This window comes from Elgaria multicarinata, chromosome 12, assembly GCF_023053635.1.
Source record: "Elgaria multicarinata webbii isolate HBS135686 ecotype San Diego chromosome 12, rElgMul1.1.pri, whole genome shotgun sequence".
NCBI classification, from domain to species: Eukaryota; Metazoa; Chordata; class Lepidosauria; order Squamata; family Anguidae; genus Elgaria; species Elgaria multicarinata.
Window position 1 is genome coordinate 32,678,521 of NC_086182.1, and position 142,366 is coordinate 32,820,886.

Below are 142,366 nucleotides of genomic sequence, written 5' to 3' on the forward strand. Positions count from 1 at the left end.
CAGACTTCTACTTTTACTTTCTACTGTTAGTTTTTCCCTACCCAGTGCCTGCTTACCCTACCCTGTACCTGTTTGCATTCTCTTCCCCTCCTTATTGTTTTACTATGATTTTATTAGATTGTAAGCCTATGCGGCAGGGTCTTGCTATTTACTGTTTTACTCTGTACAGCACCATGTACATTGATGGTGCTATATAAATAAATAATAATAATAATAATAAATTGCTCTCTCACACCCACACCACCCACCCACACACCAACAACCTGCTGGGCTTTAGGCAGGTAGCAAATAAAACCTTTTTTAAAAAATAGGTAATTAAAAAAAAGTACAAGCAACCTGAATTACATTATAATTCCACTCAATGGCGTTGTTTACTTTCATGATTTTTTTTTTTTAAATCTCCTCTTGCAGATCTTTTCTTAAAAAATAGCTGAAGATATACTATAAATTTCTTCTAAATTTTAGCAGTGAAAAGTTGCAAAGGATTTTTGTAAAGAAGAAAAAGATGTCCACTCTAGCTAGCCCTGGAACCTATTTTGGGGACTAGGGTTCAGCCTCAGAACATGTTAATTGTTCATATTATTTCACTGATCACACTCTTTAATTGCATTTCTATATATATATATATAAATAAATACACTGGGGTGGCATACAATAAGCATGCACCAGTCAAACGGAGAAAGAAAAGCACAGCCTCTAAGCATGTACAATTTGCAGTTCCTTTACTACACATTGGGTTTGCGAAGCCAAAGGTATTTGCTCCTGTGGGAGCTCAGTACCTCTTGTTTTTAGGAACCTACGTGCCATTACTGGCCCGTCTCCTCCGCCAGGAGCGAAGGTATAATTTTCCTCTCTATGATCTGCTCTTCAGATAGGGGGAAGAAAACACTTGCGGTGAAGAAGATGCCTTCCCCCGCTTAAATATTAAACTCGCGTGATCTCTTTAAAAAGGTGGGGTCCCCACGTAAAGCTGCCAGTTCACCCTGGACCTTGGACTTCGTGCGCTCCAGGAGCCAAGAAGCAGAAGGAAGAGGTAAGTGGCTCAGGACATGGCCAGCCTCAGAGCCGTACGCTTGGATTTCTTGGGCATTAATGATAATAATTGTTCATGAAACCACCGATGACAGTTGGGTGCTGAGCATAATTTACGGAGCTCTGACAGTGTGATCTTGCTACAATTCTTAGCTTGCCTTGAAACTGTAAAGCACCCTTCCCCAACCTGGTGCCCTCCAGATGTTGTGGACTACAACACCCATCACCCTTGACCATTGGCCATGCTGGCTGGGGCTGATGAGAACTGAAGTCCCCAGAACCTGGAGAGAGAACACCTGGTTGGGGAACGAAACTGCAGAGCCTCCAGAAACCGGTAGCCACCTTTCATTCTAGCAAGGCCCCTTTGTTTTTCACAGCTGTCGGACAGGCAGAAGTTCCACAGGGAGATGCATCACTGCAGTCCCAAGTCAAGGAGAGCTGAGCCTATTGATTTTTCTCTGTGGTACAGCTGTTAAAGGCACAGGACCTCTGCCAGGGTAGGTGGGTGGGGTAGAGGAGAAGGAAATCAAACCCAGTGTGCAAGTTCCTGCTTTAGATCAATCTGCTTTTCCTTTGCTTAAAAGAAGGAGGGAAGAAGTGAGTCTTGTCTGTGCTAAACAATTTTTTAAAAACAAACTTGCTATATCAGTAATTATGAGATATTAAAAGTTAAGCACAACTAAAGATATATATCTCTATCTATCTATCTATCTATCTGCATAGTGAGTGTGGCGTAGTGGCTAAAGTGTTGGACTGGGAGTTGGGAGATCCGAGTTCTAGTCCCCACTCAGCCATGGAAACTCACTGGGTGACTTTGGGCCAGTCACAGACTCTCAGACCAACCTACCTCACAGGGTTGTTGTTGTGAGGATAACATGGAAAGGAGGATGATTATGCACACTGCCTTGGCTTCCTTGGAGGAAAAAAGGCAGGATATAAATGCAATAATACATACATAGCTCCTTTAGAGTTTTGACTGAAACCTGGAGCAGTTTCAAAGCCCTCCTGACGTCAGAGTCACCAGCCTCCATTGGTTATTTATTTATTTATTTATTACATTTATATACCGCCCCACAGCTGAAGCTCTCTGGGCGGTTTACAACAGTTTAAAACAGTAAACATTAAAAAAAAGTATACAAAATTTAAAAAACCATCAGAAACATATAGACAACAATATAAAAAACAACATTGTCCATTTAAAAACAACAGTTCTGGGGTCCGTTAAAAACAAAACTTAGCATTGTTAAATGCTATTAGATGCCTGGGAGAAGAGAAAAGTCTTGACCTGGCGCCTGAAAGATAACAGTGTTAGAGCCTTATCGGGGAGAACATTCCACAGTCGGGGGGCCACCACCGAAAAGGTTAGACTCAGGTTGAGCCTCTGTCCCTGAACTCTTCAAGAACAATTGCTGGGTCCCATTTGAAAATATGAAACTGAGTCAGATCATCAGCCCTTCTAGCCCAGTATTGCTTACCCTGGCTGGAAGCACCTCTCTGGTGTCTTTCCTAGCCCTGGGATCTGAGGTACTTTTCAGCTAGAGGTGCTGGGTTATTGAACCTAGGACCCTGTGCTCTACCACTGAGCTACAACCTCTTCCCAAAACTATAGACTGGGTTCACATAACATGACAACCCATACTCAAGGTGAAGTACGGGCTGAGTGTGGGTTGTTGTGTTGTGTGAACCCAGCTGCGCTGACAAACCATGGTTTGTTAACCATGAGCAAGCCATGAAGAGATCCCATGGCTTGCTGTTGAGTTGGGAACTGTGGGTTGTTTGTGGTTTCTTAGGGCACCTCCTTCTCTGGCCAGGCTCCCAGGTCCAAGACAGAGGAGGTAATGAGTACTGGATTAACCCAGGCCGTGAGAAGATGGCCAAGGTAGAGGCAGCCATTTTAGCTACGGTTCATTGGGTTCTAAACCAATAACACGGGGAAAGGTCACTGGGTGGAATGGGGGGGAGGGGGCATTAAGGCATGGGAGGGAAGCCCCCCCCCCTGGAATTTTTCCTCACCTTCTGGTAGTCAGAGACAGATTGTCAGTTCCCCAACTTGGTGCCCTCCAGATGTGTTGGGTTGTATTCCACATAATTCCCACCCATCATGTATTACACATTTCATAATAAATTGGTTACTCTTCAAGGGTGCATCTTATGCCTGTTTAGACAGGGGGAAAAAATCCTACAACTTCCAGCATGCCCCAGGTAGCTAGGCTGTCTGAACAGGCTTGTGCCCTAAAATGCCACAAAGTCTTTCCCTCTCTTATACGATATTGATGAGGGATTCTTGTTGACAGTGGACCAAATTAGATGAGATACTAAATGCAGAGGCGGAAACCACGTCCGTGGTTTTTAAGAATGAATGAATTAATGGGGGATGATTTTCATCAGGACTTCAGCAGGAAGGTTTTTTGCAACCTTTTCCTTCCCAGGGTGGTTCCGATAACAATCACCGCCCGCCCACTTATTGTTCATTTTTCATTTTGGATAAAAAGATTACTTCCAGCAACACGTTCAACATCCTATTGGATTTTGCCACGTAGTGTGAGAATTGTGAACTGGTGGAGTTAGCCCGGTATGGTCTGACTGCCACAACGCTCAAGGAAAAGATCTTGAACAGGAGACACTGGTGACTCAACTTAGCCCCTTGGACATACAAAACATGTGTTCATCTCCTGAGCCTCCTCCCACAGTGGCTTACAAGCATGTGCAGAGTGTATCAGCCTAGCCAAGTTTCCATAACTCTGGGATAGCGGGGGAGAAAGCTTCAAAGCAAATTTAACACACACACACCATCTGAGTTTGCAGATTAACTGTGCACAACTCCTTACTCCAAGGTAACTGTGAATAAGATTGCAGTCTTAATCCTGATAGCTGGATAGATATTTCTGAGTCTCAGTTAGAGATAAAATGGAGGTACTTCCATCGATGGGGACGGGACGTGAGTGCTTTTGAAATCAGAGTAGGTTTCTGGGTTTTGGGAGGTGTGAATTGTGTGTAATGTTCTTTGCTGACCCCCCATTTCTTTCCTTGCAGGGCTCCAGGACATCACAGAGTTAACCATGTAAGTTCCAAGTCAGGTTACTAGCCTCCAGTTGCTTCCACTGGCCATCAGGCAGTGCATACGCATGCATGTGCGTATGCAGAGCACACGTGTGCAGGCCGCTTTACAGACTCAGATTGGCATGTTGGGCTGATACTGAAACACGTGACCAAAAGCTTCTATATGGTGGTGTAGTGGTAAATTTGGAAAACGCGGGCACTCATCCTGTCAGTCCCTGTAGCCACCTCCCCTCTAGGGGAGTCCAAAAATTCAAGCAGCTGTTTCGGTCCTTGCCAAAAAACCAGTTCTAGTAATGTTCCTCTCCGCCTGCAGCAGGTCTTAATTGTAAAGCGGATAGGTCTGAATTGCCCATTTATAAGGAAAACACCCCAAAATTCTTTGCATTGCCACAGGGGACAATATGTTGTTACTGTGAGGATTGCACCTAAACTTCCCAGGGTGGTTCTTCAGAGGTGGGGTGGGTGCGTGGGAGTCAGCACCCCCGCTAATCTAAAAGTCCTGGTGCTGCAACCCTGCAAATCCTGGTTCCAGGACACCATGACTCCTATGCTGAGGTTTGGGTCACACAGACATGACGTTAAAATTTTAATCTGCTGATGAAAAGGCCATGATGAATCAGCCGGCAGGCTGAATTTGTTTGCCTTTGGAATGAAGTACATTTAGGAGTCCGAAACCCCTTGACTGCCTCCTAGCAATCGCTGACTGATGCGTGCCTCTTCTCGTATTGCAGGAAATTTGAATTTAACCCGAAAGACGGGATCGATAACCCAGCCCTATCTCTGGCGGAGGATTCTGGTAATGGGAGGGAGAGAGAGAGGGAGGGAGGGCTGGGGCTGCGTGGGTGGGAGGGAGAGGAAGGACCAGCTGTTTCCCTGGTGGTGTTTGCAAAGAGGGAGGGTGACTCTTCCTTCTTCATCAGGGTTCGGAACAGTGCTGGCTGCATTCTTTGTCCTGCACAGGGGTGATTCTGGCTCACCTGGCCTCTCTTCCTGGGCCAAATCCTGGGCAGGTTTACACAGAGTACCCAGCGAGCATCATGAGACAACTGCTAAAGTGACACCAGAAATAAGGAAATGAATTTGTCTTCCAGCTGAAAGAAGATGACTACAGAGGAGGCTGCCCATGGGGGTTCTGTATGAGTAACTGTTCTGGGGGAACATAATTCTCCTGGGTCTCTGCATCAGATGGGATTGGGCCATCCAATCAATACCAATGCTGACTCAGCAGGGTAACCTGCTATCAGAGGAGCCTGCCCGTTGCTTCTCTGCATGACTGACAGCTCTGCCCTTGCTTCCTTTCCCTCAACCTGCCTGCCTGTCATCATTCAGTCATTCCCAATGCAAAGGCCCCATAGAGCATGCTTTAGAAGAGGTGTCCCATTCTGTCCCTCTATGAATCAGTCACATGCTTCCTTTCAATGAAGAGTCACACCAGAACAGTGACTCAAGCAGAAATATAAAGAAGCAGGTCTCCTGTTCTCCTCCTGGCCAGCCTAACAACTTTTTGGAGTAGATTAGGCTGAAACAATGGTTATCCCATAATGAGACAGGATTTGAGCCCAGGTCTTCCCAGTCATAGTCCAGTCCTCTAACTATTATGCCACCCCATCCCTCTAAAAGTAAACGTTTTTAGGAGTAAGGATGGAAGGTGGCTACTCCTTATCCAGGGATTTCCCAGTGAGGATGGGAGAGCAGGCTTGGTTCCCCTTCCTCTATGAACACGGGACACAATCCACTGGACATGCTGTGCAAACCTGGTTGAAATGAGGGCTTGTGAAGGGGAAAGCCCCGACAGATTGACCCTAAGACAGTGGCCCTCTTCTTTCCATTTCCTGCTTGGCCACTCTTGATAACGACACCCAAAGCCCATCGCCTGAAGCAAATGTGGGTCTTGGTGGTTTGGTGCAGGGGGGGGAGGGGCAGGATGGATCAAGCCAATTGCTGGCTGCAAGTTTTGGAGGGCCCTTGGGCAAGACCCCTCCATGGGACCCCTCCTACAGTGATTCTACTTTCTCAGCACCATGGCCAGCAGCTGCTATTGCTCCTCATCCTAAGAACACCAGAAGAGCCCTGCTGGATCAGACCAAGGGTCCATCTAGTCCAGCACTCTGTTCACACAGCAGCCAACCAGCCATCGGCCAGGGACCAACAAGGTGCAACAGGACATGGTACAAGAGCACCCTCCCACCCATGTTCCCCAGCAACTGGTGCACACAGGCTTACTGCCTCGAATACTGGAGGTAGCCCATAGGCATCAAGTAGCCATTGATAGCCTTTTCCTCCAGGAATTTATCCAACCCCCGTTTTAAAGCCATCCAAATTGGTAGCCATCACTACACCTTGTGGTAGCCAATTCCATAATTTAACTCTGTGCTGTGTGAAGAAATACTTCCTTTTATTTGTCCTGAATCTCCCACCAATCAGCTTCATGGGATGCCCCCTGGCTCTAGTATTTTGAGAGAGGGAGAAAAATGCCTCCCTATCCACGTTTGCCACGCCATGCATAATTTTGTACACCTCTATCAGGTCTCCCCTTAGCCCCATTTTTCCCAAGCTAAACAATCCCAGCAAATGCCCAACCTAGTCTTGGCACCAGCCCTAGATCAAGAGAGGAAAGGGCAGACAGCTTTAGAGGGGGTGCCCCAGCCTGCTGAGCCGAAAAGGCAGGAAAGGCTTAGCAGGAGACCCGGCGTCTTCTACCCCTGGCGACCGGACCTCCAACCTTGTCCTCCGCAGAGCTGGAGGGCGCTTCGCAGCTGCGCTTCTGCACATTGAAGAAAGAAAACGGAGAGAGTTTTGGGTTCTGGCTGCGCGAAGAGGTGGGCAAGAGCGGGCACATCGTGAGGCACGTGACGCCAGGAGGGATGGCCCACCGCAGGGGCCTACGGGGTGGCGACCGGATCCTCGAGGTGAACGGCGTGGATGTTGAAGGCATGGAGCATTTTCGGGTAAGAGTAAGGCTTGATTGGGTGGGGGAGGGGGGCAGCGGCTCAGCCTGGTTGTTTGCTGCCCATTTTCTCTCCACTCCACCCCCCCCCCCAATACCTTCTAGGCTAAACAATGTTTGGATTACGGGGAGTGCAGCCCGGTCTCTCTCTTGCAGGTGGTTTGGAAGATCAAGCACAGCGGGAAGCAGCTCTCGCTCACCATCCTGGACGGAAACGCCTACGACGTGGCCAAAGCCCTCGACCGGGATCTGGCCCAGCTCCTGCCCCGTCACAACAGGCCACGGCTCTGCTGCGTCACCAAGGACCAACGTGGCTTCGGCTTCAGTGTTTCGGCTCCAGAAGGTAGCAGAGGAGGCCATTGCCCGGCCCCCATAGGACATCAATAAGTATAAAATTTGCACATGCTATTTTATATTTATTTACTTATTACATTTATACGCCACTTTTTTTCCTGCTTAAGGAACCCAAGGCGGGGTGCATAATCCTCGTCCCCTCCATTTTATCCCCACAACAACAACCCTGTGAGGTACGTTGGGTTGAGAGGCTGTGATTGGCCCAAAGTCACCCAGTGAGCTTCCATGGCCCAGTGGGGACTAGATCCCGGTTCCCCCAACTCCCAGTTCAACACTTTAACCACTACGATGGCTGTCATTAAGTGTGAACCACCCCTTAACATCCATCACGAGATCCTTGAAAAATTACTATGTCTAGAATCCTTGGAGTTGGAGCTGCCTGAGTGGAGAGAGTTGTGCATGAGTGGAGAGTTGGAGTTGTGCATCCTTGGAGTTGTGCATGAGTGGAGAGAGAAGACACATTGCTTGCAATGCTCCTACCACTTCCACTTTTACTCAGGGAAGTGGCAGGAGGGACAGGGCCTTTTCGGTGGTGGCCCCCAGACTATGGAACAATCTCCCTGACGAGGCTCGCCTGGCGCCAACGCTGCTATCTTTCCTGCGCCAGGTTAAGACTTTCCTCTTTGCCCAGGCATATGGCGGCACATCTCAATCACCCACATGTTTATTTTTAACGATTTTTAATGCTTTATGTGGGTCATCCCATGAAGCTGATGGGTGGGAGATTCAGCACAGATAAAATGACTTCTTCACACAGCGCAGAGTTAAATTATGGAATTGGATACCACAAGGTGTAGTGATGGCTACCAATTTGGATGGCTTTAAAACGGGGGTTGGATAAATTCCTGGAGGAAAAGGCTATCAATGGCTACTAGTCCCAATGGCTATGTGCTATCTACAGTATCCGGGGCAGTAAACCTAGGTGCACCAGATGCTGGGGAACATGGGTGGGAGGGTGCTGTTGCACCATATCCTGCTTTGTTGGTCCCTGGTCGAAAGCTGGTTGGCCACTGTATGAACAGAGTGCTGGACTAGACGGACCCTTGGTCTGATCCATCAGGGCTCTTCTGACATTCATATGAGCAATGGAGCTCCTTGCCTTTTGGACTCTCCTCTAGGATGTGACTATATGTTCTGTCATGATGAGCATCTGCAGTTCAACATTTGCCACTGCAGTCCAGTAGGGTCCAAATTCTTGTGCCCCAAGGTGGCTGCTCCCATTGACCTGTTCTTCTTTCCAGGTGTGAAGGGAACATTCCGGCTGTATGTGGCAACGGACGGGCCGGCTCATAAGGCGGGAGTGCCGGATGGTTCCTGGCTTCTGGAGCTCAATGGCGTCAGTGTGGAGAGCTGGACCCCTGCCCGGCTTAACAAAAAGGTACCAGACCTGCAACACGCTTCAAGAAATGCCAGCTGGTTCATCATGAGGCTTTTAGCCGAGTGACTGAATCATCCCCCAATTAAATGTGCATGAGAATAGAAACTTTTTGATAGAAACACCCCACCACCACCCATGTTTCAGGCAATAGGCAAATTTTACTGCAAAATTCCTTCAACCTGCTGCCCTCTAGACATTTGGACTACAACTCCCATTTTGTCCCAGCCAGGACTTCTGGGAATTGTAGTTCAAAACATTTGGAGGGCATCAGGTTGCGAAAGACTGCTGGAGAGTATTGTTGGAGCTGTGTGTGCGTTAGAGTTCTACCTCCCTTAATAAAAGACATGAGAACCTTCTAACATAGCATGTTTAGCCTGGAGAAGAGAAGATTGAGGGGAGACATGAGAGCACTCTTCAAAGACTTAAAAGGTTGTCACACAGAGGAGGGCCAGGATCTTCTTGATCCTCCCAGAGTGCAGGACACGGAATAACGGGCTCAGGTTACAGGAATCCAGATTCTGGCAGGACATCAGGAAAAACTGTTAGAGCATACGACAATGGAACCAGTTACCTAGAGAGGTTGTGGGCTCTCCCACAGTAGAGGCCTTCAAGAGGCAGCTGGACAACCATCTCCCAGGGATGCTTTAGGGTGGATTCCTGCATTGAGCAAGGGGTTGGACTTGATGGCCTTGTAGGCCCCTTCCAACTCTGCTATTCTATGATTCTATGATAGGTGAACAGTATGTTGTAGTGGTTAGAGTGTTGGACTGGGAGTCAAGAGATGTGAGTTCTAGTCCCCACTCAGCCACGAAGCTCCCTGGGTGAATTTGGGTCAGTAAGGATAAAATGGAGAGGAGGGTGGGGGATCTACACTACTGCTTTTAAAGCGCTTTTGAAAACATTTTGAAAACTGTATATGCAGTGTGTCCTGGGCCCAAACGGTTGTCAAAACTGTTATAAAGCATTTTAAAGCGCTTTAAAGCAGTAGTGTAGATCCGCCCGAGGAGGATCATATAAGCCGCCTTGGGTTCTTTGCAAGAAAAACCCCAACAACAAACCATGGCTTGTTCAAGGAAGATAAGCCATGCTGCCTGATTAACAAGCCACCTCTGTTTCCCTGCTGTTTCGGGCTCTGGCCAGCCCAACCCCGAAGGTGTGTTGTTGCATGTGGCTCCTCCTCTCCTGCTGCAGTTGCTCTGCACAGTGTCAATCAAATAGGATGTTTGGTGACCTGGTGCCGGCAATAAGACCAAGGCCCCTGTGTCGTTGTTTTCTTCTGCTCCCTGTTTGTGGGCCTGACGCCGATTCCAGCTCAAACGCAGCAGCAACCCAGTCGGACTGTTGGTAATTGATGCAGAGTCGGAGGAGTTTTACCAACAACGCGGCATTAAAGTCACAGCAGCCATGGCTGACGCCTCTTGGGTCCCTTTCGAAGTGCGCAAACTCCAGATGGTGAGAGGGCCGGACGGCTACGGATTCTTGTTGAAAGAAGAGAAACGCAGCTCCGGAAAGTGCGGTAAGCCCCCCTCCCCAATGGGAGACACTTCTAAAAGACCCAGATGACGCACCACGTGTAGCTCTTTTATAGCTTTCCTTTAAAATGCGAAGCAGGTGACTTCAAGGAAAAGTGGCGGACTGATGAGTGGAGAAGCTGCTTTAGGGTGGATTCCTGCATTGAGCAGGGGGTTGGACTCGATGGCCTTGTAGGCCCCTTCCAACTCTGCTATTCTATGATTCAATGATTCTATCAACCCTCTCCCCTTCCATGCAAAACTCCCCCATTTCCCAGCTACTTTTCTCCCTAAAGAGGAAAAGATATGAGGACCAAGCAGCTGGGAGGGATGATTTCGAACAGAACTTCTTTTAGCCTGAAGTCCCAATTTCCATTTTGGAGCAGCTTTTGAGGCTGCGTTCCAGCAGCAGGGCAGGCAAAAGTGAGCAGGGCTGAAATAGGTGTCCTATTTTAACTTAAATGTTTTTACTCTTGCTAATTTAATGAGGAGGCATTTCAACCTTTTCAAATGGAGGGGGAAATATGCAAAAAGTTGGAGGTAAAGCAGCTGGGATTATTTTTTATCTATTTATTTATTATTATATTTATACTGCCCAACAGCCTAAACTCTCTGGGCAGTTTACAACTAAAATGTGGGGAAAGAGGTTGGGCAGCCCTGATTTATAATCTACAAATGGTGGGAGCAGGAAAGCAGGGTGGGATTTCACGTATTGGATAGGTGGGCCCGAAGTCTCGCCAACTGACAGCAGCCAGTGGGGGCCAGAGGCTCCGACGTCTCTGGGGAGGTGAATCCATTCCGGGTTTCAGTCAGAACCAGTCAGAGTGCCTTGGACAGCTCCTTCAGAGTTCTAACTGAAGCCTGGAGTGGATTCACGTCCCCACGGACATCGGAGCCGCCAGCCTCCACTGAAGCCACATCAAGATCAAGGCAGGGCCTGGGAGAGTGACAGAATTCACACCCAGAGCAAAGCTGAAACTTAGGGCCTGGGAGTTACCAGCAATCATCCACCCCTGGAAACTGCAGGGATGTCAGTGTGGAACTTCTTGACCCAGGACAAATAAAAGGAAGGACTTCTTCACACAACGCATAGTTAAGTTATGGAACTCACTACCATAGGATGTGGTGATGGTCACCAATCTGGATGGCTTTAAAAGGGGGTTGGATAAGTTCCTGGAGGCAAAGGCTATCCATGGCTACTAGCCCTGATGGTTGTGTGCTATCTCCAGTATTTGAGGCACTAAGCCTGTGTGCACCAGTTGCTGGGGAACATGGGTGGGAGGGTGCTGTTGCACCATGTCCTGCTTGTTCATCCCTGGCCGATGGCTGGTTGGTCATTGTGTGAACAGAGTGCTGGACTAGATGGACCCTTGGTCTGATCCAGCCGGCCACTTCTTAATAATAGGTCAGAAGGGTGGATCAAGTAATGTTCTCTGGCCCTTATAAACACTTCCAGGTCAGAAGCGCATGTTGGTTTGCACATGCTGGAGACTCTACTGTGGCCATTTTAGCCTTTCTGGGTTGATGCCTCGCCTAGCCCCCGGTTCTATCTACGTAAGGGGCAAGACCACTTGTGGCACTCCAGATGTTTTGGCCTACAACTCCCATCAGCCCCTGCCTGCATAGCCAATGGTGGAGGATCACGGGAGCTGTAGGCCAAAACTTCTGGAGAGCTACGAGTTACCCACCCTTGATCTAGATTGGGCCTAGTGCCAGGCTGCAATTGCCAGGCAATTACTTGATGGTTCACATGACAGTTGGTCTCCTCTACTAAGCCCTGAAAAGGGAGTAGTCGGCAGATCTACTCCAGAACTGTTTGAACAGGGCCAGCGTATGGCTTTGTCCTTCTCTACCACTTCCCAAATATTTTCTTTCCCTGCACAAAAATGCAGGGAAATGACCTTTTTGTCTAGTAAGTAGGATGGAGAACCCTGCATGTTCTCCTCCTACAGCTTGTGGGTGACTTAACGGCACCCACGCGCACGAAGGATGGCCAGCCTGTACGGGGTGGCCTCTGGAATCTTCTCGTACAAACGCACCCTCTGTCGTCTAACCCATCTGTGACTTTGCAGGGCAGTTTTTGACAGAGGTGGATGCTGGGTTGCCTGCTGAGAAGGCAGGGATGAGACTCGGCGACCGCCTCCTAGCCGTGAACGGAGAGAGCGCTGAAGATCTCGACCACCAGGAGGTGGTGTTGAAGATCCGAGCCAATAGCATTCGGGTGACTCTGTTGGTCATTGATGCAGAAGGAAGCAAGTTCTACGATTTGGTAATAGGCAGCAGCTTGAGAATTGAGGAGCACTAAGGGGCATGGGCAGGTTGATCCTATATAAAAAGGCTACCCCTCCCCGACTTCTGCCGTAAAGACCACAAAGTTGTAGAATGGGGCAGAGATGCCACCGCACCTGGGAACTGGGCAGGCACCCCTTCAGGTGGGATTGCCATGTGCTTCTTTGGGCATGTATGCCCCCAGACAAACTGGTTTGACAGTACTCAGATCAGGGGGCAGGAAAGAGGGATTCTCAGCACTTCCATTAAACTACAATCCCTGGGATCCTTTGGGGGTAATTAAGCCATTATAAAACTGATTAAAATGTGTAGTGTAGATATGGCTATTCTGTCTTGGGTACCTTATGGATGAGAGGTTTAAGTGGTTCCTTTCCACGATTCTATAAAAAGGGGTAAAAAGAATAGCCTAGATATGGGATTGGGAGGATGCTGTTACATTTGCTGATGATGCCCCAGACTCGTTGGTTTGAGTCTCTCTTGCTTTTCCCAGGTTGGGTTATCACCTCTCCTATTCTACGACGACCCAGAGCCTCCGTCAAGCTTGCACGTCCACCGTGCTTCTTCTCCCAGCATGCTTCAGGAAAGCAGCAACACCATCTTGACACCCTGCCTCTGTCACCTCGGTACACACTCTGGGAATGGACGGCCACCTTACCAACTTGATGACAGTTTGCAGGCCTTTGTGGAAGAGGTATGAATTATACGTACCACTTCCGTAGCTGCAGGGACCTGGTCCAATTGCCTACAGCTCTCTCTGCATTGCTTTCAGCATCCAGTTCAACCTCTTTTGCCCTTTACATTTGAGGTTCTTCATGGCCCAGTCTTTGCAAACAGTGGGTCACATGGGGATATTATTTTTGGACTGTACTACTTCAAGCGAGGGTTCATATGACTGAATGCTTTCTCATTAAAAAAGAAAAAGTAAATACCAACAAATGACGTGATCCCCTCACCTATCTCAAGTGTTACAGTCATATACACAAGATGGCTCTGGAGTTCCAGGCTGGCGATACTAGATGCATAACACTTATCACTTCTTCTAATAGCAGACTCAAGTGGCGACAAAAATAGAGCCAAAGGAAGGGCCCACCGAGAAACAAGATGGAGGGCAATTAAAGATTTGCAAAATACAAAGCGGAATTTAAGGGGGGAAACCCACTAAAGCAGCCTCGTGAGAGCTGAGCATGCACAGTAGCCACGGGATGTTGCATTCCCATTGGGGCAGGCGGCAGTGCAACTCCCTGCTTTGAGCTCCTTACAGCTCATTGTATCCTAGAGGAGGGTTCAAAGGGCTCTCAGGAACCCTGATCAGGAGCACGCCAGCTAGGAGGTAAGGAGGACATAGTACAACTTTTTGTTGCAGGTCCTACTTGTAAAAATGGCACGGCTTGCCATGAATTCTTCGTGGCAAACAATGCCGTTCCGACAAGTAGGCCCTGAATGTTCCGTTCAGGAATAACAACGATTTCAACCAACCAGTTATCTTTATCTCAAGACCAGAGATATTTCCAATCGTTTGTTTCAACACTGGGTTATTTGCGCATGTGGGGATTGTAGCAAGTTTCTGTGAACTCAAGGTGCAGTGTTGACTTGGGGGCATCCAGCATTGCAATACATCTTCATATTTTTTGTTCCTGCATTTCTGATTTAAAGCTACTAGCACACCAGATTAAGATTGTTCATATCTGAATTTCTTTCTCCAGGGTCTGTCACAAGAGGGCTGAGCTCTCGTGCGGACAGAGAAGTTCCAAAGTCAATGAGCCAGAGGTAGCATCGCCCAGATGGTTATTGAGGGAGCTCAAAGGGCGACTTGCACACATTTACTTAGGAGTAAAACATACTGTGTTCAATGGGTTTTACTCCCTATTAGTTGCGTTTAGGATTGAAGCCTGTGGTCCACAGGAGCAACGCAGGAGGAAAGTTGCAAAGAGGGGATGAAGAAAGTTGCTACGGGATGGCTCTGCGTGTTCCTCCAAAAGACAGCAGCGAAACACTGGCAGAGATGAGTAATGCTCTCAGCCAAGATCCACTGGGTTTATAAAAAGCGCATGCCATGCTCTTGCCCAGATCCTGCTCGTTTCAATAAAGCTTGCAGAAGAGACTTTTGCCTTTAGTGCTGCATGGCTCGCTCAGATTTTTGTCTTACTGAAAAGAAGACAACATTTTTGTGAACCGCCCAGAGAGCTCCGGCTATTGGGCGGTATAGAAATGTAATAAATAAATAAATAAATGAAAATAAGCTGCTGGCAATGGGGCAGGCTCCACCTTGTCCCATGGAAGACCAGCCTCTGCGCCGTCTCTCACAAACGCACAGAGTCATTAGGGGAACATGGGTGGGAGGGTGCTGTTGCACCATGTCCTGCTTTGTTGGCCCCGGTCAACAGCTGGTTGGCCACTGTGTGAACAGAGTGCTGGACTAGATGGACCCTCGGTCTGATCCAGCAGGGCTCTTCTGATGTTCTTAAGGCCACCTTGCAACAACCTTGCAAAGGACGCTGGCCAGCCTGAAAACAGTATAAGTTCTTCCATTTTCCAAACACCTCTGTGTTGGCTCACCTGGAGGAACGTATTACTGACCACATGCAAGTGGTTATTTTTACACCTATCCTAAACATTGCCTTCAAATCATGGTCATGACTTGATCTGTATTCCCTTTGTTTCACACAGGGACAAGACGGTCTGAGCCAGGCATTCTAGAGGCTGCCTCGTCGTCGTCGTCACCAAGAGTGTAACACAATTCCAGCTCTGCATTTATGATGGAAGTGAGCTCCTTTGCACAGATACCAATGCTGCAATTTGATCCCTGCCCACGCAGCCTGATTCTTCCTGTGTCACACAGCTGCTTCATGGATCAATCCATCTCCACACTCTCTAAATGCTTTCTGCAGATCCTTGGAACCAGGCTATAGACTCACGGCAGGTTGCGATCGGAGGTGGAATCCATTGAGGCTTCGCTGAAACCCGTGAGAATCAACAGGAGATTATCCTCATGGCTGCTTTGGGGCGTGACTCCAAAAACAAAGAGGCAGGAAGTCTTGCAACTCAAGAATGACCTTCTGTCCTCACATTAGGTTTGCAATTAGTGGGAAGAGGAACTAAGCTGCGTTAAAGAGAAATTAACCACAGTTTTGAAACGCTGCCATTGCTAAAATGAGAAAGGGACGAGGACTCTCTGTTCCGAAACCTCTTCCCCATTGATTTGAGATGCAGTAAAAAGGAGATTTGGTTAATGAAAGCACTCTGCGCACATTCAGTGACACACACTTTATTACGCCACAAGTTCTAGGGCTAATCTCTGGCTGCGTATAAGCACAACACTAAACTGCATTGAGGATGAGCAGGACGTAGTGGTACACTTTCCTGAACTCTCCTTCAGATCTCCAGCGGATTGAGTCCAAACTCCTTCAGCCGGTCCTTATACTCCTGATGGACGGAAGTAGCTTCCTTTTCCCAGCTGAACTTGGCAGTTTGAAGTTTGGAGAGCACACGGTCTAGACTGCCCTGAGGAAAGGAGAAGCAACCAACAGGCAGTGAGAGGTGTTTGCATGTGAGTTCAGGGGCTGATGGCCAAATCGAAGGAGCTGCCAGTTCTGTGGCTACATTCCCAAAAAAGCTATGAGAACTAAGCAGCTACCGCAACACAGCTGTCAGAATGTCGCTTAAGAACCTGCTGCCTTAGAATGCTTGTTTCTAGGGCCATTTATTTGACTAGATTGCTTAAAAATCGGAGAAGTAAGCTTTGGAGTTGCACAGAACATTTCTTCAGGCACAGGAGTTCGAAGAGAAACTTTTAAAATAATAATGGTAAATTTCAAGAGATGGTACTCAGCCTTTCTCAACCTGGGGCGCTCCAGATGTGTTGGACTGCATCTCCCAGAATGCCCCAGCCAGCTGGGAGTTGTAGTCCAACACATCTGGAACGCCCCAGGTTGAGGAAGGCTGAGTTAGGTGAAGCAGGGCAGCAAAGAGGGCTGACATTCTCCACGTTAGAGAGCCAGCCCTGAGCCACAAAAGTATGTACAGCACCTAGCACATCCCACAGTTAAACAATTGTGGGAATAATAGGATCTCTTTCTCTAAGCTTCTGATAATGATTCATAAACTCTCCCCTCCACCGAGTTGGATGGCTCATGATCTAGGCATTATTGCCCAACTCACATGGAGGATTTTTTCATACTCTGTCTCCATCTCATCAACCTTGCGCTGCATCTCAGCAATGGCCTTGTCCTTCTCCTCCAGCGTTTTCACTTTGTCTGCCTGGCTCTGCTGCACATCTTTCTGGCAGGCAGCTGTTGAGCAGAAGTGGAGAGAAGGGAGTAAGAGGAAGCGAAGACGTGCGGGACAGAAAACTGAGGAAGAAAGGAGGTCGCAGGCCCGGCGCATCTCAGAAGGCAGGCAGGCTGGGGAAGCAGACCATTCTCCTACAGGGCTTGTGAACACCCATTGCCTTTGAATGTGGCAAAGTTCTAGTGTGGGCTGGACCTTGGTTCCTCTACAGGAGGGTCGTATTTTCATCAGAAGTGAGATGGGCCAGAATATATCGTCTTAATACAAATTTGAGTGCTGCAGCTTTAACATGTTTAACTGGAATACACAAGCCAATTTACCACTTCTAGTCTGGAGGGTTAGGATTCATCCTCCTTCCACACTCTCCAGAAGAGGCTCTCTGTTGCCATTTCATTTCCTGGAGACTATGGGCCCTGGAATTGTACGCAGAGATTGCACACGTTCTGCAACCAGCCGGAAAACAATTCAACAACCAATTGGAAAACTCCCCCTGCCCCGTTATTAACCATTCTATTTTGTCGATTCATTAAAAAAAACAAAAAACTGATTGGAATAAATTTATGCAAATAGCTGGTTTGAGATTCCAACTGCCCCTCCGTCCCCACATAAAAGCACTTTCTTAAAGGGAAGATCAGTGACGGCTAAAAATGGTTATTAAACATCCGTGTTATCATGGGAAAGGCTGAGCATGTGCATCCAATACCAAGTTGTTCCTGCAAGTTCTGCCTCTCTGCTTCTAACCGCTGTATCCGGGTATCGGTCTGGCGCTGAAGTTGCTGGTACCGGCGGATCATCTCTGGAATGCAAGGCAGAATGAGGAGATGGAAAGGAGGAACTGAGACTGTCACCTGCCGCTACTGCCCTAGAGTAAGAGGCCTATCATCTCTATATGATGCTTGACAGTGTAATGTAAGCCAAAATGGCAGGTCTCTGCCCCAAGGAGCTTGCAATAAAAGTTATGCCAGTGCGGGAGAACAATGAAATTGTGGGAAAGAAGGGTCACCATGGAGTTCTGTGTGCAGAATGATTGACAGACCATACTCTCAGCTGTGGAGGGAAACTTTGCCCGGGCCCATCTTTACAAAACGTCTTGACTCTGGCCCTCATTGACAAAGAGGCTTGTGACATTTTAAAGACAAATTGGTTTATTGCATCATGAACTTTCACAGGCAAAAGCCTATGACATCAGCTGAAAGAAGTGGATCGGGAAAGCAGTGTACATGTATACCTGAAGCGCGGTGGTGGATAAACCAAGACCCCATGTGAAGAGTTAAAGAGGGCAGCAATGCAAAAGATGCATGCCAATAGCTGCCCTCAATGAATGATAATCTCTGTGCTAATAAGAAACAACCCCTCAGCTCCAGTCCCTGTGAATGCAGCATTAGGGATTTTACTAGTTACAAATAGGTACCTCAGGCTTCCTTAAAAAGGTAATGCTGAAGATTTGTGATCCTGTACACACTTCAATGGGAATAAGACCCATTGAAAACATGTAAGATGTCAGAGCACGTCAGTTTTCTCTATACCAATAAGATGAGCGAGAAGGGAGGCGCCCTGTGTTAATGGGTTTGATCCAAATATCTCCCCACAAGAGGAATTAGATAACTAACCCTTTAATGGTGCCTCAGATGTGCTGCTTAGTAGCTTCACTTAATAGCAGGAGTGGGCCCTGCCCTCCATGTGGTCACTGGGCACAGCACCAACTCTAGATACAAACACACCTTCATAAATATCCTTTTTGTCTCCTCGAGCTTCCTCCAGTTCTTTCTCCAGAGCTGCCAGTCTCTGTTTGAGCCCCTCACTGTCAGCCATCGCCTGCCTGGCCATATCCCTCCGGAGAACTGCAGGCCAGAAAGACACACTCAGCAGACATTCCTGTATATCCAGCTGGGACTTTAGCGATTTCCTCACTGTCTCTCCAGTCCCTTGGTACAAATTATTATTTCTACATCAGACAGCGTGTGATGCAAAATAGCCAAATGCGGAAGCATGCAAACTTTCAGGTTACACGGAGCTGTCCGTAAGATGAAATGGAAAAAGTAAGTAACCCTCACTTCTTGAGGGGGTTATAGCACTTTTCAAGTACCTAAGGCAGCCTTCCTCAACCTGGGGCGCTCCAGATGTGTTGGACTACAACTCCCAGAATGCCCCAGCCAGCTGGCTGGGGCATTCTGGGAGATGCAGTCCAACACATCTGGAGCGCCCCAGGTTGAGGAAGGCTGACCTAAGGGGTTGTCACACAGAAAAGGGCTCCAACCTGTTTCCTGTCATACAAGACTGTAGGACGCGAAGCAACAGGCTTAAGTTATAGGAAGGGGAATTTCGGTTGAACGTCAAGAAAAAACTCATAACGGTCAGAGCAGATAGACCGTGGAGGGAGGTGGCAGCTCACCATCATTGGAGGTATTCAAGGAGAGACTGGACAACCATCAGCCAGGGATGCTTGGAAATGGGTTCCTGAGCAGAGGGTTGGACATAGGAAGCTGCCTTAGACTGAGATCACCTTTGGTCCATCTAGCCCAGTATTGTCAACACTGACTGGCAGCCATGGCTCTCCAGTTCCAGGCAGGGTTCTTTCCTAGCCCTACCTGGAGATGCTGGGCATTGAACCTGGGACCTTCTGCATGGAAAGCAGGTGCCCTGCCACTAAGCCACGCCCCCTCCCAACTAAGTACCAGCAGTAAATACTAAGTTTCCTCACCAAGGTGCTGCTTGAGAGTGCCAACCTCCAGCGTCGTCTTTCTGTATTTTTCCTCATCTGCAGAGAGATGCGGGAGGAGTGGGGGGATGTTAAGGGCATAAGAGAGATTAAAGTTCTTGCCTGGACACCAATTGCTACTAACACTGGTTCACCTTTTGAACATACCTGTGATCAGGGCTGGCGCTAGACTATATTGCGCCCTAGGCAGGCGCGTTCTGAAGCTGCCCCCCCGCTCGCTCATCCACCGCCCCCACACTCGCCTGCCCACCCGCTCACTCACTCACTGCTCCCCCCCGCCCGCTCGCCCGCCACCCCTGCCTGCTCGCCGCTCCGGCTCCCCCCTCGCTCACATGCTCCAGCTCCCCCCATCGCTCCCCCGCCGCCCCCGCTCGCTCGCTCACCGCTACGGCTCCCCCCTTGCTTGCCCACTCACCGCCCGCTCCTGGCTTTGAAGCCAGGATGCTGGGGTTGGGGGGTGGGGCAGAGGCTTTGAAGCGGCGCGCCTGGAAGTGGCTTCCTGGCGCACCATACTGAAGCCTCCGCCTCCAACCCCAGCATCCTGGCTTCGAAGGAACGCTGTTCGGCGCCCTCGTTTGCTTGGCGCTCTAGGCGGCCGCCTGAGTTGCCTCTATGGCAGCACCGGGCCTGCCTGTGATGTGGGTTATCCAGCAAATTTTGAACTGAATTTTTTTTTCCCAAAGCAAATTAAGTTAATTTGCATGAGACCATTTTCAGTTAGCATTGGAAATTGTTCTGATGCCCTAGAGCATCAAAACATATGGAGGGCCAGATGTTGCCTACATCTGCCTTAGATATATCTAATTTAGCATATTTTGCATGCATTTAGTAAACAACGAAGCTTAAAGAGAGCACCCTGTGTTATTTTTTTTATCCCAATATGCCACAAGTATTTTATCTGAAATGTTTGAGGGGGGGAAATTAAAGCACACTTAACATGATTTAAGTGCTATATTACGTCAACTATTTTATTGGCATACTTAGGGCACAATCCCATTGGTGGCATCTTTGGGGAACAGGAGCCCCTGAGCTTGGAGGTATCCAGTCATCCAATGCAGGGTGGGAGGAAAGGTGGAGGCAATTTTTTGCCTTTAAGTCATCCCACCCTGCAAATTTTGCTAGATGATGATGATGATGATGATAATTTATTGCATTTTTATACCGCCCAATAGCCGAAGCTCCCTGGGCGGTTTACAAAAACTAAAACAATTCAAAGTGTAAAACAAACAGTATAAAAACATGATATAAAATACACATTAAAACGAATTAAAAAAAAGATAGATGGGCTATTTAGCCTGGGAGCTTCTGAGGAGAAGGGAAGGACACTCAAAAGAGGCTGAGGATAACTTGCATCCTGGCCTGTCTGGTCTCTTCCCCTCTCCTTCTCCAACCTTGAAGTAAAGCTGGTGTGGTTCTTTCCATGACATCTGCAAGGGGATGGGAGGGCTGCTGCTGCTGGATCTCTAACTCCCCCTTCCGAGATGGCAACGCCGTCTCCGATCTCGGAAGAGGGAATCCGAACAAGCCTATGGTCTCTGTGACGCTCACCCAGGGACCTTAGGATTGCTCTTTTGCTTAAATTTAAGAAAAATAAATAAAGGTACTGAAAACTGTTGACACACCAATTAATTTTAGCAACCCAAAGAAATGTGCTTGCTATGCTAACAACCGCTCATCTATTTCAACAGAGTTCAACTCTGTTCCATTGTGGTTGTTGGGACACTTTCAGTTTTACTATCAGTGTAAGTTGCATTTCACTCTGAGGCATGTATGTATTTCAATGACATGTACGTATGTTAGGGATAATCATTGTGGGGGTGGGGAACGAATTACAACTTTGAAAGTCAGGTTTGCCTAATACTGTACCTGCAATGGGCATACATTCATTTTTTTTTTACTAATGACCTTATTAAATGGAAAATTATCTGCAGAAAAATAAAGCACTGGAAAATTCTCCGCCTCACATCACTGGACCTTTTTCAGTTGGTAGGCCAAATTCCAATGTAGGAAAGGTCCCAAAAGCTGCATTCCAGGAGGGGGCCAAAATTGTGATGACTACTTAGAAGTAAGTCCCATGGCTACTCAGAAAAGCACACACACAAACCATACAGACATAACTCTCACCATTCAAGCTATGTATGTCTCTCTCTCTCTCTAAATTAAATACCCAGGAAAGTACAGCACATCCTATGCATGTCCTGCTGCCACTCAGTAGTACTACTCAGAAGTAAATCCCACTGCACTTTCAGATAGCACCCAAAAACCTAAGCCAAAAGTAAGTTAACCCCCACACCCATAAAGGAGAAAATATGAAATGCAATACTGTCCAGTAGCTTCTACTGGATAGTATTGCATTTCAGTGATTCTTCCATTGATCCATTGAACTTTTCAGTGATTCTTTCATTGACCCAATGAACTTTGAAAGTTTTAGTCCACCCTGAGTAGAAGCATCAGCTAAAGATTTTTACCACTGACTGAGTAGGACATTCTGAAACTGCACTGGGGTCCAGAGAATAACCAAGAATCCCTATGCAGGTCCAGGAATAAATGAGAGCCACAGAAAAGATCAAAGCACTCCGGAAAGGTGGATCACTCCCTGGAAGCTCACGCCAGCTCAGGACAAGTTGGAATGTGTCGGAAAACAGAGCGTTTCAACTATTGGGCGGTACGGAAATGTAATAAATGAACAAATAATAGAACCACAGATTGTGTTCAGGTAAAGGAGAAACAAAGGGGGGAAAACAAGCAAAAGAATAGAACAAGCAGACCAAAAATAAGGAAGGCAAGTTGCCATGACTGGGTCAGACAGCCATGTGGGCCAGACTGGTGAGGCAGCTTAGACCTGTGGGCTGGATGTTCCTCATTCTTGATGTATGCAATTCAGGGGCGGAATGGGTTTCCAGGAGGTATTAACACCCCTGAACGAGTGAGTGCACACAAGTAAGATCTAGGAAAGAGATGCAGGCAACATATAAATAGGAATTTGCAAATGTTGGAAGCTGCATAAAGCCTTACCGGGCACAGACTTCTGCTTCTTTTTCCCCGCTCTCTTCTCTTTTCCTTTCTTCGTGGGGGGCATCCTTGTATGTTCCCTGTAACCTATAAATGGGAACAGAATAAAAGCACTGTAGTATTTGGACGTTTTAGCTCTTTCTGACCTTCAACAAGAATTGGCCTATTGCCTGCATCTTAAACTGGTACTGCTGAAGAGAGACCCAGAGGGCAGTTTTATACAAAACTCACAAATCGCCCTTGTGCTGTTTATATGAATGCATAAAGCCTGTTGACGTGGAAGAGCAATCTAGAGAAAAAAGTACCTTTAAGACTTCGCAGATTGCTGTAAGCTACACAGTAGGAAAAATTAAACTATCTTTCTGTGAGCGTCAGTCCAAGCAGCCAATGAGCAAGGAGGGGGAAGAGACGTCTAGATTTCGGCAAGCCTATCCCAACTGGTGTGAGCTGGGGCTCCTCACGTTGCCCGGCAACAGTCCCTGCTTGCTGCCAAGGTGACCAAAGGAAGCTTGGCAGAAAGCAGTTCCAGAAAAGGAGGTTTGCAAAGCTGCATCCAACTGTCCTGTAAGAAAAGACAGGATTTTCACACCCATGGAAAACTTGGGGTGGGGAGAGAGAATCAAATGGACACAGAATTCTCCAGTTCGCAGAGGTGCTCACAGTAACTCTATCTTCTCCATGAAATGTTTGGCTTAACGTGACCCCAACCACAACTGTAACAAAGCCATGTACAGCACCATGTACACTGATGGTGCTATATAAATAAATAATAATAATAATAACACGTTTTCTTTATGTTTATCACTGACATCTCTTTCTCTTGTCCCTTCTACTGCTAAAGCTTAGATTGGAAGCTCTCTGGGGCAGCGATCTCTTTTGGGCTTTGTTCGTTGTTGTTTGTGTTCCTCTGGGAAGTGCCATATCCTTTTGACGGCACTACACAACAGTTCATTACTGAATATTACAAGTTGCAACACAGAACGCTCCTCATAGGGGTCCCAGCTCTCCAGTTTTCCTTCCCATTTCAACATTCTGTGGCCTCAAAGCAGGTTCTGCTTTTGCGACCATCCCTGCCTTATTTTATTTCTGCAAAACATGGAGAACCCTAGGACCACTGAGTGCTGAGAGACAAGATGAAGGAGGATTATGCTTCCCTCATATGTATGCCCCCTTTTTGAGGCCAAATTCAGGCTCCTCATCCCCTGCTCTGGACTAGGGTGACCAACTGTCAGGATTTCCCCGGATTTGTCCTGGTTTTTGTTCTTTCCATGGTGTCAGGGGGGATTTTCTATAATTTTCAATAATGTCCTGGAATGACACACCTTCCCCTTTAAGGCTGCCATTAGCATGGCAGGAGGGAGTGACATGCGTTCTTGAGGCACAGCATTCCCCCACCCCGAGCTCCAATTGAGGTCTTAAAGGGGAAAGTGGGTCATTCGTGGACTTTATAGAAAAGGCCCCAATTGGAGTGGATGGTGGTGGTGCAGAATGAAATCCTTTCCCCTCCTCCACTCCAATCGGGTTCTTTAAGGTGGCGGGGGAATAACGTACTTTCTGCAGGACTCAGAAAGCTGCTTCCCCCCCACACACTAGGTGTCCTCTTTTTTGGTTTCCCAAATATGGTCACCCTACTCTGGACACACATGGGGTAGACCCATGAACAAAGTTAAAAGGCTGCCACTGTTATGATCAACTTGACCATGTGATGGTGCTGAAGTGCAGCTGCCAGTCAGAGCAGACAATGCCAAGCTAGATGGTCCAGTGGTCTAGTTCAGTCGAAGGCAGCTCCTTATGTACAAGCAAGAGGGCCGATGTTCTACACTCCACAGCTGCCTTCTCCACAACTCCTGAACATCAGAGCATGCCACGACCATGCACACGGCAGCTGAGATCGCAGCCAGCGAGTGAGAAATAGTTGATATGGGTCAACATTATGCAAAACACAGCGCAATGGTGTGGCTACAAGAGCAGAGGGAAGTGCACTCTGCTCTCTTTTGATCTTGCTAGCCTTTTAAAAAAGTGTGTGTGTGTGTAACCACAGAGGCTCATTGTGAAAGAGCATTCCTTGCCAAAGGTGCAAGATCAGGACAGGAGATATGGCACCAGTACTAGAGTTCTATAGCTGCAGTTCATGAACAGAAGACTTAGCAGTTCACAACACTGCAACTCCTAATTGCCTTGTTTCAACGCTGGCCTCTGACCAATTGACTTACACTGGTTACACTGGACTTCCAACAGGAAAAACACACCCTGTGATTTAAGGCTGGCAGATTTCCCCTTTGCCACGGAGCCGGTCCTTCCTCACACTCTTCATGTGGGGCAGTCCCTAAAAATATCTTCTGCTGGATCAATTCCTCTTAGTTCCCAGAAAGGTTACCTATTCTGTTATTTCAAAACAGGAAGGCCTCCTCCTACTGTTTGCATTTTGGTTTCCTTTGTGTCAGATCTGTTTATCACTTCCACATTTTCCTCATGCCCTTCTGCATTTATGGAAAACATATCAAACACATTAGGCTTATTACTTATTATTCTTAACACTCACATACAGATTTGTCTGCTAAAAAGTAATCAAGAACATTGAAAACAGTAAAAACATTAAAACTACACATTTCAAAAGGCTAAATTGAAACCATGCATCTTCATACCCTTCCTAAAGCCTGAGAAAGTGGTGACCATCCTAGTACTTGGGGGAGCATGTTCCATAGTTTGGGGGCAACACAGGAGGTAGCCTTTTCACGTGTGCCCAACACATTTCTGCAGGTAATGGTGCCCTGTAGATCTTAATACCTGGGCTGGTTCATAACAAAATAAGTGGTCTCTTAAATGGCCAGGTTCTAAGCCTTTTAGGGCTTTAAGGTGCAATCCTATGCATGTTTAGAGAGAAAATGCCTACAAGTCCCAGCATGCCGTAGCCAACCGTGCTGGCTAGGGCATGCTGGGACTTGTAGGCCTTTTCTCTCTCAAAACATACATAAGATTGCAACTTTAAAAGTTAAAACCAATACCTTAAACTGGGCCCCAAAAGCAATTGGCAAACAGTGCAGGTCTTTCAAGACAGGTATAATATGGTCCTGATACATGTGCAAATTGACACAAGCTCGCAAAGCGTACTATTCGTTATGCAACGTGATGCAAGTGAATTAACCTAAGAAATGAGAAGACGGGGGATCTACTAACGAACTAGCCATTTCATCTTTTCTTTGCATTTGTGTCTACTACACGACCACACACCCCTCCCTTCCAATGCTTGGCATTCACAACAACAATAATAACAACAACAACAACTTCATTCAACTCACCAGCTTAATTAAGCGCCTTCCCTCTATCTCAGAATTTCTCTATAGCAGCCTTCCTCAACCTGGGGCGCTCCAGATGTGTTGGACTGCATCTCCCAGAATGCCCCAGGCTGGGGCATTCTGGGAGATGCAGTCCAACACATCTGGAGCGCCCCACGTTGAGGAAGGCTGCTCTATAGGCTTTGCCCCATTTAGAACTTTCTATTACAGAAGCCTGGCAAATCTTCCCAAACCCATCATGGCCACTCTAGTTGCCATTCCACAGAACTGCGCATGTCAGGGACCGCTCCACCTCTGAGCATGCGCAGTAGCCCACAAAACAAACAACGTACTTTTTTTTTAAAGAGCCGAGCCCCAATAAGGCGTGGCCATGCTAATAAGACGCCGGTTGGGCGCGGCCATGCTAATACGCCGCTGGGTGGGCGGGGCTATGCTAATACGCCACCGGTTGGGCGTGGCCTTTTCTTTCTGGGCGCGGAGGAACCGGTTTTCTTTCCTCACGCCTCCAACCGTTGACAGTCCAAAGGACGGGAGCGCGCCCCGCAATGGAGAGACAGACCGCAAGGCGAGCGCGAGCGCGCGCCGGAAATGAGCAGCCCAACCAGAGCCGGCCGTACCGGCGCCTTTTAAAGCCCCTCGTCTGGTAGCGCGCGCACGCGCGCCTCACCCCGCCTCCTCCTTCCCACGCGAGAGCTCAGCGGTAGCTACCCCGCCCCCTTCCTCCGGTGCCGACCAATCAGAACGCGCATCACCTCAGGGACGGCTCTTGAAGTGCTTGGCAAATCAGAACCCGCCTTCCCTCAGGGAGCGCGGAGCGAGCGGGCGGGGGGGGGGAAGGGAGAGGAAAGGGTGCTGTTGAGGCAAAGCAGCCAATCAGAATGCACCTTCCCTCAGCGGGAGGAGGGCGGAGAACTGCGAAGCGGACGCCTTTTTTTCGTCTTCTCTCTCTCTCTCTCTCTCTCTCTCGCTCGCGCGCGCCACCCACCCGACCAATCAGAGCGCTCCGCCGGAGGAGGCTCGCGCTCCTGTCACGGGCGGCCCTCGCGCCCGGCGGTTCGCGCACGCGCGCCGCTGGCTCCTGCCGTCTTCCTGCCCGCCTCTCTCTCCTCCTCCCTCCGCTTCCCTTTTCTTCGTCAGTCGGGCGCGTCCCCGGCGCTCGTGGAGCCGCCTTCCTCCTCCTCCTCCTTCTCCGTCGTCGGTAGCAAAGCCGGGGAAGCAGCAGCGGCAGCAGCAGCGGCGGCGGCCCGGCGGAAGGGACACGCCTTAGCCGCCCCCCCCCCGTCTTCCTCCCTGGCTACCCCTCCCTCAGACGACCCCCGGCGTGGGCGCCCACCCCCCGCGCCCATGTCGGCCCCGCTGAAGAAGGGCCCCGGTGGGCTGATCGGGCTCATGAAGGACGCCTTCCAGCCCCACCACCACCACCTCGGCCCCCACCAGCCCGGCACCGTGGACAAGAAGATGGTCGAGAAATGCTGGAAGCTTATGGACAAGGTGAGAGGGGGAGGGGAGGGGAGGGGAGGGGGAGGGGCGTGGCCCGCGGGGGAGGGGCCATTGGGGTGGGCGACTCACCCCCCCTAGCCCCCCTGGAAATGAGGAGGGGGGCTAGGAAGCGGGGGCGGCGAGGCTGCCTGGAAGGCGATGGGGAGAGCCCGGCCGAGAGGGGTCGTGGGGAGTGGGGAGGGGTCGCGGAGGGGCTCCTCCTCTTCTTCCTCCCCCTCCTCATTTCCACAGGTCACGGGTTGACTTCCAGTGCAGCCCTCGCCACAGCCCCGCGGTGTTGCAGTGGAACTGGCCACCCGGCGAAGCCTTTCCCAGCCTGCTGTCCTCCAGATGTGTTGCACTACAACTCCCAGCATGCCCCCAGCCAGTAGCCCAACACATCTGGAGGGCACCAGGCTGGGAAAGGCTTCGCCGAGTGGCAAGCTGCAGTCCACTCACTCGCAGCCCCCCCAGCCTGCTGCCCTCCAGATGTGTTGCACTACAACTCCCAGCATGCCCCCAGCCAGTAGTCCAACACATCTGGAGAACACCAGGCTGCGGGGTGTGTGTGCTGTGAGTGAGTGGACTACAGCTTTTAACGGTGCCCCTAGAAATCCCAAGAACCTCTTTGAATCCATGCTGACAATCGCCAGAGTGCTTCTTCTCCCCCTTCCTCTTTCCTTTCTCGTTTCCCCAAAATATTGGGGAACGGATCCAAGACCAACAACAAAGCAAACGCAGTATGGTTAAATGAAGTTTAGGAACAATGATCATGTTAGTTCTGGTTATCGTCATCGCTTTTGTAAACGTCCCTGATACTTACTAGGCACTGTACAGAACTAACGAGTCCCTGATACTTTTAAATTATGAACTTAGGGGTCAGGTATTATGGTTTTTTAAAAAATTGTACAGCACCTTGTGCATATGACCGTATTTCTTCGATTGTAAGACGCACACTAATTTCAGTACCACCAACAGAAAAAAAAGCTTTGATTCGAAGACATAATAAACGCACCCGCGATTCTAAGACGCACCTTGTTTTTAGAGATGTTTATATGGGGGGAAAAGTGCGTCTCAGAATTGAAGAAATACGGTAGGTAATTTACAAATAGAGGGTGTGATGATGAAGGTGGTTCTAAATATCACTCCAGAATAAAGAATTTGTACATTGTATCCCGCGACTGTCGATTTGACGATCGAAGGAAGGGAAAGAGGGATGAGGCTGAGTGTGCTTGGACATGTTGGTGGGCCTCTGACAACAAGGCGCTCAGGGGCAGAAGTGCCTGGGGCAGGGTGGCAGGAAGGAGTAGGCTAGAGCAGTGGGATGGATGGGGCCATAGGGATGAGGGGTACTGGTAGGTAAGCGGGGGCTTTTAGTATTGGCGTTAGAAGCAGAGCTTACTCATCGCCACATCACAAAAGGTTTGAGGTGACAATTGTGCATATAGTGCCATCTGTGCACATGGCCCTTTAGACTCCCTGAAGTTTGGAGAGTGATGTCAGCAGCAAATGGGTCCCTTCTCTGAGGAGTTTACAATCTTAAATTAGATGGGGTTGGGGGGGGAGGTGAGAAATAAGAGGGAGGTGAGAGAGAAACAAAAGTTAAATGGGAGAAGTGCGAACAAAAGCAGTTAGAGCATCCTTGTGCATTTACTGAGGAGGGGAGAGAAAAAGAAGTGAAGCGGAGTGGGTTGGGGAGGGTATGGCCTTACATGTGGGGAGGGGCTTGTGATGTACATGGGGTTGTAGGGGCCACAGAGACTGAGTTGAGGCACCTCTAGAACAGGGGTGGAGGATCTCAGGCTGGGTGGGGTGGGGGTCAAATCTGGCTCTCTATAGTCCCAATCTAATCCTCTGAAACTCCCCAGGTAGCCACACTCCTTTCCCCCTGACGTTTGGTGGGTTTTGTGCAGTTTTCCCCTATTCTAAAAGGCCAAATGCCTCTCCTAAGCCCTAGTTACTGGCGCTAAGAGTTTTAAACTACAATATACTGGCATTTCTTCGTATTTTTGGCCTGTTCTATCCCCTAAATTCAATTCTACTCTTAGGCTGAAAAAGGTATCCTACCCCTGATCTAGAGATTAGAGTGTTGAGGAGCTGTTGAAGAGGTGGTTTAAGATTGTAAGTTAAAATAGGGGGAAGAGGTTGAGAGAGGGCTGTGGTTGATGGCATAGAGGGTTGTTAGACTTAGAGTGGGGAAGCTTTGTGAGGGAAAGGGGTCTTAATGATGGATTAATTGGGGATGAGGAAGAAGATGATGATTGGCATCACAGATGGATGATCAAACTGTGGTTTACTGGACTGTAACCATGGTTGCTGACCATATTGGCTACTGAAGGAGATAAAATAGTGGGAGATCTTAGGAGAAGACTGCTCATAGTTGGAATCACAGAAAGTGTAAAGGATGGGAGCAGCAGAGGCCTGCCTCTATGAATTCTTAGGCAATGTGTTTTGGAAAGGTAGACCTACTGCTTTACTTGTGGGTCTGCTTCCAGCCATTGTGAAGGTAAATTTAGAGTGCTGTGAAGCACAAATTCTATAATAGGCTGGAAGATGTTTGCAGTGATATCATGGCTCAGAGCAGTAAGGAAGCACAAATGACAGATTTGCAGTCTTGAAAGCTTTCATAATCCTACTTGCAGGCATGCATTTGTGTTAAACTAAGGGGAACTGAACTTTAAGGGATGCTCTGGCTCTTATGGGGTTTCTTGAGCCTTCCAGTATAATAAATTGATTCATTTGGGAGTTTTATCCTCTCAGGTAATCACTACTGCCAGTCTTGGGATTCTGGGATAGATGAATTGATAGTTTGACAAGTGTGTCATTAAGTACTGGTAAATGGAAAATATAGATTAAAACTAATGCTATGTATTTAATCATGCTTTTAAATAGGTGAATGTGATATCTTGGCTTGAGAGATTTAGATAGCTGATAAAATTGAAGCTGCTTTAATTTTAATAGGTCATTGAAATAGAGCAGTAGTTCACAAGTTAGCATCTTGAGTACTCAAATTGTTAGAGGTAAGTGGCACAGAACCACTAGCTCCTACTGAGAGGATAACACGAGTAGGGATAAGGGCGAACATGATGTATAAAATTGTGCATGATGGGGAGAAAATGGAAAGAGATTTTTCCCCCCTTTCTCATACTAGAATCCCGAGGTCATCCAGTGAAACTGATCAGCGGGAGATTCAGGACAACCAAAAGGAAGTACATAGTGGAATTCACCGCCACAAGGTGTGGTGGTCGTTACCATGAGCTTAGATGGCTTCAGAATGGGATTAGACAGACTCTGGCCTCTGCCATCAGCCATGGGGCTAAGGCCCAGTAGGAGGCTGCACCCCCTGCCTCTCAGGTTGAACATCATGGCATGATAAAAGGCCGTGTTCGGACGACACAGTAGTCAACCATGTGTTAATAGTCCACTCCACGAATGACTGTTAGCATGTTGAGCTACCCCCAATGAGTATTGTTCCTCCTCCCCACACATATGGTGGGGCTCATCCCCACTTCCCATATCTCTGCAGTGTCCTGAAGAGCAGCCTCCCCATCCATGCGGTCAGAGAAGCAGCAGCTGCAGGGAGCTTGCTTCCTTGGAAAGATCACTGAGTTCCAACTTCCTAAATTTGCATCTTTTCGTTTGTACCATGTCTATTAGATGTGACCCTGCAGGCAGGGACTGTCTTAATCTGTACAGCCCTTAAGCATTTCATGGTGCTTTATAAGTGTTAATAATACTAATGAGAGAAATTCATGAAGGACAAGGCTATCAATGACTGTTAGTCATGATGGCTATTTGCTACCTGCACCCCAGGATGCCTCAGAATACCAGTTACTTGAGAACAATAGCAGGAGAGGGATATTGCCCTCATGGCCTGCCTTTGGGTTTCCTGAAGGCATCTTGCTGCCTACCGTGGGAAACAGGATGCTGGTCTGGATAAGGCTTTGGTCTCATCCAGTACGGCTCTCCTTATGTGCTTGTAATATGGTATCAGATATGCCTGAACCAAATAAAATATTTCTTTCACTGCCAATTTGAGTGAAGAAGTTAGTGGAAAGATCAAGCTTGTGTGGGACTGAGCTATAAATGAATTTATAACTAGATATTTTTCAATGCTGTGTATTGGAAAGAAAGGTATGTGTTTGAAATGTATTTGTAAGTGTGTTGTTATTTACATCTTTCTCCAGGAAAATTATCTGCATTGCCATGTATATACTATCATACTGCTTGCAACTTATGCTTTCCACAGCTGAAGCTGGTATTTTATATCAAAATGTTTCACATTTTAAAATCTGTTTAATATGTTTTAAGAATTTTTAAAGCTATAAGGCATTACATTTCTAAACTAGATCTGCTACTTGTGGTCATTTGTTTCGCTTTCCACATCCAGTTTCCTGGGAGTAAGTGAGATTGATTTCAGTGGGACTTACTTTTGAGTAGGCATATATGAGATTGCAGCATTAGTGGTTTTCTTTGGGTCTAGCAAAGGAAGTAGGCAGTACATATAATTCTAAAGGTGGAAGAGATCAAGAAAGCAACTAGAAAACACTTAAGCAGATGTGTCAGTAGTGATCAACATCACTGTTTTGTTCTTTTACTATGTACAGCACCATGTACATTGATGGTGCTATATAAATAATAATAATATTGCATTTTAGGATTGTTGGAGGACATCAGCTACAGTCTTGAAATGAATTTACATTCCTATGATTGTGCTGAGATGACTATAAACAGGAACCAATTGCAATAGCTTTCAAGTAACTTAATGGTTTCTAATCCTGTGTCATACACTATTTTTCTGATATGCAGCCCGATCTATGCATTCTTCTAGTAAGTAAGCTTTATGGAGTTCAATGCAATTGTGCCTTGGATCGCAGCTGTATTCATTTGGGCTTTGCAGGCTTTTTTGAAGACTCAGCTGTTTGTGGGAAGGGAAGAATTGCATTTCCTATTGTTGCAGGATCTCCCCACTACACCCACCCACACCCACACACCCCAACCACCAAAGATCAAGCACTACATCCAGTATAAAGAGACGAAGTTGATCTGCAAAGGCTACAGTTGAGTTTTAAGGAAGTCTTCCTGTTTACAGAGAACAGGCAACACTATCTGCTGTTGATTGATTTGCCTGAGTGTTGAAATCTCATATTCAGATGGGAGTTAACTGACCTGGAATGCCAGCAGATTTTGAGCAGTAAATGCCTGATGCCTGGAATTCTTCCTTCCAGTGAAATGGGAAGAAATAGAACCAACTGGTATTGTAATGTGTTGTTGAACTCTTTAAATGGTGCACTTTAATGTAATCTGACTGACTTCATTCCTCATGAGCACTGTGATCTAGTGAAGAAAAGGAATAGTTTTTAAATGTAGTTGCACAGCACAGATGTGGAGAAATGTTTGATGTGGACCCCCACATCTACTTTCATGAATATATAAATAACAATTTGTGATGGGAATTTTCATGTACACCATGTCCGCTTACCTAGACTACAGAAGACGAATTTGTTCAACAGCATGAGTGATTGCCACCACAGCTGCTTTGCATCACTTAATAAAAATAGGAAGTGTGACTGGCAGATTGACAATTCCCTTTTGCTAGCTGAGTTTTTCCATCAAGCTGAAATGACCAAGAGTTGTTCTTAACCCCAAATATGTCATACTATGGCAAATTTCATGATTTTATCCACAAGTACAAGTTGGCATTTAAACATTTAATGTCCTACAGAAACACATTTTTGTGGGGTCTAGGATCCCCTTTTGATGTTTTCTTCCTAGGAGCTGGGGAACAGAAAGATGAAGGCATTGTTTTTGCCATAAATAAACTTTAATCTGGTTTTGATCCAGTTCAGCTGTTGTGGCTTCAAGGAAACCTGGGAAATGTAGTTCTGTGAGGACAAGAATGATTCCTAAGATTTGTTCTGAAAAGCCATGAAAGACTGGGGGCTGACCTGGATCATGGACCCACACCCTATTGAGCATCAAGATGGTAGGATGTTGTTAGGAGTTCCTCTGCTTATGTGTGCTAGCAGTGGATTTGTGTGGCAACTCATAACTCTGAACACTCTCGTCATTTTGTCTGTGTTACTGTTTCCTACCTTTTGTGTTTGCTTAGAGTGCTGAGGACATTGAAGCTATGCTCTGTTGTCTCATTCTTGTTTTCCTTAAAGGGCCTTTGAGCTTGAAGGATGTTGGAGACCTATGCAGCCCCATTTCCGCTTTCTTTTGATCTGCTTAGCTCGAAAGCTGCAGTAAATTTTCATGATGTTAGCTTAGTTTTCTGCCTCTGTTTTGCTGTAGTTACAACTAAGTCCTACTTGGGTGGTGGTGGTACGGGGGTTCTTGGCTGTAATTAATGTTCAAGCTGTTTTATAATTGATAGGCCTGTTTCACAGGCTGAGTGGAACTGACAATCTTGTTAAATTGTGTTTTTAGCAAATGCCCTGAGGCTGCAATGTGAACCACTTGTACTGCCCTAGGAACAAAATATCCTTGAAATTTTCAAGTAAGCGTGTGTAGGATGGGGGTATAAGTCCTATAACACTATTTTATATGGTTTGGTATTCTTTGCAATAATTCAGGGTTTTACCTTCGGATTTTGAAAATGTGAATGGATATGCCAGTGGATTTCTATATTTTTAAATAAGGTATCTTCATGATCCAATCTTAGATAAAGTTAGGGATCCAAGTAAATTATGCTGTTATAATTGAAGTGGGCTGTTGTAGGATTTAATTTCAGTCTAAACATGCATAGGATTGAGCCCTTAAATTGTTTGTTACATCCGGGGTCCAATTTAAAGATTAACAGCCGCTGTGTGTAGATTGCCAAGACATCTCACTTGTATTGGTGTAGCTTACCTTGTTCACACAACACGATAACCACTGGTTGTTATCACCCTTGTTTCAGAGTGGCTTGTCATGTTGTCTGAACCTGGCATGATACCTAAGGGTGGCTTGTTAACCACGCACAAGTCACCCCGAGAACCCATTTTAGATTGTTGAAATTCCACACCCCACCGCCGTGTGGGTTTTTTTTAAAAAAGGAGGGGAAATCACAGTTTGGGGAATTTTGGCATGAAAACAGACACAAATTTTGGCATGAATTTTCCATGATCCTGAATTAGGAGTGTGCATGCTTACCCAGAGGTAAATCAATCACCATACACACATAGCTGTGCTTGTCTCCAGCTTCAAGGAACAACCAACGAGGCTTTTTTAAGGGTCAAAGAAAGAAAATAAAGACCCCCCCACCTCATCCTAAAAAATAAGGCAAACCCACCCCCCCACCTCTGCTCCTGCACTCTGAAGTGTTGACATGGATCAAGCTTTGCATGGAGGTTCTATCATACCTCTGAAGCTCTTTGTTGATAAGTGCACTTTGACTGCTTGCAGCGTGGCTTTTTTTTTTTTTTCCAAAAAAAAAGTCATTATCTTAATTCTCCCTGTAGCCACCCTATATATTTTCTAAGATAATGTAAGAAGAATTGTTTTCCTTGGCGTTATCATGCTAGTAGTTTTCTCCTGTTATGTGTATCAATTAAATCAGACTTTTTGTAGTACAACATGTAATCTGACAATACCTTTTTCAGCACCTTGGCTGGAGGTGACATATTTTAGCTTAATAATGCAGTTGGTAATTAGGAGTTGAAATATAAATTACAGTAGGGTAAAGCAGAAGTCCAACACATGTTATTTGAGGAACTAAGTGTAGAACGTCTGAGGTGTTTTGTAACTGGTTGAGATGGAAGACTTGGACACGGCGAAATAGTGGAGGAATGAGCTCTGAGCTTGAACAACATGGGTGTGCAGCAGTCTTTTACGCTAGCCTAAAATACCTTTGCAGAATACAGTAAGGTATATTAGTTCAGTGGAGACTGAGAGATGCTAACATGGAGGTGGCAAAGTGGAATGCTTATTCTGGCAAAGCCTTTTTATTGAAGAGGAAACTCTGAAACTGGGTTCACATGATCACAGAGGGAAAATAAGCCACCATGACTTATTTCCCTTCCATGTGTGTGCCGGTCACAAGCCACCTAATTAGCATAATTACCTTGCCGAGTGCAGGCTGTCATGAACATGGTCTCATAGCCATGGGTTTCAGGGTGGTTGTACATTACCTCAGCCACTCACCTTTCCCAGGCTCGGATGCACAACAACCTGTTCTTGGCAATGGTGATTATGCTAAGTAGGCAGCTCACGACTGACATGTGCAGGGAGGGAAAAGAAACAGCCTTGGCTTATTTTCCCTCCGTCATTATGCGAACCCACCCTGAGAGTCCCTGTTCCTGGTCATATGGAGTGTTTAGAAATATAAAAGGTGTTGGGGAACTAGCTAGTAACTAGAAAACGATAAACTCTTATAGCCCCTCAGATACTATCCAGTTCATTGTGTTATATTACCATTCATAATAACCTACATCTGATGAATGGAATTGGCCTGAAAATGCCAGAGGTAAGTTGGGTATGAGAGCTGAGGTATGCTAGATTGATAAGCCTATTCAAGAAGGTTCTCAGTTTCAGTCCACTTAGTGAACTTGATGGCATGAGCCTACAAAAGCTCGTTTCCAGAAAAACCTGGTAGTTGCAAAAGTTCTTGTATTTTTGCTGCAGCAGGCTGAAATAATTGCTTAATTTACAGGTAGACTACCAGTGTTGAATTTTGGTATGTGAACAAGCTCCTTTACTTGATTTGCTAATTGTGCCTTATTAAGTATTAAATGTACAACTTAATGATGCTCTATGATAAAAATAAAAATGAATCTGAGAAGAAAATGAGTAGATAGCACTTTTCCATCTTGATTATTTTCTGCTTTGTATGTCTGTCACAAAATTAGTTTTGCCATTTCCCCTTTTCTGTTCAGTTTCCTTAAATGTGGGTTGGCTTTGCCTCTCTTTTTTTAATTTAAAAGACTAGATACCAGCATGTTTTGTGTCTGTTCCACAGCGTTTTCATCTTAAACACAGGGATACCAACGTTATCTCACTAAGTTTAGTTTTGTTAAATTACCTTCCTGTAACTTCATCCAGAATGCTTAAAGCCTTGCCTTGGACATTTTGGGATGGGGAGGTAGGACTTTTTAAAAATAAAACAAATAATTATGATAAAAACATTTACATAGTCATTTAATACTTACGTACATTATAATTACTGCATTACATATATTTATACTTCATGTAAACTGTGTGGTGCCTTTTGAAGTCATTTGTTCTTTAGCAGTAGTCTTCTAAAGAGCCAAAGAGGGAGAATGTTTGCAGTGTGTGATAATTTGCTGCTACGCTGCTGATTTCCCTAAGCTGTGAACATTATTTTTGGCAGCAGTGGTAGTCTGCAAGTGCACATGAAAGGAGCTAAATAAAAGGCAAATATTTTTGTTTCCTTACTGGAGGATCAAGTTAGCTGTGGTGGGCTGATTTGGACGTAACGCTAAACCATAGTTTAGTATTACAAGAACAAGCTGCAGTGAGCCTCTGGCTCATGTGCTTCTCCCTCTGGCACAACTGTGAGGAGGATGGAAGCTTTCACTTCCGTTTTAGATTGACCATAGCTTCCCATATTATCTGAACCAGATAAATCTTCTGAAACATAGCTATGGTTAGTGGAAACAAGCCAGCTTTAACCATAGTTGAGATTAACCAGAGTTTTTGGGTTTGGTGACACACTAAACTGGTTAATCTAAATAGAAGCAGAAGCTTCTGATCTCATAGCCACACTGGAGAAGGAGTAAGGATAGGGGAGCACATAAGCTCAAAGTCCACTGAGGCTTGTTCTTATCACACTAAACCATGGTTTAGCATTATGTATGAAATCAGCCATTGAGCCTGTTCAGATGACAGTCTAAGCCACAATGATAAGCATTCTGAGTTAAACATTATGGCTAACATCCTAATTATGGTGGCTACATAACCACAGTTGAAACACACTCACTAACCATTTCCTGCAAAAGGATTAGCGGCCTAGCTATGGCTTAGCATGTTGTTTGAACTGGCCCATGGACATTAGTTTGTGGGGAATAATATGCATTTACTGTTCTTTGGTTGGGTTAAAAGAAATAGTTGGATTTGGGACTTTACCTTGTGGAAGTGGTAATTTGACTAATTAAACATAATGCCTCCCCCCCCCTTTTCTGGGGTAATAAAAGTGAGTGGTTTCCTACTTTTTTAGTCTATTAACTCTTTCCAGGGGGGCACTCTGATTTCTGAAGGCCATGGGAATATGACCTTGGAATTTTTAAGAGAAATGTGTAATAGCTTCTAGGACTCCTCATTACTTAGTCAGATATATGGCTAAGATATCCGCCTGTGTCATTTCCTACTACATTTGACCTAGGAAATGTGTTTTCTCTGCTTTGGGTTTCCTGAATAATGCCAGCTTCAGTCAGCCATGTTTGTTTTGAGCTGTGAAATTTACAGTGTTGTTCTGCAAAAATAAACAATGTGGTGCTCTTTGTTAGAAACCTAGAACTTGTTTTCGTGTTTTTGAAGTCTAATACGTATATATCAAGAAGGCATGGTTTATGTCCTCATGTTGACGTATAATCTATAGTCACTTTGGAATGCTTTATGCATATGTGTATTCTCTATACTTGTTGCTGTTGAATAGGACTCCACATGTTGGCCAGTGCTCCCATTGGGTCTGGTAACTTTGAACAATAGACCTCCATGCTACACCAGAAACTGATTTGGAGATTCCTCTGGATTTCAAGATCACCTTGTCATGCAACGTTGTGTGTGTGCTGAGGTTCTTTTCAAGAGGTCCAAAATTCCAGAGATTGTATGGAACTTGTGAAGTTATTTGGGTCCTGGCCATAATGTTCATATTTTTAATAAGAAAAATAAAATATTACTATTAATTACACCTTAGTGGTGTGAGAGTAGATTATATGATGTAGGTTCTCCTGTTTGAGAAACAAATGATAAGGAGATCACACACACTAAAATTTTGCAAAGCCTATCGTTAGAGTCTGGTTAGAATCCATTTATATTTAATGGTAGCAAGTCTTGTTCGCTATACTGAGTGTTGTTCTTGTGGAAAAACCAACAATCCCCAGAGAAAAAATGGTGTACTGTTCACAGCTGATAGCATTGGGCAGATCGCTTTAATTACTATATTTGCACCTTCCAGGCAAAATTTTCTGGGTAGTTATTCCAATGTATAATAGATCCTTTGGTCATGGAGAGTTGTGGGAGTTGCGGAGTACTTGTTTGCATGTTAAGGTCTCTCTACAGCATTCAAATTGTAGTATCTGAACAAAAATGCAATGTTTTAGATGTGGATCAACTTCATGTCTATAGTACACACAGTTTGCCAGTTTTCTAGAGCTGCAGTTGGTACGAATAATTGATCAGCTATTTCCTACAGGCCCATTGCCTGAGTCCCAAGTGCTATCTGAAATTGCAGGAAAATCTCACAAGCTTTGCAATATGTGACATAGATTGAGCTCTCACTAGATTGAGCAAGTTCACAGTGAGCCGGAATATCATATAGCTCCTTCCCTTCTTAAATTTGTCACTATTTCAGAAAGACACACTGTTTCAGAAATATATTTTCATTATACTCTCTAACCAGTATTGTATAGCCAAAGATCAATATGCAGTTAACAAAGTCATTGGCCCAGTTCACACTTATTTAAGCCATGATGGGCTGTGGTGTGTGTTGGGTGGGTTTTGAATATTCACACCCCAATTGTGGCTTGTATCATCCAAACCCAGGGACCATGGGTTATGTGAGGGTTACTTCATGGTCTGTTGTTGAGTTGTGCGTGGCATTACCCACAGTCCCCAGGTTCAGACGATACAACAAACCTCTAAACAAACCAGAGTTCCTGGGTTCAGAGATCATGAAACAACTCAGGAATGTATGTTCTTGGGTTATTAATTGAAATTGGAAGTTGCTTATCTATGACAAATCCTGGGTTAAATAACGTAGGGATTGCTGCTGTGACATCTGAACCAGCTCAAGACTACACGGCTAGTCCTTGACTGAGAGGGTTCACTAAACACTAAAGTGTATAACGCCGGTAGGATGCTGCGCTGATTGTTTATAGGAAGCCAGAGACGGGGAGCCTACAATGTCTTGCCACCATCCTTCTGAAAGCATGGCTACTTTTTATGGCCATTGCTTTAAAAAAATCATTAAAAACTGCTTGTGGAACTTACTTGAGTAGTTTCAGTAATGTTTTTTATTGCAATTGAAATAATGTTTTTGGATTAGGAGAAGTTAGCATTCAGCAGGTAGGCCACTTAAGAAATACTACTTGTTTTAAGTTTCAAGTTTAATATGTTTGTGTAGTCTGAGTTGAACTTTCTGTAGCTTTAGAATGTGTGAGTCCTTGCATGTTCCAACTCTCATGGTGGATACTGAGTTTCTGGATATTCCGTTAGCCATGTTGACATCTTGATCATTAATTTGTTCCTTGCATTTCAGACGACGCTGTGACTAGTTAAGATAGAAACTTATATTTAGTTATGTTTAATCTTTTACTTTTTGTAGGTTGTGCGTTTGTGTCAGAACCCCAAGTTGGCACTAAAAAACAGCCCACCGTATATTCTAGACCTGCTTCCTGACACTTACCAGCATCTACGGACCATCCTGTCACGCTATGAGGGGAAGATGGAGACTCTGGGAGAGAATGAATACTTCAGAGTGTTCATGGAAAACCTGATGAAAAAGACAAAACAGACTATCAGCCTCTTCAAAGAAGGAAAAGAGAGAATGTATGAGGAGAATTCCCAGCCTAGGTAACACAGTTCTGTATTAGTATTTGCTTGTATGGGAAGTGGGGAAGTTCCTTGTTCCAGTGGTTCTTGTATACTCCTGGTTTCTTCCTGTACATATGTTTCTTTGGCAAACTTACCATAATTGCAATATTTTGTAAACCGCCCAGAGAGCTTCAGCTGTGGGGCAGTATATAAATGTAATAAATAAATAAATTCATGACTGTAAGGCTGTTATAAAGAGAATCAAAAAGGTTTTGTGGAGGCTGAGGGGAGTCCTTGTAGTTTTAACACTATGTTCACAGGTACTTTGAATATTCACTGTTATAAGGTGGTACCTGAATCAACTGGCTGCAGGATAATTTCACAAGTTCTCATGGTAGAGGTGGTTCCCTTTTTCAAAAGTGAATAGTTCAGTCATAATTTTGATGTACTTCAATGTTTACCTGAGATTATCTACAACGTTTTCCGTAGGTTCCTGATTTTTTTTTAAATAACATTAACATATTTTACAATTGCTATTTCTTGTATGTGGGGAGTGAGTGTGGCTGTGCTCTTTGGGTCTTGCATGATTTGGAACAGAATTCATAGTTCTGTGTATAGCATTCAAGCTGTGCATATATGTAAGAGCCATTACGCATCTATTGCCAAACTCCACTAGGGAAAATCATCCACCTATATTCTCCTTTGATGAACTTCAAGAGACAGTGTTGTAGGTAGTGTCAGAATGGTGGGAGCATCTGGAGTTATGCATGCTAAGCTGTTCTGGTCAGATTAGCTTTTATTTTGTTTGTCAAACCAATATACAGGCATTTTCCCTTGTGCATTTGCTGAGTGCTTTTGCATGTTATCTATTGTGCTAAATGATGATGGCAGGAGTGTAAATTTTTTGTGTGTGTGCGTGCTATGAGCATGTACTATACAATGCAAATTGGATTTTGTTCAAAATTTAGTGTTGGCAAATAAGGTTTTACCATATTAAGGAAGTTTAGATAATGAGGTGGTACACATTGAATGATGTATATGTTCAAAAACCTTCACAAGGAAAGGAAGCTCTGTGTATCCTGTGTGCAGCACCTGGAGGCTTTTCATTTATTTCATTCCAAAATGTATAAGTTGTTTTCAGGACAAGCCCTACAAAGTCTTACATAAAATAAGTAAGTGTCACATGGCCCTTTGGTCATTTTACCTTGCTTATGGGGAAGAGGTGTCATCTCAAGTCTGTCTTTAAGAGTTGTCAAGGGTTAGGTTTTATCTGTGGGACAAAGGCACAATTTTTACATTTTTTAACGGCTGTGCATCTTATGAAATACCTAATTAAATACCCAATTCCAAATAGGAAACGGGGGTAATTTTCTAGGGAATAATACTGTGTCAAACTTTGCAGATTTTTCTTAAAAAAGGTCTCTTTTAAAGATTTGATTTTTCATGCGATGGTAGGGAAACTCTTTAAAATAAAGTTGGCAATTTGGTTATTACCAGAGTACAAGCTATACTTCCCACACTTCTATTTTTAACCCTCAGAATTCAGTGTTCAGAAAGCATCCCCTTTTGTGTTTAAAAGCATAAATAAGTGTGGTTTCTCTACAATGTTCTATGAGCTCAAGATATTAGTTTCATTTCTAGGCTCATAGCAGGTTGTTACTTGATGTGATAAAACTGGTGTCAAGAAATTCAGTGGAAATGACAGTTGGCTTTTGTTGAGGTTTTGATATCTTCCTCACCCCACTCTTCTGTCTTGCTTAGAGGCTTTTGCTCCATCCAAGATGTTCTGTTCTATAAATGTATTTAAAGTCCACAATATTTGGAAGCTATAACAGATCTGCAAATTAGTATTATGAGACCTTTACCATCTGCACTCAAGGTGTTTCCCTGCAGCCTCAGCAATTCCAATTTTTTACCAAGTCAAGGATTGAGATGCCTATGTAGTGAATGAAGAGGGAATCTAGTAGGCACAGTGTTAGTGGCCAGAACTGATCAGGGTGTGGATTATACAGGCAGTTTCAGTCAGTAAACTCCAGAAGACCTTTTGATGGCTAACCTCTGCAGAAACCATCATATACATGAGCTTCCTTGAGTATTGCTTGAGTACAAATGTAAACTATATATTTTAATAAATTCATCAACCCTCCAAAGAAATTGAGTGGCAAGAACTCAGCTCTTAACACTAAAATCCCCTATCAACCTGCCCGGTCACTGAAGATGTCCGAGGGCATGCTCCTGGTGGTTCCACATAGACCTATTGTGCGATTGGAGTCCACCAGGAGAAGAGCCTTCAGTGTGGTGGCCCCTGTCTTATGGAATTCCTTGCATCTGGAGGTCAGGCAGGCACCAACTTCATATTCTTTCCGGCGCTTCCTGAAAACGTTGTTCCAGGAAGCCTTCCCTTAATGACTAGCTGTGGTTTATTTTGCATTTTGTTTCTTTTAAAATGTATTTAATATGTTTTTATTCTATTTTTATTCTATTTTATTTTGTCAACCACTCTGAAATTTTGAGTGGGGAGCGGTATATACATATTGTAAATAAATAAACTGTGACCAAGGTGAAATTAAGGATGATATGCTAAGCTTAACTGCTGTAAGGGCATGGTATCCTGGAACTCTTAAATCAAATTCCTCACCCTATTCCCTTTATGGGAATTATATGACCTGGCCTGAGTAAAGAGAGGTTGCTGAAGTGCTTGGCATTTAAATTCTAATGGCAGCCAGGGTGTTGAGCTTGGAACATTTATTGTCTCCCTGCAACAAGATTTGTGGGACTGCTGTCTCAGCAAGATTTCATTCGTCATTAGCTCTAGGGCATAAAGGAACAAATCCATACAGGAAAAGGCTGCAGATACTAAATAACTTTCTGTATATGAAATGTGCACAGGCTCTAAATGTGCACAGCCTCGCCTAGGAAGGAACCGATATTACAAAGAGGTTTGTTCCTTGTTTTTAAAAGAACTTTATCAGAATGGCTGCAGTTTTTGAACTGCATTAGAACCTCCAAACAATAAGAACCAATTTATGTACTGATAATTTTGTTTCTTAAAATGGGGAGCTGGGTAAGGCAAACACTAGAAAGCATTGTTGTGGCAGCCTATCAAAGCCTGGTGGGAAAGAGTCCCCAGTCGCTTCCCTCAAATGAAACTTGCACTTCAGAATGTCGAAAACATGTGGAGGCTACTTCTGCATTTCAATTAGAGTATCTTAAGAGAAAATTCAAAAGCTGCCCATAAAAAGGGAGTCTTGACTGCCAGGTTGCTACATACGAACGTGAACTGCTTGCTGCCTACCCATTGCTATGAAAAAATGTTCTCAGTTTTGATCTCTATGCTCAGGTTAGGAGGGGGATGAGCAGATGTACCTAGATTCTTGTTACAAAACTTTGGAGACCTGGCCTTCATTTTAAACTTAAAATATGAAGTCTTGCTCTCCTATATAAAGCATTGAGGAGCTGTGCTGTGTTTAGAAATTGCACAATTGTTTTTTGCTAGCAAACATAGAAGATCCTAATGTGTTCTCTAGACAAATTCCAGCATGCTCTGTTTGTGACATGGCTGTGAAAGAATATCATGTAATTTTTCTAGCTACATCTGATTAGAGAACTTGTAGTCAATTATATGACTAATATGATTAATCATTCATTGGAGCTGATGTGGTATATTGGCTAAGAGGCTGAGCCACATATTGGCAATTTCTGATTCGAATATTGCCTCTACCATAAACTACTAGGTTCCCTTAGGAAAACCTCCCTCTCTATGTGTGTCTGTCTGTTGTATGGGGGATAATACTGACCTACTGTACAGGGTTGTAAGGATTACATACATACAAAACTATAATTAGATATGCAGATAGTGAAACTGTTTGTAGCTTTTGATCAGCCATGCTGTGGGCATTGAGGTGTAAGAACATCTATGATTTTCTACAGAAAGACTACTTTAATTTCAGAAGGCTTGAAAAATAGCATTGTATTTCATGAACATTAGCTCCCACAGTGAACTGTATCATTATGATGCATTAAAGCTTTGGCTATTTGTGTGGTATAGAAATGCAATAAAATAAAGTCCCACTATGATATCATGACAGTAAATAAATGTAAAGTAATAATTGTAGCCTATGAACTGTTATGCTAGGCGCCAAAATAAACTAGTCATAGTGTCAAAGCTAGAAATATTAGAAACAAATGATTTTTTTTACAGTGAAAAAACTGACAGATCTGTGGAGACTTTAATTTTTGATAATAGATTTACTGTTTCCAAATTCTACGTCCGCTTCCTCTTTCATGCTGGTGCCTTGGTGAATCACTCCAGAAAATCAATGTAACGCTAGCTGACTCTGCAGGCTGGCATATGATGGGCATATAATTGGAGGGCTCTAAAATCTATCTGGGTAATTCTAAAAAGTGAGAGACAATGGATGTTTCTTTTTGCGTATCAGTTGCTCTGTATCTCTCTAGAAGGTGACTTATGCTGCTGTCAGTAAGGGCGAAATGGAATTTAATTCACTTCCTGTGTTGAAAGTTTAGTCGAAAGTAGTTCCGTTGTGTATCTATTTTTAAAACTGATTACTCTGTGAAGAAGACTGGAAGCTGTATGAAGCTTATAAATGTTGACATAGGATGTTTAAGCCTGACTATTCAGCACTTACTTGCATGGGTCACAGCTACACTGATATCAGGAGGACATTAGTTGCTTACATGGAATGTCTTGCTATTGCAGGAATGCTGTGCAGCCATTTATCTGCCTTGGTTGAGTCTGACATATTAGATCAGAAGTGGAAAACATATGGCCCAAGGTAGCCTTTGGGGTTCTTTCGGGAGGCCAGAGAAATCCTTTTAGGGGATGCCCCCAAGCCCTGGCCATTCATTTTGAAAACAAGTTCTAATGACTTCATATAGAGCAAAGTTGCAAATCTACAACTGCAGTAACAGCTCAGGATCTAATTGCAGGAACAGCTAAGGTCTAATTAATTGCTTCCCATTCACTTTCTCACTATTTAGGTCTGTAGCCTAACCTATTCCACTTAGGGTGGGTAACTGAGGTATCACCTCCCCTCCCCTCGCAAAAGAATACAATTTATGAGATTGTGTATGGGAGGAGATGGTGTCTCTCAAGTAATTCTGTTCCGCCTAAGTAATTTTGTTTTCTTATTTATTTCTAACCCACCCTATATTGATAGATCTTGATATGGGTTCTAAGAATAAAATGTCCCCCTCCTCCTCCCTCCCAATCCCCTTTCCTTTTGTGTCATGTCTTTTAGATTGAAATTTCAGCTGAAATTTCTGAGCAGCTCTTTCAGGGGCAGACCCACAGAGAGTACATTGCATATTCTCTCTCTCTCTCTCCCTCTCTCTCTCTCTCTCTCTCTCTCTCTCTCTCTCTCTCTCTCTCGTGTGTGTGTGTGTGTGTGTGTGTGTGTGTGTGTGTGTGTGTGTTCTCTCTCTCTCTCTCTCTCTCTCTCTCTCTCTCTCTCTCTCTCTCTCGTGTGTGTGTGTGTGTGTGTGTGTGAGAGAGAGAGAGAGAGAGAGAGAGAACATGTGTATATGCTTCCAGCACAAAGCTCAGCGCTAAAAGACCCACCCACCAGAAGTTTGGAGAGTGAGAGGGTGGACTTTTTCTCTGTGAACTTGGGTACTAGCCTCTGAAATCAAGCTTGTTTTGTTCCTTGATGCGTATTTGCCATTAATCAGAGGATCTTGTAATGAACATTGGGATAGAGAAGCTCACTGAAATGGACTCTTCAAATGTTCCTTTGTCAAGAGACCTAATATCCATATAATTTAATTTTTCTGCATAAGCTAGTTTCCTTTCAAAGACAGACCTAAAGTTTTGGACCATGTTTACTATAATATTTCAGGCAGGCTATTGTAGTAAACATGGTCCAAAAGTTTAGGTCTGTCTTTGAAAGGAAACTAGCCTATGCAGAAAAATTAAATTATATGGATATTAGGTCTCTTGACAAAGGAACATTTGAAGAGTCCATTTCAGTGAGCTTCTCTATCCAAATGTTCATTACAACATTTGGATAGAGAATGTAGAGAAATTATTGATACAGTGGGCAAGCACATGATACTGGGAGGTAACATCACATGGTAGCACTGCTTATAACACCCAAAACGGGTACAGCATTTTCTGGATGTAGGAGTTCTTACCTTGAGGTCCATGCTGCTCTTCATAGTATACCTCAAAAAGGATACTGGAAAACTGGAAAAGGTGCAGGAAAGCCTAACCCAAATGATCAGGGCGTTTGAACACCTCCCCAGTTTGGAAAAGTTAACAATCTTTGGGGTTAGAAAAAGCTGAGTAAGAGGGACACATGGATAGGGGTGTATAAAATTATGCATGGTGTGGAGAAAGTGGATAGGGAGAGAGAACTTTCGCAGTAATAGAACCCAGGGACATCCAATGAAGTTGAATGGTGAGAGATCCAGGAAAGATAAAAGGAAGTGTTCTTCACATAGTGCATAGTCAAACTATGGAACTTGCTACTACAAGATGTAGTAATGGCCACCAAGTTGGACAGCTAGTCATGATGGCTATATATTTCTTCCGTTATTAGAGGCAGTATGGCTGACCACTGTAGTCAGTGCTAGCACGGCTCTTCCTAATTTCTTCTGTATACCTGGATGTTACATACTCACTTTTAGTGACTGGAGAAAAGTTTAAGTGGTATGTTAGGGTTAGGGTTAGGGTTGAGGAGGCAAAGCTGCCTGGTCAGAAACTGGAGTCGCTGAAGAGCTTAGCAGGGCCAGACAGACTGAGTGGGCCACAAAGACGGCTTGCCTGATGGCTTTTAGTGGCTGGAGGGAAGCCTCAGTGGTACATTAGGGTTTGGGTTAATCCTCAGATTAGGGCTGAGGAGGCGTGGCTCCGCAGGTAGGAACCAGGGCTGCAGAAGCATCTAGCAGGGCCAGATAGACTGAGTGGGCCACCAGGACAGCTTGCATATTGACTCTTTGTGGTTGGACGGAAGTCTCAGTGGTGTGTTAGAGTTCTGGTTTATCTTCCAGCTATAGTTAGGGTTGAGGAGTTACGTTGAGCAGGAACCAGGGCCACGCAAGATTCTACCTGAGCCAGACATACTAAGATGGCCACCAGGACGGCTTGCATTATATGTAGAAATGATTGTGTATCACTTGATTAGACTCAATCAAAGCTGGCAAAAAAAATTGCCAAATTTGGAGAAAAACGCAGCAGAGGCACTGAATTTTAATTGGATTGCACTATATCGGGTGATCTTTGACATATTAATTTGCCTTCCTTGGGTTCTCAAATTGCTACAGTTATGATTGTGCTGCTTTGCCCTATCATAGTTTTCCTAGTGGTGCTTTGTTACATCGGTAAAATACTTTTTCAGGGCTGGGAAAGGGGACAGTCATGTAAATAATAATTGTTGACTGTTACAAGTACAAATAAATTAATTGTAAATAAACAAGTAGCTCTCATCACTATCCTGCCAGATCTACACTGAGCTGGTGCTGCTGGTTTGAAAGAACCCAGGAATTTGAGAAATTATTCCAGCTCTGGTTTTTCCCCGTCTTGCAGATGATCACTTCCCTGGCAATGTTCTGATATGTGTGTTCAGCACTAGGTCAGCAATGAGAAAATAACCCCTTTATTTACATGTAAACTTGAGATTACAATACTTTGTACTAAGCGAGCCATGACATAATTTTACCACGTCTGGTGTCTTTAATTCAGTGTTCCTTAATTATATGAAATTGCATTCTACATACATATACTCTCTCCCCCCTCTCTCTTTATTGGCTCTTTAGTTCGTTGCCAGTGTTAATCTGTCTAGCTTGTACAAAAACACTCCCTAAACACCAACTCATCTCAAGTTTGGTACAGCTTGGCCCATACGGGTCAGGCGTGTGGGTTTCTCCTACCTTTCATTGATCCAAGCAGACTCATGATGTTTATTTTGAGAGATCCTGAGCCTCACCAGTACAGTGTTAAAAAAGGGTACTCTGCCCCGATGGGAGAAGTTAGATTTTAACTTGTAAAAGCCTGTCTCCCTTCATCAGTTTGTGACTTGAGCCACCCTGCTGCTGAGTCACAACATCTGGGTTACTTGAGAGAAGTATGTTTAAAGTTAATAACAGAGCAGATCAGTAGTGAGAATACACATTACCTTTCTGTGGAAGTAACATTCTAGTTTCCCATCATCCATCTTGATCTTGGACATTTTGAATAAACAGTGCTTCAAGAGACAAACTTGCTTACACAAGCTGTCCTCAGGTACATTTTCAGTCTTCCTCTCAAAATGTAAATAAGGAAGCTGGGTTGTTATATTTAAAGAGGATATTTGTATTTCCAAAAAAAAACTTGTGCCTTTAAATCCATTCATAACATTAGTATTTATAGAAGTTTAGGGATTTCTGGTATTTCTTCTTTCTGTTTGTACATAGTAAGTTAATGATCTATTTACTTCAGGCTTTTAAAATATGTAATCAATCTATTATACAACTGTTATTTATTGAATTACATTAACATCTTAATATTGGCTAGACTTCTCTAATTATAAGATATTATGAGTACATTATTTTAAGACCAAGACTGGGTCAGTAATTACATGCTTAATTCTAACGTTAATTTGCAAATTGCAACGTGCAATTTGAGTTCTCTACTGCAGCTGCAGCTAAATGTGCAAAGTATATTAACTTCTTCCTGCATGTTTTGAGGAAAACTCTGAGATTCTGACCATCAAAAATCTTGTTAATTACATAAGACTGTATTGGGGAGTATTACAGGTAATAAAGAACCTCATTTGGGGCCATCTAATTATTTAGATAGTATGTAGCATTGGTATTGGCATTTATATATCATATTCTTTAAAAAAAATCTGTGCCCAGAAAATCTGAACTCTATGAGTTTTTTTAAATTATGCAAATTAAGTGAGGTTGCATATGTTTTGCTTTCTCTTTTGCTTATGCTAGCCATATGGAGGGGAAATAGCTATACAGGACACTGAAGCTCACGAACTCACTCACTGACTACTGGGAGATGTCCCAGTGTGCCTATCCTTCAAAGCCTTTTGTATCTATGAGAGCTAGAAACTTTCTTTAAAAAAAAGAATGCTGAGATTCTAAGAATGCTGAATCTTGTGCCCAGTGCTAAATTCTACATTTATTATGTACTTGCTCTAGTTGTTGGTTTGATGTTTAATTTAATTCTGGATACCAGATGTCAGCCTTGTGCGGTTAGAAACAGTCTAAACCAGGCTCTATGAGCAGTCTTTCTGCTGAATATGAACTATAATATCCCAGTTAGTTGTCTCTCAGTTCTGAAAGATAGAATTATTCTAGGAACAATTCTTTTCAGAAAGGTTTTTTGTGAAGTACTAAAGGCGCTGGTTGGGAGTGTGGAATTGACCTAAGTGATAGTGTTAAAGAAGATTTATTGGTGCAAAGAAAGACACAACGGGTTAAAATGTGACTCTGACTTCTGCAAGACCGACTTTTACAGTGGAAGAATGCTTTTATCCAGCAAACAGGAAACCGGAAAGGAACAGCCTGCTACAGGTCAGAGGGGAACAGCAACAGAAAGCTGAACTAGGGGAAGTGAGGGCCCATTTAGGGGCTGCAGTGAAGGCTTTCAGTGGAACTAGAAGTACTTGATTGACCTGTTGACTTCCTGCAAGACATATGGAGCCAAAACAGTAATGAAGAGGGGAAGGAAGTAGTACAACCACAGCACAGAGGAGGGAGAGAGCTGAGGACAATATCCGTTTAGTGTCTTCAAAACTGGATCTGGTGTGGTTTGTCTAATTCTGCTATCTGATCAAACCACTTTGTCTACTAGGGTTCTTGATATTTGAATTTTTGTAAAACTGGACACTGTAAAGCAAGTGTGGAAAGCATAGGAACTAAGCATCAAGGGCTCCACCTCCACTTTTTAAATATCTGCAAAACTCACTTCACACAAGGACGGAACTTAAAATGTGCTGTTTTTCATGAACACTTAGGCAGTGTTTAAAAGAGCCCCCGCACCCATGGCTGGTCAGTGTTTTTTTGGTGACTGCTTCAGAATGTTGGATGTGATTGTCTGTTCAGGAAGCATAGGCCTCACTCTCAATTCTTCATTGGCTCTCAATGATATCACTGCATATCGAAATCTGATTGGCTGCAAAGTATCATGGTATGATCCCTGATTGGCTTGCAGTGCCCATGTGATTAATCTCAGAAGAAGAGGTAGTAGTAATTAGAAGGGAGAGAATGGCACAGAAGCCATAGCAAATGGGGAAAAAATATCAGCAAACCGGATTGAAAAGGATTTGACAGTTGTTTCAGGAAATATTTGTGTCCTACCAAAGACTACTTCCTACCTGAAAATTGAAACGGGGTTATTCTGCATAGCACTGACTTCCAGTAGATTTAAATATTGAAATGTAATAAATAAATCATCCAGCACACCATTGGTACAATATAAATGTTTATTAATAGAATGTTTATCATGCTGAACATGTGCTGATGTCTTCTTCCATATGATATCGTATCTTATACTTATGCAAATAGGATTTTGAATAAAAATTCAAAGTAAATGCTGCCATGATATTACCCTTGCAGTTGTTGATACCAATTATTTTTTCCATCCTTTTCTTTCTGGAAACCAAAAATACCCACTGAAGTCAACCCCTCTTATTAATGAGACCCAATATAATATTGCTTCAAGGTTAGGAAATGCTATTGCAATGTTTGTAGTAGTAGAAGTACTAACCTACAGGGTAGAAAAGTAGCATAAACACCTAAAAACTTAAATTCATTGTTGAAATAATGAATAGGGAATATTAATGTCAACACTGTGCTTGATGTTGAGCAGAAAATAAGTGTCAAAGTCTTTGCCCAAAGATCTCACAAAATGTTAGTCGTGTCAGTCCATCCGAAATTAGCAATGAATAGTGGGGGAAAGGCAGTCAGATAATGGGGGAAGGAATCTAATGGTTCAGGAGCAAGTGGATTAGGAGGAGAAATGCCTTGGCAGGCAAAAGGGAGAGTGATTGCGGAAGGAATTCAAACAAACGCTGAAGGTAGTAAAGGACACTAATGCATGTAAGGTTGGCCACGGGGATAGAACCCTTGTTGCTTCAGCAGCAATTCCAGGCTGCACCTATAACAGTTTCAAAGGTTTTTTACTTGAACTCCCCCCCCTCCCCCAGCATGTCTTTGACTCATATAATCAGTTATCAGATCAGTAATTGCAGGGTATAAGCAGGCAGGGATGTAAAGCCTTTTTCCTGGGACTTTGTGCCTATCAAAAATAGCATATATCAACTTCTTGGAAGAGATTGAAGTTCAGTGCAGGAAGCCTTTTGATAGTGCTTTGCATTTGGTGCCTGATCTATCACAAGTTGCAAGACCAGACTTGACTAACTACACGCACCTAGCCCTTACTAGCGAGTCCAAGTTCCCATCATGATGCTGCTGTTTGGATGGCAGCTATTGTGGTATTCTCCTAAGTGAAGCAGCAATGAAGGCGTGGGTGTTTTTAAGCTGTGGGTGCTGACCTGATGCATCCAGTTTCCATCCCATCCATCACCTGATGGTTCAAAGGAAAGTAAACCGTGTCTACCTTGACAACTAACTTGCATGTGTAATATTATATGGTATAAGTTGGTTGGGGTTTTTTAAGCATTCCCAGCTAAGCAGTAGCTCTTATCCTTCTTCATTGCCTGGTGTGTTCTGGATATCCAGGCTTGCATGTTTCCCTCTTGCAAACGTGTTCGTGCCCTGCTTGTCAGCCACAGGCTCATAAAATTGTCATTTGGTATTTTAGCTTTCCCTCAGGCCTGCGTATGTTGTAATTTTATGTCCTCGTTTATAATTTCAAATAACGTTTACGTTTCTGCTGCTTAAGCACCTGAGAGCAACTGTTAAAAAGTGAGCTTGACTAATGGTGTTGCTCAGTTATAATTACTTCAGTTTCCGGGGGGCGGGGGGCGGGAGGCGGGGGGAGGACCCTTTTTGTCAGCGGGGTCCAGTGAGGCAAGAAATCACTTTTCCTATTCAGATTTTAAAGAAGCTGCCAATGAGTTAAATGTTCACAACTTCAGAAAGTTATTGAGGTGTTTTTTTAAAAAAAACTCCCAACAACATTGAAATTCTCCTTTTATATCTTGCATATTGCATTGAGTCCACCTAAGCAGTGCTCCTTCCTAAACCTCTCCATAACAAGAGATTTAGCCCGAACAAAGATATACATTAGGCAGTAACAGCCTGGGATGGTGGAAGGAATAATATGTGTCTGTGTGTCCTTTCCAGTGAATGTGTGTTAAAAAGCATCTCCTCAGGATACTGTTGAAATGCTAGTCTTAATGGGAACTACGGCCTTGAATTATACCTGAATCTTGCAGGAGGTTACTGATGCACAGTGCATTAGTGATCTAGCTAGTTTTCCATCCTGCAGTGGCAAATAGGCATGTCTGTTTTGGGTTCTTGTAGGTTTTGGAGATTACAAAACTATCCTAATGTAATAATGAGTTCCTAATAAAGAGCAAAACTGCATTGTGTACATGCATGTGTTTCCCATCAGTAATCTCTTAACTGAACTAAAGTAATTGCCATATCCAGCATTCCATGCCCTCACCTCAGCAAGGGCTGTTGGCTGGCAGATTAAAGGAAATGGAGGAAACAGGACCATGATAGGCATGTAGTCTTCTGTAGCACGTCCAATGGGCAGTATTCTAAAGAAGCGAGAAGACTAAAAATAGGGTGAGGCTTGTGTCTTCAGTTTAACACTAGTCTTAGCACAAGAAGTGTAAGTGGTAGCACACATAATAATAATAATAATAATAATAATAATAATAATAATAATAATAATATTTATTTCTTACCCGCCTCTCCCTTTGGATCTCCCTGTTAGAGCTGGTTTTGTTGTGATGATGGTTGGTGCACTGGTTCAGTCAAGACACAAACAAATGAAAAGAAGTCATGATCCCTTCAATGAGGTTCACCTCTCACTTAATCCCCTGCTTGAACCAGGGGTCTTGAATGTCTGCACAGAAATGCCTACTAGCAGCATTCACACATTGATAAGCAAAAAATTCTGGCTTCATAAACCAGAATGTGAGCAGGCTGCATGTTAGTACATGCAACCAGTTTGCTCCTCGCTTTACATGAGCAGGTAAACAAACCAGGGAGGGATAGCTTTGTGTGATGTCCAACGGAGGATTATGGTGCAGTGTGCCAAAACGCACTAGGGGTTACAAGCCCTGCCTGTCAGGTAGGAAAGGAATATGTAAAACAAAAGTGCTTGCTTTTTATGCATCTTTGGCCTTGTTTTTATATTATGTTTTACTAGCCACCAGTCTTTAAGGTAGAATGGAGTTATGGAAACATTCTTAATAAAGATTTACAGTCGGCAGGAGCCATAATTAAAGGCAACTGAGTATAAAGTTCTGATTTTGCTGTGAAAACAGACATGGCTATGTTAAATACTTTCAGTAGTACGTTTTTCAGTAGAGTATCTGAACGCAGTTAATATACTCAACACACCCTACATTTGTAAGGCTGTTTCACTGTTGTGACATACATGAACACTTTCCTATTATGATGAAATTACTGATAAAAATTATCCATACACTTAGTCTGGAATAGAAAGTGCTCATTGGGTTTTTCCTTGGTACTGTTAAATTATTAAAAATTGCATTTTTGTAGGGTGGGATCTATTTACAAGAAACCGAGTCCTAGAACATCACTAGTTTGGGTGTTTTTGAAATAACAAAACTGCATCTATGAGCATTGAAAAGTTTTTAATGAGTTATGTTGGTTTTGTAAGCTCTTGCCTCCTGTGTGGATCCCTGTTATGACTTTGCCAGGGAAAGAAGTCCTAAGTGAATAATGTGTGTTGAGCCCTTTAGGAGTTCAACAAAAAGCTTGAATATTTCCCCCTACCTTTCCTTCCTCCACCCCCCCAAAAAACATGTGCATATAAATGAGCTTGTGCATTCCTAGCAGCCCTTGTAGCATTCATTGATTTTATATTGCATGGTTTTAAGCTGTATTTTGTTAATTGTCCAGAGAGCTTTGACTATGGGGCAGTATAGAAAAGTAATAAAGAAAGAATAATAAAATAGCGCAGAGCAGCTGTTCAGTTGACCCTGTCTCAATTCTCGATATAGAGAAAGATAACCAAAGAGTTCAGTCTTTTAAGGGGAAAAACAAACAAACCTTGTCTTGTGATTAGAAACGTCTGGTGCTGGAGATTAGGCACTTGTTGGGGTGGGTGTGTGTGGAAGCCCCCCTCCCACTGTTTCTGCCCTGAAGATCAGTTACAGACACAGGGGCAGTGGTTGTTTCCTTGTAGCTGTTGGTGATTCTGTTGATGGGAAGCCAGTATGGGCTTCTGGATATTTTAGTTAACTGACCCCCCCTTTTTTGGGGGGGGGAAACAATAAAAAAATATTTTGATATATGTCTTTCTAAACTGGCCTTCAGAGTTGGAGAAAGCCTTGGGAAAATGAAAATGCCTGTGTAGAAGGCAGCAGCTGTGGCTCACCTTGAGTGGCTTGTGTGTGTAGGTATCAAAACAGGAATATACAACTAAGTGAAAGTTCCCTTGCAAAGGAGTTACCTGGTAAAATACTAATCCTGGCCTGGCAGGTGGCTGGCTGTTGCTGTCTTGAAGGCCAGATGCATTATAAGCTCCGCATGTATTCCATCCTGTCAATAATCCACTCTCTTTCCCAGTCCTTCCCTCTCACCCCATATGCCCTTGTGTTTTTCTTTTACCACCTTTAGATGTGAGGAACAGAAGGGGCCTTTCCCCGTTTGTACACCTTTTCTCCTGTGAAATCCTGAATTCTGTATTTCCCTTTATTAACCAGATCTAGGTTAGTGAAAAATGACACACTGGATTTGTGTGATCAAGTAGGTTTAAATTGCAAACAATAGGCAAACTTCCTTTAAATCTGGCATTACAGAGGTGAAAGGTAAACAAATACGAAAGCAGTGAGCAAAGGCCTTATGAGCTCTAGGTTGATCATAGGCTTCCAGCATGACTTTGAATGGATTTTTAAATCTTTCCATTGCATATCTAGAAGTAAATAAAATATTTGTCTACAAGGGACTTGTGAACTGAAGTTAAGTCTCCAGACGGTTGTGAGTTACAACATATAGCAACCAACCAATATAGCAATGTTAGAAAATGTGATCCAAAATGTGCCTGGAAAATCAGACTTCCTGCTTCCCTCCTTGTTCCCTCTGGCTGCTTGTTTCAAGGCAGATCTGCTTTTGTGATCTTGCAGGCGCAACCTTACAAAATTGTCCCTGATCTTCAGCCATATGCTAGCAGAATTGAAAGGCATCTTCCCAAGTGGGCTCTTCCAGGGAGACACATTCCGGATCACAAAGGCAGATGCGGCAGAATTCTGGAGAAAAGCTTTCGGGGAGAAGTAAGTATCATTGCAAAATATGCTTCCGTCTTCTAGGGCTCCAGCAAGTCTTTAGGTGAAGGGAGCTTGTAAATGTGGGGCTGCTGCCAAAGCCTGTAAAAAGGTATGTTTAGCATCTGAGAATAGTATAAAACCGAACCTGGAGGGTGAGCCTTCAGGGAAGATTGCAAGGGAGGGGCTAAAAATCCCCCCCCCAAGAATTCCCCTGAGCACCTTCTAGCTCCTTCCATCGCCACCACCAGCTTATGGCCAACAGTCACTACTGCTGAAAGATACACCAAGACCATTCCATGTCTGCCTTCAGACTTCTTCTGTCACTGGAATATGGCTGCTGACTGCTGTGCTAGTGTCTCTCAGTAATGCTGCCTTCATATTAGGGAGTTTTGGATTGAACACGAAACAGTGTTGAATAGCAGCGAAATAGACTATCGCATGTTTCATGCCCTCTCACCAGTTCTGTATGTCACAGTACTACTAGATCAGTCTTTTTTGGGGAATTAATGTGTCCCTCAACTCCAAGGAGCTAGACTGACATAACTCTAGATGGTTGTCTCTAGAGCTTAATTTAAGTGTAGTTGGAGGCCAGAATCATACATTCCTTTCTAATAGAGCTTCTGTTTATGAAATATGCATTCTAAGTCTATAAAAAGATACATGAAAAGTGCTAGTTGTCAAAATGTTTACTTGTAGCCCTTCTTGTAAAAGGTTAGGTTTCTTTACTTCCAGAAGTTAACTTGTCACTAGCTTAATATCTGAAAGCAGCTAATTAAACACCATATATCTTGTTTAGACAAAGACTGACACATCCCTTTATCTTGCTATCCTTCAGATATAGGGACAACTGTTTCAGGAGTCAGTTTCATCTGTTACAGAACAGATTTAACATTAGAGCTGAAGTTGTCCAGTTGCATTTCAGTGTGAATCATTTTTCTTAAGCAACATGCCTGATTCTTGCAATGAGCTTACATGTCTCTACCTTCTTTCCTTCATGGCTGTGAAACACTGTGGATATATAGAATGTTATGATACTATGGCAGAAGACAGGGTTTCTCAGGACTGTTTTCCCCCCACTGCTAGGACCATTGTTCCATGGAAGACCTTCCGCCAGGCCTTACATGAAGTGCATCCTATAAGTTCAGGCCTAGAGGCAATGGCACTGAAATCAACCATTGACTTGACATGCAATGATTACATTTCAGTGTTTGAATTTGACATCTTCACCCGTCTTTTTCAGGTAAGAACAAAAAGGACGCTACTTGCTTTAACACAGGTGTAGCTTAACCTTATTTTCCCAGGCATTTTAGTCTTTCAGTTTCTGTTGTTTTAAATCTGTTACTGTATTTTAAATCTTTGCATTGCTGCTATGTTTTAGTTTTTATTTTATACCATAGTTTATAACTTTAAAACTTTTATATGGTATCTTATCATGTTGTATTGTATGGTTTTAGTTGTTGTGACCTGCCCAGAGAGCTTTGGCTATTGGGCAATATAGAAATGTAATAAATGAATAAATGGTTTCCTCATTTTGTAGTACTGTTATGTCAGTATTGACATTTTTCATCTAACCATTTTCACTTGCTCAGTCCTCAAATGTTTTTCTTCTCCATTGTTAGCAAATTCCTTTTTTCCAAGATGGTAATCTGTTGACCTTCCACTGCCATTTTAGAAATCTGGGAGGAGGAGGATTTAAGTGCTGATATCTGGACAGTTGCTCCATGGGGCAGCTTTGACAAGGTGCCACACACCAGCAGACCTTGTTCTGCATCCAGGGATTCACTGAGAATCTTAGCTGAGCCATGAACTCATGTTCAGCAAATCATTAGCTTCCAGCTTCTGACTGGAAAATGAGAACAACTCATTCTGGAGGATTGTTTTTGATAAAATGAGATCAGGATTGTAATGTTATTGTGCACTGCAGTTTTAAACCCTATGCATGCTAACCTAGGAGTAAGCACCATTGTAAACCTACATGGGATCTGGCTGCATGAGAAATAGCAGGGAAGCCCTAAACTGATGTAAAACGAGTTCAACTTGTATTGTGTGGTGGAGGGGGACACGATAGGAAGGCAAATTTTCCTGCTAGAAATTACTAGTTATGTTTTGTTCTTCTTTTTTTCTTCAGCCATGGTCATCTTTGCTCAGGAACTGGAATAGCCTTGCAGTGACTCACCCTGGTTACATGGCATTCTTGACATATGATGAGGTCAAAGCACGGCTTCAGAAATTCATTCACAAACCTGGCAGGTGAGTGCTTGAAGGCGGCATCCCTTCCTCGCTATTCTACTGCACTCTGTCAAAGGAGGTTTGATGTAACTCAGAGGCATTGGAAGGCACTTCGACATTAATTGACCAAAATCTAAGCTTAAGGCAAGTACATAGAATCTTGCCTTAAGCTTAGTTCATATTGTCGACATTGACCAGCAGCAGCTCTCTTGAGTTTCAGGTAGGATTCTTTCCTTGCCCTACCTGGGATGCCGGGGTTGAACCTGTGACCTTCTGCATGCAATCAGGCACACCTGAGCCATGAGGTTTTAGCAGCATACTTGAACCCATTTTTATTCGTAAACTTTAAGCATAAGAACAGTTTAGTAGCAAGAAACGTTGCTTAAGCAAGTTGTGGGGTAGGGTAGGGTTAAGGTTTTTACAGGTAAGTGGTGCTGGGTAGTAATGTACAAGAATTTTGTTTCGTTTTTAACTTGAGTTGCCTTGTTCACAGCAGTTTGGAGATAAAGCTCAAACATTCTCTAGCTTCCATTCTCAAAATGAATACACTAGCTGCAAAACTTGATCCTAGAACTCTTTCTGGGAATGAGATTATTGCTTTCCATCACCAAAGAGTTGAATAATGGAAAGCTCCTGTATAATCTTAGGCCAACTTGCGACATCAGAGAAGTGGAGAGCATCCTTGTAGTGATGGATAAGGCTCAATTTAATGTTGAAAGGTTTTTTGTTTGTTTGTTTAATCCTTTCTATCTGGCTGTAGGTTCACATTGAGGTCTACAGGTGAAAGTGATGTGGAAAACTTCAGACAAACATGATCGATTTTCAGCTGTTCCATCTTATTTTTTATAGCTCTATCTGTAGGTAATTCAGCTAGCAAAGTCATCTTACCAGTGAAGTCTGTGTGTGCTTTTTGTTTTCAGTTATATTTTCCGTCTGAGCTGTACGCGACTCGGTCAGTGGGCAATTGGTTATGTCACTGCAGATGGAAATATTCTACAGACAATCCCCCACAACAAACCCCTCTTTCAAGCACTGATTGATGGCTTCAGGGAAGGCTTGTAAGTAACTTCCCAATGTGGTCTGTCACGATTCCTGCCCCTTCCAGTTAGTGAGTCTGTAAGATGATGCGTTCAGGTGCAGATTTTAGACTGTACCTCCTTAGACTGTCCTCCTGCTGTCATTGGAAGGCAGGAGAGAACCAATGAATGGCTCTTGCTCTATCATGGAGGATGAATAGAACTTTTGAAACCTCAAGCAGTGATGACTGCCTGGCCTGGGGTTTCTTAGGTATTTTTCAGTCTGTGCCATGTAACTTCACAACCTTTAGATTTTTGTTAGAACACACATCCAACTTAAGCACATACTGAAGCGTTGTACCAGATTAAGGGATGGAGTCTAAATTTGACACTAGGCTTGCAGTCAGACTCAGTTTCTCCTTTTAGGCTCTCCAGTCTGATGCTACACTTGGACCACAAAGGTCTGAACTGTGCTGCACACATGCTTGTGCTATCGCAAGGTTTGGTTAAGGTGTTGCAGCAAGATCAGCTGAGAGGATCTTGAAGCTGAGAGATAGGTCATTGTTCAGCACGTTCATGTTAGCAGATAGGGGAACCACAAAACAAACAGTTTTATGCATTCTGGGCTTTGCAAGTTGATGCCCTTTAAGGAAGTTCATTTTCACAATCAAACTCCCCACCCCTTGTAGCCAAGTCTTTCCCAGTGAAGGCACTTGGCTGAAATTGTGCCACATTCATTTGGCTCCACTGTAGTTGGTAGAGGCTATTTCTGTTGAGCAATCTTGTGTTCCGCTCTGTAGTTACCTATATCCTGATGGGCGGAATCAGAATCCTGACCTGACTGGTCTGTGTGAACCCACACCACAGGATCACATTAAAGTTACGCAGGTGAGCAAAGACTTATTACATCATCATCATCATCATCATCATCATCATAATTTTATTTCTTACCCGCTTTCTTTCTTTCCTTACATTGCAGTCTTACCCTAGTCCTATTGCAAGCAAGCTTTGAGGGCTTGTTTTGTGTCTTGTAGTTTGAGTTTGGATACCGCAGGGCTTGGGAAGAAATAGAGTAGAAATCACAATTTGAATCTGGGACAGTCAAGAACATGGATCAGAGGGGGCGGGGGGCAAGTTGCAGGGATTTCTTGGGATGTTAGCTTTTCCTCCTTGTTCAAAGACTGGAGTTTGAAAACTTCATGTTTAGGAGGTGTTGGTTGTGTAATAATCAGGCCATATTCCATGATGGCACAATTTGGGCAGGCTGCCTGCTCCTTAGATGGGAAAATAGGTGGTCCTGGATGGGTTGTTTTAAATACACCTATTTAAAAAATGCCAGTTGCCAGCAATGAAGCTGAGCTTGGCAGTCGTAAAGGACGAAAATATTATCTCCTTGTAAGTTTGAGATTCGTTACCTGCTAGATATTATAAGGAGCGACGTGATCCAACACCATTTTTTCTCGCTTTTACTCTTAGGAACAATATGAATTGTACTGTGAGATGGGTTCCACCTTCCAGCTCTGTAAAATTTGTGCAGAAAATGACAAGGATGTGAAGATTGAGCCCTGCGGCCACCTCATGTGCACTTCCTGTCTCACTTCATGGCAGGTATGGAAATTGCTCTCCTTCAGAAGCAAGGGCTGATTGGCCCTTGCCTCTCTGCTGTCTCAATTTGAAGCTGCAGTTGTGAAGTTCACTTGCCTGTGCTTGATATGTGTTGACATAGCTGCTGATGACTTCACCAAAGGTGTCTGGGGGGTGTGTGTGACATGCTTAGGCCCTGTCATCTTCAACGCAAGTAAGCCGCTGCACGTAGTTGTGCACCAAAGCAATTCGATTTTGCAATGTGGCGTGAGCGAGTTGTGAATTGTAAGCTGCTGGCCTGGGTGGTCACCCTGGGTCTCTGTGGGAATAGTAGTTTAGGGTCCCGCTATAGTTTACTGAAGGGGAACAAAACATAAAACCCATGATCTTCTCTCTCTCTCCCCCCACCGTGTGTGTGTGTGTGTTCTTATGAGGACCAATAAATAGGAACATTCTTCTTACCTTTCTATCACTATGTCAAACCATAATTCTAACATGCATATTGGTAACTGTGGGGTAGTATGTTTTTTCTCTTCTTTCTTCCCTACCGGTACCATGGCTTTCTTACAGCTAGTCTCCCTCCTTGACTTTTCCTGCAGGAATCAGAAGGGCAGGGTTGTCCGTTCTGCCGGTGTGAAATTAAAGGCACAGAACCCATTGTAGTCGACCCGTTTGATCCCAGAGGAGGGGGAGGGCTGCTGCGACAAGGTGCAGAAGGGGCCCCCTCCCCAAACTACGATGACGACGATGACGACAGAGCGGATGAGTCGCTCTTCATGATGAAAGAACTGGCTGGTGCGAAGGTAATGACCGATTGCCGAACCCTCTTCTATGTTCGGGGGGCTTCCGGGGGGCGGGGCTGCCATCCAGGCACCGACCAGCCCCATGCCCTGGGACTGGTTTGTCTTCCAACATGAATCACACACGTTGGGCTTGCCTGACATCCCTCTAGCATGGGGGGTGGGGCGGTGGGCGGCTTGTGGCCCTCCAGGTGTTTTGGCTTACAACTCCCATCAGCTGGGCCAGTACTGTCAGTGCTGAGGGACACAGAGTTGTAGGCCAAAACATCTGAGGGCCACGAGTTGCCCACTCTTGCCTAGCACTTCTTGGCTGCATCCAGATTTCACCAGGAGTCTGTAGTAAATTATAATTATATCTTTTTTGTAGACTGCTAGATACAACTTTTTTGGTGTAATTGATAGCCAGACATGTACTGGTATGGTTGTGTTTGAAAACCTATTGATTGTCCATTATTGAAAGGACTGTTCTGAGTAATAATTCAGTTTGTTTGTACCATCCAGTATTACATATTTTGTAAAGAAAGAAAAAAGAAAAGCTATTTACCTGGTCCAGCCCAACATTCCTTGGTCCTTTGAACCTGGAATGTTTGTTCTGAACTTGTTCGTTGGGAACCTTGATTTGTTTTTAATCCAGATGTCAGCATCTGCTTTGTTAGATCAAATGATCACTGTGAGGCCTATACATATAAATTTCAACAAATCTGTCTGAAGTGCTCCTTCAGGCTTTAATAATCTATAAAAAATATATAAATGTGTATGTGTTGGCCGTCAATACATGTTGCAGCGTGGAGTACACCTGTTCAGTGTGCCAGTCAGACATGCCCTGTGCCACAATACTCCATCCTGTTCTCGGTCCTCCCCCTAGATTTCCTTTTTTGAAGACTCTCTTGTACTTCTGCGAGCCTTGGGATCCCCCCTGAACCTGCTGATACCTCCCCCTTACACACGGGCGGTGCTCTTTTGGCTACGTAAGGGTCCGTATTTGGTGAAGGAGTTCACTGTTACTAAAGCTATTCTATAATTGCATATAGACATGTGGCACTTAGTTTGAACTGTATGTGAACCACCTCGCTTTCCACGTTATGGGGAGCAGATTAATGATTCCTGTGATGTCTGTGCCTTGGCAGAGAGCATTGACGTGCTTCTGCCCTACTCCGCCTTCCTCAGCTGGGGTTTGTACTTAAGACGGCAGAGCTTGCCACCTAGTGGTTTTAAAAAACCCACGACATGGCTGTTGTGTGGTGTGAAAATTCATTGGCAACACAGAACAACTTCTATATTCAGAGTAAACCCTTTTAGAAATGAATTATCAGGTCTGTTGTGGGGGAGGGACTGAACATATTAGTGTGTGCTCGGTTAATTAAAGTTAATTAAAGGCTGACATGCAGCTCCAAAGCAGAGGGAAGTTGCCTGTATTGGGTTAAGAGTTGTTTTAACAAGGGCTTCCTTTTGGCTCTTTGCAGGTAGAGCGTCCTCCTTCTCCTTTCTCAATGGCTCCGCAGGCATCGCTCCCCCCAGTACCCCCACGTTTAGATCTTCTGCAGCAACGAGTGTCCAACCCCCCTGGGGCTTCAAGTCCAGGGACTACCTCTAAGGTACACAATCTCTCTCTCCTATGAAGTGACGCAAATGTGAAAGACTGCAGTCTTTCTGAATGTGGTGTTCCTTCTTTTGTCCAGGGAGATCCTAGCTTTCTGAATTTGCATGGAAACTCACTTGTCTTCCTTGATTTTGCTAATCAACTTTTTCTTTGGTCACGCACAGAGGTGTCTTTGCGTAAGGCCATCCAGCTAAACATCAGCTCGTCATCTGACTGATGTTTGATTTTCAACCACTTAAGACCTGCAACTGTTCTGATAGGAATAGCGTTGCTCAGTGCAGCCATTTATCTGTGCTGCATGTGCCCTCAGAGGCTCTTCCCCCCTCCCCCCCCCCCAAGTTTCCTCTGCCTTGATTCCTACTCCAACCACAGCATCAAGTTCTGGAAAAGGTGCCAGTATCCTGGTCATAAGTCTAGACGTTTCTTGGAAGTTTTGCCATTTTCTTGTCTTGTAGGCTGTACCTAGTTCCCTTCACAAAGATAAACCTTTGCCAATCCCGCCAACGCATCGAGATCTTCCGCCTCCTCCACCTCCAGACAGGCCACATTCCATAGGGGCGGAGAACCGACCTCAGAGACGGCCTTTGCCTTGCACGCCGGGAGATTGTCCTTCCAGAGACAAGTTGCCCTCCATCCCCTGTAATCGCCAGGGAGAGCTCTGGCCTTCACGACCGATCCCCAAAACTCCTGCTGTAGCTCCAAGCGCTGGTGGTGAACCTTGGCCAGGTCGGGAGCTGACAAACCGGCATTCGCTCCCATTCTCACTGCCTTCTCAGATGGATTCCAGAGCTGACGCTCACAGGCATGGGAGTACTCTGAGCCTGGACACCACGGTGGTAAGTGTGCCTCAGACCACCATCTCAAAAGATTGCTTGAAAATAATGCAATTGCTTTTGTGTGTAAGTTGTTAATGGATAAACAACTCTATTTGCATGTAATGCCCAATTCCCAGGTTAAACAACCCAGAAATTGGTGCAGCCAGATGGGAGCAAACTTCCTGCCTGCTCACTACTTGCACCTTCAAAACATCCCAGAAACACCCTGTTACCTGGTCATTAATGTGATTTCTGAACCCAAAACTCTTGGATTATTTAGGGGTTAAGCAACCCAAAGTTAGCCCATGGTTTGTTGTTGGGTTAACTCTCAATTGTTTGACTCCTAAACAACCCACAATTTCAGGTTAACTCCTCTAAAGTTTGTACCAGGAAAGGGAGTAGAGTTCTTAGGAGAGTGGGTTAGAAAGGAGTGTGAAGGGTACTTGCCTCACCGACACCCACATAATCCTCTGTTTCCAGCAGCTACCACTGAAGGCCTTATACAACCGCGGTGTGGTCTGACATTGCTGTTAATAGCATTTTTTGTGAACCGCCCAGAGAGCTTCGGCTATTGGGCGGTATAAAAATGTAATAAATAAAATAATAAAATAAAATAAACCACTGAGCTAACAGTTTCAAGTTTGAGCAGGATCTGCTCCCCCTGCATCTGCGTAGTCATATTTTTTCCCCAAGCAAGTTTCCAAACTAACACTGTTTGGAGACTGCAGTGCAAGTCTGTCACCTGCCACTCAGTTTTTCTTGTTGACATACAGTTCCTTGAAGTGAGCATCAAGTGATGCCTAGAAATACCTTCTTACAAGAAGATCATAAGTATGCGAACTACAAGTTCAATCACAGTTTTTAAAGCTCAACTAAAAACTTTTCTTTTTTCTAAAGCTTTTAAAACTTGATTTCGATCTTACTTTTATACTGTTAGTTTTACTGTACCCTGTGCCTGTTTGGTGCATTCTCTTCCTCTTCTTATTGTTTTATTATGATTCTATTAGAACAGCCTTCCTCAACCTGGGGCGCTCCAGATGTGTTGGACTGCATCTCCCAGAATGCCCCAGCCAGCTGGCTGGGGCATTCTGGGAGATGCAGTCCAACACATCTGGAGCGCCCCAGGTTGAGGAAGGCTGTATTAGAACGTAAGCCTATGCGGCAGGGTTTTGCCATTTTATGTTTTACTCTGTACAGCACCATGTACACTGATGGTGCTAAATAAATAAATAAATAAATAAATAAATAAATAATAAGTATAGACCTAGTGAGGATGTGTTTTTCTCTCTTTCTCAATTCTCCTGCCAGTGGTAGTGTTTGACATCATGTTTTCTTACAGAACCAACTCAGCGGGCTCCCAGCGGGTTCAGACAACGAACTTTCTAAAATAAAACCTTCTTCTTCAGCCAATGCCATCTATTCACTTGCTGTAAGGTATGTGGTTCCCTAGCAGAGCGCTTGCTGGTGGAAATTTCTCGGACTTGCAGCCAGTGTAGGGTTGACTTGTATAATCAGTCAACAGTGGCTGCATTTCTGTAGGTGGTTTTCTATTGTGTTTGATACTTTAATCATGCATCTTCTTGGTATTGGACCATGTCACTTACTAGGATGCTAAAAAGCATGAAATGGAATGGATTATTTTGCATTAACCTTCTTCCGTCTGACTAAATTGTTTTGTTCATTTATTTAAATGGTAAAAACTACTGTGATATGCTTTGCGTGATTTTAGTTTAAAAAGATCCATTAAAAGTGCTGAGAGCTCCCAGAGGTCTCAGTTTCTAACCTATCTGGGACAGTGGAGGGGGAGGTACCATGACCCTAAAAGTTTGTTTATTTATTTATTTATTTATTTGCTATGTATTTATACTGCCCAGCAGCTAAGTCTCTCTGGGCAGTTTACAATTAAAGTTGCAACAAATCAAATCAAATCTCAGCCAGGCTGCCTCCCTTCTATGCGCAGGGGTACAAGGCCTCTTCTTCCTGGCAGCCACACACTCTGAATGGACGTACGGGCCTTACAAGTGAGGCTGCTTGGCTCTCCCCCAGTCAGATGCTGGAATCAAAAGCATATCTGCCCCCTTGCTTTGAAGCTATATTCTCAGATAGCTGTAGCTGCTCTTTTGTCTTCCTTAGATATTTTTTGTGTGTGTTTAACTGTGAGCCTTTCCCCCCCTCCCCCTCTCCCCTCACACACCCTAGACCATTGCTTGTGCCAAAGCTACCACCCGGAGAGCACTCTGAAAATGACGAAGACACGGAGTACATGTCTCCGTCTTCTTTGCCTCTTGTGCCGCCTGGCTCTGCTGGACAAAAGCCTGAGGCCAAATTGCCTTTGGAAATGAGTCAAAGTTCACGGTGAGGCAGCCTACCCATTCAGGACAATAGGGTGGCTTTGTTTCAGTGGGATTGTGTCAGCCCACCTGTCACGTTTGTTTATTTATTTACTTACGTTTTTACAGTCGGGAGGGGGGGCTCTGGGGGGGCTTGAGAAGCTTAAGAGCGAAACCAAATCCCTTTAGAATTCATCTTCATACATGACTTACTGTTTCTGCCCTGGCGTTGAAAGGCAGCCTTGTTTAGAGTCTTGCTGGTCATCTGCTCTATAGATTGAGGTCCATTTTGCGTGTCGCCGTCTGAAGCAGCCAAGTTCCTCTGAGTTGGTTTTGTATAGTGAGTGCAGGAAATCCTAGTTTTAAATCTGTCCGTATGTCTTGTAAGATGGGGTTTAACGTGCTGGGGTGAACCATATGCTCTAAAAGCTTAACCTGGTGTAGCAAATGCCAGCTCTCCGTCTCAAGAGGACTCTTTTAAAGAGCATATAATAGGGCAACATCATCTTGTGGTGACTTGGGGGGAAAAAAAGGTGAATTGTATTTCTGTTTAAAATATTTATGTATCACCAGCTGAGTTCCTGAACCAAATATGCACTTTCTTTCTCTGTGCTCAGAGTGTTGGAGTGCGGCCAGGAAATAGATGGATGTACCTATGAAGCGATGTTCAACATCCAGTCGCAGGCGGCGCCGTCTGCCTCTGAGGCTGCGGCCAGCGTTTCTGGTAAGTGCCCTGAGAAGGAAGCATCACAACTTAACCAGGTGAAAAGCCACAGGCTACTGTGCTGCCAAGCTTTAACCTATGGGATTTTGGCTTCATGTGAAATTTAGAAACCAAAGTGCCAGTAAAGAAAAGGTGCTTCCAGATCTGTGACATTTTGGAAAACTCTTGGTAACCTGCTGCTGCTGTTCGTTGCGTCATTGATTTCTGTGCTGCTGCCTCAAGTTTGGGGTTTCGGCTCTTGGTGTTCCCCTTTGAAACATTTCCCCCTTTGAATAGGTCTGCAGGAAGCAGGGCTGGCGCTAATGGTGTGTTCCGTTTCATTGTTTTCAAGATGGGGGTGACATAGCTGCTGCCAATGACATCAATGGTCCTGAGGAGTCGGAGAATGAAGAAGATGGTTACGACGTGCCCAGACCAGCCATCCACGTGGCCATGGCTCGTCGCACGCTATCTGATATCTCCAATGCGACCTCTGCCTTCAGCCGCGCCTCTCTGGATGGGGAAGTTCTAGCAGGTATGTTGTAATCTTGGTTCGTACGGTTTTGCAGTGTGGCATGTACACTGCAAATCCATGGCAGACCAGGTTACCAATGCCCATTATTTTTATTTATTTATTTATTTATTTATTTATTTATTTATATAGCACCATCAGTGTACATGGTGCTGTACAGAGTAAAACAGTAAATAGCAAGACCCTGCCGCATAGGCTTACATTCTAATAAAATCATAATAAAACAATAAGGAGGGGAAGAGAATGCAAACAAGCACTGGGTAGGGTAAACAGGCACAGGGTAGGGTAAAACTAGCAGTATAAAGTCAGAACAAAATCAAGTTTTAAAAGCTTTAGGAAAAAGAAAAGTTTTTAGCTGAGCTTTAAAAGCTGCGATTGAACTTGTAGTTCTCAAATGTTCTGGAAGAGCGTTCCAGGCGTAAGGGGCAGCGGAAGAAAATGGACGAAGCCGAGCAAGGGAAGGAGAGGCCCTTGGGCATATGGCCATATGCTACTTCCAGTGTCAGAGGCATTATGGCTATGCAGACCACTTGCTGGGGATCATGACTGGGAGGGTGCTGTCACACTCATGTCCTACTTGGGGGTTTCTGGCAGGCATCTGGTTGGCCGCTGTGGATTAGATGGACTCTTGGTCTGTTCCAGCACGGCTCTTGGGTATGAACCAGCCCTGTATTTCTCATGGCGCTTAAACAGTATCAGTCAGGGATGTGTAGTGTGGTTGACTTGGTGTTCTCAGCATTTTCCTAAGGGGACCTATGCAGTAGATTTTGATACGTTAGTCCTGTCGGTCCCAACTCCAGATCTGAAAGAGCAAATCCCCCTAGGCCCTTTTGCTGCGGAGCAATTGCACACCGTCTTCTCCTCGCTTTGTTTTTAAGATAGGCAAGGAGCTGGCCAGCAATGTAGTTTGGAGCTGTTCCTTTTCCTTGCACTTCGCTGTGCATTTCTCAGAGGAAATTTCTCCTATAGCATGAGGGCTACTTCTGCTTAATATCAACATGCTGGACTTGCAACTTAATCTGCAAGGTTGGCAATTTCTGCGCCTTCGTGCGGTGACCAAAGTGGGGGGGGGGGGGGAGAAAGCAACAGTGGATTTCAGTGATTGAACAGCAAACCAGCCAGGAGTACTTCCATGACTGAATATCTCAAATGTATCTTCGAACAAACATTTATAGTATTTCTAACTATGGAATATTGTTGTAAAGAGTTCTAACCCTGAAGTTGGATGTGTTGCCATGTAAAAGGAAGCCCTGCTGCCCGTGGATTCCGTGTTTGTCCCCTTCCTCATGCGGTTCTTTCTCTTCCAGGTTTCTCCGACGGCTCCCAGGTTCCGGAGAGGCCCCCCAAACCTTTGCCACGAAGGATCAATTCTGAACGGAAGGCGGGCAGCTGCCTGCCAGGCGGTGGAGCAGGGCCGGCCCCTGCTGCCTCCCCACAGCTCTCCAGCGAGATTGAGAACCTCATGAGCCAAGGCTACTCATATCAGGACATCCAGAAAGCTCTAGTCATTGCCCATAACAATATTGACATGGCCAAAAATATTCTCCGGGAATTTGTCTCCATTTCCTCCCCTGCCCATGTGGCCACATAGCACACCCACTGGCCCTGCCTGGGACACCCCTGTGCATCAACCTGCCTGGGCAGTTTCCTGCCCAGCTTCTACCTAGAGGAGATAACGGGCTCCACGAGAGACTTCCTGCGAAGTCAGGCCTGCCTCTACAGGGAATCGGTCATCAGGGTTTTATGCGATTCCAGGTTTCAAAGCAAACGGAATGAAACGGAGCGGCTAGGTGTGTCCTCGACAGTCTGTGTGTCTTTTTGGAGTCTGCCCTCGCCTGCCTCCTCTCTCCCTTCCCCCCCTCCCCCCCCCCCCGCACTTTCTAATTTGAGAGAACAGATGTCTGGCTTCTGATAAGATATATCTGTGGGTTCCCATGCTGGTGGACAAGAGGGGCGGGGTGGGATATTCGTCTTGTGCTGTGAATTCAAACTGGAGGCCCTTGTGTTGAACGGCGTCTCCACATCGCTCGTGGCGTGCCCTCCTGTGGTTCAGGGTACTAGATTTGGGCCTCTGCTGCTGTATGTTCTGGCTCAGGCTTCTTGACCCCCTGCTACTGGGTACAGGCTCTTGACTAAGGAAGAGGTTACAATAGCTTCCTTCTGCTACGACGTCCTTCTCCCTTTTTCTTCTGCGTCCTGGCTTGCTCCCTTCCGTATGTCCGGTCATGCCCAGCTCCTTATTGCTCTTGAGTCAGGCTGCTTCTGTTGCCAGCCAGCCTTGCTTGTCACACACTGGATGCGAAGACATTGTAGATTCTGGACTTCTCACCTGTGCTGGGGGAGGGCGAACAGATGCTGCTTAGATTTCTAGCCCTGCTTTTATGTAAACCAGATTGTTGTGGAGGGGAGCAGCTGACTCTCAACACGCCCAATACCGTTGCTGGCCGACATGCCGTGTCGTCTTAGCGTCATTTGGACACACCTCGCTGCCATCGCATCCGTGCCACCACCTCGCCGGAGAGCTTCATGCAGATGGGAGTTAACCGTGCGGTTGGGGTCACTTACGCATTTCTGTTTTCAGCAACAACTTTCTGCAGGGCTGTTGTGAAACGATGTGGAAGGCAAGGATCTTTCTCTCTCTGCTTGTTACATGAGGAAAAAACACACACATTCAGATCCTTTGCCAGACAACAGGTCAGAAGGAACTGTGTAGGTGGGGGGAAAAGGCCTGTGTTGCTCTTGAAAGGCACTGATTTAATGAAGCCCTTGTTTACATTTTAAGCTCTTCATGTTTCTTTCCCACTTCCCAAGCTTTCACGACCATCTGCACAATGACCACGTTAACCATGACGTGAAGATTTATATCTTGAAATACCTTGCTTGTCTGGTTTCCCCTGCAGTTGCCATTTTAAACAGTGTACCAGTTCCTCTGCCCCAGGTGGATACTGAGGCTTTCCATCGGAAGAGGAGGCTGGATCGGAAGAGGCTGAGCAGATAGGGCTTTTGCACTTCTCTGTAAATCTACAACCTTTCCTGTACACAAGTGCTTAAATCCCTGGGAAAGAATGGCAAAGGATGCCAGAGACGGTACCTGTTTGTACGGGTACCATTGTTCACAGCCCGTTGGCGTATGCTTTTCAGTGCCAGCAGTGCTGTTTGCATGGGCAAATACAAAGATTTGAAGACCATAGGAGAAGTCACCGACTTGGCCAGCCGTGGTCCTTGTCTATGTTTTGGCTACCTAGGGAAGGAGTTTTCTGAAGCCAACACCAGATGTTCCAAGGGTGGAACCGGACAGTGGCAACGTCAGTCCAATTTTGCTGCTTTCGTGTGAAACACTGTGAAGATTTTTAACCTAGCAGGCCTCATCCAGAGTATATTTCGGAGTTCTTGATGATCCTGATGGCATTTAGGAGCAGGAGAATGAAGGCTCTCTTTTCTCTTTGAAACGTCTGCAGGGTAGAGAGTTGCGGCCAGGCAGTTGCTTAAATATCCACTGGCCTGTGCTTTTCTCCGCAGTCTGAGAAGCTGGGATGCCTCCAGGGTACTTCTGTTCAATGTTTCTCCCCAAAGCGGCCGCTAACTCCATGTCAAGTCGGGGACCAGTTTGCTGAGGAGTAGCTCTTTGCGAAGCCAGATTTCCCAGCCAGCTGGTGTAGCCCTGGGGAATTTGTGATCAGCCTACTACCTTAATTGCCAGCCAGCTCAAGAACCCACCCGCCCCCGCGCGAAACCAGTTTGCCTCTGCAGATGGGCCATGTGTGAGATGCTCTAAACACCCCAAGCAGGGCAGTTTTTGGCCTGTTGGGGTCATTCCACAGACTAGATATTTGAGCGTGAGCGTTGTAGCATGTATAGCGGACAGGACTCTTCTGCATGTATCCTTTTTATCTACTTGTGTCTTAAATCTACATGAGGAAACTTTTAAAGTGGCTCTTGGTCCTTGAACCACGTGAATGTCTTCGTTGGCAAGCACAAGGGAGGCCGAGCGAAAACGCTTCCCTGCTGCTTTTAAATTTTGACCTTAATACGTTTCCCCCTGTGTGTCGCTTAATCTGAAAAGTTTGACTTATTTTACTTAAAAGCCAAATGTATAGTGCCTTTCGTTAGGGGAAACGCTGTGTTTCCAAGCTTGAATCTGGAGAAGAGACAGATCTAAAACTTGACTGAGGAACCCCCTGGATCGGCTGCTCATTACATAGCAGCTTGGAAGGAGAGAACCGTCACCCCCAAAGCTAGCATGATGGTGCCATCGCTCTGTTACTAACAGCGAGTTTTGGTGTTGCTTGGCTCCCTAAGGTTGACTTGAAGCCAGTGCAACTCCGATGCAGGATTTTAACACAGCCAGTCGATCACGTGGGTCATCAAAACAACAACCACCCAAATTGTCCCCAAGCTTCCTGTTCTTGAAACCGAATGGACGGAATGCACAGACATATGGCATAAGGCTGGAAGCAAAACGTGCCTCCGGGTGAGTGTGGGATCCATCTTGTGCCAAGTTTCCCACCATCTTCATGACCTCCGCCTGCAAGTGCAGTCCACCAGGATCTCTTGTGAAGCGTGCTGTTGAGGCTCCCATTAATTTCTCTCTGTGTGTGCGTGCAGTTGCGCCAGGCGTTTCCTGTGGATTTTGCCCTTAAGTATTAAATATCCAGTGCCTGTTCAGCTTGCAGAGGTTTTATTATTATTATTGTTATTATTATTATTATTTTGCAACTGCTGCCTCCCCAAATCTTAAGAGCTGCAACGGCATTTAGGGAATGAATGTCATCTCCTCGTAGTCCATTTTGGAGCAATGTAATTTGGGATGGGTGGCTATTTTAGCCCACCAATGAAGAACTACTGTTCTTGTGAGAAAAATTGAAAAGAAGCCCAGGGGTGGGGTGGGGGATGTGAAATGCTAAATTTATAAATTACCTTTGGGTGGGAGAGAGGGGTTAATAAGTAGCTTTATTTCTCCTGAAGGTTGAGAAGCAATTTAATATCAGTGTTGAGAATTTCAGATTTTCACTGACTATTTTAAAGGTTATTATAATGTCATTAATATAATATTTTATATATATATATATATATATATATATATATATATATATATATATATATTAGCAGTATTTAATCCTTTCAGACCTGTAAAGAATAAGGACAGAAAGTAAATATTCTTACAGAATAGCCGAGCTTTAAGGTTCATTTGATCTAAAGTCCTCATTTTGTTCTGCAAATGCATTGTTAATGTTTTAGAGGTTATACTAATGTTATTTATTTTTTATTTTTTGTTCTTGTAAGCTGCCCACTAAAGAGCTTGTGGGGGTGGGGTGGGGAGGATTTAGGGTATTTCATGTGTGTCAGTAAAAGGAAAAACAAAAAACAAAGTTTTATTTTTAAATAAATTTCTTTGTTGTAGCACATTGCTTGTGTTGTGTCAGTTGAAACTCCCCGTGAAGCTGGACTTGTCCTGGAAGGTGGGGGCGTTAGCGACTGAGGTGTGTCCAAACTTCACAGAGGCACGTAGTTCGGTGGTATGAAACTGATCCTTCCTCCAGTGGATCTCTGCTCACATTCCCTAGAAGTCACACCCAAATGTAGTTTGTTTGTTTATTCGGCGTGTGCTTAAAGGTTGCAAATGTTTGTAGCATGTGAAGTACAGCAGCTGAGTGGTTTCACTTTGCAAGTGCAGAAACAAACAAGGCCTAAGCTTCAGCATCCTGGAGGTATTTGTTTTCTTTACCTTTAAGCTTGTAGCCCTTACATACGAGAATTTTAAAAATCTATAGTAGGCATCGTAATCACTAAACCAGAGAGCAGTAAGCAAGATAGCCAGCATCTGTGGGCAGCCCTTTTAAAGCCATGCAAATTGGTGGCTATCACTAGGTTTTGCAGTGGTGAGTGAAGTCCTTTCTTTTATCTGTCCCGAATCTCCCACCAGTCAGCTTCATGGGATGACCTCTGGGCTTCTAGTCGAATGAGAGGGAGAAAAGTGTCTCCCTTTCCGCCTCCATAGCATGCATGATTTTGTACATCTCTTACCATGTCTCCCCTTACCTTTTCTCCAAGCTAAACATGTTTTAAAGTTTTTCGCTTGTAGCAAAACTAAGCAGTAGAAACCAGAGGTCATGCTCAGCGGCCAAATCCAGCTTTCCTGGAGTCCCCAGGGGCCCCACATTCCCTTCTCCCCACTCTACCCCCTTTTCCCCACACCATGGATTGGTGGTTTACCCTATTAATGCAACTTTCCCCCCATTCGAAAAGGTTGACACGCCCCTCCTGAAGCTCAGGGTCTGGCAGTAAGAGCTTGAAGCTAAAAAAACAATTAGGCTGATCTGTTTAGTCCCGCCCCTTTTGACTTTGGCCCCACCCACCACTGGAATGCAGCCCCTGGGGACTTCTCTGCAATGGAATTAGGCCCACAGGCTGGAAGAGGTTTAAGTCTCCTCCTGTTTGTTGGTGGTGCAGATACAAGCGGTGCTATAGATGTAGGGTGTGAAAAAGACCTCTCAGGTATTGCAGCCTTCCTCAACCTGGGGCGCTCCAGATGTGTTGGACTACAACTCCCAGAATGCCCCAGCCAGCTGGCTGGGGCATTCTGGGAGATGCAGTCCAACACATCTGGAGCGTCCCAGGTTGAGGAAGGCTGTACTATTGTCTTGTTTCATAGCATGAAACAACATCTCAGACGAAGGTCTGCATGCATTGGGGACAAATCTACACAGAGTCTTTGGGGCGCCTGGAGTGCGCCCCGAAATTGATGATGTAGACAGTACCTCAAGCGTTCCAAGAAGAGGAGGAGGAGGCCTTCTTCCGCCGAGCTCTCCAACCCGGGTGGCTCTTTCGCCGGCAACAGGATGCCGGCGGGCAAGTGGGCGGCGCCAAGGACGCAGCCGATTCCCCGTCGAAGCCGCCGGGCCCGGCAACTCTTCACCCCGTCCCCGCGAGGGGCGATGCGGGGCCGCCTCCTCCTCTTCTTGAAACGCTTAAGGTACTGTCTACATCATCGATTTCGGGGCGCACTGCAGACTCTGTAGATTTGCCCTGGGTAGTCATTATTCAACTACGTACTGATGACTGAAGAAATGAAATTCTAAATTAAGTTCTTCACTAGCTCAAATCACAATGAGTTCATGCTCCACCATACTGGTTTCTTGACCAATTTTGACTGAGGCGTGAGATGCTATTTATAAAGAGGCATTGCAAAACCATCAGCTCTTCCTCGTTCTTTTTTCTTACACTTCGCATCTGTTTTTATCCATCCAAATCTAAAAGTTATAGAGCATAAAATTAGGGTTACTTTGAATCATGAATGGGTTGCCATACAATGCGAGTGAAGGGAAATACTGCTGAACTTCTGGACAAGGTTGCAACCTCTTTGTACGCACCACAGCATCTTTGGGTGTAGCAACATGGAGAGAACATTTCCAAGAAAAAAATTATGGCTTGATATTGCTCCAAATTTCCCATGGAAAACCTCCCCCCAATACTATTGCCAGGCAGAAATTGCACCATTAGTAAAAAGCCAATTTCTAAATACTGTTTTAACTTTTTATTTTTCATATATATATAATATATATATAAAAACCCTGCAACTCAGACACTCTTAAATTTACACACACATCAACAAAAATATATATAACAAAAAGCTTTTGTTTTGATAATTTTTCTAGCTTACAAGTAAAGCGCAACAGTTCCTTCTCTCCTGTTTTTGGTTAACGAACTTGTACTTTTAACCAGTAACAATTAAAATGAAATCAGTAATTTTTCTAAAGCAAAAACTTAAAACCGTTTTTGTCCACTTTCTGCGTTGAAGGCTGTTCACTGCCGAAGTTTGAGGCAAATGGGAAATCAAACCTCAGAGGAAATTAAATGTTGTGTTTAAGGAGGTGCTTAGAATGTTTTTCTGTATGACGTCCTCTTTGAATCTGGGGGGGTGGAGGATGAGGAGCAGAAAACTCATCTTTACACACTGGGCCAGGGTGATGAAGGAAGGGGGCACTTGAGGATGGCAGACAAATTATCAGCATCCACTCGAAGGCTGTGTGACAGCAGCAGCAGCAGCGTCCTTTGCCTTTTTCACTGTGTCTGCTGCTCCTGCTGCTGCCATCTCTGCACATGCCACCTTCCAGATCCCTGAGCAGAAGCAGAGGAACCCAAGAGCAACGTGTAGAAATTGCCCCATCTTTTGAACACCCTGCTTCAGGGCTCCATTTTCTTGCAGTGCAGCCTAATGAGAGGTGGGTTTTCCAAAGACTTGCAAGTGTTGCTAAGTAAGATTTCACAGGAGCTGTGGAGAGGGGTCTTGGGGTTAAGTGTGGGGCAGAATAACCTAAATCCTCAGATATAAACACATGTGACTATACAGTTTGTACAAAAAGAGGCCTTATTTCTATCCTAACTTCTGAAGTGCAGACAGACTCTTTCCCTGTACGGAATTATCCTATGTCTTTACTCGGAAGTAAGCCCCACTGCCTTCAGTGGAACTTACTCCCTAATGAGGCCCCGGAGGCTGGTAGCCTCACATCCCTTTTTCTCCTTGAGGTCCAGACAATTTAGATACACATCCTCTGAACCTTGTCTGTGCGGAACAGGAACAGTTCAGGGGAAATCGGGTTTCAACAGTCCTACAGTCCAGACCCCGTCTTAGTGGAAATCAAACCCTTCCTAAGCCGGTTTCTAACCCTGCTACTGTACGATTTTCATTCCCTTTCAGTTGAACAGTGAGCCTTAATGAAAAATAGAACTGTTGAGCTCTGTCCAGTCCTGCTTGGCAGGCACTTACGTGCCTGTTACAACAACTGTTGGACTTTTTTTCTTTCTTTTTCTAAAACGGGGCCTGAATTTTTTTTTTAACACTACGTGTACGGTAGAGCACAAGTTCCCCCTACCCACCAGTTCCTTCAACAGATGCTCTTGACACAATAACCTTCAAAAACATCTTCCCTTTTTTGGTCTGCAAGAGGAAAAGACTGCCGGTCTGCTTTGGCTAATCTTGTCTTCCTTCAAAGCCATTAGGGTGGGTGGCAAAGTATTCTTTGCCGCGGAGTTGTCGTCTCGTGCCTTCGTTGCTGTGCGTTTGAAAGACTGGCCGTGGGAGCAGGGGAAGGGGGCCTTCAGAGGGGCAGGAGGACTCTTAAGAAAACGCACGCAGCGGTCCCTCTCCTCAGTTCCTCAGATCGATGTATCTCTCTCCCTTTCAAGGCAGCGAAAGAAACACAAGAGTTACATGGGGATGAAACGCCAGTAAAAAAGAAAAAAAATGTCTAGTGCTGGTTAGACTCAAGTCCCCCCCCCCCCTTAATTGGGATTGCATGTGATCCGGTAGGTGATGCGAGCTTTTTTGTGAATGGAGATGCTGGGCTTGGCGTAGCAAAGCACATGCTGGGCAGTTTTCTGGACTTTAAACCCCCCTCTAGACAAATCAGAGGGTGAGCCTGACCTAAGGGAGGCAAGGCAACAATTCAGCCGGGCACAGAAAGCGCATGCGTGGGCAGGCATACTCACACCCTTACTAGGACAGAGAGAAGCAAAGGGCCAAGAGAAAAGCCTGCATGCGCGCACTGTCCAAACGGAGCCCAGGAACCGGCTCAGGGGGATGACGGGCGCCTGCAACGCGCATGGAGTGCTGTCGCTCAACTGTCTGCGCCACAGGCAGGCGGAGGAGCAACAGCGTGGGCGAAGGGAAGTGCTGGTTCATACAGACTGAGAGCAAACGGGCGTCCGCTGCACTGGTCTTTGGCAACGCGAAGGCCGTAGAGTTCATAAGAAACCCGCCTGCAGCCCCTGCAAAGGTACGGGCGGAAGGCAAGCAAGAGCTGCATTCCCGGCGCGCGGAGGCGGGCTCTTCCTCCGCTGAAGCCTGAGCAGAGTAAAACGCTAAACCTCGTCCCAGCTTCAGCGCACGACGGCACCTGCACTTCAGTGAGCTGCAAAGGGAGCGCTCGGGGCCTTGCGGCGAGAGCGGACGGATCTACTTTGGCCCCCGGGAGATTAGGGCTGCGACAACCCACACCACGCACGAAGGAGCCAATCTGTCGCCCGCCCCGTGTTTAATCGCTAGCACTGAGCCCGAGGGGATTGCACGACACGGGAAGGTGTTGGAAGGCTCCCAGGATTTGGAGCACGACACTCTGCACGAGAACAACCGACACGCGGAAGCCGTCTCCTCTTAGCCGCCGCCCCCCCTCTGCTGGCAGCTGCCACGAGCCACGGCAATCCGGCCTACCTGGTCGCCTGCCGATCTCTTCTCGCCGTTGGCGCCCTGCAGAAGCACCGCCTCCTCGGGAAGTTTATCTGACTTAACTTCAACTACAATCTCGTCTTTATGGGCTTCGGGCCTCGTGCTAAGGGAGGAGGGAGGGCAACAGAGTTGAGAATGCATCCAAGTGGGGGGGGGGAGGCGCGGCGAAAGGCACAGGAGGGCTGTGCGGTCGGTGGAGGGGCTGGCCTGCCTGCTTCCCCCTCCCTGGACAAGAGATGGCACACCGTGGAGCACGGCTGCTCCAGAAAGGCTGAACGAACAGCGAGGAGCAATCCCACGCCAAGCAAGCGACGTCAGACTGAACTGGGGCCCTCTCCTAGCCCTTCCATGGACCGTATCACTGGACCCAGCACAGGCCGGAGACAGGCAAGAGGTTGCGAGAGTCGAGGGGGCTGTGCAACCGATGCAACTAAATAATTAAATGCATTTCTGCACTGCCCAAGAGCCAAAGCTGTCTGGGCGGTTCACTAGTCTCCGGCCCTGTTTTGTACGTTTCTATAGATCTTCGGTACCCTTTTTGGCCAGTGGGTACGCTGGGATTGAAGGAAGGGAGTTATATACCAGCCGTTGCCAACCTGGTGCCCTCTAGCTGTGTTGGGACTAGAACTCCCAGCATCCCCTAGTCCCGACACACTCGGAGGACACCAGGTTGGTGAAGGCTGGTGCGCACCGTGACCAATTCATCCTACGACCTCCAGCAATTGTGAGAAGGGTTGCCGGACTTTGCCTGTAGCTGCTCCAGCTTTGGGTTCCGGCGCTGTTGAGCCCCAGAGGGCGTGCCGTGGGCCCCAGCAGATGGAAGCGGCTCAAGCTTTCCCCCCTCCTCCTTGCCCCCAGACCAGGAGAGGGGAGCTGCTTGGTGCAATGAGATGAGGTAGCGTGGTCTAGCGGGCGGATGAGAGGGAGGCGGGCGGGTGCTGCGGGGGACCGGCGGTGCTTACATCTCCTGCTTGCCGGAGTGGCCACAAGGCAGCTTCCCTTTCTTGTGCAGGAAGTAGAGGACGGCGCCCAAGATGGATAACGCCAGGATGCAGATTATGACAGCCACAATGATCACACCTTTGCTCTCTTGCGTCGTTGGCTCTACGCGGGGGGTGGGGTGGGGAGAGAACAAACAAACAGAATCACCCTCAAGTCCAGGACACAGTTCCTTATTTTCTCCTGGCTTCCTTCCAAAGCCAGGGCTGAGCCCTGGAAGTCAAAATGGGCCTCTGAGCACATGCAGAGGGCAACCGAGGCAATCTCTACACAGACCTGAGTTCTGGAATGTTTGTCGTTTGAGAAGACGTTAAGCTTTGAAATGCTGGCATGGTCGCCACTCGTGTTTATTCCAGCCCACAGGCCGCTTTGGGAACACGGAAGAGAGTAGCAACGAAAAAGGCGTCAACGAAACAGCGCAACATCACAGAATACGGTTGGTGAAGAGAGCGGGGGGAGGGGGGCCCCTGGATCTTGTGGTAAAGTGGTCTCCCCCTCACTCCCTACAGCAAGATTACTCTGTTACATAGGGGGAAGGGACTGGGTTTGCTACTGTCAGGACTGTGTGTCTGCCGCAATTCTCTGGAAGTATAGAAAAGCTGCAAAATATGGAAGTTCAAATTCAGCTTCAATTTCTTAAAAAAAACAACCTCAAAGCAAATCAACCCCAAGCAGGTTCCTAGCCCTCATGGCTATGGAGTGTCCGGTCAAGGCCTATTAAAATCTCAGGAACTGAATTAAGATTCCCAGAAGGGCAGGAAATAGCAGTCTTACCACTCCCCACGACCAGCAAAACAACAATTAATTGCAAAATAAGAGAGCATGCACATTTGCACAGCTGATCTATTTCTTTCAAGATCAGAAGTGGAAGAAAACTAATTTTTGTCGTCATTTCCTTTAAAAGGCACACACAGCCCTGACTACGGTCTCTGAATTTGGTCTCACAGGATTGGATTGCAAAATGCTGGCAGGGGGACATGCGCGGTGGTCCGATTGACCAGGAGGGCCCTGCAGCAGGCCGCCCAGAGCCAATGGGAGAGGCCATCCCAGCGGAAGTGAAAAGGGTACCTTTCTCCGGGTTACTTTCAGCTGTACCGTTCTGCACCCCTCCAGGAGTTTGGGGAGGTGCTGTCTGGTTGTATCCCAGACTTGAAGTATCATTTCCTCCAGGAGTCTGGGGAGGTGCTGTCTGGTTGTACCCCAGACTTGAAGTATCATTTCCTCCAGGAGTTTGGGGAGGTGCTGTCTGGTTGTACCCCAGACTTGAAGTGTCATTTCCTGGCAAGGTGGGGGTGGGGAAAACATCTGGAGAGCAGTGAGCGGAGAATGGAGGCAGTGTTAATGCTCAGTGCAAAGGACCGTGGGAAACTCTGCTTTTGATGGACAGTGATGGGTTTTTATAAGAAGGTAAGAGCCCTGTGAATGGATCAGACCAAAGGCCTATCTAGTCCAGCATTCTGTTCCCATAGTGGCTGACTAGATGTCCCAACGTGAAACCTGTATGCAGGGCATGCATGCAATAGCCCTCCCACACAAGCCTCTGATCCTGGAGAAAATATATCCCAGAGTGCAGGACATGGAATAATGAGCTCAAGTTACAGGAAGCCAGATTCCGGTTGGACATCGGGAAAAACTTCCTGACTGTTAGAGCAGTACGACAATGGAACCAGTTACCTAGGGAAGTTGTGGGCTCTCCCCCACGAGAGGCCTTCAAGAGGCAGCTGGACAACCATCTGTCAGGGGTGCTTTAGGGTGGATTCCTGCATTGAGCAGGGGGGTGGATTCGATGGCCTTGTAGGCCCCTTCCAACTCTACTATTCTATGATTCTATATAGCCTTATCCTCCATAGCTTCAGTCACCAAGAGGCTTGGGGCTGCTTATGTGATCCCTTTCTACTTTCCCCCCTTTCTAGAGTGGCAGGTATTAAAATCAGGGAAAGAGCCATATAAACAGTCCTTGACAAAACTCTTGCTTGTTATACGAACCTGTTGCAGGACATTTACAACCCAGTAAGTCAGAAGACTGATGGAGGCATTTCAAATAGGCAGCGAAGTTTTGTCGATTCATCAATTAAAAACAAATTTAAGTCACAAGAGGATCGTCCCTCCCTCAGTCAGCAGATTCTAAAACATTTTTAAAGGGCTGCAACAAGATTAACGACGTTTTCAATCCATGGGTTGTCGTATTTTAGCTTATTCACATATTGATTGAATTTGTAGGTGAGTCAATTCTAGCTTTCTAATGACATTTTTTTTATTTTAAAAAATTAGGCAGGTTGACTTGTTCTTCTAACTATAGGCTAAAAAATATTTTTAAAGTTGTTAGTACCTGTCTGCGCGGTGGTTCCATTTGATAAAAGGACGTAAACAACAGTCTTGCAGCATCATGGCAAACATTCATCATCTATAACAGCCTTCCTCAACCTGGGGCACTCCAGATGTGTTGGACTACAACTCCCAGAATGCCCCAGCCAGCTGGCTGGGGCATTCTGGGAGATGCAGTCCAACACATCTGGAATGCCCCAGGTTGAGGAAGGCTGATCTATAGCAACCCATTCCCCAAAGTGACCAACCAGATGTAACTCCTCCTTGCTCCTGCCGCTCCAGCTTTTAAAAGAAAAGGTGAGATGAGCAGGACTTGGCTAGACTGTCTTAGACCCACAAAAAAGAATAACAGGAAGAATTCCTCCCCAATCGTCACCCTACCTGAATCCAGAAAACAAGGCTGGCTTCCTCCAAAAGCTTAGTTTTAGCAAGGGCCGGGCCCTGGAAGAGTGTGGCTCTGAGCATGTGCAAAGTGCCATGAAAGCAATTTCCATACAAGCCCACGTTTCGGCTTCTCTCTTTGGAAGAAATTTAACTACTGGTTGCAATCATTAATACTTCCTGGTTGCCCACAGGCTGATCTGTTAAGAATTGCAGCTGTTTGGAGGAAGAGGAGGGCATTTCTAAACAGGCTCAATGCTGCAGTTGTGAGTTTAGTAATAATTTTTAGAGCAGGAATGTCGAATCTCAGGCCCGCAGCCTGGTGGGAGGGGGAGCGGTGTCTCAATCTGGGCCACGCCTGTTTCTCCCCTGATGTTGGATGGTTTTTCAGCTTTTGTGCAACCTTCCTCCATTCCTAAAAGACTGAAATGCCTCTCGTGAAGCTTATTTGTTCAAAGAGGCTGGTAGTTTCAGCTCGCCCCTTTTGCCTTCAGACCCGCTCGCCACCGGACCGGACCCCAGAGGGTGCCTCTGAAATAGAATCCAGCCCTCGGGCTGAAAGAGATTCAACACCCCCTGATTTAGAGGCACCGGGGAAACAACGCGATTTTTCAGAAGATGCCAAGCTGCCCTCCCTCACGCTCTGCAGCAAGGCTCTCCCTGAATTCATCGGAGCAGGGACTGGATAGGCGACTGTCAGGGCTGTGTGTCTGCTGCAATTCTCCGTGAGCACAGAGTAACCACAGGAGGTAGCATCTGAATTCGACTTCTGTGCCTCTAAAACAATGGATAAGGGACAGAGGAAGCTGCCTTTTATTGAGTCCATCTAGCCCAGTAGTGTCGACACGGACCGGCAGCAACGGCTCTCCAGGGTTTCAGGCCGGATTCCTTTCCTAGCCCTACCTGGAGATGATGCTTGGGATCAAACCCGCCCCCTTCAGCATGAAAAGCAAGGACTATACCACCGAGGGACACCTGAGGGTCCTAGCCCTCATGGCTGCAAACATATGCTTGACCACCGAGGCTCAAGGCCCGCTGAATTTTCAGAAGGCAAAGAAGATTGCCGAAAAGGGCAAGGTGGCCTCAGAGCATGGGAAGAGTCCTGCTGGATCAGAGCGAAGGCCTTCCGAGTCCTGCGGATTCCCACATGAACGCAAAAGACCTTTCCTCAATTTGTCAGCGGCTATTGATATTCAGAGTATATAGGCCCCGTGAGTTTGCTTCTCTCCACGCTTAGCAGAGGAAAGAGAAATTATGCAAAGGCAGAGAAACTCTCCACGTGTACATAGTTGATGCAGCTTTGCTTGTTGCAGAATTAGCCCTGCCGCGGTGAAAAACCATTCTAAAAGCACACACACAGCCCTGACGGAGGATTGCCTTTGACTTTGAACGCGTAGGCTGGCCTACGAAGAGGCGGCGGGAACATGCATTGATCCAGCTGGCCAGAGAGGCCTGTCCCAGTGGGCAGAGGCTGCCCCAGGAGAAGAGAAACAGGTACCTTTCTTCGGGATGCTCTCGACTTCCTCCACCCCTCTGGAAGTGTCATTCCCTGGCAAATGGGGGCGGGCAAAACAGCGGGTGGAGAACAGAGGTGTTCATGCTCAGTGCAAACGCACTGCGGGAAATTCCCGGTTTCTTCCCAACCAGAACCATTCATTCCCCTCCCCGTTTTGTGGATTTGCTGGTGGTAAAATTAGCCGCTGATTGACCCATGTTCTTCTTCACGCCATGACAGTCCTGCCCCTTGCTAAGGCTGTGCAATGCTTTTGTCACCAGATTTGCGAGAGGGAAGAAAGGCTTTCTTTGAACCTATCCTAACAGCACCTCACCTGACCATCCCCTCTAGGGTGTTATTTATTAATTTCTTTCAAGTATATCCCCCATCTAAGGGGGGATCTAAGGTCCTCCTCCGGGTGCCTACTCCGAGAGAGGCAACGAGGGATAGGGCCTTTTCGGTGGTGGCCCCCAGACTGTGGAATGATCTCCCTGACGAGGCTCGCCTGGCACCAATGCTGCTATCTTTCCGGCGCCAGGTTAAGACGTTCCTCTTTGCCCGGGTATATGGCAGCACATCTTAATCACCCACATGTTTAGTTTTTAACGGTTTTTAATGCTTTATGTGTGTATGTACTGTGTTTTAGAGTTTTAAATTTTGTATACTTGTTTTTACCTCAATTTTAGAATTTCTGTAAACCGCCCAGAGAGCCCTGGCTATGGGAGCGGTATAGAAGTGTAATAAATAAATAAATAAATAAATAAATAAATAAATAAATAAATAAAAAAAATAAATCTTCCTTCTATAATAGAGCCCGAAGCTGTGTACGTGGCGGTTACTGGGCGGTCTCCTGTCCGGACACCAGCTAGGCTCAATCCTGCTGAGCTTCGGAAAGGTGGCCGCATCAGGTGCCTTAAGCCCTTGGGCGGAGACGCCTGCTGGCTCCTCTTGCCCCAAACCCCATCTTTTCATGTGGATGGCGCCGCCTGGAACCCCAGTGGCAAGCAGGCCGTGTTGATAGCACTTAAAGAGGGAGAGGGAGAGACTTACCAGGCCTTTTGGTGGGATCTGTCTCTTCTGGCACTTAAAGAGAGAAAAGGAGAAATACGGGCATGAAATGGGTGTTTTGCAGCTTTGGTTCCTCTCACCCCTGACCCCCCTGTGCCTGGCAGAGCTGCTTTCTTTGAGCAAAGAGAGAACAGACCAGCTTACGGAAGTCTGAATAGAGCAGGACGGGAGGTGTAAATTCTCACCCCTACTCCCAATACCCATCTACACTGGTTACCGGAATGTTTCCAAGCCCAATTCAGTGTGCCAGTTTTGTTCTTTAAAGCCTTTACTGGTTTGGGACCCGAGTTACTTGAATGCCTTCACCCATTATCAGCCTGCCTGCCCTTTGAGATCAGAAAGAGGGGCTCTTCTCACTTGCCCATCAGTGGGTGACCACACGTGAGAGGGCCTTCTCTGCAGCGGCCCCACACTTTTAGAACAATCTACCATCGGAGGTCCGCCATGCTCTGTCACTGCAGGCTTTTAAGAAGGCCTTGAAAACTTACTATTTTAGCTTAGTTTTCTCCTGATATGACTGCTGCTGTGGCTGTTATGGGTTTTACTGTTGGTTTTTATGGCCTTTTCTAAAAAACCTGTGTACATGTTTTTATTGCTTTTAACACTTCAACTGTTTTTTATATACTAGCTGTACCCAGCATAGCATATCTTAAAGTTTATTGATTAAATATCATCGCGGAGGCGTGGGCTGCTTGGAGGCCGCCGATACAGCGCCATCTGGCAGACCTGGGGGGCAGGGAGGTCGGGGGAGGGGGAGCAAGTGTCCCCCTCTCCCGGGGTTCCTGCCAGCCTTGGGCGGTGTACATAATCCTCCTCCTCCTCCTCCTCCTCCTCTCTGTTTTATCCTCACAACCCTGTGAGGACAGGTTGGGCTGAGAGTCTGTGACTGGCCCAAAGTCACCCAGTGGGTTTTCATGGCTGAGTGGGGACTAGAACTCAGATCCCCCAACTCCCAGTCCAACACCTTAGCCACTATACCACACGGTCTCTCATCAGAGGAGAAACCCAGGCCAAAGAGCTCACATCCTTACTGGCTTCTGAAGGAGTCCCTCATGGCCTGGGTTCTCCTGCGTTTATCTTCATTGACATTTTGGGTTGTTTTCATTTTAATATTGGAAATCGTAAACCTCCTTGGCAAAATGGGGAGTCTAGTAATGGCAACCAATCAACGTAGCCAAAGGGATAGAAACACGTGTTGTTGTTTTTCTAAAGGAAAGTTGAGATTCTTCAAAACGCATTCTGCATTTGCCCTGCACTCCTGCTGCACCAAGGCGGCAGATCTGGGCTCCAAAACACAAACCCAAATAATTATGGGCGGTACCGGAGGGCAGCAGGCCTGCACTTTGCAGCATGGCAGCCTCCCAATTTATAAACAGCAATTAAAACAATACATTAAATGATATTAAAACCTGAGGGGCATCGAGCCTGGTGGGTGTTAAAAGGGGTGTCCTCATGCACCACTTCAGAGACCCCTTCTGCTCTGGGGTGAAGGTGGGGGACTGGCCCGTGCACACAGAAACCGCTTTAAATCAAACCGTACTCCAGGCCTGACAGACTGATGCAACCCCAAACCTGGGGATCGTGGCACATGGGCCTCCGGCAGAAAGGGCAAGCAGCAGGAGGGAGGGGGACTCAAAGGCAGCCTCCCCGCGCCCCAAACACTTACTCTGCTCCAGCCGGAAGTGGCGCTCTGCTTTGCCCTCCTTGTTCTTGGCGGTGCAGCTCATTCCGGAGTCCAGAAGCTCCTCCGTGACCATGACTGTGATTGTGCTGTTATGCTGGTGGTTCAGATTGGAGAAATGGATCTGGAGGAAGGAGGGAAACTTTAAAGAACACGCCCACAAAGAAACCCCAGCCCGTGGGACAGCAAAGCCTGGTGGTCCTGTTAAACTTCAATGCAGGACCTCAGGTCCTGATCCGCCCCTGGCCTTCCAGAGGTCCATTAATCCAGATCTGCTTAAGCTTTATTATTATTAATAATTATATAACCACATCAATGTTCAGCTGGAGCTGGACCCAGGCACGATGGAGAGGTGCCTGGCTGCTGCTTCCTCCCTCGCTGGTGGCCTCCAAATGTGTTAGGCCTACTGTGTTGTGTGAACCATTCCTAATCATGGTGGCTAAATAATCATGTTTTTAATTTTTGTGAACCGCCCAGAGAGCTCTGGCTATTGGGCGGTATAGAAATGTAATAAATAAATAAATAAACAAACATGCTTTCTAACTACTTGCTGAAAAGGGGTTAGCAGCCCAACCATGGATTAGCATGTCATCTGAACAGGGTCAATCTGAGACATTCATAGGTTGAACATGTAGTTATTATTAGTAATAATGATATTTATATAGCGCCATCAATGTTCATGGTGCTGTACAGAATAAAACAAAACAAGACAGCCTGCCATATGGCTTACAACAAGGTAACAGACAGGACAGGGAGGGGGAAAGCCAGCTGGGGTGGAGGAACTTAAAATTAAAATATAAGCTGGCATCATCACGCTACGGTTGATCAGCTTTTGAAAACAAACGTTTTCAAGTGAGATTTAAAAACTGAAATTGACATCGCAGTCTGCAGATGCACTGGAAGAGAATTCCAGGCCTGGGGGGCAGCGAGCGAGAACGGGCGAAGGCGAGCGTGCGAGAGGTGGAAACTCGTGGGCAGGTAAGAGACATGGTGTTCTGGGAGCGGAGGGCACGAAAGGACAGTACAGCGGAATAAGGGATGAGAGGTAGGCAGGTGCCAAGTCATGACAGGGTTTAAAAGTCAAAAGAAGAAGCTTGTATTGGATTCTAGAAGAAATAGGAAGCCAGTGGAGGGGTTTTAGAAGCAGAGTGACGTGATCAAAACGACGAGCCAGAAAAATAAAGCTTCGATTCCTCGCTTCAAAATAAAGGAAACAAATGTTGGTTGATGGACAACTCAAAACCACCTAAACAGGGCTTGGACACTCTGCACGCTCTGAACGGGAGGTCCAAACCCAGGGGGAAAAGCACAACACAACAACGGTATGGCAGTTTTCAGAGATGCAATGACAAACCGATTGCTAAATAATATCGTAGTTAATAATAAATAAAATAAGCACATTTCACTTCTCAGAAAATGTTACAACAGCCCTGCAAGCTCGTCCAGTGTTGTTGGTCTACTATTTTATATGATTAGGGGAGGAGCCAGTGGCTGACCTAAATCCGCCTCGTGAGCTGTGGATGAGCTGAGATCTGAATTCCAGCTGGACATCAGGAAAAACTTCCTGACTGTTAGAGCAGTACGACAACGGAATCAGTTGCCTGGTGAGGTTGTGGGGCTCTCCCACACTCGAGGCCTTCAAGAGGCAGCTGGACAAGCATCTGTCAGGGATGCCTTAGGGTGGATTCCTGCATTGAGCAGGGGGTTGGACTCGATGGCCTTGTAGGCCCCTTCCAACTCTGCGATTCTATGATTCTATGAAGCGGGGACCTCACCTCGTCTCTTTGTTTGGAACACCACAGGGTCCCTTATTGGCCACCAGCTCTCTGCAACGTTTTGTGGACGGCATACAAAAGGCGGCTTACCGTTCCGTTGCCCGGCTTCCAGGAAAACTTGGGTTTCACGACGGAGAAGACGCTGCACGTCAAGTTCAGCTTCTGACCCTTCCGCACAAACAGCAGTTCCTTCTGTGGGGCCAGCTGCGGTTTCGCTGCAAGGAGAGGAGACAGCAGCCTGTTGGTGCTGCCCCATTGCCCTGGGATGGGAAAGGGGGGGGGGGGGAGAGCCCTGTGCAACGCTTACCATGAACACCAACCGAGACCTGCTTGGAGCCGGAGAGCCTGGGCTCCTCAACCATCGTTGCGACGCAGGTGTAGTTGCCGGACATGTGGTAGGTGACGTTGTTCAAGTTCAGCAGGTTCCCCTTCGCAATCACTTGCCCCTTCTGGAAAGTGGGGGGGGGGGGAAGAGGACAGGGCAAAGAAGGGAAAAAGCCTGTAACATTTCTCCTACCCCAAGAAGCGGTCGAGTAAAAGAGAGGGAGAAGGCAGAACGGGTGGTGGGCGACCTGGCAGCCTCTCCAGAAGCAGCCAGACTCCAGGTCCCGTCGGCCCCAGCCAGCGGGGCCAATGGTAAACAATTATGGGAGTTGTAGTCCGGTGACATCTGGAAGGCCACAGGTGGGCCACCCTACAAGCCGCAAGTGAGAACCTCACATTTAAACAGCTTTATTCCTTTGTCGAGAGCCTCGTGTGGCGCAGAGCGGTAAAGCAGCAGTTTCTGCAGCTGAAACTCTCCCCACGGCCTGAGTTCGATCCCAGCGGAAGCTGGTTTCAGGCAGCCGGCTCAGGTCAACTCAGCCTTCCATCCTTCCGAGGTTGGTAAAATGAGTACCCAGTTCGCTGGGGGAAAGGCAATCATGGCCGGGGAAGGCAATGGCAAACCACCCCGCTATAAGGCCTGCCAAGAAAACGTCAGGGAAAGCTGGCATCCCTCCAAGAGTCAGTAATGACCCAGTGCTTGCACGAGAGGTTCCTTTCCTATTCCTTTGTCAGGAGCCTCTAAGAAACAGCGAAATACTTTTCTGCAGGCGCTGTCATATGCCGGGGAGGGAGGCAGCCTGCAGCCCACACCTCATGCCCCCGCCTGGCTTATTTATCCTCCCCCCACCCCAATTCAGTGCCCTTCCATTTCGGAAACAGATGATTCATGAAAGGCACCACAGCCGAAGCAGTTTTGCTCAGGAAGAGTAGCTGGCCAGGGCCCATTAAACTTCACAGCTAGCTGGTGCCTCTTATACTCCTTTAAAAAATTAAATTAATTTTCCAAATACAAAGACAGACAAAAAAAGGGGGGGTAATAAATAAAATTATATCAAGTTGGAAGTCTAGCTGTTGCGAAACGGGAGTTCATTTAATATCCCCCACTTTGCTTTCCAGGCAAAACAATTTCCCCCACCCCACCCCAAATCCACTGGCTGCTTGGAGATTTTCTTTATAGTTTTTCTTTGTCGTTTATAGTTTTTCATGGTAGCAAATGATGTTTAGTCTCTTTTCCGTAACCTGAGGAAAGCCTTTGATAGATGTTGCCACCATGAGAGGGTTCTACCTTTAAAGGCAACCTAAAAATAATTTATAATAATAAATAAAAATGATCTCCCCAACGAGGCCCGCCTGGCGCCAACATGGTTATCTTTTCGGCGCCAGGTCAAGACTTTTCTTTTCTCCCAAGCATTTAGCAGCAGATGCGGAGTTTTTTAATTGACCCCAGATCTATATTTAGGCCTGGCTGAGAGTTCACAGTTGTTTTAACTGTATATCATCCTTATACGTTGTCTTTTGCGGTTTAAAATTTTGTATATCGATTTTCAATGTGCAACGTTTTAATTTTTGTGAACCACCCAGAGAGCTTTGGCTATTGGGCGGTATATCAATGTAATAAATAATAATAATAATAATAATAATAATAATAATAATAATAATTGTTTAACTAATTTAGGGAGCCCTCCTATGGCCCCTAGACAGCATCTGAGGGACCATGGGATACTTTGGATTCCCAGACAGTGCTTCAGCCCTGTATTGTCAATGGAGCCAAATACACTAGAGTTTCATGCCGCCATTCAGGGATATACCAGATTTTCCTTGCTAGAAAAACACACTCACGCCATAATGCTTGCAAAGAATGGGAGAGGCCCTGGAGGAGGAGGATGTCATGTAAAGCACCCGCAAACTGCCATGAGCGAAGAATCACAAGCGCACCCTAAACGCTTTGTGTAGGAAGGCTCTGCAGTCACCTTTCCATCAGTTAGCAGCCTTAAACCAAGAATACCTTTTCCCACTGAAATTCCAAAGGTTTGGAGCTTGTTGCATTACAGGTAAGGAGCAAGTTGTCCCCTTCTTTCAGATTTCTGGGATGTTCCGGGATGATGATGGGCGCGTCGAGGTCTAAGGGAGAAAAATTATATGCCAGAAGCGCCAAGACCTTTCCGCCTCATCCCCATCTTTCTTTCTTTCTTTCTTTCTTTCTTTATTAATCACATTTCCTTGTGCATGTCAGGTTCCTTCCAGGCACTCTGCTCTTCACACAGAGCCTCCTCCACCGGTCTGATTCACTTTGGTGTGTGTGTGTGTGTTTACGACAGGAAGAACCCCAAATCTTTGTGCTGTACCCTAAGCTTTACTGAAAACCTTTAATGTGAAAGCTTGTGCCTGGAAAGACGTTTAATATGGGGGAGCTTCACATTGTTAGCAGAACTCGAGCTACAAGTCGCTGAACCTGGAGCTAAAGAGTTAATGTGTACCTGAACAAGGTGTACCTGGGATGTTTGTTCTTCCCTTTCCTGTCTCCTCCCCTCTACTTCCTCCTCTTTGTTGTTCCCTGCCTCGTGGGCTGCTGACCACGTGGCTGAACTGAGCCATGCTACCCTAGGATAGGAAGTCGCTTATTCCTAAAGTAAAGTTTCTTTCAAATCACCACTGGAGCGTTTCCTTTGTCGACACGCGTGGCTACTCGCAGATTCGGACGACAAGTCACATGACGCCCCTCCTGCCTTGACAAACCCCCCATCAACCCCACCTGCCATGCTACACTACGTGCCTACTGGCCGTGCGTCTGCGAACAGCATGTGAAGGAGCTGTGTGTGGCAACCCAGTGGGGCACGGGCCTTCTGAATAAAAACCCACAAGCTCTACTCTAAATTGACAAGAAGACCTTGTTTTACTGCTGAAATTACCTTGGTTACCATGGGTTGACCTGAAGAATAATCGGAGGAGTATAACCTTGTTAATCCTTTCGGACTTCTCACTGTCTTTTGATACTAGTGGCATTGGTATCATTATGAGGCCAGGAAGAGAGCTGGGGATATTGTATTTTAGTAGCTACAGTCATTCTTAGAGGGAATGAAGAAAGTCATGCTGGGAGATGGCTTCTCTAACCCATGACCAGTGATGTAGCGGCTGTCTCAAGTATCCATCTGATATCCTGTGCTTTTTACCATAAGCAACTGCTTGTAGAGTCATCTGAAGATTTGGGTGCAGTGTCATCAATATGCTGTGATAGTGTCTTATTCATCAGATGTGGGTTGAGGTTTTTTAATGGAATTGTTTTATATGCGATTGTAAAGTGCCATGTTACCAGAAATGGTGAGGTGGCGCTATAAAAATGCTTTAAATAAATAAATAAAAATGCTTACAGTTTACGAACAGTTCTAATCTTTCCACCAGGTCCTTCAGGGTCTGTAGGTCAAGGGCCCTGCACCCATAAATGCCGCTCTTATCCCTCTGGATGTCTTGAAAGAACACTTCTTTTCCACTGATGTCGGTTGGCAGTGCCTCTTCCTCCTCATCCTGCCGAGCACAAAACAGAGGAAGAGGAAGTGAAATTTTAGAAGGTTTTATGGACGTTTTAAAGTTGTTTTAATCATGCATGGTATGTTTTAATCAGTTTTTAATGTGTATTTTATATCATGTTTTTATACTGTGTTTTATACTTCGAATGGTTTGAGTTTTTGTGAACCGCCCAGGGAGCTTTGGCTATTGGGCGGTATAAAAATGCAATAAATAATAATAATAAGAAGAAGAAGCTCAGCAAGGTCATCATTAGCATGAATGCTGCTGTCAAGGAGCAAGTTCTGCCCAGGTTTAAGAAACGCATTGCCCATAGCAGATATGGCCACCAACCTGCCAAGCGTGTCCTGTTTAGTAAGGAAAGGGAGAAATCCCTCTGGGCCCTTCTGCAGAATTCTGAAAGCTTCTATTGGAGAAGAAAACCCATGTTTCCAGACCTCATGATTTAAAAGGGGGGGGGGCGGAAGCCTACAAGTCACATGAGCTTTGGGCTGAGGATCCAAAGAGGAGGAAAAGTTTTTGGGAGATTCATGTAACCCCTTTTCTCTGCCACAAAGCAAGCAAAAAGGAACAAGCCAGCTTATCCCTGGATTAGATACCGTCTCCTGCCATTTTGCCCAAGGGGACGGACGTAGCTTTGCAGGCAAGGGTTCTTGGGACTGATTTCTGGCATCACCAAAAACGGCTGGGAAAGATTCTTGTTTGAAACCCTAGAATGCTGCCGGTTAGTGGAGACTACGGAGAGGCAGTACGCAGCCCTGTCCCTGTAGCACCTCACTCCCCCCCCGCCCCAGTTGCACCACTGAAACGTGGCAGAACTTTCGAGTAAAAAAGGCCTGATGTCAAAGGAAAAACTCATTGCTCTGACAGCGACTTTCAGTGTGGCTGCAGAACGGGGCAATTCTAAAGCAAAGTAACCTCTTTTCCCCATTGCCGAATTTTGGCAACAAACTGTAATTGTTTCCCTTTTAAAACAAGTGTTTCCCCCACCCACCCCCGAATTTTGGCAGGGGTGTGGGCCGGGGCAAACACAATGCTGCCCCCTCAGCCCTTAGACACTGCCCGCCCGGAGCGAAGTGAAACAATGGCTGGACTCCGCGTCACGCAGCTCCCGCAGGCTCTGCACGCTTACCACCAGTGCGAACAAGGTATACTCGGGCTCCGGGTTCCCATCGGCTTTACAGCGCAGCGTGACGTTGTCCCCCTCCTTCACCGGGCTCGGGGCTTCCATCTCAAAGCTGATGTTCTCAGAGGGGTCTACAGAGAGAGGCAGAGCAAAGAGAACCTCCATTCGCCTTCTGGAGTATCTCCCCCACCACTGCCAACTCCCATCACAGCCAACAGAACAAAGGCGGAGACACGTCTCATCTGAGGAACCCACGTTTTTCTACTCCCTTTCTCGACTTTGTCCACATACAAACTCCAAGGCTCTCTGAACGTGTATTTTTTAAGGGAGCTTAGGGCAGATCCTGAACTAGAAAGCGCTCCATGTGGCCGGGGTTTTCTGTCCGGGTCCTCCGGTAATACAGCGCGTGTCGATTCCTTCTTTCCTCGTGGCTTGGACCACTCAAGCCAACCAGAGTTCCCAGCAGTACACGCACGCACGCACACACACACACAGTGCCCCCGCCCCGCCGCCCAGTCTTACAATGAACGTTGATTTTGAAGCTCTTTGACGTGAACGTCTGGTTAGTTCCCATCAGGCTGTAACTGACTTGGCAGTAGAAGTGGGCGTCGCGGTCTTCTTTGGTGACTTGTGCCGAAAGAGTGCTGCTGACGGAGATCAGCCCGCTGGATTCTCTGGTGACCGCAGGCCGGATTTCAATTTCTGGTGGAGAAAGACGGGGAGGAGAGAATGGTATCGGTTCCAAATTACTGCCTGCCTGGAGAAAAGCATCTCCCGAAAGCCGTCTAAAGGAGGGTCGGAGGAAAAACTATCCTGAAGAGCAACTGCAAATCGTACAAGCTGCTTTGCGAAGGCACATTTTATGTTGCGAGGGACTTCCGCCTTTGCAACGCAACTAAGACTCCCCCTTACTGTGAACTCAACATGCAGGACGCATGTGTTAAAACACTCAAAATCTGCGACCCCAATTATTTTGCTTTTTCCACGAGCTTCGGTGCCCCCGTCTGCATCGCCGATGCTACACTGTTTGTTCATAGCGTTTGGACCCTGCTTTTCCGCCAACGTGAGTTCCCAAAGTAACTTACAATTACAACCAACAATAATTAAGGCTATGTCGGAGTGGGGGCTGCAAGACTCTCCCAGTAATTGGAATGCATGTCATCATGCCGTTCCAGGCTCTCCTCTTTGCAGGGAGCGGACAGGAAGTGCTGCAGATGGACTAAAGGGCTACCTGATGGTGGAATGCAAATGTATAGAAGCGCACACCCCTTCCTTTTCCTACGAGCTGCAGTGCCCTGACTTCTAGCATTAATCCTTCATTACCCACAGCGCCCTGCGACTGGCCTTGCCCTTCGTCGCATCCTCACCTGTCCCTCCAACGCTAAGCACATAGGGTGCTTTTGCTTCTCTTGCTAGAGACTTACCTTTTCCATCAGGGCTCAGAGGTTCGTCGTCCTTGTACCACGTGATGGTTGGGGCTGGGAAGCCATTGCGGCTCATACATTTTCCAATCTGAGAGGCAGACAGACAGAGAGACTCACTGCATAATCTGAGGGCCTTATGGTCCAGTGATTAGATTGGCTTGAGGTTCAAATTTCAGGTTGGATGGGATACAGAAGTCTTGTTGAGTGCAAAGACAACATTCCCATACGTCTCTACTGGGTAATTTTCACATGATGTGTTCCACTACATCCTGACTGACACTCGTACCAACACCCAACCCTGTGCCAATTCATGCTCTACGCTAGGGATTTCCAGTGCTAAAATCCATAAGTTTTCTCTGCTTCACCCCCAAAATGTACATTCTTTATTGCAACATTCCCCTTAGTGCTAGCAATGGTCAAATCTGGCATCTTGAGAAGGTTAAAACACAGATGGGGTGCTGAGCACTCAACCACAAAGACTCACACGTGAAATATAAGATAGACGCAATATATACAGTGGAGGCTTCTGCACCGTTGGATTTTTTTGGAGGGGTTTTAGGCGGCGTATCAGCAGATGAAAGTGTTTTGTATACTTATTTACAAACTGAATATGTAAGAATACTGTATATATCACCCACATTTGTAATAGATATCTTATATTTCACGTGTGAGTCTTTGTGGTTGAGTGCTCAGCACCCCATCTGTGTTTTTGCTATTTCAACCACAGCCTTCTATTTTCTCTATCTTGAGAAGGTTGCCTTTTGTTGTTTTTTTTTTTTTTTTTTTTTTTAAATCTAGTTTCTGACCCTCGTGTTTGTAAAGAAAAGCCTGGACATACAAAGCCTAAGGCAAAGGGAACCTTGAGTCAGCTGATGGAACTTCAGGACTTCGCCTCTCTGTGTGTGTCTTTCTCTCAGTTCCTTTTGGAACATTACTAGAAGAGACAAAGGTGCTTTAACTGTGAACTGGGATTTGACTCTAGGTTCTGTTTCGTTTGACTCTAATGTAGGAGACCTTTTACTCAACTGAGAGCCCAATATTACTACCTACCCTAGAGCCTTTGCCCTGCGCACGTAAGCCAGGGTCAAATATTCCGAGCCCCAACAAATGCTCAGTTATGTATGTACCAAGATTATCCACACTGTATGATCTTAAAAAAACAACAACCATGCGTGTGACTCTAAAGAGCATGCTTGCCACAACCTATTCTGTGTCTGTTTGAGGCAAAGCTAAAGAAAGAAAGGACGCCCCAACGGAGGGAAACCCTGGGCCAAACTCCTGCAGCTTTGGAGATGTCCCAAGCTTTACAGCCTCACTCGCTGTGCCACATAAGGACTAGAAACGTGGTGAAGTTTTATATTTTTTTTAAATGAAAGCACAGAATGCTAAGAATGGGGAATTCTGTGCCAGATACCAAATGCAGTGTCCATAAAAGCTTGTGGGACACAACTGCAGATGTGCTAAACACAGACATGCGCACAGCTGGCACATTTCCTACCTTGTGAGTCTTGGAGTCTGACGCTGTGATGCGGTCATCGGTCTCCAGAATCTCAGGCATTTCTGGAGTTTCTAGAAAATGAAAGTAGCCAAGCTGGGATTAGTGATGCAGCAGAGGGGATAAAATAACCGCTGCCTGGATTGTGCTTTGGCAATAAGTGTCTGTTGTGGCAATAAACTGCTCATCTGTTTTACCTCCAACACCCTCCACAGTCTCACACACGACTCATCTTTCCCCATGATTGCTGTCCACCAGTTCTGCCAAAGCTCAGCTTGCTCCACTACACCACAGTGTGCACCCCAGTTGACTATGGCTTGTCTTGTGTACATGTATGGGGGGGGCGGTGGAACCCAGCAACGTAAGTGCTCCTCTAAACGAGCAATTTATTGCATGCTTGTGGTTGGCCACTCACAGACCTTTTGGGGTCCTTTACATTATGTTGTCAATGACCAGGATGTCTCCTGCGCTATCCTCTGGAAATCACGCCATTAAAAGAACCACTTTTAATGTGGTAATATCTGGAAAAAAGCAGGAACTTCCACCACTTCGTGGCACTTTCTCAATAGAAGTGAAGGGAGAAATATTTAATTCAAACCACATGGTCGCCCCTCTCTGCCCATGTAATGCAGCCCACAACAATTGCACCAAAGAAGCACAAAGCCCTGGGTAAGCAACGCGATTTCCCCTTAATATAGAGACGCTCTAAATCACGCCTTCCAGCGTGCTGGAGCCAGTGCCATGTTTTACACCTGCCATAGGACCTTGAACTACTCACTGAAGACGTTCAGTTCGGCCCGATTCTCGCCAACACCGGCGCTGCCGAGCCCCACCTGGCACACGTACACCTTGGCATCTTGCAGGGTCACTTTGTGGATGATGAGGGAAAAATTGGCTGTCATGTTCAGCCGGTCCTTGAATTCAGTCTTTTCGTGATGTACCTTGCCTGGAAGCATTCCGATGATCTTCGTCCGTGTGCTTTGGTCCATCTGAAACATCAGGCAGAACGATAGCAATCAGGGCAGCGCCAGAGCGCGGGGTCAGCAATGAGAGGGCCAAATCCACCCCCACCCTCCTGTGGGGGTTCTGCCTGCCCCACCTGCTGTTGCCAACCCAGGGTCAAGAGCGGGGTGGGAAGGGAAAGCAACAGCTATGGCAAGAGGGCGTCCACGAGCCCGCAGGGGGGAGAGAAAAGATACGAGCTCCACTTCCAGTCGCAAAGAACTCTCGTGGCTGGCAAGGGGCACACAGGCCCCAGAGGTAGTTAACTGCTGGGGAAATGTGGGAGGCCTTGGGTGAATGAGAAGCATTTCCGTAAGCAGGGCTAGAACACTCCACCCACCCCCCTTTGGAATTCTAAACGGAAGGGACACATTGATCAGAAATATATACATTTGGTTTCAAATGCTTCTCTTCTGCTTTCTAGGGGGGAGACCACGCGTGCACGAAAACAGGGCAAGCCAGCCTTTCTGATTGTTTGAAGAGCTGCTCGTGCGTTTATAGATTTAGAAGATCACCTGGCACATTCATTTGCAAAGCTTTTCTTTCTTTTTAAAGTCTGAAAAAACGCTCTGGGAAGGGTGGGTGAGTTCCTGATTTCACAAACGTCCGGCCAATGGAAACAGCGCGCAGGGCTGCCTCCTGCCACAAACAGTATCCCCTTGGGATGGATCCCACAACCAGCAAGAGAGTGAGCATGTTTCCAGAACACAGCGATTCCTGTATGTTTGTACTCTCTCTCCATATTGAATTAACGTTCAGAAATAACATACTGAAGATTAAAAAAACACAAAAACCTTTCCTATGTGTCATTTCTAAATATCTCCTAGGAACATAGGAAGATGAAGGGTCATATCACTGGTCCATTGAGCCTAGTATTGTCAACACTGACTGGCAGCAACTCTCCAGGGGTTCAGGCAGGTTTTTTTCCAGCCTGCCTTGGAAATGCTGGTGATTGAACCTGGGACCTTCTGCGTGCCAAGCTGGTGCTCTGCTACTGAGCTATGGCTTCACCTCCTTTGGATGTCTGCAAACCTTCTATTTTACAACTTCATTATGATCAGTTTAGCCCTGTCCCTATTCTAGACAAACCAGATTTATGCACTTGCCATTGGGTTTAATCCTGCACACGCTAAATTGAGACTACGCCCCATTGAATGGGACTTACGAGGAGGGGGCTGCTGCAGAAAAGGTGTGTTATTTGTGGCTGAATGGGACTTACTTCCAAGGAGACATGCCTAGGATTGCAGTGTTAAAATTGTGCCTTTATCACTCTTACTCTGTGTGGCACTTTGAGACAACCGCTTTGGAAAAGACAGCACAAAAGCTTTGCAGTGAAATATATCCAGTTCTGACATTTTATTCAAAAGGCACAAATATTTATAACGTTAAAGGGTTTGCACTGAGCCACAGATGTGATTAGGTCTGCATTCAAACAAACCCCCAAAATTGGATCATTGACGTGGAGCGGTCACACGGTGGCAGTGTTTTACTTCCTGGACCAAAGGGTGTGGGAGGGGGAGTCTTAAAATTGCCTAGCCTTGCTTAACTTTAGGGTAACCATATGAAAAGGAGAACAGGGCTCCTGTATCTTTAACAGTTGTATTGAAGAGGAACTTTTCATTTTGCTTCTTTTAAAAATCTATTTTAAGGTGTTTTATTCTGGTATATAAATATTGTAAAATAAATAAGTAAGTAAGCTAGGCAAATGGACTTCACAATGATCACAGAAAAGTCAGCTCTGGGCACACTGGGTAGGGTGACCATATGAAAAGGAGGACAGGGCTCCTGTATCTTTAACAGTTGTATTGCAAAGGGGATTTCAGCAGGTGTCATTTGTATATATGGGGAACCTGGTGAAATTCCCTCTTCACCACCACAGTTAAAGCTGAATGTGCCCTGCCCTCTTTTAAATCTGGTCACAGTATAGCTTCAGTATAGCTCCTGCAGCTTTAACTATGGTGATGTATAGGAAATTTCACCAGGTGCAACATGCATACAAATGACACCTGCTGAAATTCCCTTTTCTATGCAACTGTTAAAGATACAGGAGCCCTGTCCTCCTTGTCATATGCTCACCCTAACACTGGGAAAACATGAGAAGAGTGCAAAGGGACTGGACCAGGAGAAAGAAGTAACAGAGGCCAACCATGATGTGAATTTGACAAAGAGTTCTGCATTACTCAAAAGCTTTCTAACACTTTCAGGTCTGGCTGAGCCCAATGGAAGCACAAAGCCGCTACACTTCCCCAAACCCACGCTCTCCCACGCTGAAAGCTTTCCCAAGCCCTCATTTTTCACTCACCGTGTACCAGTTGACGTAAGCGTAGTTGCCATTCTCCGGGAGGGAGAACTCGCACTTGATAATGGCCGTCTTCCCGACTTCCGCCTCAACCACGTCCGGCGTGGTGACGTCCACATCGCTACCCGCTCCTCCTGAGACAAAGAGATGAGCCAGAGTTGAGATGCAGCAACAACCAACCTGCTTTTGAAGATGGAGAACAAAGTCTTCCTCCCTTTCTAATCCTGCCTTGTGAAGAATATTCTTCTATCAGAATGCAGGAACCTTTGAAGGAACACAAGTTCCAGCTGTATATTAAAATCCTGTACTGATTTAAAAGAGAACGGGCATTTGTTCTTCGGGTTAAAGATACATCAGGATAATGCAAATTGACCTGTAATAATAATATGTTATCATGCATAACACAGTTCAGAACAAGGCTATAAAGTTTAAATCAATTAAAAAAAAAGTTAAACAGGATCAAAGGTTTCCTGATTAATCAGAAAACAGATTTATTTCCCGTATATATTAATACAAATGCTTATAAAACCTGCAAATACAAGCACCATCTTAAACACACCTTTTAAGATGATGCTTCCTAGAACAAACCTTGTGCATCATACAGAAGTGAAGAAAATATGCCTGTTGCTTCAAATATCTTTGTTTATCCATGTGCAAATGTTATACAGATTTAGTCAATGATGAATCGGTTTATCAGGGTACAATCCTATGCATGCTTAGGCAGAAAAAAGTCCTACAACTTGCAGCAAAATGCTCTAGTTCAAAACTAATGCCATTAGTGCACAATGATCACAGTGCCTTAGTGTTTATGTGCGGCATGCACACCACAGACAAGATGGTGGATCTTCCTCACAAATTTGACTTTTAGAGTCTTTGCAGAAGAGCTGAAAGCTGAAGACTGGCATCTCTAGCAACTCACACACACACTTAAAAAGACATTTCCCCAAAACAAGATGTGGGAGTAGCAATTTATCAGAAGCTGGTACCATAAGGGACCACTGAACGTCCACCCACTTATTCGGGATTAATTAAAGCAAAGCTTAGCTAACTTCCATCACAAAGACTGTGCATTTCTCACCACTAAAACAAATTAGAAAAAGAATTCCCCACTCCCCTCTAAGTACCAAGAACTTTTAGATGAATTCCCCATAGTGGTAGTGGTTGCCTGGCAACAGGAAGGTTGTGGCCTGCACCATAGGCCTCCATCCTGGAGGTTGCTATAAATGAAGCTGTATCTATGCCAGTTTTAAAACTGTGGCCTAGATTTAATAGGCATTCCCTGTATCTCTAGGTAACTATTTGGGGAGAGAAGGAGAGCTAGGAAACTTCTGACAGATATAGGCCATCCTCGTTAGGATTCTTTGTAGGAAGCCATGATAGCTAAATTGAAATGAAACCCATTTATAAAGTGTCAAAAAGCTGCTGCTGATGGGGTGAAATGGAGTGAATAATAATAATAATAATAATAATAATAATAATAATAATAATAATAATAATATATTTATTTACAATATTTATAACCATCTGTCAGGGATGCTTTAGGGTGGATTCCTGCATTGAGCAGGGGGTTGGACTAGATGGCCTTGTAGGCCCCTTCCAACTCTGCGATTCTATGATTCTATGATTCATTTCCAAAATACATTCTGGAGCATATAAGAAACATAGGACATAATTATAACCCTAAGGTTATACCCCTGGGCATGTGCAGAATACATGTCCTTTACAACAAAAATGCTTCCTATTTCAGGGTGACGTCTCAATTCTGTTGAAGGCGCTCTCCTCCCCACTTGATCAACAGGTCTAGCTAGCTTGGCCAAAACATCCTTATATTCCATCCTCCAGACATCTACATGTGAAGAATTCTGTACAGCACAAAAGCTTGCTTCCAATCTCTTATTCTGAAGAGTAGTTGCTCCAGCAAAAATGCATCTTCTCATTTGCTCCATTCCCTAGAGGCACGTACCGGAGCAGGGTGGAAATCCTTTCTTTCAAAACTGAGTCACATAATTGGCCTTTACCCAAAATTTTGCCCTGGATTATTATTCTTTTTTTTGGGGGGGGGGGAGAAGCTAGCAGCTGTGCCTCCTTCAAGACACACATACACAGGCTGCTGTTTCCGTCAACCACGAGAAGGGGAAATTGGCTGCACCCACTGAAGCGACTTCCCAGATGCTGTTTGCAAGACAACAGGTGGAGATTCAGAGATTAGGCCTTTTGCACAAGGGGGCTTTTATTCAATGCAGGCTGCAAGCAAACCTGCCAGACCTCTCCAATTACCCTCACTCCGTCTCCCCCGCACCAATCTCCTGACTCACCCAATGCTTTCCTACCTCCCAATTGTTCTGGGATGACAGCAGCAGCACCCCCAAAAGTAGGATGTCAGACTCAGACAAATTTGCTCCGTCTAGGGGATATGGCTTTTTTTGTCGTGGTTGAACATCTGCTGGGGTTTTGAGTTGTCCAGACAGACAGTCAGAAAAAGCCTAGGTGTGTGTGGCATTATATGTGCATTTTGCAGGTGGGATTAGAAGACTTCCCATTCCATTCTTGAAAATGAATGCCAAATTACATCCATGATATTCTTTGTTTTATCCAGGAGCAAAGACGCCGCTGTTTGTCCATGCGGTTGACACAATGCTTCCTCAAACAGGGACGGAGACCCTGTGGGTAGTACGTGGGTAGGAGGAGGACAGAGACTGCCTTGCATTGTGTTCCCAACAGTTCTGGCTCTGGGAACCCACTCCCCAAACAATTCATGAAAACAACATCTCCCGGAATGAACCTACTTGTACACTACGCTCATCATTTAAGGCCCTCCTCCAAGTGCCTCCTCAAAAGGAGGCTCAGAAAGTGGCAACAAGGGAGAGAGACTTCTCAGTGGTGGCCCCCCAATGCTGGAACAAACTCCCCGGTGAGACCCGCTTAGTGCCAACATTGTTACATTTCTGGCACCTGGTTAAGCCTTTCCTCTTCTCTCTGGCATTTGGCAACATATGATAGGGTTTTTAATCAAGTCCTGTCTGGTTTTTTCTTATTGTTGATTGTTTAAAAATTGCTAAGATATGTGTATATGTTTGTGCTGACTGTTTATATGTTTGGATGTACATATTTTTATACTATGTATAATATTGAATGTTTAAGGTTTTTAATCTTTGAATTAAACCACCTAAACAGTTTCGTCTATTGGGTGGTACAGAAATGCAATAAATGAATGAAATTGGGAGAGGGAACCCCACCCCACCCCATTCCCATGTGGAATACAGAGGGATGCTGCCCCTGAAAGTGGCATTTCCATTCTGATGGCTAATATCTAATACCCTGCCTTCCTATGAAGGAAATGGTACTCAAAGCAGCTAACAATAATAAAAACCAAAATTTAAAATAAAAACGAAATTAAAACAATCATATAATAAATGCACAATTAAAAACAAACCAATACAAGAACAGAAACAGCACCCAGAGTCCTGCCTGAACAAAAATGCCTTTGTCTGCTGGTGGAAGGACATCAGAGAAGAAAGCCAAACTAGCTTCCCTTAGCATGGAGTTCCACAGTTTGGGAGCAGCCACCAAAAAGACCCTTCTCTTTTCTGATGCTGGTGGTACGGAGAGAAGGGCCTCTCCTGAAGATCTTAAGACTTGTGCAGGCTCATATGGGAGAAGGTGGTCTTTCAGGAAGCCTGGTCCCAATCCATACAGGCCTTTATTAGACATGAATTTGCCTAATAGTTTTAAATCATATGTAGTGTCCGTGGTCACATCCTGTGGCGGTGTATCGCCCAAGTTAGTCATACACTGCATGCAGGAAGTATCATTTTTATTTGGTCGGAGCTGCATGTTGTGAACCAGTGCATGGGATCAGCCACAAGTGCCTTCTGCATCAGCGGAAAATCTCCCAAGCGATGCATCATGCTGCTAATTCCAGACCTGAAGGCACGGCTTGAAGGTACAAAGCGAGGATAGAAATGACCGAAATGCACTGGCAGCATAATTCGCTAATGCATCTTGATTTAAATCGTTACCGTTTTAAAGAAGAGGCTTACCTTCCCAGCTGGGACTGTTGTGTTACTGTTGAACACAACCCAAAATGCAGAAAAGACATCTTATGGGCAGAACAGCAAAAAGCTGCCCTTAAGCACTTCATAAGGCTATGTGGGTGCCCAGTGCCACTCACACAGACGGCAGGAGAAACCTTTGCGGAGCTGTCTGACTGCACCCAGGCTGTGAAACACGGGCCCCCATGCCTTACGAGTCTTCTGAGTTTTGCAAGGGTGGAGAGAGAAACTGCATGGCTGACTTTATAGCTTGGATGAAATTAGATAGCATTTATGAAAGAGGGAGAGTGAGCATGCTGAGCTGGCAATACAGGTCATCGCCCAGCCCAGCCCAGCCCCTCCTCTCCTCCGGACCCTTCTATACACCCTCAAAATATCTCCGAGGAGTCGTGGAAGAATGAACGGAAACTCGCAGGTGGGCCTGCGGTTGGCTTATTCCCGGCTCAGCACAAATAATGGAGCTTCTGGCTGGACTCCAGAGGAGTAATGGGTTTAGAATCGATCTGGTATTAGGATTGGGCCCAGGAGAGCGGAGGCTGAAAAGGGGAGGGTAAAACAATTCACAGTGTCTAAAACAGGGCAACCAGACCTGCGGGAGAAAGCCTCTGGCACTTGGAAGGCCCTGTCCAGTCCAGGCAACAGAGAAGAGATCCACAGAGACGGTGTTCCTAAAGGACATATGTCCCTTTCCCCCCAAGGTTCAATTTGAAAGTACAGCTGGAAGGCATCTACGACTCGAGAAGAGTTGACCCGAAAGGATACGTCTGCCTCTTCTTCCTCCTTCAGCCAAGGGGAGCACTCACCCCAACCTATTCATTCCAGAAATTTACTTAAACTGTAGTAACTACCACCAGGTATGGGGGAGCATCGCGCCACTCAAAAACAGCAAGGGGCTTTGGTGCCAGGACAATTAACCAGAGGAGACAGGAAAAACCGGCCTCATGCTTTGCGGTGTGCAAACAGACACACTCGCTTAGCAAACAGTGAAGACGGAGAGACGCCACCGTTGTGTCAGTGCCACAGATGTTGGCAGTGCAAGGGAGAGGTTGCTCTGTTAAATGGACGCAACGTGGGCCAGGCACCTCCTCCACCTATGCGCCTTGCTAATTCATGCAGAATGCAACCCCGCTGTGAAGATCTGCACAGGTGTCACTGGAATGAACAGGGGCAGCTGCGCAAGAGCTCTGCCGTGCATGTGCAAGCTCTGTTCAGACGACATACCCACGTAGAATGAACATGGAGGGAGGGATGCGTCAAGTTCAGAAGTTACGATGAACAGGTGAGGATCAGGTGTGGGGCCACCGGGGAGGGCCCCTAACTCAGTGGTGCATGCAGAAGAAAAGCCATCAGGTAGCAGGTGGGAAAACCTAGTCGCTGACAGAGCGGACAAATACTGGTGGATGAATGTGTGATGTGGCACAAGGCTGCTTCTCATGTCCCTGTGATCCTGACACACATACAGGCCTGTGTTCATTCTAGGTTGTCTGAATGGGGCTGTGGACTATCCCATAAGAGCTCTGTAAATCTCCACCTCCTCAGACTAAAGAAGCAGAAGGTTAGAAAAGGCAGGAAACTATTACAACCAAGCCACAGAGGAAACCTGGAGCCCAGGGCTGCTAGGAGGAAGCCTTAATGCACTACAACTTGGGGGAAAGGGGTCATCAGGGAAGGAATGATGTCTCCCTCTCTCTTTCTTGTTGAGCGAATCCTGCAGCCCTATTACTGTAAAACGTGATCAATATCCACCACTTTTAGCCTCAAGACCATTATAACCTCCATCACAGCAAAGTTACTCCTGTAACAACAAGGTCACTGAATCTTGAAGGCTCACAAAAATCAGGTATTACAGCAAAGATGGGAAAATAGGGTCCTCGCAGTATTGTTGAGGCTTCCGTCATCTCTTGTCACTGGCTACGGCGGATGGGAGTTGCAGTCCAACAATATCTGAAGGGCAGCATGCTCTCCCTTTCCCGATTTGCAGGATCGGGCAGATTCCCAAGACTTCCAAGAACTACTTTCCCAAGTCTTTCCAGGGATTCAAAATGGCTACGAGTCCTGATGGCTCTGCACCACCTCCAGTGTCAGAAGCAGTAAGGCCTCCTCATCCATGCACTCCCGTTGGCACTGATGGTCTCCTGCTTGTGTTGTGAGCTCATGGCACAGGAATGCCCAGCATGCACCACTCCGCACAACTCAGAAAACATGCCCTTTGTTAGCCCTCTGTCCCCGAAGTTGGCACGCGACCTGTGGCCGGCACGTCAAAGCAGCTGTTGCCAAAACTCTCAGGGAAGAGTCAGGGGGCACGTGGAAGGGAGAAGGACCAGTTGGCAAAGCTGGCCAGACCAGAAAAGCAAGGAAGGATGAACGCAGAAAAGGGTCGTTGCCCCAAATGCGTTTCTGATTTGGAAACACGGCGAAGCCGGCTTCATTCTCCTTTAGAAGAAGGATCCAGCTACTTCGGGCCCGCAAGTTTGCCCTGGCAGGCTTTCGTCCTGAAGCAGAGTTCAGAGGGGTCCGTCCCCCTCCCTCTTTTCAGGAAGGCAGGGGGGAGCCCACTAACACAATGGCCTTATTGAAGCCACAGAAGGCCTGGAGGAGCCCTGGGGAATTTTCCGAGCTGGGGCAAAGGACACGGAAAAGACTGGCCGGGAACAGAGCCCCCATTCTCCCTGAAAATCTCTCCCGTTTCCAAACGCCCACCGAGCTCTGCCTCAACGAACGGGGGGCGGGGAACGGAGAAGAGAGCCATCACGGATGACCTCAATAGTGACACGCTCCCGCTGCAATGAAGGCCGCCGTGGTTCCCACAGGACCCAGGGCTACCCTGTCCAATTAACCTGTCACATAAAAGTTTCACAGACAAGACATCTGGGGGCAGCAAACGTCCGAAGTAAGTTGCATCCACGGCACGTCCTATGGGCATGTGGAAGGAAGAGCCGGTTGCTATGTCCTGGGGACTGCAATGTTTTGGAACAATGCTTTAAAACACTACTTATCAGGAGCACAGCCATTCAGAAGGAGACCCTCGTTTCTCTCTGCTCCCTCCCCAGACGTTCTTGATTTGCAGTCAGGAACCAGGATGTTTGACACATCTCCAGAATGCAGTAATAAGAAGTCTCTCCAGAACCCGCCACTGATTCCACTTTTGAGAATAATACACAAGGTTAGCATTACCATATTTGTCGAACTAGCTCCGTCTTTTATTCTCTAGCGGCGGCGGTGGCGGCCCTGTACCGCTGTTACTTGCATGAAGGCGAAATGTGAGTGCGAAGGAGCTGCAGGCCCGCAAATCTGCTAGTTTGGGATCTGTGCACAATTCAGAACTCCGATTTCCAGGGTCCTAAACAGAAGCGAGGATGCGATCCAGTTGCCAGCAATGGACAACAAGTCGAAACCATTCGCGACACCTTTTGCCAATTATCCTCTCTCTCTTTCTCCTTCTTTTGCGAACTACTTCTACTTTTTAATGCGATTTCTGAGCACGTCTGTGATCTCTTCCAGTCTGATTTCCCCCCCCCCCCATTTCATTTGTTTATTGCATCTTGATTCTCACCCTTCCCTCCAAGGAGCTCAGGTTTGTAACGAAGGTCCCCTATTCCCCTCAACCTCACAAAGACATCCTACGAAGGGACACTGACCCACAGGAAAAGTCCATTGGGGGTTGTAACCTGGTCCATTGATGAGCAGGGTTTGAGGCATGGCAGGACAGCCCTCGTTCTTTCTCGCACTGTGGCATTCCGCCCCTTCTCTGTCTCTTGCACAGAGGAAGGGGCTCCCAGCGGGGCAGTCTGGGGAAGGAGTGTGGAACCGCAGCACCTAGACAGCCGTAGATGTGGAGGGCAGGATGGACTGTGAAACAGACTGAGAATTATGGGTCTCCATCCCGCATTCTACTCCTAACCAGTGCCAAGTGAACACCATCTTCAGATCTATGTTCGGGCATAATTGGCAAAGATCCTGCTTTAGTGCCAATCTCGGATTTGGGTGCAGGAAAAGACTGAGCAACGGCCACACCGAGGCCTTTACGGGAATCCACCATTAGCTGCATGACCCCATAGTTCAAGAGCCTCTGCTTCCACAAAGTCCAGGCATGCAGACTTTTACAGCCCCAGAAAAGGACTCCTTAATACTCATTAGCTTTTATGTAATTGAATGAAGCCGAAACAGGAAGAAAGAAACAGCAGCCCAGAAATACAATACGACATCAGAGGGAGAAAAATCAGGAACTGGTAGCTCATATTTTAATTGCTTTAAAGGGATTTTGTCAAAAGCAGTTAAACCAATCAGGCACAGAACAACATTAGGACTGGACAGCAAGTACAGCAGGCCTCTGAAGGCGCAAGAGAAGCCGCAGGCCTAACGCACAAGTCCTACGCCTGAGGCGGTGGTGGGCAACCCCCGGCCTTCAGCACCAGGCGGGTTTCAGGCTCACTCTTGCTCTCCTGACTGCCCCTCTGAGAATCGCTTCCTCTTCTGCAGTGTGTGTGTGTGTGCATGTGCAAAAGGAAGAAGGAGAAAGATGAGGTGGCAGAGGAGGAGAAGGAGCGAAGCCATCTTGACTGCTGGATCTCGTTCCTCCTCCTGGCTGGACATCAGGAAAAACTTCCGGACTGTTAGAGCAGTACGACAATGGAACCCATGACCTAGGGAGGTTGTGGGCTCTCCCACACTAGAGGCCTTCAAGAGGCAGCTGGACAAGCATCTGTCAGGGATGCTTTAGGATGGATTCCTGCATTGACCCGGGGGTTGGACTTGACGGCCTTATAGGCTCCTTCCAACTCTACTATTCTATGGTTCTATGATACTGGCGGTGGCCTCCAACTGACTGTTTCTGTGGGTCTAGGGGCCAAGATTTTCCAAATTCTGGGAGGTGGGGGGAATCAAAATGCTGTGTCAAGGAATGAATTCACTCCAAATTTCTAGCTCACCCAGGGCTGGCGCTACCATTAGGCCAACTAGACAGCCACCTAGGGTGCAGACGTCAGAGGGGTGCAGTACTGCCTTTAAGAGTCACAGTTTCATACAAATTAGCTGTTTTAACAAAAAACTTACAAAAAGGAAAGTAGAACAGTTCAGAAACTCTTCTTCAACAGCTGAATCGAAGCTGGCAATTATTTGGGTGGGCGGGTGGGTGGGCAAGTAGCTTGCCTTGCCTAGGGTGCAAAATAGTTTGGCACCGGCCCTGAGCGCACCTATCCGTACGGCAGGTTAGGTGCAATCCTACGTACGTTTAATAAAGGTGTAATCCAACGTATAGGTTTAGACAGAAGAGAAAAAAAAGTCCAATTTATGTTTAGACAGAAAAAAAGGATTGCACTTTAAGTGGTGTATGGATAGAAAATGGTAGCATGGGGTAAAGGCATCGTGTTTTTTTCCTGGGAAGCAGCTGCAAGGAGAGCGAAAGAAGGTGGATTAAAGAGGCCCTGGTGGAAATACAACCAGCAGAATAAAGTCCTTGTTAACGCAAGATCTGGAGAGGGTCTTTGGAGAAGGGCGATGAGCCAGGTTTGGAACGGGGACAATCTGGAACCCTCAGCTTCCCGTTCTTTCCGGCTTTACTCGCTGCCCCACTCTGGGCCCCATCTGTTCGGCGTTTCCAGCCTGGACATCGCCAGGTGACAAGTCCTGGAGCCCCACAGACATCGCAAACAGGCCTTTCGCTGCTGAAATTTCTTTGGCAGGTGAACCCGGACTGGCGAAAGATGCTTTCTGGCCTCCAGGAACTGGGAAACTGAGCTGCTGGTACATGCATGTACCTATGTCTGCTTTATAAGCACTCCTGCAAAAAGGAAACCTCAACCTTGCCTTGAAGGTTTTTTAAAATTTATTTTTTATTGTAAAATTTCAGCAAAAGAAAAAGATTTATTTTTCTTCTCTTTAAAGTGCAACGTTTAATTGCTGAAGGCTCCTCCTCCTCCAGCTGTCATCACCCGCAGTCTGTGAGAGAGAAGGGCACGTGGGCCCATTCTATTCCGCCTCGCTGAAAGACTTTCATTTTTTCCCCCTCTTCCCTCCCCTCTCTTTTTCCTTGTGTGTCGTGTCTTTTTAGACTATAAGCCCACAGGCAGGGACTGTCTTGTTCTGGGACCCTCTTTGTTTGAGGAGCGGGATAAAAATACTTGAAATACATAAATAAACGCTAACTTTAACTTTGTGCTGAAAAACCACAGAGATCAAGTAGGAAATAGACACGCACAAAGCTTAATCTGACTACTAGGTTATCGGTAAATAAGCACTGTTTCTGTTTTACAGATTTGCAGACCAGAGGCTTGAAGAAATTGAGGGAGTGCAGGGCCTGCCGAGAGAGACTTGTGCCTAATTTTCAGGGCTGAATCCCTTTGAGGTTTAGCAAGAACCAAGGATAACAAAGAGGGATGCGAAAGAGATGGATGAAATAACGTAACGCACGGTGTGTCCTCCCTCGCTCATAAGACCTGAAGTTATGGACATCATATAAAAAGGACTGGCAGTAGATTCATGGCAGGGCTTCTCTCATAGAATAGCAGAGTTGGAAGGGGCCTACAAGGCCATCGAGTCCAACCCCCTGCTCAATGCAGGAATCCACCCTAAAGCATCCCTGACAGATGGTATTCATTTATGGAGTTCACTGCCACAAGGTGCACTGATGCCCACCTTAGCTCAGATGGTTTTAAAAGAAGAATTTTTAGACAAATCCATTATTTCTTTATTTTAGATGTAGGTTTTTAAACCCACCTTTCAGGGTGCACTGCTCTCACAGGGTAGCAAACAGGCACACAGCAGCTAATGATTTTAAAGCACCAAATGTTGACTTAAATAAATGGATCTTTTGGTTTGGTTTGGTTTGGAAGCCAGCAGTGACGAAGCCATATGTATCTTCCTACAGAGGGAATTCCAAAGTTGTGGGGCCACCACTGAGAAAGCCCTATATAGTACCTGCCAGCCTAATCGCTCATGCTGGTGGACCCGCATCACTGATCTTAATGCTTGGTGTCTCTATGTTCCAAATTCCTGGAGGAAGAGGTCTTCCAGTGGCTCTAACTAGTCATGTTGGCTAAATAGAACTTTTGTGTTAAAGCAGCAGTTATGCCACTGAATACTACTTTTGAGGAGCGAAAGGAATGGTTCCTTTCTAGCTCCACCTGTGAGCTTGCTGAAGGCATCTGGTTTATTTATTTATTTTATATGCCGCCCCATAGCCAAAGCTCTCTGGGCGGTTTACAAAAGTTAAAAACAGCGAACATTAAAAAGTATACAAAATTTAAAACCATCCAAAATATAAAAACAACAGTATAAAACAACAGTATCCAGTTTAAACAACAACAGTTCTGGGGTCCATTAAGAAACAAACAAACTTAGCATAAGTTGTTAAATGCTGTTAAATGCCTGGGAAAAGAGAAAGGTGCCGAAAAGATAACAATGTTGGTGCCAGGCGAGCCTCGTCGGGGAGATCATTCCATAATTGGGGGGCCACCACCGAAAAGGCCCTCTCCCTTGTTGCCATCCTCCAAGCTTCTCTCGGAGTAGGCACTCGGAGGAGGACCTTAGATGTTGAGCGCAGTGCACGGGTGGGTTCATGTCGGGAGAGGCGTTCCGTCAGGTATTGGGATTGGCTACAGTGGAAATCAAAACGCCGGACTAGATGTCCAGGCTCACAGGTGGCGCTGGAAAGCAGCAGTTAGTCCAACCCACCAAGGCTTTTCTCATATTCTCAATAACGCTGGAAACCCTGCAGTGTTACCAAGCAGCAAAACAAGCGAAATGAAAAAGAGCGGTCCCATTTTCTCTCCCCGCGACCCAATCTCATACGTAGCCAATCCATACTCTTCCCTCACTTCTGGCACAGAACCAACGACCCCGGGACAACAACCCGTAACGTCGTTCAGCACAAGCGCAGCGAGAACATGAGAAGCCTCACAAGTGGATCCAACCCCCCCACCCTCACCAGTCCCCTCCCAGATGATTTCCAGACGGGATGCACAGAAGAACTCTCTCCAGCGTGCGCAAAGAGGCTGCACGGGCAGGACCGAGAACGGCGGGTCATGGGAGAAGCGCGCAGCCTGACTCACACGCAGGCAGTGGGGGGGGGGTAACGGTGCCCGGCTTCGGTTAACCATATTTAGCCTGCCTGGGAACGGTCGGGACATGAACCTCGCAGCCCAGCCAAGCATGATGGAGCCCTGGCCACTCCCCGAGCCAGCGCCAAGGACCGAGGCAGATAAAAGCCTCCATCCGAGGGGAGGGACGCATGCGAGAGAGATGGGGACAGAGTTCCCGACTCTACGGAGAGGGGGCAGAAAGGAACGGACGGACGGGATGCTTTGGCCAAGTGGGAATTTTAACTTGCTTTGTTAAGGGAAGAAAGCAGGATGGGGTGGGAGGGAGAAGAGAAGCAAGCTGCAAGTGGACGGGAAAAAGCACAGAATAATATGCGTGCCAGAGGGGTGAAAAATAGCATCTGGAGGGGATAAAAAAAGAAAGAGAAGGGAAGTCCACTTGGAGGGAAAAACTCCATAGAAGGGAACGCTGTGGCTTCCTCCCAGCAGACCTGGTTAAGGACGGCTAGTTCTGCAGGGGGGGATGAAGATAGAGCACCATCGCTGAGCACATGGTTGGTATGATGGCTTTTTATATATATATATATATATATATATATATAACACCATCCACGCACACGACACAAGTGCGAGGAAAGGTCCCCGCTCCAAGGAGCTTACAAGCAATAAATCAATTCTGGGGATGGAAATGGAGGCAGAGGTAAACAGGGGGAGACTATGCAGTTTAACACAGGTAGGCCTCTGGTGCCCTCCAGGTGTTCTGGACTACAACTCCCCCCACAATAGCAGGGCTAATGGTAAGGGGCTGGTGGGGGTTATAGTCCAAAGTATCTGGTGGGCGTCAGGTCGCCTGCCCCTAGGGTAAGGAGACTGGGGCGTTGGGGCGAAGGCTTACTAGAAAAGGTGGGATTTGGAGGGGTCTCATTGACAACGGGCATTTCTGTCCCATGAAACACCTGTCCGGCTTTGCAGACGAGTTAGTCAGCCAGTTTGCAAAGATTGCCACGAGCTGCATCCGTCTTCATTTTAGTAATAGGAAAGGTCCATCATACAGGAAAAGAAATGGAGGTAGGAGGTCTCCCCAAACTCACAGGAGAGGAATGCTAAGAGCCTGTCTCTCTCTCTCTCTCTCTCTCTCTCTCTCTCTGTTGGCCTGAGATCCTGGAAAAACGCTTCCTGTCAGCCCCAGCCAGCCCAGGTGCTGGAACGATGGGATTGGTAGTCCAAAGCATCTGGAGGACACCAGGTTGGGGAAGGCTGATTGTTGGACTCGGGAGGTCTGGATTCAAATCCCCGCTTGGCCATGAAGCTCACGAGGTCACTTTGGGCCAAGTCGCTGACTCTCTGCCTAACCTACCTCACAGGGTTGTTGTGAGGATAAAATGGAGAGGAACCACATAAGCCGCTTTGGATTCCTTGTAAGAGGAGAAAAAAAAGGCGGGATCTAAATGTAATAATAAAAAGAATAGAGAGTCCTGAGCTAAAAGAAAGCCTGAGCTGACTCAGGGTAAGGCACTGTCATATGTTCTCAATCCAGAGTGATGGAATTGCTCTCTTGCTGGGAAAAGTGAGTGAGAATTATCGGGAGAGGCTGGGCAGAGTTACTATCATACCAGAGTCACGCCTTTTCCCACCCCCAAACCTAAGCTGTTTAACATTCCTGGCCCTCGTTCTACATAGCAGTCCTCCTCCAAGGTTTTCGCCTTTTCTCGTCCTCACCCTCTTTCAAACCTCACCTCGCCCTTTCGGTTTTGAGGTTATAAGACCAGGGGGGTTGAAACTCAAATAGCCAGAATTTTCACTGCAGCCCACGGGCACCATTTCATCTCCCAAAAATCTTGGATTCCTCAGCTCCTCATGAAAGTAAAAAAAAAGCACGTTCCTAGCTTTCATGATTTTGCACAAAAGCTGGCCAAGTTGAAGGGCATGAGGTCATATTTACGCTACGAACTTGGGTTGTCTTAAAGAGTCCTGGCCTGTGCCCGGTCCCCACCTGTACTTCTGAACTCTCAGCATCAACACCAGTTCCCAGGATTCCTTCAAACGACAATGGTTAAACTGGTTTCAAAGTGCAACATGTTTAAAGAACTTTAAGAAGCCAGAAGTGATTCTGGAGACCAGAAAGGGGCAGGTACTGGACAAGGACTTTTCCATGCCTATTCAGCCTAAGGGCATGAGATGACATTTGTCCAGGCTCTCGCTAGCGTTACTTTGCTCTCACACCGTTCCTGTGAGGGAGGACACTGTTTTAATTCTTATTTTCCAGAACCAAGGATGATAGCAGCTATGCAAAGAATCCAAGCAGATGTGGAACATGGGGTCAGCCTCCTCTGGATCCCATCAAAGTATCTGGATACACACAGATGCTTTCTTGAGAAAACCAGCCGTTAGTCAGAGAGTAATGAGTAGACATTTCCGCATTTGCCAGAGCATTCAAAAGACGAGGCACTAGAAATGTAAAGTGCAGATGGCTATAAGAAGAGAGTGGGCAAGAGGCTGGTGGATTGTGGGCTTTGAGCAACGAGTTCAAATCCTGACTCAATTAGCCATTATCTCAGCCATAGCCCCTTCTACAATATGAGGCTAAAGGTGGTCTACCTTACAGGGTTGTTGTAAACTTTTACCAACAAGCTAATTTTGACCTTTGGGGTGTGCCTTAGCAGCTCCAGACACCATTTTCCTCATTTTCTGCACCCACTTGGGTTTGTGACCCATGGAAAGGTGTGCGCCCAGGGCAAAAATAGCCCCCGGACCTCCGAAAGTTGTGCGCCCTTGTGGTAAAAGGTAACAAGACAATGTCTGTGAAGTGCTTTGAACATTCTAAAGCGATCTATAAATGCCAGGTACCATGATTTATTGTGCCAGCTAAGACAATGCTATGCCAACCTAAGAGAATACCGACCAGAAACGCTTCTTCCTCCAACCCAAGGATATACCAAGGAGATATAGAAGGCTGGAAGGGTCCCAGATGGCACGCTGCCCTCAGCTCCTTAAAAATGGTGATGCTAGGAACATGCCCAGCCCTGCACACATACACCAAAATGCTTCCCCCGCCCCCTAATCGGCCTTTACACCGAATTCACAAACAAGCCTAGATGCCCAGCCAGGATGGGAGGTGTTGAACAGGCCTTTCCCATTAGAAAAAAGGCGGGGAGGGGGAGTGAGTGGAATTCCAGGCAGGAGTCCAAAAAACCAGAGCCTCTCTTTGTGGATATTTTTATGGCTCAGCTAAATGAGAGTTCATGTGCCACATGGGACACCAACTGCACATTCTTCCCGGTTGCAAATGTTATTCTTCTGCTACTCTCAAGGTGCATCACACACAGGCACACTTGTTTTTAAGGTGGGGCGGGAGAGGAATTTAGAAGACATCGTTTCGATCGAAACTTGTCCAGAAGCACGCTGAGTGACCCCACGGCCCAAGGGCGGTTTGCTGTATTAGTCTGTGTGGATGCTGGAAATGGACTTGTATGAAGTCAGACCGTTGGCCCTTCCGGTCTCTCGAACTAGCAGCGGCACTCCAGGGACTCAAGCAGAGAGGTTTTCCCCAGCCCTGCTATGGGAGATGCCCCAAATTGAACCTAGAACGCTGGGCATCCCAAGCACCACTGGAATCAGACGACTTCCCCACCTTGAAGGCAAGGAAGTCGGTGCAGTGGGAGATTAAGCAGGCCAGTCACCAAAACCTCCTGCAGAGGATAAGATATCTGCCTTTGGACAGAGGTCCCTCAACTCACGATATAACCCAGCCCTAAGGATAACGGCTGAACCAATCTTACAGATGCTGCCACGGAAGATGCCGAAAGGCGCTCCCGCACCAACGCTTCTCCGCAACAGGACTGTAACAGGAAGCCCGTTTTTATGGCCTTTAAATTTCTACGCCATCGAGGCGGCCTTATAGAGAGCAGAAGCAAGACCACTGGTCCATCCAGAGCCAGGGGCCAGATTTTTGGGGCCTTGGGTAAGACACCCTCCCTGGCCCCCCTCCCTCAGTGAACCTACCTTCTCACCACCAGTGTCACCAGCTGCCATTATTCCTCCTCCTCCTCCTCCTCTCTCTCATCATGGCTACCACTTGCTGGCTGGAGAGCCAGTGAGAGAGTAGGCCGTGGCAATTCTTGCTCCTCCTTGTCTAGGTCAGAGCGAGAGGAAGCTGAGCAAGCAGGTTGCAATGGGGAAGAGAAGGGGCAACTTCATGGGGCTTTTGTCAGTGGGCCCTTACCACTAGCCCAGTACTGTTTTTTTCTGACTGACAGTAGCACTCCAAAGTTTCAGGCGGAGAGAATCCCTTTCCCATCCCGTTACCTGTTCCTTCTTAAACTGGAAGTACTGGGGACTGGATCTGGGCCTTTCTGCTTGCAAAACAGCCTCCACCACTTTGCGTCTTCCAGATGTGATGGACGGCAACACCTAAACATTCCCAGCCAGCATGACCAACGGAATGATGGGAGTTACCGTCCAACACATCTGGAAGGGGCAAGGTTGGACAAAGCGGATGAAAAGCACAGATGCTACCACCGAGCTGTGGTAGCAGTCTCCAAGCCTCAGCCACAAGTTTCTAGTCCTGGTGAAGCAAGCTTTTGAAAAACGTGTTGATCCATTTGCAGGAAGGGGTACAAGTCCAGCGTTCCACACAATGTGTAGGAAAGGAAAGGAACCACTCGTGCAAGCACTGAGTCATTACTGACTCTTGGAGGGACGCCAGCTTTCGCTGACGTTTTCTTGGCAGGCCTTATAGCGGGGTGGTTTGCCGTTGCCTTCCCCGGCCGCTATTACCTTTCCCCCAGCTAACTGGGTACTCATTTTACCGACCTCGGGAGGATGGGAGGCTGAGTCGACCCAAGCCGGCTGCCTGAAACCAGCTTCCGCTGGGATCGAACTCAGGCCGTGGGGAGAGTTTCAGCTGCAGAAACTGCTAAGGGCATACTGCAAAAGTTTCTTTCAACACCCTCCTTCAGGCCCCTAGTGTTGGAAGTACAGGGGAGGGGCATTTACCCAGAACAGAGTCTTTTCCGTGGTGGCACTGCAGCTTCAGTATTCTCTGGGAAGGGTCAGAGAAGGGAGTAGATTCCATGTTTGCTGCTGGCTTTTGAACAGCAAGCCAAGATCATTTGATTCCAATGGGGTTTGATGACCCCCCCTGAACTGCTATACTGGGACTCAGTAGGTTTTGTTGTTGATGATTTTTATTTATTTATTTGCTACTGACCCTACCGTAATTTTACCACTGTTTTTGGAGTTTTTGTTTTTTAAAAAACGTTTTAATGTTTTTAATACACATCTCATTTTTATGTTGAGCCTTACCCTGGAGTGCTTTGGCACAAAAGGCAGGTTATAAATATTTTAACGAGTAATAAATAAACCAATAAAAATGCGTGACCCTTTATGCGCAAAAGTTTTGCTGCGCCTTTTACCAAAACGACAACCAACCTTTAAGAACACGTAACAGGAGGCAGCTCTGCGAACAAAGGGGGAAAAAACACATTATAAGGGCAGGACTAGAATGGCAGGTTGGACATTGCGCAGAAACAGGGTTCAGAGGACAAAGACTCAGAGGAAGGTCTGAAGTGAGAGCAATTCAGCAGTGAACAGAATCTGCCTCGGGAGGTGGGAGGTTTTCCTACACTGGAGGCATTCAAGCAGCGGCTGGATGGGCCACCTGCCAGGCATGTTGTAGCTGCATCCTGCGTTGCAGATCCTGCCCTGAGCAGCGAGTTCTACTAGATGATCTTCAGGGCCACGTCGAGCTCTGAAATCCTCTGGTGAAAAACACAAGAATTGCCCTGATGCTGGATCAGGCCCAGGGTCCATCTAATCCAGCACTCTGCTCACACAGTAGCCAAACAGCTGCCGACCAGCGACCCACAAGCAGGAGATGGGTGCAACTGCACCCTCCCACCCATGTTCCCCAGCAACTGGTGTATATAGGCTTACTGTCTCGTATACTGGAGGTAGCACAGAACCACCAGGACTAGTAGCCATTGATAGCCTTCCCCTCCAGGAGTTTATCCAACCCCCTTTTAACGGCATCCAAACTGTTTTTTCCTGTATAATATTGCCAGGATTCGATCATTTTTGTCTGTCTCTTCTGCCAAGACTCTTGTTCATGCATTGGTTATTTCTCGGTTGGACTACTGCAACCTTCTTCTCACTGGCCTTCCTTCTTCTCACATCAGTCCGTTGGTTTCTGTTCACCACTCTGCTGCTAAGATCATCTTCTTGGCTCGCCGCTCTGACCATGTAACTCCACTTCTGAAATCTCTTCATTGGCTTCCAATTCACTTCAGAATCCAATATAAACTTCTCCTGTTGACCTACAAAGCTTTTCACTATCTAGCTCCTTCCTATCTCTCCTCTCTCATCTCACACTATTGCCCCGCTCGTGCTCTCCGCTCCTCTGATGCCATGTTTCTCGCCTGCCCAAGGGTCTCTACTTCCCTTGCTCGGCTTCGTCCATTTTCTTCAGCTGCCCCTTACGCCTGGAGCGCTCTTCCAGAACATTTGAGAACTACAAGTTCAACCGCAGCTTTTAAAGCTCAGCTAAAAACTTTTCTTTTTCCTAAAGCTTTTAAAACTTGATTTTGTTCTGACTTTATACTGTTAATTTTACCCTACCCAGTGCCTGTTTACCCTACCCTGTGCCTGTTTGCTTTCTCTTCCCCTCCTTATTGTTTTATTATGGTTTTATTAGAATGTCAGCCTATGCGGCAGGGTCTCGCTATTTACTGTTTTACTTTGTACAGCACCATGTACATTGATGGTGCTATATAAATAAATAAATAATAATAATAATAATAATAATGGTGGCCATCACATCTCGTGGAAGCGAAATCCATAATTTAACTATGCGCTGTGTGAATGCCTGCTTTTATCCACGTCGCGTGGCATGAAGCAACCACGTTTTTGAGATACCTATTACCATCTCCTGTGGATGAGCAGACAACGGTAGCAAGGGAAAGGCTGACCTTTGCTTTGGAGAGGGTGGCAGAAAGAGACTCGCCCTGAGCTGCACTCCAGGAAGTTGCCAGAGAGAAGCTGGTGGTGTGACACCCTCCCTCCCCACTCCCGTGTCCACTATGGGAAGATGGTGTCACCGCAGTTCTTACAGCCTGGACACCGTCATCAGCATCTCAGACAACCACCTGCAACCAACTCCGACGATGCATTCTGTTCCCAGACAGACGCTGGGCACGTGGTGTGTGCCCAGAAACCCCCCCCCCCCTCCCGGTGCCCTCGTTTCCGTGGATGGGTGGTGCTGGATGCAAAGCAAATCCACCTGCCAGGTTTTTCGTTTTGACCGGCCACCAAAATCTATGAACCTTCCCTACAACCTGATCCGAGTCAACCGTTCCCTTTTCTCAGAGGGGAGGTGGGGGGAGAAGAGGAGACACCCTCTTCTCCCTCTCTTGAAGGGTGGGCCTTCCTTCCTTCCTTCCTTCCACAGCAACTATGCTACAACACACACACCCCTCCTTCCAAGCATATGGCAACACTGTTTGCAGAACTCAGGGGCAAGGAGGTCACTGTGCTATTCCCCCTCCAATCCCAAATCCCTATTTCACCCAGATCCTTTCCCCATATACCGCCTGGAGTCGGGTGGGATGGAGGGGTTTAATTCCCTTCCTAATGCCACCAAATTTGCAATAAACAATCCCGCTGAAAGCCCAGGGACTGGGCGCTTAGTCTGATTACGACTCATGGGTGGAAGGAAAGTGGGGCCTTTATTTCAGAACCGTGTCTGCCGTTTAATAACCAGCGCCATAGTAAGACGCAGCAGCAGCCACATGGCAGAAGTGTCCGATGCTACTCAACCACACGGTTATTATTGCAGAATTCGCCATCCGCCCGGTACTCCAGGTGCTGCACACAGCAAAGACGGGGGATGAGCTACACCCAGAGGACCTCAACATATACACAAATGTGGGTGTTTTAAGGGGTTGTAGCCAGACTCGTTTAGAGCTGGAATCAGTGGGGCTTCAGACAGCCATGACTCCCTCGCCCCGTTGGTTTCAATAGGTCTACACGAAACAAGACGAAATCTGGATTCAACCCAGTCCCCTTCCATCGAACACGAGATTACTGCCAGTTGCTGGGACACGCCCCATCCCTCCCAGCTCACCTGCCAGCACCCAAAATCGAAAATAAAAATCGTCTCAAGGGCTGAGAATATATATATTGGGGGGGGGGGGGGCGTTTTCTGGAAATCTCCTTCCTAAAACGGGTGTTTAAAGCAGGCAGTTTCTCCACCAACACACACACACACACACACACACACACACACACACACACACACACAGAGGCTTTTCCCAGCGAGAGTCACTCGCAGAAGAACTACGGCGGTTTTAATACCTAAATATTCCAGCAGCAGATAGTAAGTCAAACATGGAGAGGGTGGAGAAGGGGGGGGGGTCGCTTGCAAGGGGAGCGGGAGGCGCTTCGGAGACCGCATATTTTTGCTCTTAACAGAAATCTGATTCCCCCCCCCCCCACAGAAGCCCCCCCACCCCACCCAGACCTGGTGGATCCGTCTCGCACCCAAGCGCAACGCAACCCGCCCCCTTCTCTCTCTCCCTCCCTCTCTTTCTTCCACCAGTTGCAATTGCAAAGCGCAGAAGCCGCTGCGCGCTGGAAGAGAGGGAGAAGGAGGGAGAGAGACGGGCGCGCGTTTGCAAAGCCCACACCTCGCCTTCCTCTCCACGGGGCCGGATCCCACCCCCACCCCCCCGCACACACACGGCCCTTCGCAACGCGCGTGGACCCAATCCTGGCCATCCCCTCCGATCCCCTCCCTTCAACTCCCACCGCCCCAGTTTGGAAATCCCTGCGGGTTGATAAGGCACCCTGAGATGCTCTATCCAGGCAAGCGCACATTCCACCCGGACCCTCCAGATCAAAAAGAGGGCTGCAAAATCCCAGCCCGGCTTTTTTGCAGACCCGCATCGCTCACTTGGGGGGGGGGGGCTGCAGACCCACCGCCGAAAGCGCCAGCCGCCTAGCCTAGCCCAGCCAAGGCCCCCCTCCCCGCGCGCGCGCGCCCTGCCTTTTGTGCGCGCCTCGCTCACCTCCGCTGCAGTAGCTGGCGAAGACCAAGCAGCCCAGGGCGAAGCTGGCGAGCCGGCGGCCGGTCATTGTTCCCCGTGCCAGAGCAGCGAGCCCAAATGCAGGCAAGGATTTCGGAGGAGAAGCCCAGAAGCTGACGTCAGGTGCGAGGGGAGGGCGTTGCGTGGGGCGGGCGGGGTGGGGAGAAGGAGAAGGCTGCGCCGCCGCCGCCGCTCCGAGGGGGCCACCCGCTAGCAGCACCGAGCGCCCGGCCCCTCCTCGCCCGAGGGCTGCGCCGACGCGTCGGCCGCAGGAGAAAGGAGCCAGCGCCCAGCCGGAGGCGAGGCGAGGCGAGCGCCGCCCCTCTCCGCTGGGATCCAGCTCTCTCCCCAAAGGCAACAGGGGTCGTTTTGAGTGGGCCGCCGATTGTGCAGGACTAGCCAGATATTATGGGGTGGTTGCTGCCTTGAGCTGCGGTGGAAACCCCCCCTCCCTTTCCTATTCTAGGCAAAGGGCAAATTGGAAAGATTAAGGCTGCAATCCTTACCTGGGAGGAAGTCCCACTGAATTCAGTGGGATTTACTTCTAGGCAGACATGTATGGGATTGCCCGGTGACCGGTTACTTTTTCGCCTGGGGCCATAGCTAGACCTAAGGTTTATCCCTGGATCGTCTAGGGGTCAAACCTGTTCATCTAGGTGACACACGGGGGATCCAGTGCTCAGGCAGGGGCAAACCCTGGATGATCCCAGGAGAAACCTTAGGTCTAGCTGTGGCCTAGGTAACACACAGGGGATCCAGTTCTCAGGCAGGGGCAAACCCTGGATGATCCCAGGAGAAACCTTAGGTCTAGCTGTGGCCTAGGTGACACACAGGGGATCCAGTGCTCAGGCAGGGGCGAACCCTGGATGGTCCCAGGATAAACCTTAGGTCTAGCTGTGGCCTAGGTGACACACAGGGGATCCAGTGCTCAGGCAGGGGTGAACCCTGGATGATCCCAGGATAAACCTTAGGTCTAGCTGTGGCCTGGGTGACACACAGGGGATCCAGTGCTCAGGCAGGGGCGAACCCTGGATGGTCCCAGGATAAACCTTAGGTCTAGCTGTGGCCTGGGTCTGCTCTGCTGCAGCAAAAGCAACAAAGAGTGTTCGTGGCACCTTGATTACCAACAAATCGATATACCGGATGCATCTCCCAAAACGCGTGCTGCAATAAATGCCTTCGCCTATCATGCACTGAGAATTACAACAATATTTTCCTTTCCATCTGCTGAAGCCATTGTCTGACCTGCTATTAGAGTGCATTGATGTTGGGCCCATTTGCGTTCGCATTCTTGTAAGCCGACTTGAGGCTCCTTTGCAAAAGGCAAGATAAAAAAAGAAAGAAAATACCGTGATTTCTTAAAACAAAACTAGTATGAAACTAAAAGAGATGCAACCAGCTGACCCACCGGGATAGCTATCTTGGTGCTAGAAGTTTGAACCTTGTAATAAATAAATAAATGTAATAAATAAATACATATTGTTTTAAATGGAAATTGTTGTTTTTATGCTTTTGATGGTTTTAAATTTTTGTATATTTGTTTTTAATGTTCACTGTTTTTAACCTTTGTAAACCACCCATAGAGCTTCGGCTATGGGGCAGTATATAAATGTAATAAATAAATAAATATTGATACACACTCAGCCCAAGTTTTAGCTTCGTGGTAGAGCACCTGCTTTGCGTGCAAAAGGTCCGAAATTCCACCCCCAGCATCTCCAGGTAAGGCTAGGAAGGAATCCTGCCTGAAATTCTGACAAGCCATTGCTACCAATCAGTGTTGACAATACTGGGATAGATGGACCAAGAGTCTGGCTGCAGTATATGTTCCTATATCATCTTGACCACTACCTACTTCTGAGAAAAAATGGGAGTTTATACATTTTTCTCTTTCACATTCACATACACACGGGAAATATGAAGTGTAACCCAAGATGGTTAAGGTACTTGCACACTAGTTCGATAGCTGAAACGTTGTAAGTTGCATCAGGACAGTAGTTCAAGGTGGGATACCCGAGTGATCCAAGCAACCTCTAATGTGACAAGGGAGTAGCAGCCCCTGCCAATAATGGTACCCTTTCACCCAATTTTGGAGATCAACAGGTGAGATGCTCTTGTGACCTCTTAAAGAAGGGGACAGAGCTCCAGGGCTCGTCTCGGCTATCTGGTCATCCTGCATAACTGCACCGTGTCTTTCTTGCGTTGCAATCCCAGCATCCTCCCAAACGCCGCATGGAAGCCTGGAGCATGGCTACTCTCATATCACGTAATGGGCTACTGGTCATATCCGAGAACATTGCAGCTTAGTCCACAAAAGTAACTTGCTGGCTTTTTGAGGCTTGTAGCTTGGTTTCCACACTGACCGCAGAAGAAGCGGAGTGTCCTTCTTCAGGGACGGTACAAAAACACAGGCTGCTGGTCTCTTTGCAGGCTGGTAAACCAAAAACCGCCTTCTGCCAGCACAGCCAGAAGCATGGAAACCAAAGAAGTTGGAAGAGGAGCAGTGGAGTGAACCGTACCTCCTCTGCCAGTTCATTCACTCACCTGGCTCCGCCTGGCTGCCAGTCAACATCCCTCCCTTGGGACTCCTATTTGCACCTAAGAGCTGTTAATTAGTTCTGCGCTCTGCTTGACCCTTGCTATTGTACAGAGCGGATTAACTCTTAAACTGCACCTTTTTTCTGCAGGGGGAAGAGGAATCCTCTGCCAGCCTCATTCTAACAGCATGGGCAGCGAGCCAGCGTGCGCTCTCGTTATAGGCTACTATTTCTTGCACCTTCTCATCCTCCAGTTAGTCCATTAACTCCTTGACTGATACCAGGAGCATCCTCAGAGAAAGAGAAGCTTGCTTTTCTCCCGAGTCTGTAAGCGCCTCGCTTTATGACCAAACTTTCGGCTTTGCATTCCATTGGTGCTGCACCTTTCCCTGTTTGCAAATGCATAATAAATCAAAGATTCTTGAAGTGCAGGCTGGCCTGACCTATCACCCTGCAAACTGCTACAGGGAGCCCTGAATCACATGGGAGACCTAGGTGGGCTGGTCCCGGCTGACCGTTTGCGCTAGTTTACTGTCCAGCCTGCTTTGAAGATATTTTCATTCCTCTCTCCTCGTGTCTGTCAACTTTACTTTAGACTCTGGGGTTACAGACTTGTGAAGTAATACATGGTGTGTGTGTGTGTGTGAGAGAGAGAGAGAGTGCGTGCACGCACGCATGTGCAAAGATCAATTTGAATTGGACTGCCCTGCAAGACATACAGCGTCATCATCCCCTTCGGATCCTTGATTTTATTTTATATTTATTTATTTATTTATTTATTTACATTTATATACCGCCCCACAGCCGAAGCTCTCTGGGTAGTTTACAACAATTAAAAACAGTAAACATTAAAAGTATACAAAAATTTTAAAAACATAAAAACAGTATAAAAACAACAGTATTCATTTAAAAACAACAATTCTGGGGTTTCTGCATTTCTTTGCTTGCCCATTTTTCAGTTGTGGCGAATAATAAATAAATGCAATAAGTTATATAGTGCTTTGAGTCTTTAAGACACTTTGCACACATTATCTTGCTGTCCTTCTTACAAGCAAGTGCGAAAGCAAGGAAAACCTTGTAGGGGAGTAAAAAATAGCCAAAGGCACGGGTGGAACCAAGTAATCTTCAACAATAATATTAGTAAAAGTTTTATTAAAGTGCCAGGTGCCTACGCGAAACGCGTAGGCACCTGGCACTTTAATAAAACTTTTACTAATATTATTGTTGAAGATTACTTGGTTCCACCCTTGCCTTTGGCTATTTTTTACTCTTCTTACAAGCAACCCTGCAAGGTAGGTCAATGTTACCCTTAACACCTCCTTTCATCTGCAAAAAGAGGTAAGAGAACAATGGCTTGCATTAAGCCAGTTAAACTCCTTTCAGAACAGGTAAAGGGGACAGCAGGATCATGCATACCTAAACTGATTCCCCCACCCCCTGGGGTCCCAAATTGCACTGAGGAGGTTGTATGTGTATGGGGCCTTTCCAGATCTTACTGTGAACATATAAAGGTGTGGCATGCATGGTTCCATCTCCCCCTGCCCCCGCATTCATAAAACATCACAAAGTTGTTCCAGAAGTTCATGTGAAAAGAGAGATTCTAACCAAGGGCAGCTCAGTTGATTAGCCATAATGCAGTTTTACCTCTCTTGAAAGCTTTCAGAAATCTGGAGCTCTTGTTGCAGCAGTAACCACACCCCTCCCTTCCAGTCCCGTTGGTGCACACTTACGAGACGCGTCAGGTTTATGCTCCATCGTCATAAAAAGCCCTTGTAACTCTAGCCTTAGAGGAAATGCCAAGCAGGGCTTTGGAACATTCAATTTGTTTCATTGCTTAAGCGCTGCCTTTGCTTTCTAATGCCCATTTAGCTGAGACGGCTTGGCATTATAAATGCACTTGGAATATTTTTTGTGCAAACAGACTCCTAGACATTGCAGAAGGAGCTAGCGTTATTATGTCTCCGCTGTACCCAGCTGTCATCTTCCCACCCCCTGCTCAGTCTCAGAATCTATGCGTGTTTATTTTTTAAGCGGCCTTCCCTGGTCCGCTCAACACAGACTTCTGCCAAGCGAGAAAATACTTCATGGCATAACCATCGCTGGGCCGTTATCTCACCTTGGCCTGTTTACCCTGTCTGCTAAGCTGAGATAAACACCCATTTAACTTGCTATAACCTCCACACATTCTTTATATATATTCAAAAACCCCTGTCAGCAGCAGAGGGGAAAGCAGGCAAGAATGAATGGATGGAGTGTCGACAAGACATTATGCAACTGCAGCAACACATTTCACCCCTTTTAATCACCAAAATGGCTTAATAAATCATAAGACCTTCAAAAGAGCCCTCGCTGGATTAGACGAAGGGTCCATCTAGGCTCAGCATTCTGCTCACCCCGTGGCCAACCAGCTGCCCATGGGAAATTCACCAGCAGGACGTGAGTGCAATAGTGCCCTCCTGGCCATGTCCCCCAGCAAGTGTACCTAGGTTCTGTGCTACTGGAGGTAGCAGAGAGCCATCAGGGCTCGCCATAAATTTGGCTAGTCCCCACAAAGTGTTGCCATCCATTTGGATGGCTTTAGAAGGGAATTGGAGAAATTCATGGAGGAGGAGGCTATCAATGGTTATTTCTCTGCCTACAAATACGGTGGAAAATTCTGACTTTTAGCAGCTGGAGCGAATTGTCTGTGGTACATTAGGGCCAGACAGGCTGAGCGGGGCACTAGGACAGCTTGCATACTAGCTTTTAGTGGCAGAAACGGGGGCGCGGAAGAGCCCAGCAGGTGCCAGACAGGCTGAGCAGGGCACTAGGACAGCTTGCATACTGGCTTTTAGCGGAGCGTTGCGGAGCGGATCGAGGTAAAGGCGGATCCTTCGCCTCGATCCGGAGCTCCGCCAAAAAGGTAAGTGGGGTTTACTTGGCCCTGCTGCTGTTGCTGCCGCTGATGCGGCGACGGCGGCAGGGCCAGGTAAACCCTCCTCCCTCCTCTCCCTTACCTGCGTCCGTCCGCGGTCCCGCGACTGCGGATGGACGCAGGTAAGGGAGAGGAGGGAGGGGGGGTTACCTGGCCCTGCCGCTGCCGCCCGTGCGATGGCAGCAACAGAGCCAGGTAAGGGACCAAGGGGGAGGGGGGTCTTACCTGAGTCCGTCGCGGCCCATCCCAGCTTCACTAGAGCCCGCGGCTCAACCAGGAAGTGTAGGCCGCAATCGGGGCCTACAGTTCCTGGTTGAGCCGCGGGCTCTAGTGAAGCTGGGATGGGCCGCGACAGACACAGGTAAGGGGGAGGAGGGAGGGGGGCCTTACCTGACGCCACTCCCTGCCACTGCGGAGCTCCGATTCGGAGCCGGAGCTCTGCAGCGGAGCAGAGTGGCCCCCAGGCGGATCGAGGCGGGGTGGAGCGGGCCTGATCCGCAATTTGCGGATCGTCCACGAAGAGGATCGGGGGGGTCCGTGCGCACTCCTATTGTTAATGCCCTGGATTTCTTTAATTTGTCAAACACTTTTTAATCTTTCAAATGTTTTAATACTATAGATGGTTTAATTGTATCTTTAAAACTTTTGCCTGCTTCTTTTTATGTGTCTTAATTGTAGATGTTTTAATTTTGTAAAGCTGCCTTGAATCCCAGTACTGGGAAAAAGGCGGGATAGGAATAAAGAAATATAATCATAATATTTTTAAAAAAGATTTCTATATCACCCTTCATCCAATAGATCCCAGGGTGCTGAACAGCAAATAAGGTCTGTAAACTTACATGGGCCAGAACAAGGTGAAAAGGTGCGCCTAGAATTGTGCCTACTTTATCCTAAAAACACCCAATTACGTGTTGCAACAAACAAACAGAAATTCTTCTGCTAGCTGGATACACAGCACAAAGCTTCTGTAATTTTGGATGCATTTTATTATTTTCCTTTATCTATGGTGCTTCTGCACACGGAGTTGTTACACAAGGTGCCACTGCTGGATCTGGTGCTCAGCTCTCGTTTTGGCTCCTGGAATTTAGTCAATAGCTGCCCGCACACTATTTCTCAGCCATAATGGCAGAAACGTGCTTTTAAAAACAAACCATGCAGGTCTTGAACTCGACACGGCCTTGGTGCAGTTGCAGAATGCATAAAATGCACATAGGCCTTGCTGTGGCTGCATGATGCCATCATGTTACATGACAGCCCTGTGTACGTCGTCGCTCTTTATCCTTCCTTGTGGCCTCTGGTCAGGGCCGGTGCTACCATAGAGGCCACTCAGGCGGCCGCCTAGAGCGCCAAGCTCAGATGGGCGCCAGGCACAGTGCAGCACTCACGCGCCTTGGCTGTGAGCCGGCCCGGCCTGAGGATTCAGCTGGGCCTGGGCGGGCGAGATGGTGCCCCATGCCCACCCAGCCGAAGCGAAGCCAGGGACGCTGGAGTGGGGGTGGGGCGGCTCCACATTCAGACTTCTGGAACGCGCCCGGAAGAGAGAGAGAGAGAGAGACAGAGAGAGAGAGAATGTATAGGTGAATGGGGTGCATGGGGTCTTTGAGTGAATGCATGTGTTCATGCATGTGTTTGTTTGGAGTGAGTGATGCTGAGTGTGTGTGTGCGTACGTGTGTGTGTTGGGGTGGGGGATGATTTGGAGGTGATATTCCTATTAAATAATGCATTTTAGACCCATAGACACTCCTTTCCAATTTGTTTGCTATAATTGGCATGACGTATTTCTTGCACTTTAAAATAAATTTAGCAGTTTCAAGTTTTGTGCTTCTTATTTTTTCCAGGAAACATATGTTCTTAAAAATCAAAGTTGGCATTTTGGGGTGTGGGGGGTGAAAGTAGCTCACCTTGCCTAGGGCGCAAAATAGTCTGGCACCGGCCCTGCCTCTGGTCAGAGAAGCTTGTGAGTGAAACATCACCATCACAAGGATTCTCTTGTGTTTTCCCTCCTCCACTGACACATGGATTCCGGATTGGAAGCGGCCGGGCACAATAGCTCTGCGGGGAGAGCGTTTGCATCGTGGGCCCCCCTGCTCCTGTGCCTGAAATCAGGCATAGCGCAGGGCAGTTCTTCCACCCACCCTAACCAAGCCTATGCAGCTGTCAGGTCATGCATAGCGTGGCGGCTGTGGGAAAGCCGTTCCCTGCCCCGTAAGGCAGTGGGGGAGGTGAGCGCAGCGGCTGGAGGCTCTTAGGACGCGCTGCGAGGCTCAGACAAAGCCTTCACTGTCCAGCAATAAGTATCTCAAGCCCCTCTCGTTCCAGTGCCAGTGTGGGCGTGATGGTCCGATTTCTGCATCCGGAGTGGTTCATTCAAAGCCCTCATGGCCGTCAAATGATCGTCAAATGATGCTATCGAGACTTTGCCCAGGGAAAGGAGGCCGGCCGTGAGCTCAACGAGGAGGCCTGGGGCCACACCAGAGCCACAGCGAGACCCTCTCCCTGGTACCCAAGGCGTTTCACTTCTGCCAATGTCCGCTGCACCCACCCGGCACGTTCTCTTAGGGTACATGCTTTGTAAGGCACACCCAGTCCCTTCAGGAAAGTGGGACTGGTCCGTCCACAGCCTCTACCAAGATTAGTCTTGTATTGATGGCAGCAGGTGAGGAGAGAAAGTGTGGCGGGAAGTCTGGCTCAGCACACAGTTTGAGTAACTGAGTCACAACATCGTTCATATGTGTGCACGGGAGGCTGGTGGCTCCGATGTCTGTGGAGCGGTGAATCCGTTCCGGGTTTCAGTCAAAACCAGTTAGAACTCTGACTGGTTCTGACTGAAACCCGGAGTGGATTCACCGCTCCACAGACATCATCATAGAATGATAGAATCATAGAATAGCAGAGTTGGAAGGGGCCTACAAGGCCATCAAGTCCAACCCCCTGCTCAATGCAGGAATCCACCCTAAAGCATCCCTGACAGATGGTTGTCCAGCTGCCTCTTGAAGGCCTCTAGTGTGGGAGAGCCCACAACCTCCCTCGGTAACTGATTCCATTGTCGTACTGCTCTAAGAGTCAGGAAGTTTTTCCTGATGTCCAGCTGGAATCTGGATTCCTTTAACTTGAGCCCTTTATTCTGTGCCCTGCACTCTGGGAGGATTGAGAAGAGATCCTGGCCCTCCTCTGTGTGACAACCTTTTAAGTATTTGAAGAGTGTATTTGAAAAAAAAGTATTTGAAAAAATCAGAGCCCTCAGCCCCCACAGCATGTATGTCATTTCATACTTTCACCCAAAGTTCCCATCCCCTCTCCGTTTCACCCTTCCCTCCAAGGTTCCCCTCCCAACTTTATCTTCACAACAACCCTGTGACTTGGTGCAGCCCCACAGCACCTAGTTAACCTTCATGGCTGAGCAGGGGATCTCTCTCAATCAAACATTATTTATTTATTTATTTATTTATTTATTTATTTATTACATTTTTATACCACCCAATAGCCGAAGCTCTCTGGGCGGTTCACAAAAATTAAAACCATAATAAAACAACCAACAGGTTAAAAGCACAATTACAAAATACAGTATAAAAAGCACAACCACGATAAAACCACGCAACAGAAATTGATATAAGATTAAAATACAGAGTTAGAACAATAAAATTTAAATTTAAGTTAAAATTAAGTGTTAAAATACTGAGAGAATAAAAAGGTCTTCAGCTGGCGATGAAAGCAGTACAGTGTAGGCGCCAGGCGGACCTCTCTGGGGAGCTCATTCCACAACCGGGGTGCCACAGCAGAGAAAGCCCTCCTCCTGGTAGCCACCTGCCTCACTTCCTTTGGCAGGGGCTCATGAAGAAGGGCTCCTGTAGATGATCTTAAGGTCCGGGCAGGTACATATGGGAGGAGGCGTTCCTTCAAATAACCTGGCCCCAAACCATTCAGGGCTCTAAATGTCAATACCAGCACTTTGAATCGGGCCCGGACCTGGACTGGCAGCCAATGAAGTTGTAAAAGAACTGGGGTAATGTGATCTCGCCGGCCAGTCCCTGTTAGTAAACGGGCTGCCCTGTTTTGTACCAGCTGAAGCTTCCGGACCGTTTTCAAAGGCAGCCCCACGTATAGCGCATTGCAGTAATCCAAACGAGAGGTTATCAGAGCATGGATCATTGTAGCTAGGCTATCTCTGTCCAGATAAGGGCGTAGTTGGTATATCAACCTAAGCTGATAAAAGGTGCTCTTTGCCACTGAGTTAATCTGTGCCTCAAGTGACAGTTCTGGATCGAAGAGCACCCCCAAACTACGGACCCAATCCTTTAGGGAGAGTGCAACCCCTTCCAGGACAGGGCAAACATCACCTCGCCGGACAGATGAACCACCCGCTAACAATACCTCCGTCTTGTCTGGATTGAGTCTCAGTTTATTAGCCCTCATCCAGTCCATTACCGTGCCCAGGCACTGGTTCAGAACAGTCACTGCCTCACCTGGGTTTGATGAAAAGGAAAGGTAGAGGTGGGTATCATCCACATATTAATCCCCGGCTGTCACCGTCCTCCTTGCCTAGATGTTTCAAAATTTGCAAAACGCATATAATAGAGGTATCTGATCAGTTATGCACTGCATTGCAGCTTTTGATTTCCACCCATGTATTGAGATCGGTGGAGTTTTCTTTGTGTCTAGTCTGACAGAGTCTTTTCTTTTTCTTGTTAGCCATTTTGTTTTACATTTTGTAAAATCCGAATATCCATCCTAGGCTGTTCATACTCTGGGGGGGGGGGGAGGAAATGTTCTCAAACTCATTCAGTTATGCTAGCTTATTTTGCACACAAAAAAGGTGGGGAGGTCATAAGGGGGGGAATCTACACTACTGCTTTAAAGTGCTTTATAACAGTTTTGACAACTGTTGGGGCCCAGGACACACTGCATATACAGTTTTCAAAATGTTTTCAAAGTGCTTTAAAGCGCTTTAAAAGCAGTAGTGTAGATCCCCCCAAGGTACCTTGACCATTTATTCCAAGCACAATTACAACGGCACCGACCTCACCCAGAAGGCCTTGCCTAGCACGCCCTTCCCAAGCCAAGCACCACCTCTTGAAAAGTCTGAGGAAAGGGTAAAAACAACACAACCTCTCCGCTATATGTGAGGGAACAAGGTAAAGGGTTTTGGAAAATAGGTTCTATTGTTGAGGTGCTGAACTGCAGGTGTACTGTTAGATGTTTTTAAACTGTGTAATATAGTGTAATATAGCAGGTAATAAATCCGAGCTGACACATGGTTTATGGTAACAGAACACAAAGTAAAGTTTATTGAAATTGAACAGATATTTGGTATTTCGATTTGGATCAAACCTGCTTATTTTTATACTTAAAACAGCAATCCCAAGTCCCTAGGGTGACCATATGAAAAGGAGGACAGGGCTCCTGTATCTTTAACAGTTGCATAGAAAAAGGAATTTCAGCAGGTGACATTTGTATATATGGAGAACCTGCTGAAATTCCCTCTTCATCATCACCACAATAAAAGTGCAGGAGCTATACTAGAGTGACCGGATTTAAAAGAGGGCAGGGCTCCTGCAGCTTTAACTGTGGTGATGAAGAGGAAATTTCACCAGGTTCCCCATATATATATACAAATGACACCTGCTGAAATTTCCTTTTCAATACAACCGTTAAAGATACAGGAGCCCTGTCCTCCTTTTCATATGGTCACCCTACAAGTCCCTTATAATCATTTCTCTTCTCACTCCTCACACCAAACACTCTCATGAAGCACAAGCCAGACTAAAACTCCCAGACTAAAACCAGACCTCAAACCAATCCCACAATCCCCTCAGCCAACCAATTTATACTCCTCCCTCCTCCTCTCTCACCGCATCACTAGCCACGCCCACTCAGTCAAACATTCCACACTCCCTAGACATACAAACTCAGACATACCTAAGGGACAGAAAGGTGGGAATTCCCACAACAATCATTCAGGTTTCACAGAAAAACGGATTTCCCCGTAACGGATGAGTTTGAGGGGGTGAAAGGGAAGAATTAATGAGAGCATCTCCTTTCCTTGAGGTGTTCTCCCCGGGCCAACTGCGGCTACCATCTAGGCCCTGGTGAGAGCACTTGACTTTGCCCAAGGAGGAATCCCATTGCTCTTTTGCCCCCAACATTGAGATCACTTAGGCACAGGACCAACTCCAATATTTTCTCTCATATTTCATTGTCTTGTCTCTCCTCTTCTGTTCGCTTCCCCTGATAATCAAAGCACAGTCTGCTTCCGTCAGCTTTTGTTTCTGCAGCTCTGTGCAACTGTTTTGTCTTGGGCACAGATGGGGGAAAGAAAGAGAGAATGATGGGAGTGGGGGAAGAGAGGTGATGATTGACAAATGGCTTGACAATGAAAGCCGAGGCACAGAGAGAGAGAGAGAGAGAGAGAGAGATCCAGAAGGAGGCAGAATCCAGCCCTTGGCTCAGCCAGGGTTTATGAATGAAACAAAAATCCTGGAGCACCGTTCCAGCCCTTTGCAGTAAAGAAACAGCCCTGTACTCCCAGGATTGCTCCTATTGGGTGGTTTAAAAGTGCAAAAAAATAAAGAATTGCCTTTATTGGTAATGCAAGACTTTAAATCAGTCAGTTAACCACCTAAAGTTTGAGTTGATTCACTGATAATAAAGCATTTTTAGGCAGAGAGGGCAGATCTTTAAAAGAGTGGCAGAGATTATGAAAGTTGCTTCTTTTTTTAAAAAAAAGCTGTTTCGCTTCCGAAGTGTTTCTGCAATTGGGAATGAAAATTTAAAATTATAAACTAAAGTGGCTTCTCCAAACAATGAATAGGCCCTCTTTTTTCTTTCTTTTTAAAACATATTAAATTGTAAGTTAATAATAGACACCTGCATTGAGATTTTGGCAACATACACTTTAATCTGAATTTTGATTGAGTGGTTTATCCAAGGGTAGTTAGTTGGTTAACCAAGTCAAAGGTCTTTAATTGGTTGATATAGTCTGAGCCTTTATTGCTGCATTGCCTGTTCCACAGACAGGCGGAGATGGCTTTGCTAATCCAAATGATCGAAGCACTTTGGGCCTTTGTCTCAACTCTCTCCAGTTCCAAGCACGTGAGCCAACATCCCAAATCCTTGAGCTATAAGAGCTGATAAGCACCTCCTTGAAAAAACCCCTCCTGGGGGCCCGGGCAGTGGCAAACTTCACGTGCACCTTACCATGAAACTGCTCCTCCTTGTAAAACATGCAAAGGTCAGTTAAGTCATACCCCAGCTCACCCCAGAACCAAGTTTCAATGGAACATACATTTCCCCCCTTGTCCTTCTATAGATACATTTTCTGATCCACCATCATCCTTTCAGCCTCTCTTCGGAGTGGAATGGAATCAGATGATTCATCAGAAATGATTAATTCCCCCCTCCAAATGAGATTAGTTGCTTAAAATGGCATCATTGGGTTGAGATAAGATTCCGGGCACCAGAGTGTTCCTTTTGCAAAGAGAAAGACTGGTGCATCAGCTGGAAAGTGGACTCCAGGCCAGCAGCAAGTAGAGTCTGCACACAAGCAAGGAGGAAAGAGGAGCGCCTTTATCCAAAATCCAAAGGGAAGGCAATAAAGGGCAGCAACTGCAGTGTTTTTAATGTGATGCGCTGCCCTGGACATGCATCAGTGTGAGAAGACCGCTTTGCCAAATACAGGCTGATTAATGAATGGTTGCAGCAAAATATTGCCACATGACACCCAAATAAGCATACCTCCCTGTACAAACAGGTACACAGGGGAACGACGTGATTCAAAATGATTCCATTCTTCCACTTTTTAAAACTGCACTCGCTTCTTCTCTTTCCTTTGGCATGAATTCTGTGGCACTCGAAAGCTGGTGGATGGATGGGTGGATGGACTACAGCATAATTCTTGTGGCTTCCTGAGCAAGACGAAGCAGGAGGGGAGCTGCATGGATCATTGCATCAACACAGAGGTTGCGAGTTGTGTTACAGTAAAGCATGAGTCCGGGTGGCTCGTCAGCTGGAGTGTGCAATTGCACCGTGTGAGGCTTTGCATGAGACAGAGGTGGGTGGAGAGAAGGCCTGAGCAAAGAAGGCTTACCCGTACCATCAGGACCCAGTATCACCTCCTCTGCATTGTGGTGCTCTCAGATCACAAGTAACAGTGGAGGCTGGTGGCTGATGCCAGTGGGGCAGTGAAGCTACTCTGGTCAGAACCAGCCAGAACTCCTTAAGAAAAGCTATCCAAGGTGCTGATTAAACCCCAGAGTGGATTTACCACCCCACTTGCATCGGAGACACCAGCCTCCACTGATGGGTATTACCTAACAATTGCCAAAATCTGTACCCCAAAACAGATCCTAGGATGACAAGAACTACCTGCCACCCCCAAACTGTGGAAGGGCCTGCCGGTGGAGATGAGATTCGTCAGCTTAATTCTCTCTCTGAGTTTAAGATAGCCCTCTTCAAATACTTAAAAGGTTGTCACACAGAGGAGGGCCAGGATCTCTTCTCGATCCTCCCAGAGTGCAGGACACGGAATAACGGGCTCAAGTTAAAGGAAGCCAGATTCCGGCTGGACATCAGGAAAAACTTCCTGATTGTTAGAGCAGTACGACAATGGAATCAGTTGCCTGGTGAGGTTGTGGGCTCTCCCACACTAGAGGCCTTCAAGAGGCAGCTGGACAACCATCTGTCAGGGATGCTTTAGGGTGGATTCCTACATTGAGCAGGGGGTTGGACTCGATGGCCTTGTAGGCCCCTTCCAACTCTGCTATTCTATGATTCTATGATTCTATGATAACTGTAAAGACTAGTCTTTACAGATGAATTTTAAACTTAAGAATTTCAAGATGCTTTGATTGTTATTTTAATATTGTATTGGTTTTATATGCTCTTTTAACTCATTTTATGTATTATATTTTATTTAGTGTTGTTCCGCTCCTCGATCCAGAGGGAGAGGCGGAAGATGATGATGATGATGATGATGATGATGGTCCAAGAGCTAGCACATGTGACAGGCTCCCTGAAGCATCACACTTGCAGTCTGGGAAAACTAATACTATTAAGTTTCCCTTCCTCCTCTCAAGAGTTCTGTGGTATCAGCAGAAAACACACATGCACACACATCCGTGACAAGTGCTGTCAGTTTGTACAAGGACCGCAGAGCACGAGGCATAACAAGGAGTCGCCTTGGTTCTCTGTCTCTATTGCCTTTATCTGCCTTTTCTTCTTTCCTTTTTCTTTTTTTCTTGGTGTCATTGGCTTAAGCCCTGCAATTTGCTGTCAAAACAAACAGCTGATTAGGGACAGAAGAAGGTCAGCCGGTTTCATTCCCATTCAAACAGCTAGAGATCAGGAGTTCAAACCAGACCGGCATCCTTTGGACCAGGGCCAGTCTCACCCACCAAGGACGAAAAACGGAAAGGTGTACCATTTTAAGAAACTGCCTCTGGACGGTTTCTACAGGATCAGATGGTCTAGACCAGCCTTCCTCAACCTGGGGCACTCCAGATGTGTTGGACTACAACTCCTAGAATGGGTTTGATTCCATCAAGTCCAACCCCCTGCTCAACAAAATTTTATTTATGCTCAGCAAAACAAAACATGGGTTTGTTAGCATGGCTAGTTTTGCATATCACGACGACCCAGAATTCAACAACCCAAGAGTTAAATAAACCATGGGTTAGCATTGTGTCTGAACCAGAAGAAGCATGAGAAATCAGCCCTTGACATCCATCCTTTGGACGCTGGAAATTCTGCCCTGACTCCCTCTGTAATCCCAGTTATCCCAAAATACTGCTTAACCGTTTTCAAAAAGTATGCCTTTAAAAATGAAAGCTAGAAACTTGCCATGTGTTTTGTCATATAAGAGGTCAAAAAATCCCAGACTGGCGCTATGAGCCAACACAGTACACACAGGTCCCTCTGATGAAACGTGAATATACCCGTGCTTAAGGAGTTCTCGCACTGCCCCAATCTATTTGAGAGCCAACTGTCTTGGGGGTTGGAGAGTAGGTGTATTTATTGTGAGGGCTTAACATGTTTAAATCAAAAAGACAGGCCGTGATCCATGCAGGCTTGAACTCTGGGTAAGTTTGGGTCAGACATTTTACTTTTCTCATGAATGCATATGAAAATAAATGTAGCAAAACTCTTGTATGCAGATGGCGGAGAAGAAAAGCGACAGAAGCAGAGCAGTGGGCTGGGGCAGATTCGTTTGGACACCCACACCCACACACCCACACACCCACCAGACACACAATCTCCAACAGCATTTTGATTCATGGTGCGGCAACTGGTGGGAGCTCTGTGTTGTACTGCTGCAGTTAAGAAGTATATGGAAATAAAACTCTTATGTTTTAAACATTTTGACAATGTTCCAGCTTGTTACCCACAGCAAGAGCTGATCTCTTGGTTTCAAAGCAAACCCAGCGAGGATCAGAGGCCACGAGGCTGTTTATGATTTCAATTTGGAGGGGAGACATGTTTCATTTTGCTGTGCCTCGCTTGCTCCTGCTCCAACGCTCTCCATCAAGGCTATTAAGAAAACACCATGTTAGGAAAATGTGACCAGCACAGAAGACATCTCCCTGGTTTTTGGATAACATCTGGTTACCATGGTGGTATCAGGCCTACCCAGATATGTGGACAAAACCTGAGCTTAAAATTGCACTTTTCACTCTCTCTGGGTCCAGCTGTACTGTGAATCTGACACCTGTTAAGCCTTGATTTTCCTCCAATTGCAATAAACAAAGGCGAACATTGTCACATGTCTCCCTTTACCCACATTAGAACACAGAAAGTTTTGAAGAAATCGTCGCTGTTACACAGTTACCACTGTTTGCTGAGTCTACTTCGTTTATACACCACTAATTTGAGAACCAGTATAGCAACATGGCAGTACGTTGCTGAAATTTGTACCGATTTAGGCCAGCTGACCATGTTTCCTTGCCTGGGTAATGCTTTTCCCTCTCATGTGTGTTCTTTGCACAAATTTAATTATTCCTGTGTTAGATGAGTTTGCTGGAATAACATGAAAGGTTAAAACTTATGAGTATGTGGATAGTGGTGCTGGACTTAATTGTGTCTGGATGGAGTCAGACATCTCCGGCTACTGTTCTATTCTTGTTTAAGCGAGAATACATTTCTCGTCTAGCTTCCTGACTTGTGTGTCTTCTAAGTCTTCCAAGACAATAGATGCATTCACACTGATAGTTTACTGCTGGTTATACTGCCGTAGAATTTGAGCCCTTGGCCATCATAATTTTCGTATAAAGTTATTGCCGGAAGATCCATGAATCAGAATTACGCATCAAAGTAGTCCAGATTCAAGGTCAAGAAAAAAAACTTAATTTTGTAATCCATATAAATCTGCATTTATTTGCTAATTATGTGTAATTTTTCTTCTTTTGCTTCTGCCGGTTAAGGCAGAATAACTCTCCCAAACGCTGGCAAACGTGTTTGGTTTCTCCCCACACTGCTTGGCTTCTAGGATTTTACCAGGCCTTTCCCACAAACTTAGAATCTGTATTCCCAAGCTTAGGGACTAGGAACTTGTAGAGTAATATAAATAAATGTGAGGTATTATTATCAGTGTTCTGAACTTGAGGCCCAGTATGTGTGTGGCTTGATTGCAGAACCACAGAATAATTACTAATCCAATAGCAGTAAGAATATTAGAGCAGCCCTACCAGATCGGAGTCGCTCTAGCAGAATAACTTTATGCTTGAAGGTGGATTCCTGCATTGAGCAGGGGGTTGGACTTGATGGCCTTATAGGCCCCTTCCAACTCTACTATTCTTTGATTCTATGATTCTAGCCCAGCGTTCTGGTTTCCAACAGTGGCCACCAGATATGGAAGTTCACGAACAGGAGAGCATTGAAGGCAAGTAGTAACCATTTTATCAGACATGCCTCCTGTTTTTTTTAAAACAAAATTGGACTGACAAGCCTAGTGAAGTTCACGTGCCATTGTGCGTGTGAAGTTCTGTTTCCCCCTTCTCTCCTTCCTCTTTCTTGCTTTATTTTCAGATTATTAACCATGGCTACAATGGCCATTGTTTATACAGCATGGAAGACTGTGGGGGAAACTGAGCCAATAGTGACAGAGAGAGGAAGAAGGAAAACGTGAGCTGAGGAGGAAAGAGACGAGTTTACAATAAAACATATCTGGATTTTCAGGTTGGGTGAGCACAACGCTGCTGTCACCCTTCAGGGACTTGCCTCGCAGCAAGACAGGAAAGGGGAGTTGAATCATCGTTGCAGACCTCACCTTCTCGTCTTGATGCAGGCGAAGACCGAACAATGAACCTGCTGTCTAAACCCCTGAGACCCACCTCCAGGTGGGAAACATGGGAACCAGGATCTACTCCAACTCTTTTCCCCAGAGCGATGAATTAAGTGTGTGTGTGAGAGTGGGTGAGAGAGGAGGTGCAGAGTGAAACAAATTGACCGAGGGCAAAGGAAAACCATGAAACCGTTCCAGAGCAGCAAGCAGCCGTGGCCCAAGACATTTTGCTACCTGAGGTGTATTACAAGACCGGCCCTTCCCATTCCTTGTACAAAAGCCTACTGGACTAACAGCTGCAATTTAGTTCAACGCTGACAATGCGACAACATCTTCCACTGCACTTGAAGGCAGCAGGCTCACTTTGGGGGCAGACAGCAGGCTGCTTGTCTCACAGGACTCCCCTCCAGTACCGTGCTGCCATCTCCCAACTTTTGCCACCCGAGGCAACTGCTTCGCTCTTCCTAATGGTAGGGCCGGTCCTGACAGCAAGGTTTCCCAGTTCTACAAGGTAGAAAGATCTTGTGGCTTCAAGGGCCTTTTATAGCACATGGGGCCATAGCTCAGTGTGATAGAGCACATGCTTTGCATGCAGAGGGTTCCGGGTTCGATTCCCGGCTTCTACAGGTAGGGCAAGGAAAGAATCCTGCCTGAAACCCTGGAAAGTCGTTGTGGCCACTCGGTCTGGACAATACTGGGCTAGATGGACCAAGGGTTTGATTCAGTATAAGACTGCTTCCTATGTTCTTATCTTCCTATGAAGTACAGCATTTTGAACCACTGTGAGTACCCTCCATAAGGGTAGGGTGGCCACTTGTGAATTGCTAAAAAAGAGGACAAAAAGGAGACACCTGTTTGCATATGCTGATTTATACATACAGATGCAAATTTGGAAATAATAATTATAATTTAAATAGAAATACTGTACATCTCATCAGGTGACCTGCATGCCTTGCTCAGTCTGCTTGTCACGTGCTGTTGATGGGCACCTTCAATGTCCAGCTCTTCCTTTTGATGGCTCGCTATTATTAAACTGGACTTGGACTTGACAGACCTTCAAAATTAAGGATTGTCTGCTGTAAAAGAGGACACCTGGCCACCCTAAGTGACATGGGAGATCCGCAATCAGGACAGAGGAAATAGAGGCTTCTCTGGAAGACCAACAGCAAGGTTGGACAGCTGCTTGGGTGCCATGAATATGGGTCCCTTTCCGTGACAAAATGGAGAGGAGGAGGAGGAGGAGGAGATCACGCAAGCTATCTTGGGTTCCTTGCAAGAAAAAAAGTGGAATATCAATGTAATAAATAACAGTATTTGAAGGGGCCAATCAGCTAAGTGTTAGGTCCAGCGTAACCTTACCAACTCATTTCACTGCTCAGAAGACTATCAAGGAGGGTATTTTAGGGAGCATGGAAGGGATGGGCATGGGCCTCTTGCATGGAAATTGACCCACTAAAGGTCTCTTGCCCAAAGCCTCCCTTCTCCGCACCCCCCAAAATCCATAACCAAAGCAAATGTTATTCTGGACAGCTTTGATTCTGGGAAGGGCAACTTTCCAGTCTATCCACCAAGAGACAGGATGTAGGACCAAGTGATGTACCAGATGGGACATTCACAGCTGGGGTGGGCAAGACAAGCGTGAAACTCTGCTAAAAGTATTGGTGGGAGGAAGAAGGTGTGGAAACATCTGGCCAAGTGACTATTGTGAGCAGCGAAAAGTGACATTGTCATATATTGTACCTCTTTGGCCAAGAATGAATTTTAGCACCCCTCTGCTCTGAAGTACTACTAATGAGCATTCATGGATAGTGCTTTTCCTAAGTATTCAACGTTTTTCCACTTATAATAGTTCACTAATCCTTGCAAACAACTCTTAAAGCTGCCTCATCTTATTGTCCCCATTATAATAAAAAATGGAGAGTGGGGCTCATAGAGCAGTCGCTTGCCTAAAGGCCCCCAGGCAAGTTCATGACCTGCATTGAGCAGGGGGTTGGACTCCATGTCCTTCTGGGCCCCTTCCAACTCGACTATTCTGATTCTATGACCAAGGTGAGACTTTGAACCAGCGACTTTCTGGCTTACAGCTCACACTCTTTGTCATTGTACAAAGCATTGAAGTACATTTGAATTGCACAAGCTAAATAGTATTATTCAATGTTGTTTCCTTCTCCTGGCCTTCCTCTAAGGTGCTCTGGTCACTGCACATAGTTCTCCCACAATCTGGTTTATCTTCACAACAGTCCAGTGAGGTAGGTTAGGCTGAGAGTGTATGACTGGCCTCTCCCCAGTACTAGTTGGACACGCTAACCTCTATACTGCACTGTCTCTGAGTCACATCAGTGCTAGAACAGTGCCAGACTACAGTCAGCACCAGATGATAACCAGCTGATGTGGACACATCTAACTTGCAACCTTCAGCTTGCTGCTAGTTATTAAATCTTACCCGGTTGATTAGGTTCTGTTCCATCCCATATAATAAGCTCTAAGTAATGTGCAATGGGTTTAGCTAAGTAACATCCCATTGCCACTGTCTCTTGACTACAGCACGTAACCATTTTAGTTTCCAGAGCAGCCGGCAGCATCTGTTCACACAAACGTCCCTGCCCTTCATTTATTTCCTCCTGATTAAACAGCGTCTCACAAAGCCCTGGACTCCTCAGCATACGGGAGGCAGAAAGCGAGGGAGACAAAAGGAATTAGCAAGATGGCAAGTGATCTTGAATGTGTTCAGCACTGGTTAAATTTCTCAAAAGGCAAGGGCTGGGGAATCATATTCTCCCCTAGTAATTAGGGTCCCAGATAATTAGGGTCAGGTTGTAGTTACACAGTGGAGAAGGAAATGAACTTTGCACAAGCCCAGGGGCCTACATTTTTTCATTACATCTTCACACGTGCAGACACTGAGCCCTGACGTTGAAAACAGATTCTGGAGTGAGCTCCGGCGTAATTAAAGGCCCAAGAATAGTTTTGCTTGGATGATGGAAGGAATGCAGGCGAGACTTTGAATGTGAAGTTCGAACAGTGCCAAAACCACGCCAAAGACCCAAGGAAAAGATGCAAAGATGACAGGAGCGGCAATTGGCTGCCAAGCATCAGTTTTGTGGGATCTACTTTGTTTTTTCACTAGAATCTTGAGATCTACCAACTGGTGGCTAGTGCAGAAGGCACACCGTTGAATGCTGCCTAGATGATTGGAAAGACCCGTAGTGGCTGTGAGGTGCTGCTGCATTGATTATACGACACAGCAGCCACCTCACAGCCATCATGAGGCTTTCCCCGTTAAGCTGCGGCTTTAAAAAGCCGGAGACTTACCTGACTTTTCCCGCTAGAGCGAGGTGAGTACAGTGCCTCTGCCATCTATCCTCGCTCTGGAGTTGTGGCAGAGGCATTCCCGGGCGGATGTCGACCCCTGATTGGTTGCCATATGCCCGGGGAGAGGGTGGCCCAGGCAAGCCAGCGGCTGCCGGATGCTGGAAAGCCCATGCCCTCCCTCTGTGTCCGGATTAGCTGTCACCACCCTGCAGCAGAGAAAGAGTGGGTATTTTGCTTAAGGTGGGGGCAACCCAGTGCCGTATACTATAGGCCGCTGTCAAGATGAGGATGAGAAGCTTTATCACACCAGCGTTATACTGTGTAATCACTGCAAATTGCATGCAAAGGACTCCAAAGTTTTCCAGTTAATAATTTGCTTTTATTGTGAAGTACTCTGAAGTTTTCCAGTTTATTATCTGCTTTGACTGTGAAGTACTCCCATGCATCCTGCTTTAATTGTGCTATAAAGCCAAAAGCCCCGACCTATTTTGCTACTTCTTTAGGAGCGAATCATTTGTTGTTTTCCGAGCGGCCACTGGGGACGCAGGAGCAGGATTTGCTATGGTTAAAGTACAAATTAAACAAATGTTTACATCTGCGTACGTTTTAAAGTTAAAGACATCAAAATTGGCACAGTGATAGATATTAAGGAGAGCTTTACGCATACCAAATTTGAATTGGATTGGGTTATCCGTTGATTTTTTTACATTTCCCCCCTTAAACTCTTTTCCTGGTATGCGAAGGATCTTCGCAGTGCTGCTGCCCGGGGTGTGATTTAGCTGATAACAACGACAACGACAACATCAACAACGTTGACAGCTTAGTGCTGTAGGGGATAATTCGAGGGAAACAGGTACGTGGGATGAAGCTAGAGGATTATTTCTTCTTCTTCTTCTTCTTCTTCTTCTTCTTCTTCTTCTTCTTCTTCTTCTTCTTCTTCTTCTTCTTCTCCTCCTCCTCCTCCTCCTCCTCCTCCTCCTCCTCCTCCTCCTCCAGAATTGAACTGGACTCACAGTCCTTCCACACAAAAATCCACTCCTGTCCCACCCCCACATTCTTCATTTCAGCAGTATAATTTGGGGGAAGAGTCATTCAGTGGTTGCTCCTGTAAAACGATTGGTTGTGGGTGACATTCAGTTAAGCACTGATTCTTCCTCCAGGAAACGGGCCGTTCTTTTTGGGATGGAGGGCAGCAAGAGGGAGCCCCCGAGGCCTCTATTTGTAAGCTCCCTTTTTTCCCTTTCAAGAGAGAAAGCTGGGGTGGGTGGGGGGAGAACCCTCTCGCGTTCATTTCGCCCTTTAGCACGTGCACAGGCAAAAAGCCTCCATTGTCCCAGAGCCAGAGGGATGAGTGAGGCACTCGTCCCCACAAAGGCTGGGGTTATGCGGCCAGCCAAGCGAGTACAGTGGGTGGTGATGGGAAGAAAGCAAAGCCACGGGCAAGGAAGAGAGCAGCTGCTGAGCTGCCCTCCTGTGCTAATGAACTAATTAATCATCACAGTAAACAGGGCCGGCAATCAACCCCATCCTAAAGAAGCGTGCCGGGTGGGGGGCAGGCAGGAGGGAGGCTCAGGTGGCAGGCTGGGGCGTGGAGGCGATTTATCTCCATAACGGGGAATCCCCTGGACCTGGATAGATACGGGATGATCTGTCACAGTCAACCAGCTTTCTGAGCTCCCACTGGTAGCACCTGGCACACAGACATGGATCCCGTGCTGGCTTAAGTCTTTTGAGGGCCTTTGGGCAACCCTTGGTCCCTCCGCCTTCACCCTGCTGCTTGTCATTTGCTTGCTTGACAGGCAGAGTGTCAGTGAGCGAGTAGAGCAAGAGACGGATGAACAAGTAGGCTGCAAGGCTGAAGAGTAGCAGCAAAGACCCATCAGTGCCACACGCACCCCTGACAACGGCTTTGCGTGGATCAAAGCCTGACCAAACAGTGCCTCTCCTCGCCTAACGGAACCTGCCAT

At 46.4% G+C, this 142,366-nt stretch overlaps 4 protein-coding genes across 8 annotated transcripts; 2 read left to right on the forward strand and 2 right to left on the reverse strand.

The window, feature by feature from the left end:
• The first annotated feature begins 3,957 nt into the window (after nt 1-3,957).
• Nucleotides 3,958-15,798, forward strand: NHERF4 (NHERF family PDZ scaffold protein 4). The gene is made up of 10 exons (XM_063139026.1): nt 3,958-3,970; nt 4,066-4,093; nt 4,824-4,888; nt 6,829-7,040; nt 7,196-7,382; nt 8,635-8,771; nt 10,083-10,287; nt 12,355-12,551; nt 13,062-13,262; nt 15,239-15,798. The coding sequence occupies exons 1-10, from the start codon at nt 3,958-3,960 to the stop codon at nt 15,266-15,268; spliced, it is 1,275 nt and encodes a 424-aa protein (XP_062995096.1). The 3' UTR covers nt 15,269-15,798.
• Nucleotides 15,799-15,820: 22 nt separating this feature from the next.
• DRC12 (dynein regulatory complex subunit 12 homolog) lies at nt 15,821-26,706 on the reverse strand. Of its 4 annotated transcripts, none has more exons than XM_063139241.1 (7): nt 26,638-26,706; nt 22,593-22,676; nt 19,560-19,616; nt 18,580-18,699; nt 17,562-17,654; nt 16,730-16,860; nt 15,821-16,072 (listed from the first exon to the last, which is right to left on the reverse strand). In XM_063139241.1, the coding sequence occupies exons 2-7, from the start codon at nt 22,654-22,656 to the stop codon at nt 15,944-15,946; spliced, it is 594 nt and encodes a 197-aa protein (XP_062995311.1). In that variant the 5' UTR covers nt 22,657-22,676; nt 26,638-26,706; the 3' UTR covers nt 15,821-15,943. The 4 variants fall into 4 exon arrangements, with proteins under 4 accessions (XP_062995311.1, XP_062995309.1, XP_062995308.1 ...); XM_063139239.1 differs by lacking the exon at nt 26,638-26,706 and adding an exon at nt 26,553-26,613; XM_063139238.1 differs by lacking the exon at nt 26,638-26,706 and adding an exon at nt 25,889-25,966.
• A 442-nt stretch (nt 26,707-27,148) lies between these two features.
• Nucleotides 27,149-68,922, forward strand: CBL (Cbl proto-oncogene). The gene is made up of 16 exons (XM_063139590.1): nt 27,149-27,376; nt 39,852-40,099; nt 55,306-55,452; nt 56,530-56,686; nt 57,575-57,696; nt 58,596-58,733; nt 59,492-59,579; nt 60,168-60,299; nt 60,875-61,078; nt 62,539-62,670; nt 63,131-63,511; nt 64,830-64,924; nt 65,690-65,845; nt 66,438-66,544; nt 66,876-67,058; nt 68,363-68,922. Exons 1-16 carry the CDS (start codon nt 27,230-27,232, stop codon nt 68,644-68,646), a joined length of 2,721 nt encoding a protein of 906 aa, XP_062995660.1. The 5' UTR covers nt 27,149-27,229; the 3' UTR covers nt 68,647-68,922.
• A 5,665-nt stretch (nt 68,923-74,587) lies between these two features.
• MCAM (melanoma cell adhesion molecule) lies at nt 74,588-119,418 on the reverse strand. 2 transcript variants are annotated; one of them, XM_063139092.1, is made up of 16 exons: nt 119,350-119,418; nt 98,203-98,333; nt 95,677-95,887; nt 94,902-94,972; nt 93,404-93,491; nt 92,502-92,681; nt 91,986-92,110; nt 90,700-90,853; nt 89,337-89,452; nt 87,312-87,453; nt 87,095-87,219; nt 85,215-85,353; nt 83,531-83,563; nt 78,243-78,384; nt 77,266-77,383; nt 74,588-76,233 (listed from the first exon to the last, which is right to left on the reverse strand). In XM_063139092.1, the coding sequence occupies exons 1-16, from the start codon at nt 119,414-119,416 to the stop codon at nt 76,204-76,206; spliced, it is 1,872 nt and encodes a 623-aa protein (XP_062995162.1). In that variant the 5' UTR covers nt 119,417-119,418; the 3' UTR covers nt 74,588-76,203. The 2 variants fall into 2 exon arrangements, with proteins under 2 accessions (XP_062995162.1, XP_062995161.1); XM_063139091.1 differs by lacking the exons at nt 77,266-77,383; nt 98,203-98,333; nt 119,350-119,418 and having other exon boundaries at nt 95,677-95,890.
• Between the last annotated feature and the right edge of the window lie 22,948 nt (nt 119,419-142,366).

Bases quoted from the DNA above. Each gene is read 5' to 3' on its own strand.
- CBL (XM_063139590.1), top strand. From the start codon at position 27,230: ATGTCGGCCCCGCTGAAGAAGGGCCCCGGTGGGCTGATCGGGCTCATG. The intron at 27,377-39,851 runs GTGAGAGGGGGA...TACTTTTTGTAG, and splicing joins GCTGGAAGCTTATGGACAAG to GTTGTGCGTTTGTGTCAGAA. The intron at 62,671-63,130 runs GTACACAATCTC...CTTGTCTTGTAG, and splicing joins GTCCAGGGACTACCTCTAAG to GCTGTACCTAGTTCCCTTCA.
- DRC12 (XM_063139241.1), bottom strand. From the start codon at position 22,656: ATGCCCCCCACGAAGAAAGGAAAAGAGAAGAGAGCGGGGAAAAAGAAG. The intron at 17,655-18,579 runs GTGTGTTTGTAT...CTTGCATTCCAG, and splicing joins CAAAAAGGATATTTATGAAG to AGATGATCCGCCGGTACCAG. The intron at 16,073-16,729 runs GTGAGTTGGGCA...TCCTTTCCTCAG, and splicing joins AGTATGAAAAAATCCTCCAT to GGCAGTCTAGACCGTGTGCT.
- MCAM (XM_063139092.1), bottom strand. From the start codon at position 119,416: ATGACCGGCCGCCGGCTCGCCAGCTTCGCCCTGGGCTGCTTGGTCTTC. The intron at 94,973-95,676 runs GTGAGTAGTTCA...TTCATTTTCTAG, and splicing joins GGCCGAACTGAACGTCTTCA to AAACTCCAGAAATGCCTGAG. The intron at 85,354-87,094 runs GTAAGCCGCCTT...TCCTTCCTCCAG, and splicing joins GGAAGCCGGGCAACGGAACG to ATCCATTTCTCCAATCTGAA.
- NHERF4 (XM_063139026.1), top strand. The intron at 7,041-7,195 runs GTAAGAGTAAGG...TCTCTCTTGCAG, and splicing joins AAGGCATGGAGCATTTTCGG to GTGGTTTGGAAGATCAAGCA. The intron at 13,263-15,238 runs GTATGAATTATA...TGTTTCACACAG, and splicing joins TGCAGGCCTTTGTGGAAGAG to GGACAAGACGGTCTGAGCCA.